We start from the raw sequence: 142464 nt of genomic DNA, 5'->3' as shown, positions 1-142464 counted from the left end.
TGTCTTTAATTCAAATGTTTGGTGATTTTGTCAGACGACGCCACGATTATAAAATCAGGACTTTAGGGGCACATACTGAGTTTCCACCTAACCTTATTCAGTGTTGCCTTTTTATACTATTATGATGGGTTTATAAAGCTCAGAGACCAGCACTGATCATGTATAACTTTAAATGTAATGGAATTTAAAAGAAAATCCTTTCAACAAAAGAGTTGAGGAAGTTTACATGATTGTAATGTACTTCATTCAGAATCTATTTTTATGAATGAGGCTGTAGTAGTAGTTTTAAACTCTGGCTTTATACTGGCCACTGCAGTGATTAATAAAGTATGCAGCTTTTGATTATGTGATAATTGTTCAACCTAGAAAAGACAAGTTCCTGTGTTGGCAAGAGTCCAAAGAATCACATGCACAATGTAAACAGAAGGAAAAAATCGAAACTGTGGAATAATAAAATTAAACCTGACACCATTAAGCCTGAAGCAATTAGGAGAGAGCAGGATCTGTCCCCAGCCTGTCTCGCCCAATCAGATTTTGTTCAGGCATAGAAATAGACAACTACTCCCCAGAATTCAAAATGCAACTAACTGAGCAGTGGCTGAAATCCCGTTGACCATCATCCAGTTTCTCCTCAGCTGTGTAAGAAATGAAGGAACATGGTGACTCGCTGGTTACAGTGTTTGCAGCTTTTCTGTATTAACTAATGAGTGTTTCTGGGTTTTTTATTCTTTATGTTTAACTCAGTGGTTTAACAGACAGATTTATGTAAAACTCTTCTAGTTTAGAGCTGGCGAACTAAGCCAAAAATCTTGCTTATATGTACACATCTCAGCTAAATGTCCCAAAGCAGTGACATTTATGGGAATGACACGATTCATAATATTTACCCTTAATTAAGTCTCTATCTTTAATCGAGCAGAATAATGTAGATTGGAACATTTATTCCAGTTTGTTGGCATTTAGTAATCTCTTTCTACTAAATGAATGTGTTCATCCTCTGTGATTTCGCATTGTGTTTTTATTCTTTGTGTTGTTCAGCTATCTATTTGTCAGCGCTTTCTCCAAATCCATGTGTGTCCCTTGTGGTTTGCCGTATCCTGATTGCCACAAATGCATCTGTCACACCAAACATTGTTTCCATAACAACCATTATTGAGACAGGCGACGGCAGGCTGTGCAGAGTGTCAATTAACTGGAAAGGGAAAGATGCACAAGCCTATGGATGCACACACTGTCCATGCAAATACTGTAAACACATACACACACACACACACACACACACACACACACGTTAATATGTCAGCGACAGCATGGGTCACATTTGCTTAACTGAAGACGTTTTTATTTCACCAATTCAAACAGAAAACAATGATTATTTGCTCATTACCATGCCTTTTCCATTATTCCCCTTTCATCACCTCTCTCGGGCTTTCTCTCTGTCACTCACACTCTCTCTCTCTCTCTCTCTCTCTCTCTCTCTCACACACACACACACATACACACACATACACACACACACACACACACTGATAGCAGCACATCACTTTCTGGACTGAGTGTCAAGCTGCCTTATTCAAGTTAATTAGCACGGTGTAATTCTGTCCGTCTGCAGCCCTAAATACTGAAGGGTCTTTGTCTCTCTACGTGGACGTGCCTCAGAGACACCATCTGCTTAGACAACAGCAAAATTCATCATATTTCAAACTCAGTTTAAAAAAATAACTCTAACACTGAACCAGGGATTAACAGCTCATTAAAAGACATTCGAGCATTTCTTCACAGAACAGTGGTTCAGATAAAGGTGTTATTAAAAAGTGTGAAAATGAATGTGAATGGACATGAGAAAGAACCGAGTAACTCCTGTTCACCCAAGTGTGTGAGCTTCATCCTCACTTCAACAAGTTCTGGTCATTTAAGAGCCTGTGAATGTGAGAAGGTGCTTCAGATAAGATCCTGTGTGCTTCATGAGAACCTTTAACAGAGGGGTATTTTTCTTTCTTAATGGCAAAGTGTTGTAATTAAATTAGACACAGACATTCATGTGAATGTAATAACTTTGGTGCATTTTGTTCACGGACTTTAGATTTAAGAGGGAATGTCATAAGACATCATCCTGCTACACTCCCAGGGTCCAACCACACAGGTGTTGTCACTTATTTTGCCTGTGGGGGCGTGAACACAGTGCCAAACCGTGCTTGATTGACGTCTCCTCTCAGCTCTCCTGGTAAGGTATCTAAGCATGTGTTAGTGCCTGATGTACTTTAACTCTATTCAATGTCAACTTGAGAGGATAAATTTAGATTAAACAGGAAATTGATTTTTAACATGTCTGTAGAACAAAACTTACATTTACACAAGGTGAAGCAGTGTGTTTATTACTGTAATTAAAAGGCTGTTTCTGTTGATGATGTTGTCACTGTAACAATTATTATTACAATGATGTTAGTGGCATATTCTGCTCTTGTGTTGCCCCCGACACTCAGGCAACTTCCCAGGCCACAAACCAGCTCTGGATAGATTTAGCTACAGATCGAAGAATATGAATCTGGATGGCAAGACAGGAATTCAATTCTTCTTCAGTGAAACACAGTGAAAACCCCCCACTACACAGTACCCAGTACTTCTCCTTAAGTAGAAGTATATAAGCATTATCAACAAAATGTACTGTACAGTTGTCATGAAGGAGAAAATGACCTAAAAAGACAGAAAGGTGTTTTGAACCAGGCTGTGAACACGTTTATTTCTGCAGTAAATTTAACAGTGAAGTCTGTGGGGGGGGGGGTGGACTCACTGTTAGAGCCAGACTCAGGTGGACATTAGAGGAACTGCAACTGGTTTTTCAGACCCGGGTGTTGTCACTTGACTTTACATTTGAAAATGTGTCTCAACTACTTTATTTACTATTGTGTAGTTTATTAATCTGCAGTATTTCATCATCTATCCAACAGGTTCTTAAATAGTTTAAGTAGGAGAATTTTGTCCACACATAAAGGAACAGTTAAACCTTCAGGGCACCAAAATGGCAAGAGCAGGTCCTGCAGGGTCAAAAGGTTAATGGTCCACTCATCCTTACACACACAAACTTCTATAAACCTGCACGTTTGTATTGTTGCCAAACATTTCTGTTGTGTTTCTGTGAAAAGCCTCAGAGGTTTTCATAGAACAAGGAAAAAGAAGAACAGAGGATATTAATCATCAGATCCATAAAGAGAATACAGACTGATGGAGGATGAGTCAGTGTGAAGTGTGGTTTATTTATTGTTGTGTGTGTGTGTGTGTGTGTGTGTGTGTGTGCGTCAATCCGTACTCACAGGAAATAGAAGCGTTGTGCTTTGATGCTTCAGCACAAAAGAGGAAGTAGAAGTGTGGAGTTTGCTTGTTTTTTGAAGCCAGTGTTGTTGTCCTTGTCGTGTGTTTGTTTCTGTGTTCAGATGCCCCAGTTAAAACTCAGCGCTTTGTTCCTCAAACTAATATGAGCTCGTGCAAGTCTCAAAACAACCAGCACAAATTTTACATATGCAAATGTGGCTGCACGCACAGCGTTATTCAGGGATTTCAGAGTTACTTCAATCAACTCTGAGATGGTGCAGAAATTTTCAACTGACGACGGAGCACAGAGGAAAGTTATTCTTTGGACAACAAGTTGTTTGAACGTAATACAGCTGAGAGAACCAGAGCCCCGGCACTCTACATAAATATCTTTTTATTATTTTCCAAAATAAGTCACCTTTTAGAAAATGTGATAGAAAGATTGATTTTAATTGACTTTGTTATTTCACATTGAATAAACACAGCACATATTGATCCCAGTCAGGGATTTAATGGTATAACACAAGGTCAGTACTTGATTTAAAAAAATAACTCATAAACTTATAATGATCTTACTTCATTCATTATTACTGTTGCATTATTTTCCACCAGACTTATCCATGATTCTCACATAGACGAGATACAACACTCCACTGTGCAACCGGACCTGTCTTCGTTTCCCACTGTGTCGCTGCAGGCTGAAAATCAGTCCATGCTGTTTAACAGTGTTTTGGCACTAAACCATCACCATCACCAGTTTCCCTCTGTGTGGTGTAAATTCATGACACTGAGCTGCAAACCCCTGCCAACATGAAGGCAAAGGATTTTTCTTGATAGATATTAACAGATTTAATTCTATGCATCATATTGTAATTTCTATTGAAAGTTAGTTACATTAACCCTTCAGTAAATAGTAATAGTATGAGATGTTTTACAGTGTGCTCTGACCCCTCCAACACATTATTTTTCTATAATTTATAATTTCTACCACTTATCGATGATTCTTCCATAGACAAGACGCAGTCGGACCCGTCTTCATTTCTTACTCTGCACAGACTCAACTCATGCATCACATCATATTCTACTGAAATCTTTTGTTTCCTGTCAACTCTTTTGAAAAAATGCCACAAAATAGAGAAAACATTAAAAATTCATTTGGAAATGAATTGAAAGAAATGTAATTTATACTGTAATTCACTGAAAATGAAACGGAAATGATTTATGGTGCTGAGTAGCTGAGGAAAGTGATATAAGGTAACTCGCTGTGAGAAGTAATGATGATAGCACCTGCAACACCTGTGATTATCTTCAGGTGTCAAAACCAGCAAACACAGCAAATGTAATAAATATTTGCATGGGTCGGAAAACGTGCAGTGTTGATGTGAGCTGACTCTTCACCACATCACTGATTTCTCCTTCATGTGTTATGAAGCGTCTTTTATCAATAGGCTGAGCCAGCTGTCACTAGCAGTAAATGAAAGATAAACAAATGGACAAAACATCAAAAATAAACAAGTTTTCCGCTGGATGCAGATACTATCATTTACATGAACTGTGGCTGTGACGGGGCATCTGTAAAAACGAACACTGAAATTGTCAAAAGTGAGTAATCTTTTTAATCTAGTCAGTGTGTGTGTAATGGTGAGGAACTCGCTGAATAGGGCAGAGTCAGTGGCATGAATAAAAATGATTGTCTTATTAGAAAAAAAAAGCCAATGTAAGTGCAATTACTACATTTCGAGTACTCCTTACTGCTATATAGTGATTAATATTTCAGTGACAATCAAGCCATTACTGCTGCAGACAAACACATACATACACATGCATATGGAATTACATTTTTCTGTGTGTAAACAAATAACCATGCCAGCTATGCCCAGGCCTGTAAAACACAACGAATAAAATATAAAAGCATCTGATTGACTGTGCAGAGGAATAATGTATCAGTTATACAATGAATGTTTTTTACTGATAATATCACATTTTCTTTAAACAAATTTTTATTTTGAACATAAATCAAACACAACTTTTCAAATGAATCATAATTTATGCTGCTTTTTGTTCGACTGCAGCTTGAAGCACTGTGATAATAACAACAAATCCCACTGACTTTTCCTTGAGTTCCATCAGTTACAGTGAAATGCCTCAGAAACTATCGGATAGGTTACTATTAGTGTTTAACATTTATGGTCCCCAGTGGATGAATCCTTTAGTGACCCCTTGACTTTGTGAAATCAGGAAAAAATTCCACTTTGTCCAAATCTTTGGTTTATGACCAAATACCTGCAAAACTAATGGGACTAGTTCTGTTTTTAAGCCTCAGCTGTACTTTGTGTTGAGTGCTAATTAGCTGCTTTTAGCATGCAAACAAACCATTAGGCTACACATACTAACACTGTCCTTAGGAGCTTGTTGTCACACTAGTGTTAACATTTAGCTTTTGGTGATTAAAGGTCAAAGGTCAAGGTCACCTTACAAAATGCAGTTTTGATCGTGTGAAGGCAACATCTTGAGGGAATTTCTTCAAATTTGCCACAAACGTTTACTTGGATTCAAGGACAAATATTTTTGGTGGTCAAAGGTCAAAGGTCAGTGGGACCTCACAAAACACTTTTTAGCCATTACTCAAGACCTCACAAAAAAATTTACACAAATGGTTGATATTTAATATGAGTCTGGATAAACAGGAATGAAAACTGAAACTAGAGAACAAACAACTGCGAGGTGGTTATTCTAGCTTTTATATGTTTGTGACTGCAGGTCCATTTTTGTGAAATGTGGGCGTGTAAAACATGTTTTTTGAGACTGACATCATATTTGCAACGGTTCACTAAATCCTCCTCTTAACTCCTCTTGTGCATCCATACCCGCACACACATGTCATCCACCTATTCATGTGGTCAGGGTTGTGATCTCGGGCGAGTCAAGCAGCTTTGTGAATAATATTGATTCTCCATGGGAAAACTAATGAGTGGTGGACGTGCCCACCGGTCACAGGGGACACAATCCATTCCTTCACACTGGGCGTCTGTCGGGGTCTGTGTTGTGTCTGCCTGTCTGAGAGTGTGGAGCTGTTCGCTCAGTGCTCTGCCATATGGCCACTGTGTAAGACCCCTCCAGGGTTTTTTTTTTTTGGAGAGTCACCCTGTGGTCCTGACTTTCTGTGCCCAGACGAGACCCACTCATGCTGGGCCAAGAAGGAGAGACAGTGTGCCCCCAGATGGGAGAGGGGGAGGGTGGAGATGGAAACTCTAAAGGAAAAAAAAGAAAATTGAACATTTAGAAAGAAAAGAAATGAAGAATATGGGTTAGAGAAATAAAGATTTAGAGATGCAGTAAAAAGAAAAAGTCAAAAGGAAGGAGAGGGAGGAGACGGGCACATGAAAGGCACCAATAGTAGAGATGGAGACGCTGTCAGATGGAGAGAAGAAACAGATTGAGGAAGACACACAGAAGAGAAAGAACTATTGAGTTGCAAAACGGGGAGCGAGAGGAAGAGGAGAAAGAAATGATGTGAAAAAGGAGTGCAAGCGGGAAATGGAGTGAGAGAAAGTGAAGAGGCCAGGTGCAGTGGCAGAGCAGATGGAGAGAAGGAAAAGAGGGAGGGAGAGAAAGCGTGATGGTGGAGGGGGGGGCAACAGTGAGAGGAGAGAAGTTAATGTCTCGACTGTTGTGTGATGGGGCGTGTCTGCTCCAATGCCAGGCCGCTTTTCTACTCTCATTTAAAGACCCTGTTTTTTTTCACTCTTCTTTCTTTTCAAGCTTCCTCCTTCCCCACACTGACGTCACTGCCCATCAATAAACCATAAGACCTTTATATTCATGGTTATGTGTAAAACTTTCAGGTACAGTCAGCACCCAGTTAGCCTAGATTAGCCTAATGTAATAAAAATAAATGAATTAACGAATTAAAAAAAGAGAGATGTAAGTTTTTACAGGGGTTTATATCAGCGACTCTTTCCTGGTTTGGCGCAGTAACGTCTTGGGTACTCATCTAACTCTGAGCAAGTAAATGTATTTCTTTGCTTTATGTGAGTGTGTTTGTGTGTATTTGATGTTTTAATAGTTCCATTATCTCTTGTCTACAACACACAAGCACACACACACACACTGAAGTCCTGGAGACGTTTGCTGTCACAGAGAAAAGGGTGGAAATAGCATCAACAGTCTTCTTTTCTGTCACAGGGTCACTGGAGCAGCACGGACATAAACATAATAATCCCTTTGAGCACCACTGGGGGACAGGATGCCCATATATGGAAGCGAGGAGAAAGGGAGGCGTGGCGGGCCCTCCAGGGCCGCGATGGAGAACTTGACATGGCGGAACGGCTGAATTATATTGGAAAGCCTGAGAACAGTCAAGCATCCAGACTGTTGGAGTGGAGTCACTGTCTGTCTGGGGTTGGTGCGCACACACACACACACACACACACACACACACACACACACACACATATACACACACACACACACACACACACACACACACACTCTGTCTGTATGTCTCTTTTCCTCCTTCCCTGTCCCCCTCTCCACGCCTCTGTCCATCAGGTCTTTTCTCCCTAAAAACACGTATTTTTTTGCACCCATCTGTCATCCACGGCAACTTTTGCTTCCTTTATTCTTTCTTTATTAGTGACTTTTCTTTTCTCCCCCAGTCCAGCCCACTGTTTCCACCTCTGTGTCTCACACCTGTTTGCTTTCTATGCAACGTCCAACTTTTTCCCGCAGCATTGGCCAAACACAGAACGATCAAGTTTCTCCATGTCACCTCTCTCACTGTGCATAAAAACAGATTGAAGTGTCTTATGTCAGGCAGGGAAACCAAAATGCAACAATTTCAAATAAATGTTTACTTCTACAAATGTCTTTACTCAACTGGGCAGCTCACCCAAGTCATATAATATGTCAACTTTTCTACTGAGCAGTCGTCCTAAAGAAAACTGCACAAAGTGAAGTCTTTGAAACAAGAATCTAAAGGTCCACCTCCAGTGTTGTGTTTGCAGCAAAGTCTCAGAGCCAGAGTTTCAAAACCATCAGCACAGCTCTGCTACTCAGAGAAAGTGGGGGATGCTGCAAACCTCCAAGCTCTGGACAGAGACAGAGGCTTTATCTTGCACAAAGTTACAGACAGGAAGTACTGGCAGCACCTGGACGTCGCTTCACTTCTTTGCGGATCCATTTTCTTCATACTGTACCTATATCCTCTATCATTATCCTTCTGATTTTCCATGTTGGAATTGTTGTTATTTTGCTCTGGTTTTTACACATAACACTTACTGCAGATTATTACTGAAGGTCTAAGGATATAGTTGGTGTCGAATATGTGAAATGAACAATAAATCCACTTATTTTGTTCACGTGATATTTCTGCCATGGGATGATTTACACATTACACATTAACATGTGATTGTGTAAAACTATCCAGCAACTGTACGTATTCTCAGAGATGGTGAACTATTCCTTTAACAGAAATCCATATTAGTACAAGTCATTGTTGTAGGACAGTGGTTCTCAACAACAACTTGAAAATCTCAGAAATGTTGGCGACCCTGTAACAATACAGAGGCCAAATAACGCCGACTCAGAGCATCTTGTTTTCAGCAGGGGAAGCTCAATTTTTTACTTTTGGTTCGACAGAGGGGAGATCACTTGTTGATTCATCAACTGTCTCTTGACAATTTGCTTTAAATTCTTCCTGTTGCTAAGTTTATTTCATTTTAAAACATTCAAAAACATTATTTATGTAGTTTTTCTTTTCACCAAAATTGTACTGTTTTGCATTTGTCAGCCCAGTTGCAATGCAAATGGACCACAGGTACGATTTAATGAATCAGGTTTCCATCCTAAAATTTACTTTAGTACTTTAGTTTAATTTGTGTTTTGGCATTTGATTCTGTTATTTGACCTGTAGCACTGAGATCTCCTCATTTTAACAATAGTCAATTGTCTCTCTTTAACTTCAATCAATCTTCCAACCTGAAGGCTCAGACACAGAAACACAAATCATACAAATCAGCTCTCGGCGAGTTTACTTCCCTGCACTCCAAGTATCTTAAACTGGCTTTGATCAGAGCTTCTCTTCCCTGCACTGTGGTGAGTCATCAGCAAAACACAGCACTTTAAAGGCAGAGTCAGGCTGTATCGTCACATGAGTGTTAACAGAGTTTGAAATGGAAGGTCAGGCAGCGGCGGCGGTGTTGACGTGGATTTTTTTGTGTTTGTGTGAGATTAAATTTGATCATTAAGACTCCCTCCATCTTTCTTTCCCCATCTTTTCTCCATCACTCTCCTCCTCTCCCCCCTGCTCCTCTGCCCTGAAAGATTTTAAATGTTTAATCAGCGACTGCGGTCAATCATCAATCACACTGACACAGATGATTACTGAAGGCGCACACACACACACACACACACACACACACACAGTGTCAGTCATTACGAAACACCTAATGGACATGCAGTCAGGCAGTGCCCTTTAAGCACTATGTCTATCATGTACACACACACGTGCACACACACATTATACTCTCAATCACTCAAGCTCATTAGCCCTCTCTGTCACTTCATCTATCTTTCTCTGCTTATTTCTCGTCCTTTTTGCCTCCATCTCTTCTTTACAACAACAGCTTTTCCTCCTCTCCACCATCTCTCTGTTGTCCAGTCTCCGTCTTTCTCTCTCCTCCACGTTTCAGTCTTCATTTCTGTCCAACTGTATCTCCATCTCCCTCTATCTCTCCCCCAACCCCACACACAGGGCGTCGTCCTCTGTAGTAAATCTTGTTTCCCGTCCGCTGAGGCTGATGCTGCCTGCAGCTCTATGCAGAGTGATAGATGATACAATATTGAGCCACTGCAAAGTTGCGACTGAGATCTAGGGTTCTCATAAGAAAAGGGCCTTTGTAGCCTGTAGGGAGGGAAAGACGGATCAGAGAGAGAGAGAGCAAGAGAGAGAGAGAGAGAGAGGACAGAAGTGTGTGAGAGCAAAAGAGAAAGAACAGCAGAAATGAGGCAGAGACAAAAAAGACAGAAAGAATTTATACAGAGCTGGAAAAGGAGGGAAAGGGTGACAGAAAGAAGGCTCATGGGTAAGTGTGTGATCATGAATAATTTGGGCGTCTTGGCAAATGGAAAAATGCCAGATAATTTATCTCCACTACAATGTAAAAACAATAGTGCTGATACACACACAGCGACGCCAGTGGCAGAAATGCTTCTTCTTCAACAGGAGAGTAGAAAAGCAATATGAAAACATGAGCCTGGAAAAATCTCAGCCATGAGGAGTCAAAAAAGGGTTAAAGAAGAATCTATTCTTCAGTTTTAAAACAGGAAGGCGTGTGTATTCATCCGTGAGTTAACCTAACATTTCACCTGCCTATTTATTTCTGAGCAGTTTTGAATTAGGACACTGCAGCCAAACACTGGTAAAGATGTTCAGTCAGCAGTGATACAAAGATAAAAAGACTGGTAAATGTTAAAATAGAAAATGGTTTGTACATTAGTGCAATATTGGTGAAATAAGAAGCTAGAGTTACTGCGATTACCGTTACTAAGATATTGCATTCACAAGGCCAAAGCATGTTTTATCACAAGGTCAAGGTCACAAGTCACTGTGACCTTGACCTGTGAACTATGACCTCCAAAATTTAATCAGTTCAACCTTGAGTCCAAGTGAACATTTGTTCCAAATTTGAAGAAATTCCCTCAAAGTGTTACTGAGATATCACATAAAACATCATGTCTCCAGCTCTGGCTGTCGCTGGTGTGGAGGCATAAAAAATTCATAATGTGATCCTGGAAAACTTGTTGTTTAATGCAACATATTACATACTAACTTATAATATGTTGTACATGAATGAGCCAGTCATGACACTACACATCTTTATACACATGGTAACACAGTGAAAGTAGACAGTGTGTTTTAGACAGTCTGGACTCCCTGTAATAGTGAACTGATGAGGAAAATGTTGTGATACCTGGTAGAAATAAAAGCTAAAACTATGTGGAAAAGAACAAGGCCATCAACAACAAGTGTCTCCATGAAGACTCTGTTCTACAAGAGTCTCAAAAAGAGAGAATGAGGCAGGCAAAAGGAATCCAAGGCTGTAAAATACAACCATAAATGTCTGATCTGAGGCAGAATACATCACTTAAGTGGAATTAGAGAGAACAATGTCTGTTCTGTTTGATCTACGAGGACAAGAAGAGGTTTGGAGGAGGATACACTGCAGACAGGAGGAGGGGGGGGGGGGGGGGGGGGGGGGGGGTTAGAAGAGTGAGAGAAACAAAACCATAAAAAGTGTCTGTGTTCGTCTCTGAAACATCAGCAACTTAGTTTGGACGATGTACTGTATACAAGTGCTGCTCCTGCTCCCCACACTCAGAGCGCTGCCAGTCTGTGTCACTCTGTTAGCTGCAGTGTTTAGACTGGTTAATAGAGCCACCTGTGGTTCTCTATTAGGGATAATGGCACACACACACAAATACACACTAAGATACACACACTCATTCACAGTTATCTGGAAGTGTTTGGACAAGTACAAATGTACAAATGCAATATGGGTTGTTTTTGAAGGCACTCATAGACAGCCTGCTTTGTGTGGACCTGTTAACAAAAACCTACCCCAACATCACCACACACACACACACACACACACACACAAATGGTGAGAGTGTCACCTGTTTGATGGCAGTAAGAACAGAAACTGTTCCACATTGTAGAAGCTGTGGCACTTTTAAAAGATGGCTGATGGATGTCTTCAAAAAAAAAACAAACATATTCTCTCTGTCTATGAGCACGTTTGTGTGTGTGTGTGTGTGTGTGTGTGTGTGTGTGTGTGTGTGTGTGTGTGTGTGCAGCCTCAGGTGGTGTATCTGTTGGATGCATTCAGTCTAATTGTAGTCAGGTGCAGCATAATGAGCCAACAACTCTCCAGGTACACCGCTGCAGGTCTGGACTAGTCTCGCTGTTGTAATTATACTGTATACATGTTTGTGTTTTTAGAAACTATCAATGCCATCACTTTGAAAGAGTTTCCTCTTTATTGTTTCCAAGTGGGAACTGTTGAGTTTCTCTCTATAATACTGTGACGTCTCGACCTTACCCTGTAAAGAGCCTTAAGATAAAGTATGTTGTGATTTGACGCTATACAAATAAAATTGATTTGAGAAGGTACGATGATTCCACTGAATGCAGCTGGCGACAGGGAAATGCAGGTTGATCTCGGTGAGGAGACTCACCTTCATCTCCAAAACTGCAACAATTAACCTGCAGCCAGATCTGGTCGTGTTGACGCGTCTTAATTAGTGAGCTGACTGTCCCTCGGAAAGATGCTGTGGATGATGCATATGAAGAAAAAAAAGGCTGTGATACGTCAACCTGGGAGCTGAAGCAAGGGAGCGAGGCTGAAATGAGTGCGTCCAGTCGAGGTGGGCTGCAGGGGCTTTGTCGCCAGCTCCTCCACAAGGCCTCTGAGGGAAGTGGGAGTCAGGGGACGGGCCCACAGGAGCACAATCAACACACTTACCAGCGCCGCCGAAAGGAGCAGTCACTGTCTGTGGCAGCATCTAGAGGCTAACCAAGCCCTGGTCTGATCAGCAGAGCCAAATCACCCAATGACATCAAGGTACACGACAAGAATATGTGTCGAAACGGCAGCAACATCTTCTAGTGATTATCTCCAACATCAACATCCATAAAATCAACTGCAGCGCACAAACTTCTGGGTGGCGCCCAATCCTGCTAATCAATCTATGTAGAAGGTAGTGAAATGTTTTAAGTGAAATGTCTCTACAAGTAAGTGACGTTGAGGAACACAACTGAAGATGTGTCGTCATAGGAGCAACCAGTAAGTTTCAGTGCAGAAACGTCTGGGACAGTAACACCCAGTCCTACTCATCCACCTACAGATCATTTTCAAGCTGAATTAATCAGCAGACAGTTGGCTATTTGTTATTTACATTTATTTGGAGTCGTGTTTTTGTCCATGTGATGAATCAAAGTCCAGTATTCAGCTCTAAATTAGTCTCCACCAGCTCCTGAGGCAAATTTCTTGCTTTTTGGCTGCTAAATGCTTCACTGTGTTCACCAGCGACTCGGTGACTTTGTCTGTCTGTTGGTTGGTGCTGGGCAGGTAGTGTTCAGTGGGTTCATCAAAGCTTTCTTGCTGGAAACATCTGCCCACGGCGCAGGCACGGCATAAGGTATGGGGGCCAAATTGGTTGGGAGCCACTGTTTAAATCAGAATGAGCTTTTATTTACAGCTGCACAGTGGGTTTCCTCGGGTCTGAACAGTTGTTGCTCAAAATCACCAGCTGTCACTCACTACTGCATGCTGAGAGGAGACCAAGGAAGGACAGAAAAACACACACATAAAATCACACTTGGAGGCTCACAGAATGAAATACGTGTCTTATACACGCGCGCACACACACACGATCACTCACACCATGCTGTGCAGACGGTGCTCGGGGTCTGGTAACCTTCTCTTAACTCAGCAGGAAATGGATGAACCTCCCCTACTCTGTCTTTCTCGCTCCCTCTCAGCAGATTGATAGGTTCAGACCAGTCTTGTGCAGAGAACAAGCTGCACAGGGACCCGTATTATAAATGTGGTAGGAACCCAGATAGGTCTAGAATTGCATGTCTTTCCTTTGGCGGTGTATAATGTGGAAACACATTTTGTAGCATCTTTGTGTTTTCCCATCCCTGAGTATTGCCTCCAACCAACCACGACAAGTGGAAACAATTATTCATATCTTTTATAGTAAATAGTACAAAACGCTCATTAATGTAGACTTAATAAAATATAAAATAAATTAAATACATTGTCATTGAACATTTAGTTGATAGTTTACATTCATTATCAACATGTTGCACTTTGTCAGATACATGCATTAATAACATTTGTGAAAATGTATTTGAGGTAATTGGAATTTGTAGGAGACAGAGTTGTTTTAATGTTGTACCTGGTGAGGTGGAGCTTAATGGTGTGCATGTGAAATCTTTCAAATAACTACTCCATAAACAAAGTTAAGTAATAGGATCAATATTTGCCTCTGAAATGTACTGTAGTGAAGTATGAAGCAAAGTGCCACAAATTTGCACATGAGAGGACTGACTGAGAAAATACTCAGTTGCCAGTGATGGTCAACACATTTTCTTCTTCTTTTTTTCATTAGCTTTTTTCCCCCACTCTGTCTCTATTGATAGACACATAGTTCTATTCTTTTGTGCCTCTATTTTACCTTTATCACACACATAAAGCACAGAGGTACAAAGAGATGCGTAAGAATGTGCACAACAAAGGAAAAAAATCCATCCCCACCACCTTTTCTTTACCTCCAGTTAAAAATGAAAACATCGATACACATGCATGCACTCATACAGCCAGTCATCCGTCACTCTCCATCAGCTGATGAATAATACACAAGTCTGTCACCAGCCCAATAAGCACACACAGCCCCGAGCCGCTGGTAAAATGCACAACATGGTGAAACATAAAAACACACTCCCAGACACACACACACACAGAGCTGAGCCACACAAATAACCAACACTCCTGCACATACACACTCTCTGTAAGCTGTGATTTATGTGCTGGAGCTCTGCTCACATGTGAAACCATGGGGACATTATTAGAAAATTAATGATACTGGACTTTCATCCCTTAGAGTGGTAAAGAGGGCAACACACACACACACACACACACACACACACACAGGAGAGGCGAGGCATTATTAGAAACCTCATGATGACAGAACTGACTCTCATCATTACTTATTTTTCCTTTGGTTTCATTATGTGACATTTTTCATTAGAAAATCTCACAGAACACCAGAAGCCTCTTCGTCGCTCCACAGAGAACTGTACTAACGCTACAAAGAGAACAAAGGCAACTATTACGGCAAATCGTCGCCGTCAGGTGGTTACAGTAATTTCAGCTAAATCAGGCCTGTATGCAGATGGACCACAATGCATTTTTGAGTTCATCAGGAATAAAGTGAATAAAAGGATTTAAGTGCTTCCTGTGACAAGTCAGTAATCATACAGGCTGGAAAAACTGTGTCTGGCCTGAGTCAGTCCTCTCAATTCTTCTGTCAGAACAGTCAGGGCTCCTCCATCATCATTATCATACCATACAAACATAAATCACTTAACGCCAAGAGGTGTTTTTGGCCACAGTGGCTAATATAGCTTCAAAACCACCTGTGAATGTATATGTAATGAGGATGCAAGGTGTGGGGTGAATATGAATGGGTGAGTGTGTGTGTGTGTGTGTGTGTGTGGACAAGATGGATTTTTTTCAGCATTAAAATGTCTCTATTAGACAGTGAGTTGTTTTCTCACAATATCCCAAATGTTTCAGCAATTCTCAACATTAGTGAAATCCATAATTTTAATAAAATTTCATTTTTGTTGTCTCGCGTCATTTCCTCTTTGCGTCAGTGTTGTGGTTGTCTGCCAGAAGTGTTCATAACTGACCATTTATCCAGGTTTAATACACATTTTTATGACACACTTTTTTGATCTTGGTCATTTTAAACCTGACTGTTTAAATTTTATAGCAGAAATAAACATGTTTACAGCCTGGTACAAAAAATGGTTTTAGTCTCTGCCCTCTTCATGACAACTGTACAGGGGGTGAATTTTTATACAACTCACCCATTTAAATTTTATTAAGGCTTAAAGTTATGCATAATTGAGGGCGTGCAACTTTGAGTGACAGGTGGGTGAGGGTATGCTTGACAACTGCACATTCCCCAAAGTCTCAGCTCCAGACATCCCTCACCTCTTTGCCCATTTTTGGATTAGCTGGGAATTAGGCGCTGCCAAGATGGCAACAGCAGAACAGCCCACTCTGAGCTTCACAATCGCTACGTTCATCTTGAGTTATAGTCTATGGTTTTAACAAGCATTGTTTGAAAGACATGTCATACACGCTGCTTTGTTTGAAGCACACTAAAGCCTTAACACATCCACTGGGGCCACTTTCACCCAAAATACACTGTTGACAAGTTAAAAAAAAAAATTAAAGTATGATACTATTTTAACAATGAACAGCAACAGAAACAAAAGAAAGAGGGAGAGGCTGCTCAGTAGGCAGATGAAGTTTGATCCAACACATATTGACAGGTGTGGGTACAAACCTTTGCAGTACAGTAAAGTTGGCTGTGTGGGTGAGGACAAGGAGGACAAAACACAGGCTGCTGGTGCCAGCAACAACCTCTGCAACACACACACTCACACACACACACACACACACACACACACACTTGTGCCACCTACACAGATGAAAGCGTTGGCTCTGTGGAAGACCACTCTGTGGCTCCCTTAGGGGCCCCATTGAGGGCTATTGTTGCTATTTATGGAATAAAGAGTCAGCAGGAGGAACGCTAGTGTGTACTGTACAGTGTGATGTGTGTGTTTTGTGCTTGTGTGGTCCTCTGTTTCTGCAACAAACACACATTGCAGGTGTTTCCATATCTGAAGAGTATGTATATGAATGTGGTGCATACTACACACACACACACACACACACACACATGCACACTCATAATCCACTGAGAGGGAAAACTGTATCCTTGGATGGTTAAAGAGTCTTAATGTCAACAACCACCTCTAAAAGCACAAGTGTTTGTGGCTGAGCAGCCATTTAAGATAAGCCGGAGGCTACTGAACGGAAAGACTGATATCATCATAACAGAATGTGCTGGCTGTAATGGCAGCTGATGAAATGTTTTACAAATGAATCAAGAGGGATGAAAAATAAAAAAAGAAAGAAGCAGCCAAAGAAGACACGGATGACAAAATGTTTCATAAAAAGAAGCGAGCAACGAAGGAAAGAGGGAGGGAAGATGAGACGTTTGAGATGATTGAAAAGAGAAGCGGCGTGTAGTTGAAATATTGAATAAAGCAAGAAAAGAAAAGAACAATAAATGATAAGATAAACTCATGATGGATGAAAAGGGAAGGGAAAAAAAACTTAAATTAAAAAGTTAATTACACAAAACAAATCAGTTTTTTCAGGTGGGCCTCTAAGCTTTTGAATAAGTTTTTAATTTGAGAAAAATTCAGGGACACTTTCTAGCACCTGGCAAACAGCCAAACACATGAAAACCCAGAAATCAGAAAGCAATAAACCTTATGCTGTGATTAGATTTACAACAATTGTATTTGTACTGGTGGAGGAGGGAAAAAAAAGCTTTTGTCTGATGAAATGTAATTTGATTTTGCAGCATGCAGCCAGCGAGTTCGGGACATTAGAAGAGCAGGGGGCTGGAAGCTGCCAAGACCATGAACGAGCTCTCTCACCCAGACGCCCATCAGGGTGGGGGAGGATACAGAAAATAAACATAATGGATTTCATACAGTCAGTAAAGGACGAGACATTTTGCACTTAGCTTACTTTATGTTTTCTACAAATTGAAAAATAAGATTCAGTAAAAAGGTTGCAGAGCAAATTCAATTTGTTGCTCATTATTTTAAAAAAATGCTTTTTAGTCCCGTCTTCACTGATATTCAAGTAATTAAACTACATAAATTTGAGGAAATTAGAAAATAACTGACCAAATTGTGCGCAACAAATAATAATTTCAAGCGGAAAACATTGCAAACAAGAAAGAAGGAAAAGAAGACGGAAGAGGGGAAGAAGCGATAGTGATATATGCATCGGTTTGGTTCCCGTTACTGGTCTCTGACCTAAATACCAACACAAAATGAAGCCAGTGCTGGAAAGGTTCAAAGAATCTAGAAGTTATAATGTAACTTTTCCACATTAAAATGTCTAAAAATTACTAAATCTATGTTATGTATTTTGAGTTGTGTATTTACATTATCCCAAATGTTTCCGTCAATTCTCAAATCAAGAGAAAAAGCCTACGTGATCATGTAATGGTCCGTCTCGTTTGGTTGCTTGTAAAGTACATCATATCCCCAATGATCATGCGTAGACGTCATGGTTGCCTGCTTGAACCTCAAAATTCACCTTTCATCCAGTTTTCAGCCACATTTTATTAAAGATATAACTTTTAAACTTTGGTTGTTTTCAGCTATATATGACAGATTTTAGTCTTCAGACGTTTGGAGCTTAAGTTATCAGAGAAAAAAGTCGAGCAAATGTTAGGAAGTTCCCAGCCCCCCCAAGACATCCTCCGTCTGCCGAATCTTGTTGGTGAATCATTGATTTTTAATGTATAACTGTTTTATTTGTTGTTTTTACTGGTTCACATCCCCTGGTCCATTTGTTATGGAAAGGTGGAGACTTCTGTGGATAATTCAGCTGCTGGTAAAAATGTCCTGAATGTTTGGTTCACAAGTTATGAGAGAAACACTCGAAACAAAGCTTAGCAGCAGTCTCAGCTTCCATTCCCTCCCTGACATCCTGTGTCCATCGTACAGCGCCTGACTTTCAACAGCCCGTCCTGGACTCAAACCACCACAGCAACTATCAAACATCTGAAATAACTTCATCCAGCCAACACGAACAAGTCATTAAAAACACTGTTCAAGTCCAGATTCCTGCTGTTCTCTGTTGACACTGTAGCCAATCCCGCTAATGTTAGCCTCCAGCTGTACGTTAACAATGCTAACATTCGATGAACTTGAAGCTCACTGGGTAAAAACGTATCTAATGTCGTCAGTTCAGCCGTAAACTCCTCCTGTTCCCTTCTATCCTTCCTCTTCTGAGCACCGCTTGTTTGTCTGAGCTTGTTAAACATTTAGCTGCTAACTGAATTGTCCATTAGCTGAAGAACTAAATGACAGCAAGCAAGCTCATTGGTCAGATTAAGATTTCCCAGCAGCCCCTACGTCGTAACTTTTAAGAAGAAATTAAATAACTGGTAGGTGAAAAATAACATTCATTATTCATAAAAAAATGCAGTTTTGGAAGATGTCAGTAAGGATAATAAAAACATAAAAAACTATGACTCAAAACTCAAAAGGGTGATGGGCCCTGATCAGTAGTTACACCATTTGTGGCCCGTATATCATCAAATACACTTGAGAAATATTTAAAAGATAATTCACCTTCAAGGCAATCAGAATATATGGGAAACATACTGGGACAGAAAGTATGAACACAGTAGTTGAGAAATTTAAAAATGAAATAGGAAATAAAGAGTCACGTGGGGGCAAATGTTGACACTGTCGGAGCTTAAGGCAGAATATTTTATCTGTGTTGTCACCAAGGTAGAAATAATACAGATAACTGATGCTGTCTCACGCAAGTCTTAGAGGTCGCTTAACAATAAAATGTAACTCTGGGTCGTAATAAGCTCTTTACACAAATGACTCGTAGGCTTGTTTTTTATGGGAGGACAGTTTCCCTCAGGATGTTGTGTGGAACATCAATGAGGCCAAATGTTTAAGTATTTAATGCATATTAACTTTTTACATATTAGATCTTTTTTTTGCGGTTGTTGCTGGTGTGGTGACACCCATTATGCAAATTAAATATTTGTAGTTGACAGTATATTAGGAGTAATGGTTCCTAATAGAGTAGCTCAGTGGCCTGTGCTTTTTACAGGTCCTGGGTTTTCAGCCAACTGTTAAACTTGCCACTGTCTATTTTGTACTGGGATAGGCTAAATCTCCCCTTGTGTTGGGGCAGGTAAAGAAATAGATGTATGGATTCTTAATGAGCGCGCACGCGCACACACACACACATATGCAAAAACAACCCCAGCCTCTAGAGTTGGCACAGCTTTGTGCAACAGAGAATTTGTCCAACTGCTGCTGAGTATTACTGCCGTCCAATAAATACCAGACTTACCATATTTATAAGGGGCTGCCTGTTGGTTTATGTGGGAGCTGTGTGTGTGTGTGTGTAATATAAAAGACAGAGAGGCAGGAATGGAAAAAGCATAAGTGGAGGAGCTGAGAGAGGAGGGGTGGGTAATGTTTGCAGGCCATCCACTGACATAACCTCATCAAAACTAAAGAAGATAAAAAACCCCCAAAATATTCTTCTCACTTAGTGAAAATGAATTACTTTGATTTGCTGTATCATATTTATTTGGCCTATATTTTAAAAAGGTAACAATTATCTTTTCTTTTATCTTTTTGCTTTCTTTAATTTTCAGGGTTTTTTTTTTTTTGTAAATCATCAATATTTTATATTTGAACATTGCTTAGAAATCTCCAAATTAATATCTAATACTTTTCATTGTGAATCTTTCCTTGTGCGTGTGTGTGTGTGTGTGTGTGCATGTTATAAGTGATTTATGCTACTAAGCAGAGTTAAAATCTGTGTTAGTAGGTTACACTCTCAGCAAAGACCAACCACAAGAGACCTGCCTGAAGTGTGTGTGTGTGTGTGTGTGTCTGTGTGTGTGTGTGTGTGTGTGTGTTACACTGCATTCACTTTGTGTGTGAGCAGAAATTTTGATGCTTGTGTTCTTGTATGCGCACACATCTATGTGTATAATTGTGTGATGTTGTGTCAAAGGAAGCGTGAGAACCGGGTCAGTCTCCTGAGGAGAGGAGTAAGAGTGAGAAGAAGAAGCAAAGAATAAACGAGGGCAGGAGTGATGAGAAAAGGAAGAAGAAAGAGGTGAAGAAATGCTGATGCAGAGAAATCACTGACTCTGAGCTAATTAGGGGACTAAATCCAAAGTTAAGCATTATAGTGTACAGCTACAGCCAATCAAGAAACACTGTAAAGTGGAGCAGATGGTCAGAGATGTGTATGGCAGGCCTAGGACAGAAAAAAACCCTCTAAATTCACTGAACTTGAATTGTTCTTACTGTGCTTTCACGTAGATCACTGTTATATCCTTAACTTCTTCATGTGTTGGTTCATAATGCGCGCACACACACACACACACACACACACAGAGAATCACACAACGTGTGTCATCTCTAGCAGTCAGCTAGTTATCTCAAAATGACATAATTTGTGTTCCATCATTACTCTCACACGTTTAAGATGAATTAAACGAGTGGGCGACAAACTTCCAGTTAATCTCCGCCGGGCCTGGATGCTGTGGCGTGTGTGTGTTTTCACGGGTGCGAGTTAATTAGGAACAAGCTTTCACGGCTCGATTAAGTGGGGGGATGTTTGATCCTCCATGCTCTGGCCTCTCATGGGCACAGACACCAGAACAGCTCTGAGACACAAGGTGAGGGTGAAGGGAAAGGAATGCAACAAAAATAGGAAAGATGGAAGGAAGGAGGGAACAGCTAGAAGGGAAGTTTACGGTCAGGCACATAACATTTGATTTTTAGTTTAAAAAACTTAAAGATATAAAGAAAAAATCAGATGTTAAACCACTTATCAACAGTTTAAAAGATTCTGGTCCATGAACAACTCTTTCCTTTTATAAATGAAATGAACACAGACGAGCAAATCACTTGTTATTTAGCCTTTATTAAATAATAATAATAACATTAAAAAAGAAATTCTTCTGTACAAAGTCTACAAACAACAGTTTGAGTTATCTGGCCAGTGCCGTAGTTATGTCTTAATGTAGGGTGTGTTTGTGTGTATGTGTGCGTCTCAGTCGTGCATGTGTGTGTGTGTGTGTGTGTGTATCCATCGAGACAGAAGAGGTAATACTATCTGGACTTCCAGAAGGAAAGAGTTAAAGTCAAGCAGGAGACAGGGAGAGAGACAGACAGAGAGACAGCAGTTGGTGAGTGTGGTGTTTCTATTTGTGCATAACGGTGTGAAAATGTGTGTTTGTAAGGGAGGAAGAAGAGTCAGAGTGAGATAACAGTACAGGGAGAGAGGAAGAGTGAGCGAGAGAGATAGAGAGACACTAAGAGAGCTCCAAGGCACTTGGAAAACAGTCCAATGACTCAAAGATGGACAGAAAAGCCTCCATCTCTCTCTCCATTGTTCCCCTCCCTCCGTCTCTCCTCATCTTTCAGCTCCTGTTTATAATCCCCATATTTTCTTTGTTTACTCATCTCAGTGGGTCTCCTGGCTGCATGCATGCTCGGTCTTGTGAGAGGAGAGATGAGAGAGAAAGACAAAAAGAAAGAACGGGGGCTGCAGGCAAAGATACAACAAGTGTCACACGTTTGACTCTTTTTGCCCCCTTTCTTTCAATTTACCCCCCCAGAGGACAACAACTTGACCCGGACTTTCTAGGATCGAGCTTCATCTGCTGCGGCCAAGCAAAACAAAAAGGAATAACTCAAAGAAGACATCTGGTCCTCCAGTTTTTAGGATTTCTGGAGATTCCCTGTCTGTCTTTTATTAGTTGTCTCTTTGCTTGTGGTCCCCTCCGTGTTGTGACTGTCTCTCTCGTCCTCTACCTGTCTGCCTGACAGTCTCCTTTAATGTTTCACTTTGTCTTACTGCCAGTCTGTGTCTCCCATCTGTCAGCTCAGTGTCTCAGTGGATATGTTTACATGCAGGGTCACGTGCCTGGTCGCCATATTTCAACTGTTTAGATTAACCTTTTCCATCTGACCCTGTCACAGTCTCTGTCGAGGAACCAGGAGTAACATCTTTAACTGTGGACATTTCACTTCAAACACAAGGACAATAAATATAGTAATTACTGCATGTTGCCATGTTTTATGTTGCCATAAAATTGGATGCATAATGCAAAACTCATATACAGCTAATTAGCAACTGTCATTTACCAGCAACATCTACTTCTAATGGAAGAAGCAGCGCGGCGTGAATACTAAATACTGTGCAGGCAGAAGCAGGCGTGTGGTTCAGGATGGATGGTGCACACAGTATTTGGCTTTTCATTTTTTAACTATGACCACAATCCTTTCCAGACCTTTATAATTAGTGTTTAGTTGTCTCATCATAACCATAAAATCATTCTTTAGTTGACATGTTTGTTTCTTGCAGGGAAACATGAAAAAACATGAGAATTTTGCCTGGTCTGTTGATTTAAAAATAGAATAAGGTGCTAAAGTTATCCTGCTGAGTTTTCTTGTACATTAGCACTCATTAAACATTTGTTAAGCATTTTTCCTGATAACTTCCTAACATCCATGTTAGCAAGTTTGTGCTAACTTTCTATTAATGTAATATATATAAATATATATATATTTATCAATATAATATAATCTTTAATATATTTTCTAAAACTTATATTTATATTTGATATTTTATCCCCCTATATACCTTTAATCTTGCTGTCATTATACAAGGACAATAAAGGTGTTCTACACTTTTTAATTCTAACATTCTTACTTTCCACTGCTGAAAATTAGCTTTAATTTTTGGCACATTAACACCACCAGCTGTCACTCAGAGGAACAGGAGGAGATATAAACAAAACAGGGACCCACTCTTAAAACCATCGCTCCACAGTGCTCAAACACTCTGCAGGGTACCTTTAAGTTTCTACCAAAATGTTTGTAGCTGAAACCAAATCTTCTTGGGGGAAACAATTCTGGAAAAAATGTTCACATGGAACCTGAATATTTCTGCTGGTCCAGTTTTGTTAAATTATGTAACTGTATAAACTTCACTGGTTCAGACATCAGCAGGTTACTTCAGCTGATAATGAGACGTTTCCTGGATGTAAACATATCCACACCCCCTCCCCTCTTTCTTTTCTGTCTTTCAATCGTTCTGTGTGTGTGTGTGTGTGTGTGTGTCTCCTCCTGGTCATCAGTCTCTCCAGCAGCACTGGCCCTCCTCGATGGCTGTCCTCCGATACAGCGTATACTGTAGTTAGCTTAAGGCTCGATTGTGTGTCCAAGAAAGTCGACAGTACGATTTCCATTCTCCTCTTTGAGTCATCCTTTCTCCTTCCGTTTGAGAGCGTCCTTCGTTCAGGGGGCGACATTAAGAGCGGTGGATAAAAGGCAGGATGATTAATCACGCTTAGTCCGTTCTCCACCCAGCATCTTTTTAACACTTGTTCAGGCCCCCTCCGTGCACAAACACAGCTCTTTGGCAATCCATAGGTTGCAATAAAACAATCACTGACATTTTGTTCACACAGTGTCTGTCCTTCATTTGGGCATCATACAGTCTGAAAAGCAAAAAAATATAGATATATACCAAAGACAAACTCTAGAATACTGAATCTAAAGCACGACTCCATAACAGCATGTTAGATTTAGATAGACCTCTGATTTTCTGTCTTCCATCTTACTTTACCTTTCTTCTACTCTTAAAGACTGATAATCTGTAATGGAAAATGTGCCAAAATAGAAAAGGACTGAAATAACAGTTAAGACCATAGAGTCCAACACAATGCTAAAGAAAGTCTAAAAAAGGCATAAGAGCTCTACAGGGCGGCTACGAACTAAAGCTGGCTTTTCTTCACCTTTTTTTTTTCCAAACAGACACAAGTCTAAAACAGAACAAAAACAGTCACCATTACTCTTCTATGCCACTGGTTTCACAAAGCGCAGACCGAGGGCAGACAAAGGAGTGAGCGGGCGCCGTACGGCGGGCTAATGGACGTTTTGAAACTCACAGAACTCATATCTTAAACTTTCAGAAACAAACAAAAAAAAGAAAATGTCCTTTTTCATCCTCTTTTCCTTCTTCGCCTTTAGAAATCTAGATTCATTTGAGTTGTGTGGTTTGATATCTTTTTATACTTCTTTGGGGGGGGGGGGGGGGGGTCGGTCGGCATTCACTTGATATGTGTCGATTTCAGTCTAAAGTACCCACATTAAATGGTCCACTGGTGCTGACATCTTCACAAACAGTCAGAAGCTGGAACTTTTTGATTTCATGCCGTCGCTATCGGCCACATTCAAATTCAAGCTCGTGAGGACAAATTTGACGTTGCCCTTCTGCAAAGTACCAGCCTCGGGGAAATGTTAGCGAAACTCCCGTCGTCACTAAGAATCCCATCACCAATATTCTCACCCTAGACTGTTGCTGTCATTTGAAGTCCAAATGTCCAGATCGTCAGGGGTTCTTCAGTCCGTCTCTGTTTCAGCTTCGTTCCAGCGGCTGGTGGGTTATATTCTATGGTAGATCTGTCATTCATATTCATTTATTCATTCCTTCATTCATTCACAGGCTTTTAGAATCGAGCAGGCTCTCTCCTGCAGGCGGAGGAGATATGGTACTGTAGGTAGGGGAGACTGGGGTCGGATGTTCCCCCAGTTTAGGCCTCATAGCATGTAGGGGGGATCAAGATCACAAGTTCCCTCCAGCAGACGAGTACGTGGGGAAACTCTGGGTTGAACCTTTCCCCTTTAGACATCAGAGCAAGGAAGTAGCAGGATATTGGTTACGGGACAATGGGGATTGAAATAACAGATAGTGCTTCTTTTTCGTGTTTTCTTTGTCCAAACTGAGAACAAAATTACTTTTGCAGGGGATCAAGGGACAGGTCTTTCCCCATCGCTCTCCAGCATCCTCCTCCTCCTCGTCCTCCTCCTCTTCATGCCTCTGAGCAGCACCTCTGCTGGTTTATCTTTACTTTATGCTTGATCCCGTCGTACAGCTCAAAGTTGTAGTTCTCCAGCGTTGTGGAGGAGCGTGAGGAGAGCCCGCTGTAGGAGCATGTGCAGTAGAGGAGCAGTCCTGCGCACACTGCGCCCAGCAGGACGCCAAGAGAGCTCATCACGATGATGGTGAGGAGGATGGGATCCAGCGTGTACAGCCAGGCGTTGTCCTTGTCTTTCTCTGACACCAGGGTGACGGAGGGAGGGTCCACATCAGAGGAGGAGGGGGTGGAGAAGGACGGCCACCCTGGAAATTCATATTCTGGAGAGAAAAGAGTAAACTTTAGAAAACACTTCTACAAATGATTAAAATTGTTTAAAACTTTGTACAAAGTTCTTCACATCCCAGCAAATCACGCTGATATAATTTAGATTTGTGGCTCTAATTTTGCTGCTATTCCACACAACCATTCGGTTCCACTGACGTCTGTGTAATTTGAGAATTCAAGAAACTTGCTTGAGTTTTCAAATCCATCGGCCACCCACCAGGAGCCCGGTTCTGTTGGAGGTTTCCTCCTGTTAAAAGGGAGTTTTTTTCTCCCCCCTGTTGCCAAGTGCTGCTCTTTCTGGGAACTGCTGGGTTTTTCTCTGTAACAAAGTAAGGTCTCGACCTGACCCTGTAAAGAGCCTTGAGATAATGTAGATTATGATTTGGCGCTATACAAATAAAATTTAATTGATTACAACAATAATTGGACAGCTGTGATGTAATTGCTGTGATGGATTACGAAACACAACAAGTTTCAAGAGTCTTCTAATTGAGATATGAATGTAGACCAATAGAAGAATATAACATCAGAGAATCTAAAACTGTGCATTGAAAAAAAATTTAACGTTTTAGTATTTATAAATTAAAGCTAATGACCTAAAAGCATTGGTACATTCAAAGTCAGTGATATATTCCTTTAAAGTGAGACTGTGTAACATTTACTTAGCAAGTGCCAGATACAATTTAATGGTAAATGCTGAAATGTAGTGCAATGGTCATATAAATAGAGAAGAGTCATAAAGTGAGTGAACTCACTCTGCAGTGTCCTTTATACAACATTATTTATCTTTAGTTAGCTAACATTAGCTGCCACAAGCTACAGGTCATACCAGGAGAAAGCAGCAAAACACTAAGCTGTACTCAAATGTGTTTTATTGCTTATATACTTAACATTTCTTATGTCAGACGATTCAACTGTATTTGAGGCAAAAGTCCAACATGGCTCATATTCAAGAACAGCTTATTCTGTTACCCACAGCCCCAGTTGTTACTGACTTCAAAAATTTGGAAGCATAATGAAATTAATTTCTCTAAAGGTGCTCTCTGGTGCGTCTGCTGGGTGCTGGAGTGTGCACGTCTACTTAGTGGACGCAGTCATGCTAATCCACTTAATGAATGTATACACATGAACAAGCCAATCCACAATTAAGTACTGCATTTAGAGTGCTTTATGGAACAACACACACACACACACACAAACAAAGAAGGGAAGCAGTAAACAGACAGTAAACAGTCTTGTTTAGTGAGGTAAAGGCTGAGTACTCTCCTTGTATCTGTCAAGAGGCTGGGAGAAACAAGGGATAGTAGCGCGCACACACACACACACACACACACACACACACACACACACACACACACACACACACACACACACACACACACACACACACAGGAAGTAAACTGTGATTGTTACAGACAGATGTTTCTCTAGGTGCCCAGGAGGAAGCTGCCTGTCTCAATTTGTCTGCCACGAAACATGAAAGAGGAGGAGAGGAAACGCACACCAACATGAACACATGCACACACAGACACACACTTTTGAATGCTCTCTCACACTCTTCCCCTCTCTATGCACGCACACACACACACACACACACACACACGCACGCACACACACACACACACACACGCACACACACACACACACACACACACACACAGCAGAGATTGTCACTGTTGCCACAGGCTTTTTTCCTGTGGAATCACCAGTAAAATGAGGAGCCATAGGCATGCCTCAGTTTAAAGAGCAAGTTCTCTACTCTCTGGGTGAGACTTGTAAAACAGGCAGAATCACCTTAGGCTGAGACAAGAGGAGAGGAGAGGAGGAGGGGAGGAGAGGAGGAGGGGAGGAGAGGAGGGGAGGAGAGGAGGAGGGGAGGAGGGGAGGAGGGGAGGAGACGAGGGGAGGAGAGGAGGGGAGGAGAGGCTCACCTCCATTGATTGGGAGCTTGCTGTTGAAAACATGATCCAAATCCATCGGCCTGGGGTCTGTTAGAGAGACAGAGAATATCAGTATTAATCTCAACCATCCAGTCAAGCAGGAGCTACTCTAGAGTCCACGTCATGTTGTGATAGCATCACTCCATCTCTTCTGTTGTCAGCTCACAAGCTACATTTGTAGATGGAAATCTAACTGCACAAACGGCTCAAAGAGTGACTGATCTTGTTTAAACTTTCTAAAGAGATCAGGCAGGAGATTTCTAACCCGTTTTGTTTTGTGCTCAGTCTGTCAAGGAAAAATAGCTAAACATTTCAGCCAGACTACCTGCACAAAGCCAGAAAGTTCCATTATGTGATAAGCATCAATGCTCTTTTTTTTATTTGCTTAGAAATGAAAACAGAGTCAAGAGATTGAGAGAATGAGTTGAAAGACAGGAAGGAGAGAGAGAGAGAGGGAAACTGAACTGTGAAAAAAAAGAAAAAACACACACACACAGAACGGTTTTATAGAAAAATATTACTTTTATTACCTTCACATTCCCCACAATATATTTTCTTTTTATTCCAAGACCATGAAATTCAACAAGCTAAAATATCACTTAATATTTCTGAGGCAGGCCGCAGTGCAAGGCTTTGAAGGGTTTGGAGGCTCAATCCTGCTTCAATTCAGTTTTATTCAAGGAAATTGCTATTACAATCCCCAGAAAAAAAACAGAGCAATATCTGGGCAGCTGATAACCATTTATTGCAGGGGCAAAGGAACCAAAAATGCATTATGAAGTGAAACCATAATAGATATTCAAAAGATAAGAGGTGGAAAACTAATTTAGTAGATATGAAAAAAAGATACAGAGCCTCATTTCCTCAGTTAGGTAAGGTCATTTTTCTATGAGACAATTTTAACGTGTGGCATCTCCATATTGTACCATCTATAAACATCCTTTAGAAACTTCCAGTCCTCTCCAATCTGTAAATAATATACATTAATACTTTTAAATGACGCCTGCTGTCGGTGACAGAAATATATTTGCACATGGATTAAATATGAAGTCATTGCCTTGAAATTAAAGAAGTGATTGAATCAATCTTTAATTGTTTAAAACTGACACATTGACCTCCAAAACCAATAAGAGAGTAAGCAAAAGACAGTGACTCGATTTAAATTCAATTCAAATCTTACAGCAACCAACAAACCCAATGCTAATTGGAGTGTATTTCATCCCAAGTGTTTGGGTGTTGAAATTTTCTTTGAATTGAAATCTAATTATTTGATTGCGAGTCTGACGCCTCTATTGGTTTTGCATGATTCTCTGTAGCTCAGTGTTTAATTTGCTTGAATTGCAAGGTTGTGAAATCCAGCGCGAGTCAAAAAGACAATCATTGAGTCGAGGTCTTTGCTTTACACAGGCACAGAAAGTGCAAAGGGTTAATTAAAACAGTGATGTGGGTGAAGCCAGGGATGAATGGTTGAGCAGTTTACCACTTCAAGGCTGGTTTTATTCAGATTGCATGGGTCAAACTAAACTAGTCACAGTTTGAATTAAAGATGACTCAAGTTCATCCCTTGCTGACTCCACATTTCACAATGATCAGTCTTTAACAGATTTACATCCAGAAAAATCTTTCTGATTAATAAAAAAAAAAAAAAACTCCAATCATTAGAACAAGAAATCAAAGAACAACGGCAACATCATCGATTCATTAGATAAAAGTGACATCATCAAGATTTTTCAAAAACTCAATATGAAGTTGCACTTTACTCCTAAGACCATCACCGAAACAAAGGAGTGAAATACAGGCTTCAGGCATGCAAGCTTGGAGAACCGTGTTTTTAAATCAGGCTGGCATCAGTCTGTGTTGTTCAATGTGAAGTTGTTCTGAAGTTACTGTGCAGAATAAGTCAGTTCCCCCTGAAACTAAAACACTACCTGCAAAGTTAAATATGGTTGATCCCAGTAGTAACACTGTAAATTATAACACTGTATGGAGGTCTGAACTGTGATCTCCTACACTTATAGCCTGCACATGAAGGCATCTCATCAGTCTTCTGATGGTGTAAATGTACAGTCTCACAACAGACCCTCCAGACTCTAAATGCTCAGTCAAACTGAAATCTCTGCAGGTCTCAACAAAACATGAAATCATGAACAGAGACACAGGAAAAAGAAGCGGGATAAAAAAAAAAAAAAAAAAAAAAAAAGGAGGGATGCTTGGACACTGTCTGGACGACTTTCTAATGATCCTGGCTTAAAGCCCTCAGGCTAGGATCCTGAGAAGAATCATCACAAGAATCTGAAAGCAGATTAAAACTCCCTGTGGCCCCATTTTTATCTCCACTCTCCAATTAGCAAAGAGAAGAATAAAAAAGGGGCTTTTTTTTTATTCAGGCAAAGACATGGATGGCTCTTTGGCACCGTATGCGGCTCCAGTGGGGGCCCAAGGACCTGTTAGAGTGCGTTCACTTGTAATATTTCTCAGAGGAACCAGAGGAGGAGGAGGAAAGAAAAAAAACTAGATATGGTCTGAGGGCCAGAAATGCTTACTGCAGGGTTTTATGAATGCAATCAGCTCCATTAACTAATTAGAAATATTAAAGGGCTTCAAGTAGTCTGTGATGGAGAAGGGAGAGGGAAGTGAGGGGAAGTTGATTTAAAAGTGCTGCATAAAAAGACGCCAGCACATTTTCCAAATCTTGCAAAAAGTTTGATAGAGGGAGAGAGAATGAAAGAGAGAAAAGTGCACGGGTAGCACAACATAAATACAGCCATACATCATTTCCCTATTTGAATCTCAGACCCACATTGATTGGGTTACAGCACAGGGCTGCTAGAATGAGTCATATAATGTGTAAATCACAAGCAAGTCGATTGAAATGGAAGAGATGGGGGCTAGGGAGGAAGAAAATGGATATGCAAGCACAAAAAAAACTGAAGTGCTTGTTGACCAAAGCACAAAACAGTTTTATGAGACACAGTATAATGAAATAAGTAATATGGAGAATATGGAAAATGAGTGAAACAGTGATTTAAGTGAGTGAACCTGATAACACGGTGGATTCTTTGCTAATACGGGTTCGTGTTTGTTAGATGGAGCACAGGAGCGTGTGTGCAGAGCATATAATGCGTATCACATCTCACTGTCTATTCTGCCAAAGACTCCTTTCATCTGCTTTTGTGTTTAAAACAACCTGCCCTCCTCCCTCAGTTTTCTCCCTCCTCCAGTCCAAACCCCAACCTGCCTCCCTGCTAGCCTTCCTTTTGGAGTAAAGAAAAAAAATCTATCTTTAGAAAGTATAGAGAGCAGTTTTTTTTTTTTTGTTTTTTTTTTTACTTCTTTCATCTCACTCCATCTCTTGGCGCATTCTTTGGAGAGGAAGGGGGCTCACTTAATGGGCCCTTCTCCTCTGAGAGATTTTGCTCTATTCCATTTCTGCCTCTCATTTTCTCTCCTGTGTTTTTTACTGGGAGGATTTGCGATGAAGGGAAGGAGCAGAATAGGAACAAGCGGGTTTTGATAAAAAAAAAAAAAAAAAAAGGCTCAGGGATTTGGGCATGAACAAAATGATGGGGGGTGGGGTGGGGGGTTAACACAAAACGAGGTACGCCCTCTCAGGCCTGGATCTGAACAGAAGCTGATACTGGGCTTCTCAAAACAAACCAAAGCACATTAATATTCTTTGTTTTACTTCATCATCATCTTTACATGTAACACATTGATTCACTTCAGTTTCGTGCCCCTCTCTGATTTAAAGCTGATGTTTTAAATGAGAGACAGAACTGGAGGATCGGACACCAAATGAACATCAAGAAACTTGTTAAGATCATCTCAGTGAACACAATCAACGTAACTGTTGCCTTATAACATTCAGTCAGTGAGTAGAAAAATAAACATTGTATAACTATTATACATCACAAGTACATATAGGTCTGCTGTAATGTGATTACAAAGAAAAAAAAGGGTATTTAATTCACCACCAGTACATGACCCTATTTATTTATTTATTTAAATTCACAGTAAATGTAAGAAATCATCAACCAACCAACCTGCAATAAATGAATATTAAGAAGAAAAGTGCTAATGTTACTCTTAACATTGCAAAATAATGTGTAACACAACTTAATCAAAAGTGTACGGAAGCAGAGAAAGGACATGCTTGCAAATATTTTTTTATTCCGTTATATTGAGATTACAAAGCTCATTATCCTGAAATAATGAGATAATGTGATAATTATTCCATTATTCAACATAACTAAACTCTATTAATAATAATAATATCTTAAGAAAACAAAAATCGTTTTCTCCTGTTATCTTGGGATAAAGACAATAGAAATAACATGAGAAAACAATTATTGTTTTCTCCTGATAATATCTCGTTATCTTGAGATAGTGAGATTTGTTATCTCAAGATGATGGGATAAAAAAATATTTGCGAAAATGTCCTATCTTGGCTTCCATAGAAGTGCATTGTGTTACACTCGAGTAAATTTTCACGCAAACTTACAACTAACCCTGTATCAACAAAGAGGAATATACAGTGACAGAGCCCAACATGTATAAATGTGAACAGGTGATTTAAAACCAAAAAAAAAAGTTGTGAGTAGTCTGACAGCAGCGCTGCACTGGAATCAGTCTTTACTTAAAACAAATCATATTGAATGAAATGCTCAGAAGAACTGAGCAGTGAGCTCAGATCAGCTGTTTTATAAAAAGCTTCAGAAGTAAGATGCTCGTTGTCACAGCATGTTTGGTCTCACCTGTTGAACACAAGCAAAACTGGCAACTTTGGCAGCCAAATGCATGATTTTTTTACCGGTTACCAAGCCAAATTGCCAAAAACCAAAAAAACTCTGGACATGTAATCCAGGATAACACACAAAATGCAATGAAGTGTGTCCATAAAATAAATATTTTACGATTGTTTTCTACTTGCACAGTAAAGAAGGAAAGCATACCTGCACCTTCAATACCACTAATGAATGCAGGACATACTAAGATGTTTAGTTTGAGCATTAACAGACACAGGCATCCAGGCAGCAAACTGTGTAGAGTCAATTCATCGTCTTATCTGACACTGAGGCACGACCTCGTTCTGGAGGTGAAGAGGTAATTGTTTTAAAGCACATTTGAAAAAAAAGGCATATCAGGATGTGATGAAAAATGCACTCAAGGTAACACGTGGGACTTCAAAAGTCTTGAGGTGTCCGTGCATGTATGTGTGTGTGTGTGTGTGTGTGTTTGAGACTTTTAAGCCTCTGCCTGTTTTGATGCAGTGTGTGTGTTTGTTTCTAGGTGTGCAGGATGCGATTAAAGTCGCCTCATCCTATCTTCCCCTTGTGTAAACCAGGCAGCAGAGAGCAGCACAGCCCTGATCCCTCGTTCAGAGACCAGAGGAGCAACACACACTGGATGTAGCTGTCTATCAGTCATGGCTGGACGGGCAGCACTAATTCCTCCTTTACCTCTCCCCTTTTCTGCTCTTAATCTGTCTCTGTCACTCCCCGTCTCTCAAAGGCTAGTGAACAAATAACCTGCAGCTTCATTCAGTCCCAAAGAAATAGCCTCCTCTTTTCATGCAGCACACACTGTGTCCTCTCTCCCCCCCTGTACCTGTGTGTAAATCCCTTCACTGTAAGACAGGGTATTTGGGGTGTCCAAACTGCAGACCAGAGCAGGGCAGACAGACACATCCTGCTCTGACATTGTAGAAGAGGAAAATAAGATTTTACAATCCTGACATTGTGTATGTGTCTATTTGTCAGTCTGCCTGTGATGCTGTTGTTACTTCCTCTCATTCTCAGGTTGTGGTGCAGCTGTAGAAGCCAGTACGCTCTAAAGAACAGCCAAATAAAGTTGCACTATGCTGTTGTTCTTATTAGCCATTAGAATCAGAGTCCTTTCATCTGCTCTCCCCAGTGAGGGATATTTATCAAGTTCAGTGTCAGGAGTCGTACTTCTCACATCATTCTACCATCATCCTCCTCAGTGTAGACTCTCATCAGTGAAGAGTGGCCATTATGCTGAAAACCTCTGTTGATCATTCATTTCAGGGAGTTTTCACACCCTTTGATCACTTTATCTGAGCAAAGCATTGTAATAAAACTGTATCATTCACATTGTCCAGTTGTTTCAACACTGGGAATCATGGTTGTCATCTTTCTCCAGTCTGATGGTGAGCATGGGTTCGAGACTTGGCCCGGGACCTGGGTACAGGTGGTTTTGGTTGGGGCTGTGGATCAGATTGTAAGTGAGGTTTTGGTTCTGGAGGCAGTTTTGGTGAACTTGCTGATTGGGGTGTTGGCTGTTGTGGTACATCACTGAATGATGATGGCTACCGCTGGTCTTCTTGGTTGCCCAGTGGTACCGATGGCAGCACAGTATCACCACCACAGTTACAGTGACCAGCAGCAAGACGGCGCCGGCTCCCGCCAACACATAGTACCAGTAGGTGGGGACGGGCTGCGCCACCACTGTGTCTACTGTGGGCTCCATCCCAGACATGGCACCCCCTGGAGGGCAGGAGGACACATTACTGTTGGCTCGGTGGACGAGCGAGGCAGACATGCAGACCGCATTTGGAGCTGTTGATTACCTAATTGACTGCTCGCTAAACCCCTCCCCCGGCAATCTGACAGCTACTATCAAACCATAACCACAGCTGGACACAGCAGGTCTGTCAAGCTTTGGATTTCTCCACATGCTAAAGTGTAATAAGCATTTTAAGAGTGTTGAGGGTGTTGACTAATGTTTAACCTTTGCAAAACCAAGATCACAAAAACATGTAAAAAATGCATAATTCAGTGTTTTTATCTGTCTGAAGGTAAACTGCAACTGTTAGCATTTCTGGCTAATGAGCTACAGCAGTAAGCAGCGTTCTTGAGCTTCCTATTTACACAGTATGCTTGAAAAAACACAAACAGGGTTGTGTTACAATGACACAACTGTCTCATCTTATATCGTCGTTGTTATACTTATAATACAAAGACAAACTATCCCTGCACTGCAACACCAGAACAATGCTGTTTTTGATTAAAGATCATCAACTGGTCGTCTGGATGCTAACTTACTGCCTGGGACATTCAGCTTTAGCATTTAAGTACAACATAATGTAATATATTTGATATTATTATATCAAATATATTACATTACATTTAAAAGCCCTTTTACAGGATTCTCATTTTGAAGCGAGTCAGCTGGAAACATCAAGGAGACAGTGGCTAACTTTAACTTAATTAAGAATTCTGCTCTCGTTGGCAGCGAACTGAACTGAGGGTCATCAGGAACAAAATGAGAAGCCTGTTTTTTTTTTTTTTGCATCTGTCTAAAAAATCAGGGGCTCACTTTTTAAAAAATTACTCAGAAGTTTGAGTCTTAAATCTGACACTATTATCATTATAAACCTCATAAATACTGTGCGAGAATGGAAAGCTTGACAGGCCTAGCAACAGGGCGGTCAATAACTGGAGCAGTGAATTGAAGTTATTATCTTGTTGGTCGGCCTGTTCAACTAAACACAGGCTGACAGATGTCTCAGTGTTTAAACAAACAATACAGAAGCTAAGTCACTTCTACTTTTCTACTCATAGTATTTTCGGTTGATGCAAACGTCACAAGCATTAGCTGCACATTGACACGCAGAGGCTCATGCCATGCATTCACATTCGATCAGAGAATGCAAAGCCTTGATTATGCAGTGACTGATTGCGACAAAGGGCTGGGGAGTGTTAAGTGGTTGTATTTCATAGAACACAGTTGTGGTTATCGAGACTGGATCACACCGAAGCGAGTCGAGTGGCGAGGAGAAGAGGTGGAGAGAGAGAGGGAGAGAAATTACAGGGGCAGAGAAAGGATAAGAGAGAAGGCATTAGTGGAAGAAAGAATGGAGTGAAATAGAGAGGGGTGGTAGAAAGTGAGGGGAGAGAGGGTGGGAGGGTGGAGAAGTGAGGGGAGAGAGCTAATCCTGCCATGATATCTTTAATCCCGCATTAAAGGGTTTGTCTGAAACTTCAATACTCCGTCAACTCACTGTGAAAGAAACCCGCTGAGAGAGAGAGAGGTAGTGAAAGAGGGAGAGACAGAGAAAAATAAAGGGAGAGAATGAAAGAAAGAATGTGAGCAAGAAAGAAAGGAAGAAAGAAAGAGGAAGTGGAGCCAGGGCAGGCATGAACCAGATGGAGATGAGAAAGCAGAGAGGAATAATGAAGAGACAGTGGGAAGGAGAGGTGCAGAGAGAGATACAGAACCTCAAGGAAACCAGAGAGCTTCAGACTCACTCTTTTAGGGTTTAAAATTAGCTTTGATTGTAAAGCTGCACTTTAAGCACAGAGAGACTTCCAGTGGATTAAAACTTTCCAGGACTGCAATATTACTCATTACTTTTCTTTTTTTGGGGGAGGAAAGGAAGAATGTTTCTCAAAAACACATTCCTAAAGTGAGCTAAAAAAAAAAGTGCAGCTTTCACGTAAGCCTTAATGACTAGAGCTCAGAGGTGGGAGAGAGTCATTGTTTTACAGTTCACAAGTAAGTCTCAAGACTTTCTCAAGTCAAGACAGAGACGTCCTAAACTTTGAGTCCTAAATAAGTTATAAAGCTCTCTTTACAAAAACTATAACACCAGAGTCAAAATCTTAAATTCACACAAATCATGAAAGCTTTTGAAAATTGTGTTTGTATTACAGCGAGTTTGTTCACAATCAAGTGCAACTGCACTTAATCATAAATAAAATAGTGCTGACATTGCACTTTCACAGTATATCGAACTATTAACCAGTAGAGCTGCGATTTTCTATCATTATTTGTTTAATTTTAATTTTCATTTATTTTTCTTGAAACATGATTCAAAAATAGTTTTACAGTTTATTTCATCCTGGTGATGCTTTAAGATTAGGCTCCCAGTCCACTACAAGCTTTTGCCTCTTTCCTGATGTGTGCATGTTTGCATGTGTGTGTTTGTGGGTGTGTGTTTGTGAGTGTGCATGTTAAAAGGAATACATCTTTGGTTGCCAAAAACCCAACAGTGTGACACATGGGTTCACATCACGTCACAGTGAAGCCGCCTTTATGCTGTTAATAATCATCACGTTATCAGTCTGTAATTAAGGAGAAACATTGGAAATAAAGTTTAAACTGTGAGATCTGTGGGTCACTTCATTTTAATCATTTAACATAGTGATCGGTGCTTTCTCCACCGATCACTTGTCATTTTATGACAGAAGGTCATAAGAAGGATACAACTAAATAAAAAAATTCAGCTGAGACATCAGTTTAAATTGCTGCTCTCTAATTAGTTACTAAAGGCATCTTCACTCAGTCTTCCTCCTCACACTTCCTCTTTTTTTTAAATTTTAAATCTCTTTCATTTCTCTTTTCATTAATTTAGAGTTTATGCCTTAATCGCTCAAAGCTCAGCTCCAGCCTCATTTTTACCCACAGGACATTTGCAGACATCACAGCTGATGTTAGATTATGGTGAATTTTAAAATTTCCAGATGAAAGCCTGCTGTTCACAAAGTTACCTCTTCACCCTCAGTCTTTAATGATCCAAATCAAGACACACAGGAGAACAACTGAGGCGCTTCGACTGTGGGGAATAAGTCTTGAATAGAAACATTGGTTCTTAGCTCACTCTTCAACATCCCAGAGGAGTAATTTACTCCTCATGAAATCACACTATGTTAGACTGACACCGCTGCCATGATACCTGAGATCCCGCTGTCCAAGAAACCAAGCAGTGCGTCAAATACTTGAGATAAATCAAGAGTATGAGTCAGGAGACTTCTATGTTTTGAGTTCAGCTCTCGGCTTTTACTATTTTTGGGAATGATATTTATGTTTTTATTGAACCGAACTGCAGTGAACAAAACCAAGTTCTGCTCGAGTATCTAACAATATTCCAGGAATGTTTTTGATCTGTTCACACAGTACCAACACACACACACACACACACACACACACACACACACACACACACACACACACACACACACACACACACACACACACACACACACACACACACACACACATACACACATCTGCACACACACAAATTAAAAACCACACCTTAATACGCTGTCTCACAACCTACCACCACACTTGCTTGGTTTGGTTGCTATGGACACAAACTGAATGAAAACGCAGTAACCATCACCATGTCGCAGTTATTCTTGTGCTTTAGAGCCTCAGGTGGAGAAACTTGATTCCCTACGCCTGTGCTTCAGTCACAACCTCCATGAAATGCATTATTCATTTTATTAGTATATTAAACATTAAATCCATGAAATGTGATTGACGTCGATATGGGCACAAATCACTAGATAAAAAAACAAACAAAACAAAAAACAAACTGCAAACCGTAAAAATGACGATATACTGCTCCTTTATACCACTCAGAATTGTTAAATGGAGTTTATACTGGATATATATATATATTTAAATATACTATAAATAAACTTTAGAGAAATTCACCGTCCCACTGAAGCCAAGTTTCCTTCAAAATACCGTTATTTGTATTTTTTCTCTCTAAACAGAAGCAGCCTTGTGGCCAGACTTTTAGGTCTCAACCCATACTTTGAAAACAGCAGATCCAGTGGCATAATCTGCCTAAGCCCCTTTTTATCTGCTTTCAGACCGGCCTGTTTGAGGAAGAAGGAGAGAAAAAAAACAAGGATAAAAAGAAAAGAGAGAAGGGAAGTTGGATGGAGATCAGCTCTGCATTTCATTCAGGTGGGATCAGCAACTTAAGAGGAGAGGAGAGGAGAGGAGAGGAAAGGAGAGAGGAGAGAAAAAAAGGAAGAATAACTGAAAACAAGTGGAAAAGACAAGTTGAGATGGAAGTAGAGAAGCCGAGAAGAGTGAGGAGCAAAGTATAGAAAAGGGCAGAAGAAGGGAAGAAGAAAAAGAGACAGAGGACGAGAGGCTCCTTATATGGTGCTGAGTACAGAGAGTGAGAGCTTGTTGACAACAAATCAGGATGGAGTAATGGATGAGGAGCGACTCTGCTGCTCTCTAAAATTAGAAAGCAGTGAGGGCTGGACCCTGCTAACTTCTTTTATTTCACTGAGGCCCAGAGAAAAAGAGCAGACGGAGACTGTTTCACTTTGAGCAACTCAACCCTGACCTGTTGGATTTAACCTTCATTCCTGTGTCACCTTAGAAGTTGTTGACCATACGAACAATTGGAAATGAGCACTGTTTCAGTAATTTGCGGGGGTCTCTGCGTTCTGAGGGCACACCCATTCACTGAATTAACAACTGGATACCCGTGAAAGATCACACAGGGTGGTGCACACTGAACCGTGTCTGCCTATGGAATGTGCAAATACCCTGGACGCCCTGATGTTAATCTGGTGCAACTGCAGCCTTCCAGTGCTGCTGTTGTTGTAGTAAATAATCTCATGTTTATGTAGCGAAAACCCGCATAAATCAAACTACATAACTCGGAGTATGAGCCCAGCATGCAGGGAGTCATGCTGGAACAATGCAAAGGATCCATTCCATCAAGTCGCAACGTCGCCACTGTAATTTTCTCCCACGTATCAAAGTCAACATATCAAAACCTGTCAGTAATGTATACATCCTCACAAAGTCCTGCACACTGCTTTCAAATTCATGAATCCATAGTTATGTATGTATGAATGCATGAAAGAATGGAGGCTTTACTTCGAACATGTGAAACTAATCCAAGTGCAAAAGAAAAGAAAACACACAAGAAAGAAAGAAAAAAGAAAAAAAAAGAAAATTATAAGTTCAAATATTAAAAGGAGTAGGAAGAATCATAAGCTTATTTAATCCTACCCCTTCTCCACTACTCAGAAATTAATAATCATCAGTTGACTTCCAATTTATATCTTTTCCTGTCTTAACACATTATAAACAGTTTGCTACATATATATATATATATATATATATATATATATATATATAAAAGAAACCATATTTAGATTTGTTTGGAAATGCTGTAAGAGCAGAATTTCTCTGCCAGGATAAATGTGGTTCCTATCTGTGGTATTCAGGATTGTATGGTCACATGTTAGACACTAACAAGGTCACTCAGGGCCGGTGCGGCGCTGCGAGCTGAGCTTAGCAACAAGCAGGAAGCACAGACATTTGTCACAGGAAGTACAAATGGAAAAGGAAGTAGAACTTACTGGTTATGCCGGGAGTTAAGGCAGGCAAAGGCTCTGCAAAAGAGAGAGGAAGAGAAATGTTACTGATGATGGTTAGTAACTGATTTGTATGATAGATCAGTAGGAACTGCAAGGGTTGTGGAGGCTTGAGGAGTGGATTTGAAGGGATAGAACCACTGTAATGTAAATCTCACTTGGTGATGAAAGTTTAGATGAGAATGAGCTTCAATCAGCCACAGACTGACCTGTATTAACCATAAGGATCAGATGTGAGCCTGAGTTATGTGTGTTTCACTGGGCCTTAATTTTATCACTAAATCTATTTATTTAATTCCAGAGTAGCCATTTGAAATACAAAATACTGTGTCAAATATATTATCTTTGGTATTTGCTCATTGTACGGTGGTATAATTTGATTACTAAACTGACGTGATACAACTGTATTTTACAGAAGTGCATTTTTTGGAGAGGCAGCTGCTACATCTTTAGGAGAAACGAGGACTAACAAGTGTCTTTAGCATAGGAGTCTGAAGGCACATACATCTTCCCTCCATTACATTTATATTTATAAAATGAAGAGAGAATCGCGAGGGGAAAACAAAAGAGTAGGCTGAGAGGTTCTCTCTCTCTCTCTCTCTCTCTCTCTCTCTCTCTCTTTCTCTCTCTCTCTCTCCCAGATAGCAAAATAAATCTGGATCATACTTGGGCCACATGCTTTCTTCCAGTTCCAAGGCCTGAATCTGGCCCATATACAGCATGACTGTAAGATGCAACTTCCGCATCTGGACCAGTTGTGGTGCACACACATAAAATCTCCTGGCTGTCAGTCAATAATGGAGGATAACAGCTGGACTCTGCCCAGATGTGGAAGTATATGGGCCAGAAGTTTAATTCTGCTATCTGGGCTGTTATTTCTCGCCTTTTCTTACTTTCTTCTTTTTGCTTGGTCATTGTGTCTTACTCTCTCTCTCCCATGTCGTTGCTCTCTATCTGATTTCCTCTCTGTCCTCATACTTTTTCTCTCTCCACCTAAGGTGTTAATAGCAGCAGACATGCAGGATAGAAAGGGTACAAAGGGTAGAAAGGCCAGAGGAAGAAGTTTGGAGGAGGATGGATGGAAGATGGGATGAAAAAAGTGAGGGACAGGGTGAAGAGAAGGAAAATAGAGGAGTCGAAAGGAAGGGTGGAGGTAAGTTAAAGGGTCATGGGAACAGGAACTGAAATTTACTGCTGTTTATTATGTGCCAGAGGATGTGACATCTATTATGAAACTGAGAGAGAGAAAATCGCAGCAGAGTATTAAGAGAAGAGGGTGGAGAAATAAAGAAATAAAGATAAAAATCGAGGGTGTGATGGAATAAAACAATATTACATATTGAATAAACACAGCTTTATGCAACAGTGAGAAGCAGAAAGTGTCTGAGATGTTGTGTTTGACCCTCAGAAAAATTTTCAACATTAAAAAGGCCACTGTACACAAAATTAGTGGTGTATCAAACATAAGATATTGATAATATATAATATTCTATAAAACATTTTGATAAGTTGTAGCTATTGACACAGTCGGAACGATGGAAGAAGCAAGTGAGAGAGAAGAAATGTGAAGAATCAAGTAACGGCCGGGCGGCTGGTGCAGGAAAAGACTGTAGGAGATAGAGAGCCGGCGATATAATGAAAGATAGATTAGAATCCATGCCCAAAGGCCGTTTGTGGCCTACTTTCTTTTTCTTTTTTTCCTTTTTTTAATATATTTCTTTCTTTTTTCTTTTATTTTGTGTGTGTGTGTGTAAACGAGAAACAGTTTTCCCCTTCTCTCCCTCTGGTCTCTGGTGAAAACACAGCATAAATATTCCTGTGTGAAGGAGTCAGACGGAGAGACTTTAATAAACAGTCCGACAGTGCACAGGCGGTGGGACTTACGTGTACACTGCTCCAACTCGATGCTGTTGCTCATGTGGATGTTGTCGATTCGGATGTGGCCTCTGGTCGGGTGATCAAAAAATCCTTCAAACACCACCTGGACGAGAGAAGAAGAAACACACAGACATTTCACTTCAGCTTCTGTCTTTAAAACACACAGCGGCTGATGAACAACCTTCAGAAACAGCACTTACCTGATACTCTTTGGGGCTCTGGGGCAGGATGGTGCGGCCCTCCTTCCAGTGGGGCCCCTGGTCTCCTTTAAGCGCCCACAGCAGTGTCTCCTCCTGATCGCTGTCCCTCAGCAGGACCCTCAGGCTCCCCTGCGCCTCCCCCTGGAGCTGGTAGTAGAAGAGGAGGCAGAGCGGGCCCTGCTCTGGCCCCACCTCAGGGCTCAGCAGCCGGGCTCTCTTGCGCTGGGTGTGGCCCCCTGCATCCAGGTGGAGGTAGTTTCCTGAGAAATCTGGCAGAAAGGAGGAGAAGGAGAAGTGGTGCTTCATCAGTACATTGTTGTTGGAAGATCGGTTTGTGGCCCTTAAACTGCTACATCACCAGCCTTGTCAGCAGAGGAAGGTAGATATGACGCAGCACGTACGGCTTTCTGTGTGCTGCTTGCATTTGATTCGTCTAATGGATTCAATTTTAATGAACTTAATCATCTGTGACTGTGCGGCTGCAGAAAGCAGACTCACTGCTCGCCGGTGAGACAGGCGCAGCGTACAGCGTGATGTAGTGATGCAGTGGGACGAGGTTGTTTAGAGTCTAAAGCATTACCACCATCATTCTGTGGCATGAGGCTTAACCGCAAATGAGACTGCCATTTCATCATGGCCGCTAATGGCTATGGATACAGACCAACACACACACACACGCACACATGTATATACACACAAAAACACACTTGCATACACAACTCTGCCAAACGGCCCCAATCACTCTGAATGCTGACAGCTCGTTTTCTTGCTCTCATACCAATACAGTCACAATGCTTGTGTGTGTGTGTGTGTGTGTGTGTGTGTGTGTGTGTGTGTGTGTGTGTGTGTGTGTGTGTATGCTTCCTCTACACTCACTCACTCTATCAGTTTTTTTTTCTTGGCCCAAAGAAAGGATAGAAAGATGGGCGGAAGGAAAGGGGCGAGTGAGTGAAAGAATGAACAAACATGACATATATGAGAGAGAGAGAGAGAGAGAGAGAGAGAGAGAGAAGGGGAGCTCTGTAGTGTTTTCCCCACCCTGAACAGGACCATAATCATTAGCTTGCTGCTGTGTTTGGCTGTTTGTCTAGTTTGTCTATTATGGCCAAAGAGTTAAAGCTTCGCTGGAGCTGCAAATGGTGTTTTTATCGACAGACGGACACTGTGAGAGACCCCTCGTAAGGAGGAAGAGGAGAAGAGGAGAGGAGGAGGAGAGGAGGAGACAAAAGAAAAAAAAAAGCAAAATATGGAGTGTAGGTTGAGAATCAAGGATATTATCTATCTATCTATCTATCTATCTATCTATCTATATCTATCTATCTATCTATCTATCTATCTATCTATCTATCTATCTATCTATCTATCTATCTATCTATCCTCACCTTTCTCCCTCCCTTAGCTTAGACAGGGAAACAACCTTCAAGAGAATTTGCCACACATCAGGCTTAATGAATAATGGATTTGGGTTGAGGTAACTCTGTCTCTTCTCTTGGAGGCGATGAAAACGGGACCTAAATTACCGTTGCTCATTAAGTACAGTTAGAGAAAGTTGCAGTGTTTTTCTGTCTCTCTGCGTTTGATCTTGGCGAACGTACAAAGGGAGGGAATTAATTAACAACTCTCCATGGGAGGGAGAGGCAGGGATGGAGAATTGGCTCTGAGGGAGGGAGATGTGTATATGTCTGTGTCTGTGTGTGTGTGTGTGTGTGTCTGTTTGCATGAGTGTTAATGCATCTATAGGCATCTTTGTTTATATCTATATATGTGTGTGTGTGTGTGTGTGTGAGTTCATCTGTCAGTCACCCTGTGTGTGTGTACTTCTACTTCTACTTTTGTGTGTGTGTGTGTGTGTGTGTGTGTGTGTGTGTGTGTGTGCATCCTTCCCAAGTGTGGCAGTAAACTGCATGCCTGTATGTCTGTCTATGCATCATTTTTGAATCATCACACTGATTCCTTTATTATATTCTTAATTCTTAACCACTACTAAAAGCAAACAGTGTCTTATGAAATATATGTTAAATATATAGAAACACAGTTGCTGCCAGGATGAGGTTTGCATCCTGAGTCCTGTGAGTGGCTACGTTTAGGCTCCGAAAACACTTCAGTTATTTGGATTAAATACAGGAGGAGGATTTTCCCTCTTTCTTTAACTGTGCACTTTGAGTTGCCTGAGCATAAACATACACACATAAATCATGCTTAGGTTCTGATGAGTAAATATTGTACGCAAAATAAACTTTGGTAAAACAACATTTTGCAGATACTGTATAATATTTTCCTGAGGGTGTCAGGGTGTTTTTTCTTTCCACAAAATATATTAAATATAATCAGATGTAAAAAAAATTTTTAAAAAGTTTCCTTTGCTGTATTCCTGCATCCCAAATGATCACTAGCCCTCCAGGCAGTGAAGTAGTGAAAACACATGCACTCACACACCTACATGTTGGCACATTACCGAACGACCGCCAGTGATATGTAGGTTGCTACAGTGACAGTTCCTGCGATCAGCACTGAATATGATGGAGTAGTTTAGATTTAGATTTCATGCTAAAAATCAAACACCTGATACCACAGTATCGCTTTGTGTTCACTCCACAAAGTTGGCTTTGAAGTGTGCAGAGAAAAACCTTTTCAAGAAGTCCCAACGTAACAAATTATATTGCGATAACATTAATAAAAATGTCATTGTTATATTCCTCTATAACGTATACTGCTATGCTGCAAATCCCTTTAAGAATGGTAAATGTGTTTACTTTAATTATTTATTTAATTATCCTTTTTTTTTATCCTCAACCACACCTTATGGATCACATGAGGACAGTTGAGAGCAATATCATCAAATGTTAAAAACTGATTTCAGTTTGTTTTTTCCTTCTTTCAATCCCTCCTTATTCCTCACTTCCCTTCCTTATCAATAACTGAACCACTGCCAGCAAGTGAAAAGAGTTTCCTTCGATGAAAACCTCCACAGGGTAAAGGATTTCAGTCTTGCCCTATCTGAGATCAAAAGAATAACTGATGAGATGTGTTTGGGTCGGATTTTCTCTTTTGAAACCCTAAAAGGGCCCTTTCAGTAACGAGGGCTGGGGATTTGATTTGCATTTGGAGACAGCTTCCAGACAGGGTGCTGCACTAATGTTGCTGTAAAACAAGACTTAATGTCATGTTGCTGTCTAACTCTGAGACAGGGACGCTGCTAAGTCAATTACACACATTCAAACACAGCGCAGACCCACACTCACACACAAACACGCTTTCAGACACACACACACACACACACATCACACACTTGTGCAGCAGTGTGATGTAGAGCCGCACCTCATGTCACAGCCTTGTCTGTTTATGAAGGAGCTGCTCAGTCAACCATAAACTGGAAGGCTTCAATAGATACAGAGAAAACCTTGGTGGATGGCAAGGTCAGGTGTGTGTGTGTGTGTGTGTGTGTGTGTGTGTGTGGGAGACAAACCCACACACCAAGAGTTTAATACGCGGACAGTCCCACCTTGACTGATGTGTGTAGGATGTGTGTGTGTGTGTGTGTGGAGCCTCGGGGAGAGCTAGAGAGCTAAGGCAGCACTTCTGTCAAAACCATCATCCGACATATCTGACCGCTCTGGGCTATGTGTGTGTGTGTGTGTGTGTGTGTGTGTGTGTGTGTGTGTGTGTGTGTGTGTGTGTGTGTGTGTGTGTGTGTGTGTGTGTAAGTACAGTATGTGGAGATGTGGGTGAGTCAGTGAGTGTGTGTGTGTGTGTGTGTGTGTGTGTGTGTAATGGATAAAACAGTCTCGGTTATCGTCCTGCTGTCTTATTAAAGACGGACCGATGTGGAAAAAGGCACCGGAGGAAACGGGGGAGAGGTTGGTGAGGAGGGAACGAGGTGATCGCAGTGATGGAGCGAGAGAGTGGAGGTAGAAATACAGGAAGCATATTCTGTGGTGTGAGTTAGATTTGAAAAAGAGAGGGATAACTATGACTCTCAACAAGAAGTGAGATGATGAAGACAGTAGTAGCGACATTAGAGGCGAAGAAAAGAGAGAAACAGCAAACAAAAATAAACCGTGGAGAAGTAAAACTCCAAGAAGACTCCACAAAGTTGTAGATTCAAAAAAAAAGGAGGCTGAAGAAGAGAAAAAGAAGAAAAAACTCAGAGAGATGAGACAATAAAGTAACAAACTAGGTTAGGGAAACTGTTAAACCTCACATTAAAAAAAAAAAAAACTCCAATTAAGTCGTCGTACACAGTTTTAGAAGATCAGAGTGAAATCCTTGCATCATAGTTGCTGTCAGTGGTTCCTCCCAGCGCTGGGATCTGTAATATTCCACCACAGGACAACTGCTTTGCTCTTAATTAGCTCGAGAAGACTTTGTGCTGAGGGAGGTCAAACATCTCCACATGACGACGCTTCCTTTTCTGTGTTTAAAAAATGAGAAATGCGCTGAAATGGAAAACGCTCCGAACCATGAGAGCTGACTTTGGTGCTAATGGGGACACACGCGGTATTCAGAAAGTATGAATGTTTAATTAGAGGAGAAGGACCTGCACAGAGAACCTGGCTGTGGATTCTCACAGTGTGGAGATGATAAACATGTTCATATCTTTATGTTAATGTTATTTAGAGTCATTGAAAAAGAACATATTTTCAAACATATGCTCAAACTCTCTCATTCTGCATTTTGTTGAAACATAGTTTGGGGAGTGAGGCACTGCTTGATGGTGGCTGTGCATTAATAAAAGAGCAGACTACTGCCTGACCTGCGACTCCGGTCACAAAAGATGAACAAGATATTTTGTTGTGTGACTGTAAATCATGCTGCAAACCAGTACTCACTGTCGGATCCCAGAGCCAGATCCTGCCTCGTCTCGTGCGCGCCGTGTCCGGTGGAGCTGCTGCTGGCGGTGTGCAGGGACCAGCTCACACCTGACTGGGGATCAGCCGACCAGCCGCACAAGCTCTGCTCAAAGTCACACACAGCCGACAGGGATGGGGTGGTGGCTGTGGGACAGACGGCGAAGAAAGACATCAGATATGTGTTTTCACTTCTAGAGAACACAACAGATGAAGTCGCCTGCTTTGTTTTTCAGGCCTTTCAGAGAGCTTTCAGCACCGCTACTTTTTTCACCGCTTCTTATCATCCTTTCATGAGACTTGATGCCATAATGGCTGGCTCCTCTTTATTTTGATGGTGCTTTAAGAGAGATTCCCATTGTGTTTAGATGTTTTGGCAATAGTGCTCATGTAATATGACATCTCAATAATGAATACAAATATCAGAGTGAAGAGTGATCATGTGGAGAGAAAACAGGCTGAACAGAAGAATGAGTGGAGAGGATAAAAGAAAGCAAACATCGACAAAAAGTGGACAGAAAGAAAGCAGAGCAGTAAATGAAAAAAAATATACCTGACAATAACATATAATAGAAAGTAAAGTATTATTATCAAACGCACTGAGTTTTCCTGATGTGTTATTCATTTGAAGTCACTGGGTTCAGTTACAGAGCAACAACATGGATCAACAAGGAGCCTCTTCCACTGTCCTTCAATATACCTCAGCAGTGAGGCTACCTGCTGGACAGTCACTGACCTAGAGCTGTGAAATGACATTCCCAATATGTGTGTGTGCATGAGTGTGTGTGTGTGTCTGTGAGTGAGTGTGTGTGTGTGAGTGTGTGTGTGAGAGAGTGTGTGTGTAAGAGTGAGTGTGTGTGTGTGAGAGAGTGTGTGTGTGTGTGTGTGAGAGTGTGTGAAGCAAGATCCTCTGGCTGTGAGAGCTTATTTTCACTCAAACAGAGCTTCCTGTGGGACCCTTGAATCTAACAGACTTCAAAGCCCAGAGGCCCCGTGGTGCATGATGACATCATGAGTTTGACCTTAAGAGTGTGAGTGAGCGTGTGTGTCAAGTGTGGAGTGGACGAGATTCAGGGAGGAAATTAATGCAAGAAATCTGCATGAGAGAGTGAGTGTGGAGATACTGTGTGGGAGAGTGCTTCAACTGTGTGTGTGTGTGTGTGTGTGTGTGTGTGTGTGTTTACCAGGTCTCATAGCAGCAGTTGTCTGCTCCACTCTGGGCACAGTGGGAGTCACTGTGTCAGGTACAGTCGTGGTTTCTGTCAACAGGAAGAAAAACACTAAAGGTTAGAACAGAATACAGTAGACACAATAGAGTAGAATTAACTAGAATACAGTAGAATAGAATAGAGTAAAATAAAAGAGAATAGAATACAGCAGAATAGAGCAGAAGAGAACAGAATAGAATAGAGTGGAATAGAATGGAATAGAATAGAACAATAGAGTAGAGTAGAATAAAGTAGAACAGAATAGAATAGAATAGAATGACACGGCAGAACAGAGTAACATATGTATTACACCACACTCTATATTTAGCCTCAGTGAGTAGATCTGATTTAATCTGTTTAATTTCCAGCTCAGTCAAACTGTCTAATGAGTGCAGACAGTTCTGGACTCTCACTGATCTGAGCTCTGCTTTTTACATTTTCAAAGTTTGTTGTGCAGCTGATTCAGTGCACACTGGAGAGAGAGAGAGAGAGAGAGAGAGAGAGCAGTGTTTTAACAGTGCAGCGTTCTCCACTAACTGATGGTGTTTGTACACACGTCACCGTTGTTCTCCAGCACTGCGCATTAAGGCTGAAGTTTGTCAGGATCCAGGCAGAGACAGAGTGAGCTCAGGCAGAGAGCTGGCATTCAGCTCCACACTGGGCCTCACCACTCACTCCATCCACTGCAGGTTGGCACACACACACACACACACACACACACACACACACACACACACACACACACCACTATGATGATAGATGCTGCACTCAAACTGACCTTGGTGCACAGCAGCATGCAACCAGTGTATGATAGATCAAACAGAGGCACACACACACACACGCAACACACACAAACACACACACTCAGACACACACACACACATCAGCAGTGGGGTATGTCAGTATAACCCCAAGACCTTCTGGTCTTAATAAGCAGTTTTCTACTGTTGGTTAAGATTCCTTAAACGTCCCTGAATGCTTTAGCAGCTCTCTCTCTCTCACCCTCTCTCTCTCTCTCTCTCATACACACACACACTGGTGTAACTAAGTGGTACGTGGGGCAAGTGTGTGTCTACATATTGACGTAAGGGAACAGAAGATTGGTTTGCGTGGCACAAGGCTCACACCACAAACCTCTCACCAAATTGCTCTCAGAAGCTGCTTCTCTCTCTCCCTTATTTTCTCCTTTCCTCTCCCGCCCTCATCCATCCCTCCGCTCTGCAAATCCCCTCCATCTTTCTATCTTCCTTCTGTGTTTGTCACAATAAATCCGACCGGTTTCAATTCTGCTTCGCAAAAACCGCAATCATCACCACAAAGAGCTCTTTCTACACACACACACACACACACACGCACGCACAAAAAAAAATCAAACTCTCCTTTTCTCTACTTCTCCCTCATAGAAGTGAAACTCTATCTAGTGTTGTTTCTGTTTTACCACAACCGCAATTTTCTTCTCCATAACTCTTCCTCTCGTTCTCTTTCTGTCATCTCTCCCTGAGGCATATTTAGATTTCCACTCCTGCTTTGCTCTTGTCTGCCCGCAGCTCGCTCGCTCTCTCTCTCTCTCTCTCTCTCTCTCTCTTCGTTAAGACCCCATCTCTTCCCTGTGCTCTCCTCCTTCAATCCTCTCAACTTTTCAGGCTTCTCTCTCTGCCTGGTCTTATTTTATGTCCGTTCCAGCCACCAGCTCAGTAAATCCGAGCCCACCTTTGATTTACTGCTTGTTTGGTTGTTCTAGATGTTTCCATAACTCTCTTGGTGGTCTCTCTCTCTCTCTCTCTCTCTGTATTTGTGTCATGTTTAGTGTGAACTCTTAACCTTTGCTAGCCTTTGCTAACAGCGCTGAGTTCATTTGGGCATCTGAGTCCATCCATTCCACAAATGTGTATAATTGTGTGTGTGCATAACTGTATTGAGTTGTTTACACAGTCTGCTCACAGTGAAAGTATGCAGGATTATTATGTAAGCCCAGACAGAGTGGCCCCCCAACACACACACACACACACACACACACACACACACACACACACACACACAAACACACACACACACACACACACACACACACACACACACACACACACACACACACACACACACACACACACACAAAATTAGATATTAACATTGGATAAGTAGCTCCCAGCTGCTGACATTAAGCTGTTTTAATTTGGTGCCCTTTACCACTGTAATTAGCCCCCCATATGGAGGGGAGAGAGGGAGGACTGGAGATGAGAGAGAGAGAAAGAGGTAGAGATGAAACAGGGAGCGTAACCCTTTCCACCTCTCACCACCATTTTCCTAATTAGTGACCACACACCGCTCCTGTCGGCCTCCTGTGTCTCTCTCCATCTCCTCTCCACTCGTCTCATCCAGTTTTGCTTTCTGTCTGTCTGTCCTCCGCTCTCCTGCTCTTTCTCACTTCATCATCCTCCTCCTCCTCTTTCCCTCCATGAGGGTCCTCTCTGTCGTAACTGTAAAGGTCAGTAAAACAATTTACATACATTACTTTATAATGATTGTTTATTTTACATTAGTTGTTGCAGTTATTATGTAAAGCTTGTGTCATTTGCTGGAAATGTGTCCTTTACTTCCTGAGCTGCGTCAGACTGAGGGTCGAGATACCACAGTCGTGTTCGAAACACGAGGATTCAAACAGGAGTGTAAAAGACGTAACAGCCTTTACATCTGTACAGATGTGTCTTCCTGAACACCACTGGGTTACAGCAACTTAGCAGGACTCTCCAGCTCTCTCTCTTCCTCACACACACACACACACCTCAAACTGAGAAACAGAAGGTGGCCCGAGTGCTCGGTGTAAACCTGCTGACTGAGCAGGGCGAGGCGGAAACACAGAGACGAAAACTGTTCAATTATGGAAAGAGCTCTGGGTATAAATCCACCTCTGTCAGCCTAAATAATGACTACTGACACAGTTTGTGAGCCTGTGTGTATGTGTGCGTCTGGGAAAGAGAGGGAATGTCGTCACTACTCAAATTATTGGTGACATGGTGTGTGTGTGTGTGTGTGTGTGTGTGTATGTGTGTGTGGTGTGTGTGTGTATGTGTGTGTGGGGGGGGGGGGGGGGTCTCTTTTACTTAATGACTATGTGATTGACTGACAGACTAAATGGCAGCATGTGTGTTCAGCAGGATAAATGTCCTCTTTACTGTAACAGAGACCTCCTCTGATATTTAATGATACAGGCCACCTGGTCAACTGCAGGTAAAGTAAATCTTACTGTTAAAAAGACATTTTTCCAACGTATCTTATTCACTTAAAAGCTCCTTATTTGTACTTAAAAACATATTCAGCAGCTATTTACAGTACAACACTGTGAACAGCTACGTACACTTGCTATAAAGTGTTTCCAAATCTGGGAAAAAAACAAATGGCCCATGTTTGCATATTGCTGAAACTGCATGACTGCAAAGACTAGCTGAGGTCTCTGCGAAAGGAAACTTGGAAACTAGTGAGTAAAACTGATTTTAGTCATTGAACTTCCAATAATGGGGCAGTTAAATGTCGACGTCTGACATCAAATGAGAAGTAATGGTGGAAAACATGAGTGTTTTTGGATGAAATTCATGCCAGTGATCTGAATGGCAAATCAGACAACTGTGCTTAAAAACCAGAAGTGCAGGTCTGATTTCTATCTAGCTTAAAATGCTAAAGTAATTATGACTCCCTCTTCTGAAGATGAGTGGGTGGGAAAATGAGTTCTTTGCAGCAGGAAACTCTTTCCAGACTACATGCTTAATTAGCCCATTGTACAGCGAGCTACCAATAATAGCTGGTTTTATGGTAAGTGCTGCAGTGGACCACAAGTTTTAATGTCTAGTCAATGGGGAAGGAGAGTCTCTGTAACCCAGTAAAGTGTACTGGTGGAATAAGACTAAGCACATGATTGTGGTGAAGAAGCCAGCCATAATAGAGCGTGGCTAAAAGGCACAGCCATGAGCTAAACAGCTGAGACACGATCAGCGAAAACGCTCTTTATGTCAGGAAACTAGTGACAGTGAATTGCTCATTAGGCCGTTGTGCAACAAAGCACCACAAGGTATGTGATTGTAATTATAGCCTGAAGTGTCGAGCTAAGTGCAACAACAACTGAGATGATAAAAAGAAGCTGCTGGCAATGAATGGCTAACTACATCAGTGAACCATAGTCAGCTACAAAGGAAATGAGTTTAAGTGTGGCAAAAAAAACATTAAGCAAGTATGCCATTAAATTCAGTGGAGGGGAGAGACTCAGCTTCCTAGACCACTGAGCAATAATCTGTTAACAAGCATATGGTTCCCGAGGTCCAATCAGTGCTTTTCTTTTTTGGCAACATTAAAGTGACGGACTGTGCATAAATTAAAAATATTCATATTTTGTCTTTTTGTGAACATCACTGAAAATATAGGCTCATCTTTCAAATAAATAATATAATTAATAATTAATATATAATAAAATAATTCATGAGCATAATAAAATATCAGTAACATAAATACTTACTGTCTATTGTTGATCTGTCTTACAGTCAAAGACTTAATGTAACAATTATGGCAGGTTCTTAATCTGTTTTGAACTTTAACTGTAAATCACAGATCACTTTTTAACACTTGAAGGACTTAAAACAGATGGATGATGGATGGATGGATGATGGATGATGGATGGATGATGGATGGATAATGGATGATGGATGGATGGATGGATGGATGGATGGATGGAGGGAGGGAGAAAGAGAAAAAAACAGCAGCAGGGATACTGAAAACTCTGCAAAAACACAGTGAGCCAAACCTAAATATTTATATTGGAAGAACACAAGCCTTTTTCTTTTTTGCAGACAGACGCATATAAACAGACAGTCACCCACAATGAACCCGTGCCCAGTGCTAAGTGTTTCAGTGTGTGATATCTCAAAGAGGAGGAGGAGGAGGCGAAGATAAACTTGATTGTCCTCCTGAAGTGAAACGAACATGATTATACTATATATGGTTTAGAATAAGTGACGAGCTTCTTTGGGCGTGGGCTTGATTTTCAGTCCTGCCATGTTTGTACAGCGGAGCCAGGAGCAGTGCAACCGGGGACTGAACCCCTCTGCAGCGAGCGATTTACCCAGCGCTCCGGCTCATCAGCCACATGGGAACATGCTGCTGGTGTCCTGTAAAAACTCTAAACACTTATCTCTTCAGGAACCAAGACTTTAAAGGCAGCTTAAGGATGGGGGGGGGGGGGGGGGGGGGGGGGGGGGGGGGGGGGGTTGTTACAGAAGCCCTGGCAGGACACACAGGAGTGATCACATTCTTCTAATGGGACAGGAGTCAAAAAAAGGTGCAGAGATGGAGGAGGCTCTGCTGCAGCCAATAGGGTCAGTCTGTAACTTTATGAAATGAAATAAAGGAATCAGCTGCAGGCAGCTTTTATTTTTTAATCAGAGCAAGCTGCTCTGTTGCTACTTATGATGGTTTCTTTCCGTTAGTTTTAAATAACTGCTGAGGCATTTATCAAAAGTGAACTTAAACAATAATTAATAATAATGACTTAATAATACTGTGTGTCTGCCCACTGCTTAGTGTTTGAATATTATTAAAACGACTAAGAATACATTTGTCCAGGTGCTTGGATACATTATAAAATGCTTCCGATGTACAGCATAGAAGTTCATTCATTACTATTTAGAAATATTTGGCAGAAATATTGTTTCTGGTTGTTGTCATTGTTGGTAAATGTGGTGTTTATATAATCACACTGATCTCTGGGGAGGAGGGAGAGAAGACAGGAGGAGGAGGAGGAGGAGCAGAGGAGAGACATGAGTGGGTGTAACTACGGACACATCCCACCAATCACATGAAAGGGCCTGGACTGGAGCCACGGCTCACATGTGAAAGTGATCAGCAATGTTGGACGCACACAGACACACACACACACACACACATACTTGGCTAAACCTGAAGCACTGGCTGGAAACCTGGAAAAGCAGAACACCTCTAGAACGTTCTACAACAAGAACTCTAAACAGTGTTCCCTCCAGGGCGCTGCTGTAACTATGGATGTGTTTGAGTGTGTTTGTGTGTTTTCCACGTCTAACATCGTTGACGTGTGAATTCCAGACGCAGTCAATTCATTCGCTGCTGCCTCTTACAATAAGTCCCAAACTCACTCTTATTCCTAACCTTTATTTACAAAATTCAGCTTCACATTCATAAAAATGATCCTTCCTTGGACTTGGCCACTGTCTCCTTTTACCCTATGGTTCCTTGGGAGTAGCTGTTGGGGTGTTTCAGAGATTCAGTCCGACAGACTGGCTGTCATGGGGCCAACCTGTTTGCTATAACTGGCCCAACTTCACGTGTCAAATATTTTAGTGAAAGGCAACAGAAAACAGGCCATCAGCTGTGGGTGATGCAGTGGGCCAGCTGTAGTGCCCTTACTGGGTTAATCATTGTGGTTTTGCAGGAGCGCAGCGGTGAGGAGTCTCATTTCTGTCAGAATCTGGTTGGCAGCGTCTGAGATTTCATGACAAGCGAAGATCCGTGATTCAAAGAGCAGCGGATGTGAATGAAAAGACTCCAGACACAAAGCTGCTTTCTCTCTCTCTCTCTCTCCCTCCCTGTATCTCTATGCTCCTCGAACACCCCCACCCATGACACTATAGGTTTCAATGGAGATGAGAAACTAAGCGTGTATTTACAAAACTAATAACAAACCCTTGTCGTTATGCCAAACAGGTGGTGTGTGTGTGTCTGTGTATGTCTGTGTGTGTGTGTGTGTCTGTGTGTGTGTGCGTGTGTGTGTGTGTGTGTGCATATGTGCCTGCCCGCCTGCCAACGACGAGGTGTGGAGTGAAAGAGATGAGAGCATAGCAGATGTTCTGATAGCTCAGTCATTTAAAACACGAACAAATCTGGCAGCTTGGCAGCTCTCTGCTCACATCCAATAGGTTACAACACCTAAATTACATGTTGCCTCCATAGCTGGCGTGAATGATTAGAATGAGGCCTGCAATAATATTCTGGCTTTTGTTTCTGTTTTCGCACCGAGGGTTTGGCGCAATAATGAGATGCTAAACTACTTTATTGTGTGCCCCCCCTAAGAACCCTGGATCCGTAATTTTTGGATTTCTTCATTGTAATTGGGTGCTGAGATTGTCTCTCCCATGTGAGGAAATTGTTTCGCAGCCCCGGGGCCAGGTCAGTATGCTTCATTGTAAAGTATGAAAACAATACAGGGCCAGTAATGGAAAAGCAAAGTCTGTATGAGTTTGTTAAAGCGGGTGTTTGGAGGATGCGAGGTTTCTGACTGACATCACATTGTATTGTATTTGTCTCTACTTTTAAATGATGGATAAATTATAATCTGAAGAAACACAACCTGCAGATTACTCATACATACAGTGACACTGTAGAGAGGACAAGGATTCTTATCCCCAGTAAATAAGTTCTGATTGTTGAAGACTAAATATTGATTTTAATGATATTGAATTTCAAATGGTCCAGGTTTGTTATTTATGACATCAGCTGGCAGGAAGTAAACTTGGATACAAACTGGTTTTTCTTCATAATGTAATTCAGTACAGGTCCACAGAAAAAGAATAGAGAAGAGAGAAAGAATAAAGGTCTGAAACCAACCACTGAATAATACAAGGGCCACTCTGATTGCTGCATCCACTGCAGACCGGCCTCTGTGTGTGTGTATGTACGTGAGTGTGTCAGTGAACATGTGATTGCCTCACATCGCTGAAGTCTCTCTTTATTAATTCATCAGTTCATCAATTCACTCCTTCAGTTCCTGAGCAGCGCTGAGACGAGGCGGGGCTGCGGCCCGACTCGCGCTGGGAAAAAGGAAACTCCCACAGTTCAGATTTTAGAGGAGATGCAGACTGCCCCCTTCTAATGTGATATCCTGCTTGGTGAAGGAAAAAAAATCAGGGCTTGAACTGTTTTTAAGCAACTGTTTAGAGCAACGGAGAGTATTAGATAGAGGAAGGAAAACAACCTCAAAGGATTTCATCTGAATGGAGCTGTTCTTTTCCTGTATGACTTTGTATCTCTCTTCCTGTCTGTGTGCGTCTATGTGTTTGTGTGTCTGAACTTATAGGAGAGGTCCACTAAGTTACATGTGTGTGCGATTGTGTGTGAGATTGTGTAAACAGCTGTGTTCAGTGGACTGAGGCTGATGCACCTTGTTAAATATTTTATCTTCCATTACAACTTCAACACTTGCTAGTGTGAACACACACACACATGCACACAAAGAAGACAAGCAAAGTGTATTCTGTCTCGTCTTTGGTTAGTTGTTCTTTCTTGTTTTCACTTATCAAACTGATTGTGCCTGCATCGCTGGTGAGATCATGTGTTTTTCAGCGTTATTATCCTAACGTCACCTAATGTGGAGACAATTAAAAACCACAGATTCAACTAAATCAACTTGCTCAAAGCCACCAAGACGCAGAATTATCTTTGTGCCTGGTGTTTAGGTTTTCAGGATGGTAGCACCAGCGGTTGCTGGAGCGATCATGTGAAGTGGGAACGAACTGTTATCATGTCTAATGCACGGATTACATCCAGAGGGCAAACATCTGGCACGCAGACACACACAGCCAGACGAGCAGACAATCAAAGCAACTCCAGTAGCCAAGAGGTTGATGCGTACTGCGATCGTGGAGATGATGGCTGCAGATAGGGTGTGCATGATGTTATTAGGTGCAATAACAAGCAATGTGTTTGGACAGAAAAAAAAAACAATGCCAGTGCAGTCACACAGGTTGCAGCCAGCATGATGGGACACATCATGAAAAATGTAACTCCATTAGAGGGAAATCATTTGTACGCAACAATCAAGGTCAATGTTTCACTCTTACTTTATTGTGCCTGAGGGTTTCACATCAGTGCACTGATATTGAGATTCTGCTTATTACCAGTCACCTGAAAGTCCACCTTTCATGTCCTCTCATTAAGGATCTCGTTAACTGGGAGAGATTCAATTAGAGCTAAGTTTGAAACCACAAAGTGTAATGGGAAAAAGAACTGTAAAATAGATGTAGATAGAAGTAAATGGGCTGTAATTGCATATAATGCAGTAATTCTGTTTTAATCACATGAAGCCATAAATCTACACTGAATAATAACGAATGAAAGGTAAAAAAAATCACCAGCAGTCTCAGTTTTCCACTGACTAGTCCACCTTTCTGTGAAATGTATCATAATAAATAATACTCCATCTTATCTCATGGTTTTTCACTTGTTCTTCAGAGTAAAATCTTTCCCTGAGCTAAACTGTAAATCTGTATTATACCTGAATTTTATGTCTAACGTATCCATGGTAACCTGTTAAAACCTGTGTTAACAGTAGAGGAGCTCCCTCCTCTCTCCATCATCACCCGTCTCCTGGCCAGTCCTGACACATCTAGGATGTATTGTTCCCCTCAGGCTCAGGCTCTCTCTCTCTCTCACACACACACACACACACACAATTACAGAATTCTAGTGGCAGCCCATCAGTCGCAGCAAAAAGCTCACTTCATGTCTGCTGGGAAAAGGTACGTGTCACTTCCTGTTCTTGTCTTCACCTGTAACACGTCACAACCTGAATAAAGCTGTAAGATGTGATGGCACATGAAGAGGAGGGGGGTGGGGGGGTGGTGGAGGTTGGCCATGAGACCAGCATTTTAACAGGCCATTTGCAACTAATTCACGAAGTTATGGTTAAAAAAACCAATCTGAATATAATGTTTTCAGATGAAAATATAACAACTGGTATTAAGACTGTCTTTGGGCTCTGATTATTTCATAACAGACTGTAGGATATGAATTATTAATATGACAGCCTCAGTGACAGGTCTATACTTTATTTGCTGGTGAATATATGTTGCACATTATTATTGCTAAGGTTATGTAATAAGTAAAGAGCTCTGGACGCAGGCCTGCTACATTACTGAAATGATTGTGCAGCTGAGAATAATTTGCTTGCCACGAAAAACAAACTGCATACCTCAGTGAGAAACTGCACTAAATGGTACTTACACAGCTAAATACAGACACATATACAGTAAACTCACAGTTTGCATTCATCACCACTAAAGTAGAAAAAAAGAAATGGAAGAGTTGAGAAAGAAAAGTTTCCATCTTTAACAGAATTGATCATGAAGTGGTCGTGGAAACTAAACTCAAGCAGACCACATACTGCACATGATCTTTCACTACACACAGGCTCCATGTCATTAACACAACAGGCTGTGGATACAATATAGAACAACTACACAGCTGGCAACTATTAGTAAAAGTCCCATGACCTAGACATGTTAATCCCCGTCCAGACATGATGCCAAATCTCCTATAGAGCAAGATGATTAATGTCACACACACACACACACACACAGACACAATGCACAAGAGTATATGGTATATATACTGTACATACTGTATATATGAGAGCAATTATACACTCTAAATACAGAGACAGACACAAAGCTATAAACAATTAAAATACAAAAGAAAGCACACACACACACACACACACACACACACACACACACACACACACACACACACACACACACACACACACGCGTGTCTTTTAAATACTGATAAACAAGCTGATTTCATAGTGTGATTTACACAGACATGTTTTGTTGGTAGCTTTGTTTATGGATCATGTACGCGTATGATTTGGACTAAATTGTTCTGGATCACAGTTGGTGGATAATTTGTTTTCCTTATCCTTACACTGTGTGCGGTGTTTTATGTGTGGCTCACACACAAAGGAGGGAACTGCCACTGTGAATAAATAAGTTTGTCTGTGTCTATTTCTAAATATGTCTGCACTCCTGCAGGCTCAGAGTCCTAAGTTCATCTGTGTGTGTGTGTGTGTGTGTGTGTGTGTGTGTGTGCATGAATTGTATATTTCTGCCTGGAAGTGTGTGCAGCCTTGTGTGTTCTTACCAGGCAGGTCACAGCCGAGGACCTCCATCCTCATGCCAATCCCAGCGGGGGACCACCTCTCCGGAAACACTCTGATGTACTGGGCCACTATCTCGTCGAACCTCCGCACCTCCGGAGTATCGTAGTGGCTGTTCCCTTCGAAAATCTGACAGGAGGGAAGCAAAGGCTTAATGATAGGGACGTCATTAGTGTCTAGAGAGTTATTAGAGAGTGTTTTCCTATTTTCATTTCACAACAAAGAACAAAGTGAAGATAAAACATTCCCCCTCTGGTAAAAGGATGTTTTCCTGCCAATTTTGACATTCCTGAGTTCAGTTCATGCACTCAACAGGAAAATCTACCTAATGCCATATTTCTGTTGCTGGCTGCACTGGAAGACAGCTGCTTTTTGAAGGTTGGGGTTTTAAAGGGTACAAAACATGCAGTAAAAATCTTTGACTTGTGTCAAATGACAGAATTTGTGCACGGATATTGAAGTACTGTGGGTGAGCTTTCTGAAGCAATGTGTAAACGGCGGCAATCAAATTTTGTGTTTTCATTGCTCCACCATTTAAATCTCATTGTAAAACAATAGGAAAATGGTAAGCTTGTTTACCAAAGTCATATAACACTCCTAATCAGCATTGTTTCCCAGCACAGTGTGACGTGACATAAAAATAACAACAGAGAGTGTGTTTCCTTTGATTTTCATATAATTTTTTGAGGCGGCTCGCAGCAGCCTGCGGCACAAAGATTTAATACAAGCCGCAAACTGACTTGACTACACTAATGCTTTAAAAAAAAAAGTGGGCTGTGAAAGTTGTAATATTGGTTTCATTAATTGAATTGTGTCTTCTGTCTTCTCCGTTCTTGGAATTTTAAAAACGTATGATGAATTTCCCAGGATGCTCATTTAAAAAGACAGACAGATGAGAGAGAACAGGGTTTTAGCATCAGGAGAAAAGCCAGGCACTCAGTAGTACTATTAAAGGGCTTTAAGACTGATTCTCAGAAAAGAGAACAGAGTTTAAAGTGCCCTGTCTCACAGTGCGTTAGACTGCCAGCAGTGTTGGGTGGTGATGCAGGAAAGACATTTTTAATTAACACCCATGAGAGACAAATAGAGGATGAGTGAACAAGAGGATAGAGAGACAGAGGGAAGCGGAGAGGGAGAGTACAAAGGACTTAGAGAGAAGCAAAGACAGAGGCAGGGAGAATGAGGAGTGAGGTGATTAAATTGAATTATTATCAGAGCTGAGGCTGTAATAAAATGGCTTTTTTTTTTCTGAAAATGGCGAGGCCGAGAGAGAAAGAGGAAAGAGACAGACGCAAAGAGGGATTTAGTTAAAAGACAGCTATAAATAAATAAACTACAAATCAGGAAGAACTGACAGTGACAGTCAGAGAGAAGACAGCACATATGTGTCAGACTGTGTGTGTGTGTGTGTGTGTGTGTGTGTGAGTGTGTGTGTGTGTGTGTGTGTGTGTGTGTGTGTGTTTGTGTGATCCCCTCCATTACCTTAGCAAACCCGGTCTTGCTGTCAGTGATGTAGGTCCACTCCTTGCCGGTTAAGCTGTGCGCCAGTTTGTACTTCCTGACAAACGCCCTGTTCTCAGCGCTGGTGCTGCCCTCCAGCCCTCTTGCACCCTGGGTAATAATGCCACGCACCATCTTGGGCACACCAAGGTCCACCTACCACACAGAGTTACTATTGTTAGCTCACTATCTGCACCACAGAAGCCACTTCCCACATCCCCTGCCTGCTGTGCCTTCCCTAGCATATGATCCATCAGCTGGTTTCCCATTAGAGAATCTGACTTCCTGCTTCTCTGCACTTCCTGAACCGAATGTGAGAGCGTGACTCAGATTATTGTTTTGCAGTTTGCTGGATGCATTGAGATCTTTGTATGGTCTCAATGTATTGTATGGTGTATAATATTGATTCATTTTCTTAATCTTGTCTTCTTGGCTTGTTCCTCTAATATCCTCTGGTAGATCTTTGATTTGTTGAGATATATTAAGAAACCACCAACGAACAACGTTTACTTTCTGATGCCCTAAACTGAACCTTCTGAACCTTCTGTAGTTCTGTAGAACATAATAATTAGAACAAGATCACTGAGGTACTGTGTGTCCACTGACATACCTGAAGCCACTCTTCTCCAGCTATGGGCTGTGTTGGGTTGGGAAACCAGCCTGACCGACTGGCCACCAGCCTGGCCGCCCCCATGGAGCCGTGGATGTCCCTCATGGAGGACGCAGAGATCTGGGAGTCAGGCAGCAGCCCAGACAACATCCCCTGCAGCTCTGAGCAGGGAGCATCTGAACAGGAGACAGAGAAAAGGCAATATGTTTTTTTTTTTTAACAAATCACGACATGAACGGTTTAGACTGCTTCTACAGGTGATTTCTGTTCATTTTGCTGGAGGTATTAAAATCAATGGGAAAGAATGTTGATGCATTTTCTTAAGTAATATGTGCAATAACTTCATGTATCATACTATTATCATACCGCTTAACTACACTGTAAAATATTCATATTTATATACTGTTTATCAAACTCATCTATTATCAGTCACTACCCAACTGCCAATGACTGCACTTTGTGCCCTCGCTACCTCGACTTGTGTTTACTTGTATTATTTTTTTAATGTGTGTATATTCTGTTTTTATGAGTACATTTAAAAACAAGAACAATTTGATTTGAGGATGATGCCTCTTGCAATTTCGTTGTGTTAGCACAATATCAATAAAGTTATTGAATCTTGAATCTATTATCATTGCATAGTGAGGCCGTTTCAAGCAGAGACTGTTTGGAAAACTTTACTCTCCTCTCTCTCAACGTCTCAAAGATCTCAACAGCATCAAAGATCCGATAGTCAGCTGCTAAAAATGTCCAATAATCAAAAACCCAGGACAAACAAAACAAAAGCCTGACTGCTGTGAAGAGACTAATATGAATTTAGTCATTTCTATTTCAAAAAGATTCATGTAAGATCTTTGTTGAATAAAGCAACAACAAAGACTTTTAATGGACTCTAATGATAACATAAATAATATGAAAAAGTTAACCAAATGTTAACTCTGGTGCATTTTATATCTCAAGTCTGTGAAATGAAAATGTCAAATGAAATTAGAGACTGCCAAGAAGGTAGATACTGAAGTGAAAAACTGTTTTTGAAGAAGTGGTGGAAATGTAAAGTAATTTGACAGGAACAGGCCAACACATGTCATTTATTATTATTCTTTAAAGTCTACTGGGTTTAGCTACGTCCAATCTGGCTCGATGAGATTGCTGCATTGCTAAAAGATCGTCACAAATGAATGTGACTTTCAGGTCAGGAATAATTTGGCGTACCCATTTGATTTCATCTCGGGGCGAGACTCTTGTGTGACTGCGGCACGAATTGTTAGAACAAAAACAACAACCGGTGTGTTAGGACTCCGCAGCCCTTGTGAGCTGCTTTCCATCAACCCGTTTCATTATTTTTCCTTCCTCCTGCTGCAAAGTTGATGCATAACTTAAACCGAGCTACCAAAGGGGATTCTTCAGAGGGAATCGAGCCAGACAACTCACAAACAGAGGAACTAAATGAAAGCATGTTGCGGATCAAAGGGATACGGTTTATTACACTGACAAATGTGCTTTAGTCTAACAAGCTGTAGAATACGGTATTGCCATAAATAATGACCAAAAAAAAACAAAACAAACATGACCATTTGTATTTGAAGATGGAGAGAGTGTGAGGGAGGACAACAGAAGGATGAATAAAGAGAAGAGGAAGAAGCAAGATAAAAAGTGAGGATGAGGAATTAAAGGACAAGGAGGAGATAAAGAGACAGACAAAAGGTCAAAGAGAAAGATGGACTGAAAAGAGGGCATGCGATTAGAAAGGGTGTGAAAGATAAAGAGAGATGCAAGTGAAAAGAGAGAGAGAGGGAGGGGGAGCAGATTGACAGTGAAGGGTGACGGTGATTGATGGTGACATTCTACAGGGCTTCGTGGAGATGAAAGTTTAATGTTGTGACGTTTGCAACCGCGCCTCACTGTGGTAAATAATGAATCAACAATAAACAGCAACAGCTACAGCCGCCGCTAGATGAGCTCCGTCAAGCTCTATAACAGACCTGAGCTCTGATTAGCCAGAAGAAAACTGTACTATTATGTTGTTTATTTGATGGTTTTTTTATTTAATGTCTTTTTTTTTTTTGCATGTGTCTGTTTCTGCAGTGACTGAACTCCAGCAGGCGTTTTAATACAGAGGTGCAGTGGGAGTCGGTGGGAGTATCATCTCTGGAGATCACAGGAACAGAAATAGCCTGATATCACACACCAGTAGGAGAGCCCTTAAAGCTCACACACACACACACACACACACACACACATATATATACAAAGTCACACACTCACACAAAGCAGTACATGCACCTGCACATAGTAGCTGCAGAGTCAAGGTCTCTCACACATGCTCTTGATGTTCAGCCCCCCCCCACACACACACACACACACACACACTCCCACTATGCTTTTCCTGGTAACAGGGTCACACAAAAGCTGTAAAGTACACCATTGGTGCTCTACCTGGCTGCTACACACACACATAGACACAATACGTTTTAGAAATGCACACCACACACACTACACAAGCCTGGTGAGAAGAAAAATGATAAAGGTGCTAAAATAAATGATTGATAGGTGCTGTGGGGCTGAAATAAAATGAGATTAAGGCAAGAGAGAAGGAGGGATGGATGGAGGGAGGAAGAGTGGAAAGAGGCAGGGACGGGGAAGATTTAAGAGACGGGATGTAGAGGAGAAAATGAGAGAGGGCGAGAGAAGAGTGGGAATGAAAGCTGTCAGCAAAGGCAAGGTAGGGACAGAGGAAAAAACAGAATGAGAGGAAGTGAAAAAAACGGAGCGTCACTGAAGAGGGATCGGTAGAAAGTGAGAAAAAAGTAGAGCGAGAGACATAAAAGTGTGATTTAAGTTAATGACATGTCACTGACTGACTGCTTTATGTCTGCCTTTATAGGCCTGTGTAGGGCATTATCACATTCCCCCTGGCAGTGTGTTCATGGGTGTGCTTGTCAATATGTCTATGTGCGGGGAGAGAAAAAGAAAAGATACTGCATAGCTATTAGCAGGCATGTTTGGTTGTAAGGTTTTCTCTGCAATTTATGGACATGTTTTACTGAAAGTGCAGCACAGCAGTTTGTTTTGCTCTAAAGCAACAAACTCCTCAACTAAAAGACAAATGCGTCTGAAACTTGTCACGATTTTGCATAAAAAGTCAGGCTCAAGATGGATCTCTGACATTCCAGGGTGGCAGACGTGGGCGACATCCTGGGAAACGGAAATGGCCAAAAAGATGTGTCGAATGGCTTCTCAGTGCTGAGAGTAGAGGGAAAAGTAGGGTGATGTATAACGCAATTTCAGGTGTTCAAACAGGGTAAAAAAAATTGGCACTTTGTAGAAAAGAACACAGGCAAATGTACCTGATATATGCCAGGTCCAAATCTCTCTGGCCTGTTCTCTCTCTCTCTCTCTCTCTCTCTCACACACACACACACACACACACACACACAGCATCATATTGTTTTGGTGTGACTGTGATTTGTGTGGGTGCTGAAATAGCCCTCCTAGATAAGAGCATATCTGTCCCTCTCAATGGCCACTGCGCTGGCAGCAGAGAGGCTCTAACCTAATAATGATACAGTGGAGCTGGGACACACACACACACACACACACACACACACACACACACACACACACACACACACTGAAATGGATTGAGACTCTCTCTCTCTCTTTTACCATTTCTAGAACACTCACACACAAACACATACAGACACACACACCCAGAGTCTAATTAAGTTTTATCTATTTATAGTATTGAGCTGATTATGCTGGTTGAAATCGTGTTTGTTTGCCAGGGCTGCAGATGAAAGCTGAGAGCCTGTTACTCTCTGATGTTATCACCCACACATCGCACTCTAGTATTATTCTATTAGGACCGAGAGTGTTTCTTTTTGTGTGTGTTTTAGTGTGCGATGTGTGAGTGGGAGAGGGAGGATATGTATATGAAAGAGTGAGGGCAAGAGTGTGAGTGCACATGAGAGTGGGTGTGATGTGTGCAGGGGGAGGGGGGAGAAAGGAGGGAGAGGTATGAATAGAGGCAGTGGATGGATTGATGGACGGACAAATTACTGAATTATTTATCATGAGATTATTTAAATGAAGAGGGAAAAAAAAAGTTTGCCTGTTCTCATCCAGGAAACGTTTTCTACAGGAGTTATTTTGGCTCTGACCCCTCCTCCCCCCTCTGACCTGCTGTAAAAGCCAATATATCACTGGTATAAAACTTGGCAAGATGACCAGTGTGTTTTCACAGGAGCGAGTCCCACGAGGAGGAAAACAAACCAACAAAAAGTCTAAGAAGCTCTGCAGAAAAAGAAACTCCATCTTTCTTACCTGTGATCTGACAGCCGTACAGCTCGAAGCGCAGCGCGATGCCGTTCTTCCAGGTCTGAGGTCTGATCCGTACGAAGCGGGCCAGCACCGGCTGCGGGATCCGGTTGAGAACCACCTCTGTGGCGTCAGTGTTGGCATGGAAAACCTATAGAGAGAGAGAGAGAGAGCAAGAGATAGAGAGAGAGAGAGAGGATATTTAATAATACTGAACTGTTCTTCTGTACAGGAAGGAGCAGCGACACGGGAGCTCAGGTTCAGGGTCATCTTAAGGTCACTTCATCACAAGAGAGAGACTGGACACATCCTCCAGGTCTGCGAGACTAAAGGACAAAGCCTGACGCCACCGGGTCGTATGACAGAATGCGGTTAGCCTAGCTTAGCATCAGGGCCTGACCTAGGGCTAAACAGCAACAACATGCCAAAGCTAACTTACTGTATTTTGTTTGTTTAACCTGTGAAGATACAGATGTGTAAAAACAACAGTTTGTGGTTTTAGGGAGTAACATGAACAACACATCAGTGCACAGGATACAGACTGTTAAACAGCTGGTTACCATAGCAACACATGCTTATGGTTCAGTGGTGAAACTGACTTAGGACAACACAATTTTACATGAGTTAAACTATGTTCACAAACACACACTCTGAATGTACTGTGTCTGTTCACAAAGGAAGGAATGAGTGCAAACACACACACACACACACACACACATACACATACACATACACACACACACACACACACACACACACACACACACACACAGCCTGAGGGCATGTAGTGTGTCATAAATCAAGGGTGTAAGTATGTGGGAGAGCATCCTCTTCTCAGACCATCCTCTTCTCACGTCCTCTTGACTTTACCACACACACACACACACACACACACACACAGAAAGAAAAACACATTACTTCTTCACGCACAGTCAGCAAAGAAAAACACACAGTCACCCCACAAAGGTGCAGACACACACAACACAGTATATGCACATATACGCTGCTTCCAGACGTAACTCTCTCTCTCTCTCTCTCTCTCTCTCTCTCACACACACACACACACACACACACACACACACACACACACACTGTCTTTCCACATTGCCCTCTGAGATGCTACACTCCCCAGCATGTGCGCACACAAAATCATTTCCTCTGAAAACACACAAAAATACAGATGAAAGGAAATTGAATGCCAGCGCCTATGGCCCGAAGAACTCTTTTTGTCTCTTGACACCAAGACTTTATATCTCTGTCTATCAGTCAGTGTCATCTCTGTTGGGCTCACCACAGGAAAACACAGCTGGGCTTCTGCTCTTTCCCCCGTCATTTCATTCTCTTCCCTCCTTCCTGTCTTTCTCTTCGACATCTCTTTCCCTCTCTGTCTCACTTGCCATTATGGTTCTGCTAAAATAAAAAATCCACCCTGTTGTGTCATTACAGAACCTCTAAGGCTGTTTTCCCTCTGTTTCTCTAATACTCTTTCTATTATGTTACATCAGTGCTGAAGAACACAACACGGTGTGTTTATTACAGAGAGCAGTAAACCTCATTCAACGGAACCAAAGGCCTTGCAATTACTTGCTTGGGTAGTCATTTATGGATGTTAGCTTTCTTTTAGGTGTGTGTGTGTGTGTGTGTGTGTGTGTGTGTGTGTGTGTGTGTGTGTGTGTGTGTGTGTGTGTGTGTGTGTGTGTGTGTGTGTGTAAATTCACTGCTCTCCTCTTGTTCTCAATCCATTAAACCGCAGGACGTGTCAGGGGTGACAGAATATGGATGAAGGTGGTTTCTGACTTGCAGGAGCAGGAGCAGGCCACTGGTCCAGTGGGGAATCGGACCCACGACCCACTGGGTGCACGACACAAAGTCAGACCCAGTGAACTCCTGCCCTCACAGTGGCCTTAATACCAGAGACTGTGACCAGTTAAATGATGGAAAAATGCCCAAAGGCCCCAAAAGACTTAATTGGATTGTGGCAGCAGACTGTAATTACAAGTGTGTGTGTGTGTGTGTGTGTGTGTTGGTGTCCGTGTCAGTGTGTAAAAGTGTGTAAAAGTGTAATTATGAAGTCTCACTCTCAGGATTTGGGGGCTGGCGGGTGCTTTCTGATTTCCCTTGGTACACACTGAAACATTTCTTTAGCACATGTACACGTGCGCACACACACACACACACACACACACACACACACTTTGATTTGCCTTCTTTTACGTGGAGTATGTGTACATAAGAGTGTACACACTGTATGAGTCTCTAGATTTTTTTGTGTGCATATGTGTTTTTGTGTCTAACCTTGTTGCTTGTTGTTGTCCTTTAGCAGATATTAAAGCAGTAATGGAGTGTTTCTGTTTGTGTGTCTGTGTGTGTGTGTGTGTTTCTGTTTGTGTGTCTGTGTGTGCGTGTTTGTGTGAAGGTCTTCTGAGGAATGTATACAAACTGTCCATGGACATGAATCTGGTTTTTCTCTATTACCAGCTTTGTTCAGGGTCACAGAACAGACTCACAGCTCTATTTCAGCTGCTACACTGCCACTGTTATAACGACTGTTTCCTAATCTCCACAGTAAAACTCGAGTTGTCACATACAAGGATTATCTTTATAAAGACTGTCAACAAATGAACTTTTTAATATTCTGAATCAATGCTAAGCTGACCTCACTTATGAAATTGAAATATGCTTTTTCTACATGGTGCATATTTTACCCTGAACTGCTCCTGTCTGGGCTCATCAACCCACACTGGACTGATAACCTGTGTAACTTATCATTCGTCAACCTGCGACTTTAAATACATAATAACAGATTGATAAACTAGTGATAATCAGCCAAACTAGGGATAACCAAGGGTTTGTGAATGTTCATTACCAAATATATTTTAGTTTCTTACAAGAGATGAAACCAACCCCCCCTCCCCTCCAGACTCCAGGGATGTAAGGGGAGATGTAGCTGAGGCCTTAAACTCCTACAGTATCCCTCAGTAACAATCAACTAATGGACCTCACCTGCAGCCCAGCTCAGGTTATTATGCGTGTGTTTGTGTGTGTCTGTGTGTGTCTGTGTGTGTGTATTTTGTGCAGGTTTGTTAATGGTCCGATGTTTGCACCTGTGTTAAGAGACATGGGAAGATGACACCTGGGTGAACAGATGCTTGACCTTTCTCTCTCTCTCTCTCTCTGTCTGTCTCTCTCTCTCTCTCTCTTTCTCTCTCTCTCTAACACACAGATGCAGACACACACACACACACACACACACACACACGCACACTACAGAATACCAACAGTAGTCTAAAGGCAACTGACCAGGTTTAACTACAGGATAGAAAAACATCATGACAAGGAACATGCTCAGCTTAAGGAAAAGGAAAGAACAGGTGTGTGTGTGTGTGTGTGTGTGTGTGTGTGGTCGTGTCGTGATCCTGCGGGGCCACAGTCAGTCAGCCAGCGAGGACCAGCACTGTTGCGCTGAATTATTCAAATGTCCGTGCTGTGTGTTTTGTGTATGTGTGTGTGTGTGTGTGTGTGTGTGTGTGTGTGTGTATGTGTGTGTGTAGATAGAGTTATAAAATAGTAAAACGAACCCCATCTCCTCTCATTTCATCACAGAAGGACAAATACACACACACTCAGATTCAGCTGTCAAAGTCTGTGTGTGTGTGTGTGTGTGTGTGTGTGTGTGTGTGTGTGTGTGTGTGTGTGTGTGTGTGTGTGTGTGTGTGTGTGTTCTCACAAACCAAATGACACACAACAGCCTCATAATATCCTTTGTCCCTTTCCTCTCTTTTCTTCTTCCGTTTTCTTTCTTCATTTGTCACAAACTCTTTTCCCTCCCTGACCTCTCCCTCCCTCCTGCCTTTCCCTCACCTCTCAGCCTTCCTCCCTCTCCTCTGTCGTTTTATTTTCTTTCCCCTCTCCTGACATCCTTTTCAGGCTGTGTTGCTGAGACCTCTGATCTATCCAGAGGGACTTCTGGTCAACACCCTCGCCTGCTTTTCTCATTACTCCTCCTCTCCTCCTCGACTCTGTTCATCCGTCCATCCCTCTTTCTCTTGCTGTGTCGTTCCCCTGTGAACACTCCCCCCTCCCTCCCTCTGCCTCTTTCCTTCACTCACTTGTTCCCCTATGAACGTCTCTTCTCTCCCTCTGGTTTCCTCCCTCTGCAGCACTCAGCTCCTCCTCTCTCCATCAGTTCCATGCTTGACTGGTTGACCTTTTGCTTATGTTTTTCTGTCTTTCTTTACAAATTTCTTTTTTTTTTTTTTTTAACTTTCCTACACTTTCCTCTCATCACCATCTCTCTGCCTTCCTCTCATTCCACCCACGTCTCCCTCCTCCATCCTTCTCTCTCCATCCATCCTCCCTCCCACAGATTAAGGTGGGAATAGGAGGTTTTGGTCTTGGCCGAGGTCCAGCGTTGTAATGGCCACAGACAGCTCTGCCTGCAGCAATTCAGCAGGGCTATGTAATGACAGTTGTACCACATCGAGCTTAAATGTACCTCAACTAACAGAAGGTCTCAAACTCCTCCAGACAGAGACTCAAACTGAGACAACATCATTTCTCAACCTGAGACCTCGGGTCACTGAGAATCGCTGCTTTCCTCTTGTCATGAGGGCAACCTCCCATAACCAGGCCCGCAGCCAGTTCTGCTCACTGAATCATACAGCACTTTGAGTTATACAGACACTGTCATCATTTTTTTTTCTATCCCTGTGTAATGAAAGTTTGCATGTGCTGTGAAACGATCAGACATCATCAAGACGGGATCTGAAAAACGGCTGCTGCCAAGTAAAATACAATAGAACTACCCTTATAAAGGCTTAATAAATGGCTGATAAAGCATAAATAAACAATTATAAACAAGTTATGACAGTTTTCATACGTTGATGCAAGCTCTTGATATCAAGTTAATGCTAACTACTCGTTAATCTTCCTGATGAGTTGCTACCATTTACAACAGGTAAAGAGGAGACTTACTAAAAAGTGTGAAACCATCATCATTTATTAATAAGTTATTAGTATTTATAATGAAAGGGAGTAACTAATTAATAGATGGTGATCTCTTTCACACTTTACAGTAAGACTCCCTTTTGCCTGTTATAAATGAGGTTAACAGTAAAGATGAATGTGGGCTCACTATTTGTCAAACCCTTTTTTTTTAATCTAATGTGTTTATATGTATATGTGTGTGTTTTTATAACACCTTATAAACACCTTTATAAAGTGTAATTAATAAACTAGTTATAAACCATTCATAAATCCTTATAAGGGTAGTCTTATTGTAAAGTGGAACTGAAACACATTATTATTTATGGATATAAATGCAGAGGAAGTTTGGCCGAGACTCAACAACATACTCTGCTGCATATGTCTTGAGTCAGTATCTGTCATTTGTGAGCCTGTCAGTGCAGCGCAGAACTCTCTCCATCTCCCCAAACAGTTTCTGCAAGTTAACATGGATTCCATATGTCCCATCTGGTTCACAACAGGCCTTTAATGACATTATCAAATACATTACAGATCACACAAATCATCATGATGCTGTGTGACAGTGGCGCCGCCCCTATGGGCTGGCTCCCAGATGTGGAAAACCAATGTGTATGTGTGTGTTAGTGTGTGTGTGTGTGTGTGTGTGTGCACAGTGGCTGCTTTATCGAGAGTTACTCATCTGAGATAAATGTTAACACACAACAAAAATACATTAGTGTGTGTCTTTGCTTTAATGCACGAGTGTGACTTTTCACGAGCACAGAGATACTGCGCTCATACCTTCCTTCTTCTTCTGTCCATATGGCTCCCATTAATTTTTGTCCTCCTCTAATGCATCTTGCTCATAAAACACTAATATAGCAATTCTTCCAGATTAACACACAGACACACACACACACACACACACACACAGGCCACACAAACCATCACTGTAGCCAAACACAAAAAGTAATTTGTTCAAGCACCATAAATATGCCTGTGTGTTTCATGATGACTTTCTCAGCGACATAGGGGAGGAGAGGAAGAGCAGATGATGGAGTATCGAGGGAGGGAGAAGAGGAGGGATGGAAAAGAGTGCAAGACTGGAGGGATGAGGTGAAGGAAGATGTAAAGAGAGTGAATGAGTGGAGGAGATGATGGATGAAGAGATTCTGAGAGAGGGTGAGTGAATGAAGATGCAAAGGTTGGAGGAGATGGACGGACAGATGGACAGTTCAGAGCAGTTCAACAGAATCAAAGAAAGATGGTTTTAATATACCTGACATCAGAAGGAAGCTACACTTTCTCAAAAGCAGTAAATTAGTCATTTTGATGTAAGGTTGTAATGCAGATTGAAGTTCAGACAAAGAAAAATATCACATGCTTACAACTGTTCCCCGCCTGAAGCGATCCAGGATCTGCTCTCAATTATAAAAAACTATTTCCTTGAATTATCCTGTGAATGCAGACACAGCATTTTACACACCCAAACTATAAAACACTCTGCCAAAAAGATCCTCTTGGCCAGTGCTGCTGAGTGATTTATGTGCCTCTCTAACATAAAACACACACTCTCACTTACACCCCGAAAGATGATAGAGACGGTCGGGGTGGCAAGGCTTATGCTGACTGGCCGTCTGAGGTGTGTCAGCTGAGAAGGGACATTAGGCCCCAAGATGCTGACACCATCGTTTCATCATCAGATAAATGACCATCACTCTCTTCACTTTTTTACTCTGCCTGCTCTTTAAGCTCTGCCTCTCTCAACAGAGGAAGCACCATAGCATTATATATATATATGTATATATATATAGATGTATTTGATTAATGACAATGAGATGATGATATACAGTGGAAGAACAAATGAAACGATGATATTACTACACAGTCTGACTCAAAAGACCCTTACCAGTTGGCTTCATGATGTGCATGTGTGTGTTTGCAAGACTAGGGAGGGATATTCCACCAGAAGCTGCTGCTGATTTATTCTAAACCCCTCCTCCCCCTCCTCCTCCTCAATGCCACACATTCATATGCACATGCACGCACGCACACCCCGATTTATCTCCCTGGGCCATCAGCTCTGAAGCAGCTTTCCAGGGCTATGGAGGACTCAGGGGGGATTTTGGGTGGTGACACCAACCACTAGCCCCAAAACATCATCATTTATCCGTTTTGCATGTGGGATTTTTATTGTTTCGTGGCCTGGTGTCGGCAGAATATTCCTTTTATCGATTGATTTCATCTTCTTTAAATCATAATTTCTATGTTTTCCATGCAACTTTATTTTATAGCACACCACCAATACATGACCAAAATTATTATCTTTCTATTCATTTTAATCATCTACGAAGCTTAATGGCTGTAAACCTTATTATAAAAACTTGCTTTACACTCCCTCATGTGCTCTTTCTTCAATCATACCTCAACTTATCCTGACTACCTTTCTCCATGGTTCCCACTGTTTTATCCATCAATCATTTCTCTGGGACTTAGCTGCAGCTATAAGCCTTACGGGAGCTGCAGTCCACAGAGGAACCCCAGATGGTTAGTCTGGATCTACTGTTTCCCGCTTGCAAAAGCAAAAGTAGGATTTGTATGTACAGTATGCATCTGCATGTGTTAGTGTTCATGAAGGAATCAGAGTTTATGGCGCAAAAGCCAGACGTGGCATTAGACCGCAGGACAAACACATGTGACCACTGTAGCAGGGGGAGAACGGCTGTGATAGGAAAAAAAAAAGCAGCCATGACCACTGGAATGCTGCTTTATTTTAATTGCAGTTGCAACCATTTTAAAGACCCTCAGAACTGCCTGCTTCATTTCTCCCCGGACTGCAGCACACTCACTGATCATGCCTTAACACCTCTGAGAGAAACAGCTCAGGATCCCGTCCAACCAGGTCAACATTAGGCAGAACTCTGACCAGTGAGTAACAGAAACCAGATGGGATGTTAAAAGCAGACTGCACTGTAAACGTAGTTGCATGCAATGATGTAAGGAATCACTGGGAGCTTGGAGACGTGTGCTGATTCTGGCTCAGTCATAAACCTTTAAATGAAGCCAACGGAGCAGCGGTGGAACGGCTGTAATTGCAGACACTGTTTGAATTTCGGGCGTGTGGTCAACTCTTGCTGCATATATTCCATCTCATATTTCCCTCTACTGCTTCCAAGTGGGCACATGTCGAGGCGTGTGTGTCACCTAAGAGCATCCACACTTTCCTTGATTGCCCCGACGACTTTGCTGCCCCACCAAAGCGAGTGTGTGTTTGTGGCTTTGCCTACCTTGTGATTCTTGCCGTGTCTGTAGACCATCCAGTCCTCTCCATTGGTGCTGACCTCAAGCTTGAAGGTGGTGACGTAGTAGGTCTTCTGAGTTTCCTTGGAGATGGCGCCCTGCGTGGCGATGCCTGTCAGCACCTTCAAAGTGTGGAGGTCCACCTGTTGGCCAGGAATACCGAGGAAGTTTTAATAAAAATAAAAACACCATAAACAAAACATTAACGAAGGCAAACGAGCTGTGAACCCATCAGTCAGCTGGGTTGTGAAGGAGTGTCTGGTGTAGGCTATAAACACACAGCGAGCCAGTGAAACGACAAATCGAACAATAAAAAACTCTTTTAATCACAAACAAATTTCCTACCTATTCTGATCTAAATCCTATTTCAACATGTCCTCATGAAGAAACATTAAAGATGGACATAAACTCACAAACACACACCTGAGTCTATCACCTTCACCTCTCTCCTGTCCTCCCCTCCTCGTCTCCTTCTCTGTGCTCCTCTCCTCCCTGTGTCTTTCTCCTGGCAGATCAATAGTAATGACCTGGGGCTCATTTTAATTTCCTCCCATACAATAGCCATAATCACCTCCCCATCCTGATTGTGGATGCTATGCTACGTGTCTGGCATGCAGCCAGCTGTGGCGCATTATACTACAACAGCACTGTGCGCTGGGTGGGGGCTTCACACTCATATACTGTAGATACACATTTGTTATGCTCCTGAGTAGCTGAAATGAGTGGATCGAGCAGAACGATTTCGCTTACTTTAATAGAAATTAAAAGAAAATATACAGTGTGAGGCCACGTAGAGGAGCCTAATGAAACGAGAGCTTATATTGTTTTTGGGAATATATTAATGAAGAGCACCTGCAAACAGGAACCACTGGGCTGTAACTGACCAAATATTAAAAACTGCATTAAAAATGTCAGGACTGCATTGTTGGCAGCTAAAGGGAAACCAGCCAAGATGGATGTTCATCTCCTGTAACTTTTTGCTGCTGTAAAATGAACTTTTTTACACAACTCATTGAGGTCTACATCACTGAAAACCTACTCTTGTCTTTAGTTTAACATTATTTTGTTGACGCTTACAGTAGCTAAAACAGTTCCTTCTAACACTTGTAACTGTTTAACATCTGTATTTGACATTTTTAAGATCTCCATTCAAATGAATTATGTTCTGTGGCTGGAGATCAGAGCCTGTAGTTAACAAAACAAGATTTTAAAAGGATAAAACCAGGGAATGCAGACAGAGCCAGCACTGCAGACAAGTCAAGAGCAGAAGATGAGAAAGCTTTTACTGTAGGTTATAACATTTATTCTCCTCCAGTGGAGCTGGTGAAACCTGTAGATTAATCAGAACTTGTTGTGTGTCTGTGTGTGTGTGTGTGTGTGTCTGTGTGTGTGTGTGTCCCACTGGGGTATAGTACAAAACACCGGGGGAGGTAAAATGCTGCGTTTGTTATCTGTCAGAGAGACAGGTGTTTTAGATTACTTCCAATACACACACACACACACACACACACGCACACACACACACACACACACACACACAGACACACACACACACACACACGCACACACGCACACACGCACACAGGCCTGCTTAAGGCCAGACAGAGATCCACCAAGACAACTAATCGATAGTCCGGAACCAAGGAGAGGAACAGATGAGTAGAGATGGAGCAGTAAGGAGTAAAGGAGAGAGAAAGAGAGAGAGAGAAGAGAAGGAGGTGAAGAACAAATAAAAGAGAGAGAGAGAGAGAGAGAGAGACAGAGAGACAGAGAGACAGAGAGAGAGAGGTGAAGTGAGGCTTCCCAGGAAAGATTTCTCATCAATCACAGAGCTGTTAGAATAATGGAGCCACCAGCGCTCACATCATCAATCTGCACCACACCTCACTGGACCAGCCTGGGCCAGGCGAGAGCAGAATAGAATAGAACAGAATAGAATAGAATAGAAAAGAATAGAATAACATAAGCTACATCAGAGAAAGCACCGTACAGAGAGATTTAAACCACACACGTGTCTCTTGAGCCGACACGGCAACACACACATGCCTGAGCTGCATAGACACACATTTCAACAAACACTAGCACACTCGGTTATAAGAGACCACGGGGGTGCCGGATTCAAGAAGGAGAGGCACATTGGCATTTCTGACAGCTGCTTGTCAAGACAGGAGCTGGTGCACACACAAATATACAGGCACACAAAACACACACGCACACACACACGCGGGGGCTTTGGCCTCTGCTAGGCGTTAACGCAGGGGAACAGCTGAGAGCCTCTGTGGAACGCAGCAACCCGACCACAACACCGGTGACCACGGAGGCACAGAGAGACGCACGGGAGAGACAGACGCTGTGTTTCCAGCCAACTGTCAAAGCAAACGAATGCAGAGATCTGCTGTGTCGTAAACAATAAAATCAAAATTAGGGGTCTTTCCTTGGATTGAGGAGATTATATGGGCTGTCTGAATGTCAAAAAGAAAAAAAAAAACATTCATGAAATATGTGGGAAGAGTCTTTCAACAACGTATTCTTTAATGTCAGCTCATTTTGAGAGTGGTTTACAGAGAGAGCCTTCAGCTGCAGTGGAGGTACGACAGGAAGGAAGAGGGAGACTGATGGGACCTTGGCCTTGTGCTGCTTCTTGGCCACATTTCCTTTCTGTATTTTTCTGGCCCAGAGTCTGGCTGCAGTGGAGCTCTGGCAATCAGAACCTCTGCTTTTACCCGACATCTGCCTGTGACTCTCCGTTATTGTGACACTGTTCCTCCACATTAACGGAGAAGGTGCCGTCCTTACACAAAGTAAAATAAGACAAGCTGCCTCCAACGAGAAAGTCAGGTTTCATCTCTGCAGCCAGCCACAAAATCCATTCACCTTGTTCTTGTAACTTTGAGTCCAGTGGCTCCTGTTCTGTTAACTCGTTTCTACAAATATCTTACAGGTAGTATGGGCTATATCTCAGCCTTTAAAGAGGATGTTAGACCTTAGCCCTGAAAACCGAGCCTGAATCTGGCCAGGTTTCTTTTTGGTTTTTTTTCCGGTTTGATTGTGTGGGGAAATTGTAGTCAGGAAAAAAAAGAATCAACTGAGTGTTGCAGCTGGCAGCCCGACCTACTAACAGTTTGGACCCACAGGTCCTTACCAGGGGTCTGGGACAAAAAGTGGTTACAGGAAAGGAAAGAAGATATTTCTGCCACAGAAAATGATGTTTATTTTCTTCTAAATGTGTTCAAATTATTGTCTTTAATTCACAGATTAAGGTTAGTTTCATACACTGGCATCCTGTCCAGGGTTACCCCTCCCTCGCCCAGTGTCAGCTCCAGCCCCCCCCCCCCCCCCGATAAGAAGAATAGATAATGGATGGATGTTGGATGTTAATTAGATTTCTTAGAGAGAATTTAACAAATAAAACAACTAGAACCACCACCTCACACTTGTATCTCTCCACCAACCAGTCCAGCTGAAGTCATTTAGGGTGTGAATTCTTGAGTTATGGCCAAAAACATTTTTTGTGTGGTCACCGTGTCCTTAACCTTTGACCTTTGACCACCAAAATCCAATCAGTTCATGTTTGAGTCCAAGTGAACCTTTGTGCCCAATTTGAAGACATTCCCTCAAGGCGTCACTCAGATATTACGTCCATGAGAACGGGACAGATGGACGGAAAAACCCAAAGACATAATGGCTCCGGCCACAGCTGTCGCCCGCACAGAGGCATAAAGATCTGAGAGGGGCTTTAGTTGAAATACTTAGTGTGTGCAAACTATGTCGAAGGCTAGCAGCTAGGCATTGCTTTGTTTTAAAGTCACATAAAAGGTAGCTAGCTCTCAAAGCTAAAGCTAGCTAGCTTTCAAAACTCAAATGTTTTCACTTAGTCCATAAAAAAGCTGCTGTGTTTTTCCCCTTTAAAAATCAAACAGAAATAAAAAATGAAGCCACGGTGTTTGTTGAGCTACAGGAAGGTAAAGATTGGAAGAGGCGTAACTGTGTCAACACCAGTTATTAATCAAGTCTAAAAAGACTGAGATTCAGTCCACTCATTTAATTGGAATAAAAGTGGAGGTGTTTGACTCCTCCTGCACCTCCTGCTCCGTGTCAGCTGCTGAGGACAGAAACGGACCTGTATGTACTCCCTGTTGCTGTCTTCATTGGGCGTCCATGCATTGTCGTTGTAATTGAGTCGGGCCTGTCGTGGCAGCCAGTGCTCGTCGTAGAAACTCGACGAGGCTGTGATCTGGTCGTCTGTGATCTTCCCTGACTCCAAACCGAATGCGTTACTACAGTGGAAAGCTGAAGGGAGAGAAGAGGAGATGTAGATGATTATTCTTTTTTCTTTCTTTCCTTTTTTTTTTTGTTTGTTTAAAAACGGCGAGTGTGAACTTCTACTTACTCTCACTGACTTCCTTGTGCGTCATGTTGTACCGAGCCGAGAAGCCATCTTTAGCCACAGCCATGTCAGTGTGGAAAGCCAGAGAGAGAATCCCGGTAGATGATTGGATCTCGGGGGGCACCCTGGTCCCACAGTAACGACCAATCTGAGGACCCACTGTCAATCAAACAAGAATCATTTGATTAGCCATCAGATTCTGCAGCAACTTCTGTTTGTCATCGTTTATTAGTTTGTTTATTTGACTCATGAAACAAGGATCTCACTCAACCAGAAGTCACGATGCTTTATTACTCTTTCATTCCTTTGTCACATTTGCCTGTATGCTTTACTATTTACACTGGTTTCTCATCCCTCCATCACCTCTATCTCTCCCTCTACCCACTGACATTTGCTCATCGCCCCCCCTCTAATGTCAGCACCCTCCTCCCTTCATCTATCAGCGCTGCCTCCGGACTGGACGTGGTTTTACAGTGTGTGGTGTGTGTGTGTAAATCCGAGGATGTAAGTGATTCCTCTACTGTCTTCTTCTCTAATACCACAACTTGTATATGTCAACACAAACAGATGAGTGTGATTTGGAGCCCTAGGGTGTGTGTGTGTGTGTGCGTGAAATGGTGGGAGCACAGATAGTAGATTCATCCTGCTACTCCTTGACTCCTGTTTCACACACACACACACACACACACACACACACACACACACACACACACACACACACACACAGAGGAGGTTTGTGAGGGAGGAAGAGGAGGAGGAGGCAGAAGACAAGAAAATAGCTGGCGATCGATCAGTGGTATTGATTTTTTCTTCCCTTTTGGAAGGGGTGGATATGTGAAATAGGGCTCTAAAGCAAATAACAGTAATAACTCTTTTCTGTACGGTGGTGGAGAAGAGAAGAGAAGAGAAGAGAAGAGAAGAGAAGAGAAGAGAAGAGAAGAGAAGAGAAGAGAAAAGAATTTTTTTTTACAAATAATTACTGAAGTTTGTGTGAAATTTTTGGTCAAGAAATATGAAATATTTTTTAGGATTTAATATCAAATTTTTCTAGCTAAGGCACCAAAATTAACTAATATTTCTGTCTCCGTCTGTTTGTGAATTTCATTTCAGCAGCGTGTAAAGTTGGCAGAAGGCACATTTACCCCTTGTCTGACCCCTGTGAGCACATATGTGGTTTCACACACACACACACACACAAACACACACACTCACAATTAAACCAACACCGCTGCTGCTAACTAGTCTCATAATCTAGCCTGAGTGAAGTTTTCAGAGGAGGTAAAAATAAATGAAACCCTGCCACAAAACAAACTCATACATGTGTAAATATAAAAACACAGAACAACCACAGACTCTTCACGCTCTAGTTTTCTCTCTCTGATCAAGTCAAAACTGATTCTCCTCTCAACATCTCCTCCCTTCTTTCCAGACCTTTACCCTCGTAAGAAACACACATGGTCATTCTCCTTCCTGCTCGTCTTCTCTTCCTGTTAAGGGTGAAACTTCTGTCCCTCACCTCTGAACCCCATCCTGTATATTTCCTTCCCTTTCAACCTCCCACGCCCACTTCATTTCACTTTCCTTCCTTTTCTTTCATCCTGCTATTCTTCTTAAAGTCTCCCGCCTTCACTCTGAGCCTTTTGTTTGCCTTTCTGGTCATCTCGATTTTCTACGTTCAACTTTGCTTAACCTCTTTTATCTTCTATCAAATCCTCTGCATACAAGGAGTAAAGATGCAGCAGCTTTTCTCTATTCTCCTTTTAATCACCCTCTTACCATCTCTGACACCCCCCACCCCACGCCCCTCCCCCCTCCCCGAATTCATATTCACAGTTAAGTTCTTCATACAGAGAAAAGCAGCATTATTTACTGTTCAGTCTTTTGCTGGGGAATTCCTCAGTACCTTGGAAGATTTGAGACTTAAGCAGTTTGTAAATAGATGGTATTTATTAATGATGGCGTGGAAACAATATCACACAACAATCTACAGAAAATAAAATGATGAAAATCTGAAATTAAATTGTACGATATTTACTTCCCAAGATGAATTTTCTTCCCTCTATTCCAGCACTTACTGAACTCCCTTCCTGTTCCTCCTCTCTCCCAGTCTTCTTCTTGAGGGCAGACCAGTCCTCTGACCTTCATTTTTCATCTCTGCATTGTCTTTCTTTGTTCCAGTCTTCCCAGCAGCTGAGCACTTTTCACCGCCCTTCCAATTCTTTTCTCTTTCTCTCTACCTCTTCCATTTCTTGAAACTAGATCCAAGGTCTTTGCGCCTTAGATGTGTCCTTCTAAACTCTTCCAGTCCTTCTAGCGGCTGGAACAGAAATATCCTAGCCCTCCTCTCACCTCCCCTCTTTTCTCCCTCCTCTCAGCAATTCCTATTTTATTTTCCCCTTGAAAACTTATGTTGTTTCTCCGCAGTAGGTGCCAACACACTGCCTGTAAGCTTAGCTTTCATCTACCAACGCATAGCTACTAAAATAGTTGCTACTCCACCTCAGTCAATAATGATGTAGGCAGGATACACACCACTGTGTATTGACTGGTGAAATGGCTGAACATCAAGATCATCATCATCAACCGTTTTATCACAGTTCTCACCAAAAGAGACAAACAAAAGGGATTCGATCAGCCTCTCACCTCCGGGGAGCCCGTCCCACACCTCCAGCCAGTCGTACTTGCAGTCCCCCTCTCCGCCCGGCAGGGGGTCGTTCTCCAGGTCAAAGGTGAGGAAGGTGAGCGTGACGTCCATGCTGGGAGGGACGATGATGATGAAGGAGCACTCCAGGTTGTGGGGGTATTTGTCAGGGAAGCCCGGAGACTCAATGAGACCCGAGGGACTGGTGAAGTTACGGGAACAGTCTGAACCTGGGATCAAAACAGGAAGATTTAACACATTTTAAATGACATACGGTGAATAGAAAATGTGTATTAATAGCAGTTTGAGGTTGGTATATCTCGTTATCCATCACCTTATCTAGAAGAATGACAAGGGTCACCTTAGAGGGTCATTATTCTTAAATCAATTATATTATTCTGGGCAGACACTTAGAGGTTTTGTTTTTAGAGGAGACAGAACGGCTGTGTGAGATTAACTGTGACTCCACAATATGTACTTTAAATGCACTTAACGTGATTTGCGGGAGGCAACAAGAAGGTGACTGTGAGTACTGAAACAACAGCAGTTTGACATAAATGAGAGTGATGTGCACTCAGAGTGGCCATGTAGGGAATAAAAATATGTGATACACAGCTGATCTCAGCTTCAAAATCCATAAGTCAGATCCTAACTAGGAGGCGTTTGATGTGGAAAATCAGTAACTGTTCCACACTGTGCAAAGTCAAAATACAGAGGACAGAGACAGAAAGTTTGAGTGTCCATTACAGAAAACAATGAATCTACTCCTGTGTCTAACATGCACATGAGCAAGAAGCTGTAACTGATAGACAGATGTAAAATCTGTGGACAGCATCATGGTGCTGGTGCACACACACACACACACACACACACACACACACCCCCACATAGTCTAAGCCTCTTATGATGGCCCATTCCTCTCCAGTCTGTTTGGGTGTCCGCTATTGTGTTTGTGTGTTTGCATGACTGGATGAAGAGAGTGAGTGTGTGAGTGTGTGAGTGTGTGTGGTGATAGTGTGTCCATTCTGCACATGTTGCTGCTGTATCCATCTAACAGAACAGACACACATCAGTTTGAATCAATACAGCTGTCTACACTGACACTGACAATTTACCAGCTTACACTTTAAGCTTGTAACTGACCTAAAGTCAGTTTTTGGGTTTTAAGCATTGACTTCTGATGTGAGCACTTATGTATTGATTGTGTAGTGTGTTGTGCGCGCCGTGGAAGGCTGCAGCTGCTGCCAGTGTGCTGCTTTCCCTACACAGCAGGTATAAACACAGTGAGTGCCGCTCCCAGCTTAAAGAGTTTAAAATGATTCGTTTTTAATTGGAGATCTCCATGGAAACAGGCTTGTTACTCTGAATGAGTATGGACTCAGTCAATCAGTTTGCCAACTGACAGACGCTGTAAGAGGCGAGCATATGTAAGAGCCTGCCATTTTTTTAAATTTTTTTTTTTGCTGCCAAGTCTCTGAACTCACAGTCAGATAAACTTCTGTAGGTGTAGCGGGGAATAATGTTGTAGTTGTTCCTGTCTCCGCCTGTTTGTTTCTCACACAGCAGCGGCCGTCAGGGAATACTGGTCTGAACCTGTCTGCTCATTTGACCGATTAATGTCAGCTATGTTACAACAGAGCTTAGATACATTTCATCTTCATTTGTTTGCTTGTTTGTCTCTGTAATGTGATCGGCCATCATCCGTCTATATTTAGTGTCATCGAGCGCTGGCCGTCTTCTTCTTCTTCGTGGTATCTCCCTGTTTGTCTGTTTTTCTGTCCCACTTTCTGATTTGCTTGTTATCGTGACCTTCTCCCTCATGCGACGACCTCAAACACACACTCACACACAGACACGCACTGTCTCTCACAGGGTGCCCCTCGCGTCTGGCCCCCCTGCAGAGTGTGTGGCAGGATAGCGTGGATCTGCGTGACTATGAGCATGTGTGTGTGTGTGTGTGTGGGTGTAGAGTGAATGCCTGACCAGTTCTGATGCCGGCAGCGATTTTATTCCCTTCTCATTACTTCATGTTCATGAACATCGCAAAAACACTTGTGCCCTCCTTTCTCCTCCCCTCTGCCTTCTCCTCTGTCTCCTCTCTCCCTGTGCGATGCACGTTTCAACCTTGTCCCCCGAATATTTTCCAAAAAGGCAGCGTGTTCCAAAAAAAAATATAAGTACATCTGTCTGTTTTCTGTCTATTGCTTCCTCTTTTGTACCTCTCAGCTTCTCTCCATTCATTTCTCCTTCCTATTTAAAGAGTGTTTATCCCCCACTTCTCCTCTTTTCTGCTCGCTCCTGCTCTCCTCCCTCCTGCTGTCCTGCCCATGCATCTTCCACAGCTCCATCATTCCCTTCCCTCCCACTGTCTCATTTCCTATTCTTTTCTACTCACTTCCCATCTGTTTGAAGGAAACATGTGTTTCTTTGTGGGGTAAGGTTAGAGAATGTGTGTGTGTTGCTGGGTAGATCTGGTGCTTGAGCTCACAGTTCACTGATCAGGGAGACGGGAAAAAGTGTGTGTCATCAAAATTGTGAGTATTTCCTATATGAATGTGTGTGTTTGAGTGTGTGTGTGTGTGTGTGTGTGTGTGTGTGTGTGTGTGTGTGTGTGTGTGTGTGTGTGTGTGTGGTGTAAACTGGCACTCAGACGTCTACTTTCATTCAACACATTCAGTGCCAATGGGCTATTTGTCAGATCAAACCCACAATTATTCCCCTCCCTCCCTCCACCAATCTCTACTGCACCCACACACACACTTAAGGACACACACGGGGGCAGACTTGACACGCACCCAGTGACACACACACACACACCACGGGCCTCTCACACACAGCTCAACCACACACACTTGCAAAACCACAGGTTGGTTTTTCCATATGTTGGCTGGATTCCACCTCAGTGTCAGTGAAGCTGGAGGCTCGTGGTGCTGAAGCTGCTCGGCCTCTGTCACTGAGTCACAGCAGGGACTTCCCTTCATAATAAACTCCCTATTCAACCACATTTCTGCCGACATATGAAATTACGCTATCACCGAGACAATCACCTCTTCCGCTCTTTCCAAATGTGACATGCTAAAAGCTCCAGCCCAGATTTACTTTGCTGACATTTCTCTTTTGAGTTTGACGGGCAGATGAAAACACTGTCTTCTTTATTCAAATATTTACAAATGAATTCAAGCAAATCTTTTCCACCAGAAAAAAAAAACATTTTAAATCTGCAGTCATCTGTCACATTATGCCTTTGACAAAATCTCCATCAGTAAGTGGCAGAATGAAAAGTAGCTCTTAGTCCTATAAACCACAGTGTAAGCAAAGCCGCTGTTTGAGTCGTGCATTTTGAAGGACGTCCTGCTGCTGCTGTTTCTTATACACCACCTTTACCACAGAGCACCTGTCACTCATCACGGAGGCAGATCTGGATCCACTTTCCTCAATGAAAGCCAGCGGAGGGAGGGGCGAGCGCTGTGATTGGTTAGACTGTTTAATAAACTGACTTGATGCGTAGTCGAACAGAGGCAGAGAGGAAGCGCCTCAAGGCTCCGGGTGAATGTAAACAACAGCAGTTATTAGAGGAATCATCACAATGGCTTCCATATTACACTGCCTGAGGAGTGTGTGTGTGTGTGTGTGTGTGTGTGTGTGTGTGTGTGTGTGTGTGTGTGTTTACAAAAATCTGTTCACACAGTTTCACTATGGGATTCACTTCCCATTTAGATCAAAAGCTGGTAAAAAATTACATATTTATTCGACCTCTGAGGTTTGGTTTTAGGTTTAGGTTTAGGTTTAGGTTTAGGTTTAGGCTTGTGGTTATGGTTAGGATAAGTCTCCATGAAATGAATTTAAGTCACTGCAATGTCCTCTCAAGTGACAAAAATAAGTATTGTGTGTATGTGTGTGTCCGTGTGTGCAAGTTAATGTTTCCGTGCAGACGTACAAGCTGCCCTGCATTTGTGACTAACCATTCAGCCTGCATCAGTGCATTCATATATGTGAGTGTGTGTGTGTGTGTGTGTGTGTGTGTGTGAGTGTGTGTGTGAGTGTGTGTGTGTGTGCGTGCATGTCTGCTGAGTTCTGGGTCACAATAACAGCTGGGGGCAAACTACCTAGACAGTAGAATCTGATTGGCCACTGCATTCTGGTGGCTGTGTTTGTATTGGCTGGAGTTTTACTACAGTATCCATAGTAACAGAGCTGTAAACAAAAACAAGTGTGGCATGTGTATTTTTGCGTTTAAGTGGGTTTTTGTTTTGTTTCGTTTCTTGTCCAAACTCACAGATTTTGGTGCTCTTGCTCTGCACACATGAATATCAACATCTTCTATAGCCCTTTAATGACTGAGCTGTTCAACCTGATCTGTAAACGTGAGGAAATATATGTTGTTGCACAGACACATACACACATACACACATACACACACACACACACACACACACACACACACACACACACACACACACACACACACGTGCATATTGTTGCACGCTGTTGTGTTGAAGGTTCATCTTCATGTTTCTGCATCTGCGTGTATGTGCTTGTTTCCAGACTGAATAGACGGTTAATCTTTGAGTGGTCCAGTAATTAGGACACCCAGAGAGTGGGGGACAATCGCCTCCGACACACACACACACACACACACACACACACACACGCTAACCTTGTCATTACTGGAAAACACAGACCACAGTCACAGGCGGGATTGGGTCAGAGCCCACCCCCAAAATATTCAGTCAAGGGGATGAGGGACTGGAGAGGAGAAAAGCGAAACCTCATTATCAGCACTAAAACCCCAGAAACACAACCTGGGTCCCTGTTTGTAGTTTTTAAGGATTTTAACAGAAAGAATAAACAGATGTGTCAAAAACAAAAAAAAGATCAGTGAGGTTCAAAACTGACCTTTCATATGAATATTGATTATTCTACTGATTGTTTGGACTATTTGTCCAAATAGTATTTGTTGCATTTTTTTTAATTTTCAAAATGATGATTCTGACAGATGAAAAATAAAATAATTATTCTTTTTAAAGAAAGTTAAACAAAACACACAAACAGTACAGCTGTGCTTGAAACCTCTTCACTACAAGTGACTCTGTCCTTGTTTTTTCCCTTCTCATTTTCTGCGTCTGCGAGTGAGAGAATTTTGACAGCAAGTGAGGGCAATGGAAATAAATGGAGAGAGAGGAGAGGAGGAGAGGAGGAGAGGAGGAGAGGAGAGGAGGAGAGAAGAAGAGAGGAGAGGAGAGGAGGAGAGGAGGGGAGAGGAGAGGAGGAGGAGAGGAGAGGAGAGGAGAGGAGAGGAGAGGAGAGGAGAGGAGAGGAGGAGAGAAGAAGAGAGGAGAGGAGAGGAGGAGAGAAGAAGAGAGGAGAGGAGAGGAGAGGAGAGGAGAGGAGAGGAGAGGAGAGGAGAGGAGAGGAGAGGAGAGACGTTTGTTCCTTTCCTCTTGATTTTAGGCAGCACAGTGAGATACATATGCAGACAGTTCGCATGAGGCTATATAGTATGTGTTCCCCCCCCCCCCCCCCCCCCCCCACACACACACACACACACACACACACACAATCTAGTCACCCACGCAACCAGACGTTCAGTTGCACTTTGCAGTATGACAGGATATTGTTAACAGTGTGGCAACAGCTTGAATGTTCCAAATGGCTCCATCATTACTGCCAAGGATGACTGGAGACACACACACACACACACACACACACACACACACACACACACACACACACACACACACACACATACACACACACACACACACACACACATGCACACACACACAGGCAGAGACAAAGTATAGGAAGTTTGATTTTACAGAGGCAGCTGCACGTTGATGGTTGATGAATCTTGATGAATAAATAATAATGAAATATAAAACATATTAAACGTTTTTTTTTCTCCCATATTAAGTCAAAATGAAAACGTGTTTTGTGAGTTAATGCTTCCTGGAACCACACGTGCACCTTCAACTGTCACTCAGCTCTTGGCAGCTGCTAGAACGGGAATATTTTTCACTCACTGGTCCCAGAAAGACTTCATTAGTCTGGGATTGTGGTCATAGGGAATAATCACACCTGCAAAGATGGCAACTTTCAAGTTTTGATCTCAGCTGAAGGTTTGAGTTGAGAAAATAACTCAGAAAACCTCATCAAAACAGTTACACATTCAAAAAAATTGACAGAACATGTAAAACAGCTTTTGTTTTAGCCATTTTACAAACAACAGTGATGAACTGAAAGTGTGAACTTAATGTACTTCATGTTTATGATGAAGTTGAATGATCGATTAGTTTCTGCTGTTCCTGTAACAGCAGCTGTAAACATATAAAAACAAAAGTGTGGAGATCTAAATGCTTCCCATTACATTACTGTTCTAGTGTTCCATGTTTTATATTTGATAGGATTTCAAATGTCACAAATTAAAAATCAATCCATCAATTTACAAAATTAGTCTCTCCCTTGGTACCAGGGTGTGAACACTGACACCCTTGTTGTTTTAAAGTCGACTGGGTGCACTGTCTCACACACACACACACACACACACAAAGTCCCACCAGGCTAGTACCAGCAAGTGAGAAACACAGACAACCGCACGTGTTGTGTTAGTAACCTCAGCCCTCTGTGTGTGTGTGTGTGTGTCTCAGGGGAACAGGGCTCAGGACTCAATTAAGCAGGCATGTGTGGAATGCTTTCAGGGGGAACGGGACAAGATGGCTGTGGGGCCAACACTATGTGCCCCTCCGTCTCAGTCGCCCTTGATCTCAATTGGTCTCGCTTTGGCTGACCCATGGCAGCGTGAAGGGGAGCCATGTCAGACACACACACACACACACATATATATACACACACACATGCATACACAAAGTGCCATCAAGGGGAGAGATGTCTCGCCTGGACAGTCTAAGGGGCTCTCAAGGGCCCTCTGCTGTGCCTCTTGTCGCTTTCCCTCTGTCTCCCATGACACCAGGGAGATAAATGGGGCTTGGTCGCCTAACGAAGCGTGCTGAGTCGTCTAAGAGCAGCTTGTAATACAGTTACTAATAGCCCAGTTGTAAAGGTGCAATCCCCTCTCAAGTCCTGCTCACTTTTAAATCTGTCCATTCACAGAGATAATGTCCCTCTGGAGACAGCTGGAAAACTTCATATCCACTGTCTCTCTTATTGTTTATCAGGTTAAATATTCAAACTCAAAAATGTTTTTTGCTGCACTGTTATCTCACATGTGGTCCATATTTTTGTGTTTTTTTTTTAAACAGTGTCTTGCTGTGCGACATGTGTTTTAGACCCTGCTCAGGTCACCTTATCTATTTCCCAGGGTCAAAGGTCATAGAATTTATTAAGTGCAAGTGCAAACACAAAGAGCAGCAACAGCAACATCCGTTTACCGGTTTTGAAGATTTCATAGCGCAGCGAGAAGCCCGCCCCTTGGTGGGCGTAGTCTGACACGAACTTGATGTGGAGCGAGGGGCCCGACGATATGATTGGTGCAGGGGCGATGTTGCTGCAGTGTTTCCCCAGGAGGTCGGCTGACTCTGAGTTTCCATCGTGGATCTCTACGTAGTCATACCTGCAGAGGACAAACAGATATTTATAGATACCTTCGCTGCATATGATTGATTGAAATTAAAACTGAAGCATTTTATTCATATCCTGATGTCTGAAGTTTGGCAGTGGATGCAAACATTAATCATTCACTTTAACTGACATGTAAACATGACATCCTGTACCCAGTGTGCAACTGAACATACTTAATGACCAAATATTTTATTGTTAAATCCTCACAAGCTGCTTTGATTCTGATGTTATTATTATTATTATTATTATTATTATTATTATCAGTTCTTTCATCTGACAGGCATCACAGTAGATTTGGCTGCAGAAAGGAATCAATGAGCAAATTGTTTGCATGTCAGCTACTGGGCAGACTTGTGAAAGCAGAGTTCCTCTCAGCAGAAACATGGGTGTCATTACAATTCAAATGGATGCAGCAGGAGACATTGGCAGTTTACAGATGGTGGAGGAGAAGAGGGACCACCTGCATGAGGCAAAGTGGAGAGAGAGCCTTTTTTTCCACACTGTAATTGAATGATTATACAGTCTAACTGCTGCAGGCTTCACGGTCTACAGGACACAATTTTATGGATTACACGTCTTCTAATACAAAGAAAAGGTGAGTGACAGTGTAAGACGCTGTGCTTCCTTTCAGTTTGTGTAAGGTCACAGTGGTGTCACATGTGGAGCAGTTCAAAAAGAAAGCTGACTCCAAGTCTCACACAACTAATATCCCTCATTATCTACATGTGAGTCTCAAACTAAATCAAGTAAATAAGGTTAATTATATTTTTGAAGCTATGGAACAGACTCCTTTGATAAAAAAACAAAACAAAAAACAAAACAAAAAAGATAGCAGAACAAGTAAAAAAAAAAAACGGAGATGCAAGATATTCTACGTCACATTTCTTTTGCTTTATGTTACACGAGGTCAAAGTCAGGAGTGAACGTAACGGTCGAGCTGTCTGAACTAGGGATGAACCCTTCAGCCTTTGATGCTCGAAAAGGATTAATGTGGAGCACATGACTCTGGTTTATGTCTTTGCTCAGGTCTAATTCAATAACGTTTGTAATTCAGCCTGGAGACCTTCAATCCACAGAGAAATTCATGTTTTCCACATTTCAGAATGGATTTAGGACAGTTCAGCTTTTCCCTGGTTCCTCTTTCCTTTGAAGCTTCTCACACTTGATGCCGACTGGGGACTGTGTTAATCCATAACTGATCATGTTGGTACTAAATGAAGGAACAGACCCCAACAACTCGACGACCACATGCGTCGCCGGTCCCTTCCTTCAGATACGAGCCACAGGAGCGTGTCAGCGGCAGGTTCACTGAACCTTCGCCATCATGGTGACAAAAATGAACATGTGTTTGAGGTGGAACAATCAGGCACAAAACCCACTTGGTTAGGTTCAGGAAAAGATTTGGTTTGGGTTCAAGTAAGTACTGAGGACCTCTGTCGTCATGGTTAGAGTAATAAACACGCCGTTAAGGTTGTGGAACGGTCATGGATTAAAGAAACAACACTGAGTATCACTTTCACACGGGAAATAAACAGCCGTCTCTCACCCATCCCTCGAACTACATCACCTGACTTCCTCCTCTGCCTCTGTCATATTTATTACAGACACTAAAGGTCACCTGACAACAAAACCTAACAAGTTTCCACACAGACAAACCATGGGGTCGTTATTTTGGAGAGGACAGCCTTGATTACCACAAAGACTAAACACAAATCTATTGGAACATCGACAAATGGCTTCAAAGTGACTATTTATTTTATAATCACACATATATTTACAGCTGCAGAACATTATACATCAGTATAACGGGTGCCAGGGACCGTGTTCCTCTTTAAGGAAGGTACTGACTTCAGCTCTATTTTTATTCCTGTTTCTTTCATGTTTTCTGACCTCAGATGTTTGGAGCCACAGCAGGAGTGTTGCCTCTGTGTCTGGATGCCAAAGACACACCTGCCTGGCTCTAAAATAGCTTCCTGGACAGAAATTCCTTGAGCAGCAAAGTTTGATTCCAAGTTAAATGAGTTCAATTTCAATTAGGGGCTTTCTCACAGTAAAGCTAAACTATGACCGGATTCTATTTGCTCATCCTTGTCCATTATATCGATCACTGCTGACCACAGAACTGTTGATGGCTCCAATATTGAGCTTTCTGCGTTTCTCTAAAGTAATCAGATGAACACTCAGCCTCAGAAGATCCCAGAGTATTTTTCCTTTTCCATACAGAGGTTTGCTTAAAGCGTAACACTAATTTCAATATTTTAAAAACACCATCAGCCAGTGACAGAAGCCCTCCCGGTGATCTCCCTCCCCAGCAGATGAAGGTGTCGTGTACCATGAGGTGATAAAAGTAAAGCACATGGTATTTTGTTGCTACTGTACACACACATTAAAGATACATGAACATAAAAGGGGTGTTAATCTTTTCACTATTTCTTAGCATGCAGTCGCTGTTATGCCAAAGCCACAAGCCAAAACTCACACACACACACACACACACACACACACACACACACACACACACACACACACATATACGCTAGATTTGTCACTTATGAGGAAATTGCATTGGCTTATATTAATTTCTAGGAGACTTACCCAGCCTCAGCCCTTAACCTTATAATAAACAACCAAGGTTCAACCTTTGACAGTTGGTTGTTTGACTTGTGGGGACGAGCTCTTTGTTCTCAAATAGCAGGTGAATCCCGTTAATACATCTGTGCGAAGAAAACAGTTTTTCATGGGACTTGAAAGGATTAAATTAATGCTGGATAGTTTGTGCTGATAAAATCGTGTTTTACTCTTGAGTGACAGTCGTGAGACTTGTGTGTGTTCATGTGTGTGTGTGTGTGTGTTCATCTTACACCTCTTGTCTTGTAACAATAACGCATGAGGAGAGCACAGACAGTGGGAGTGAATTCACAACCACAGAACCCAAGAGCTCTGCAAAACGCTGCCAAGTGTACAGATGAGAACTCTATTGTGCACAGCCACAATGTAGTGTGCATAAAGACACACAAAAGAGTGTGTGTTTTTGCTTCAGCTCGCCCAGTGTGCATGCAAGTCACTGTGTGTGTGTGTGTGTGTGTGTGTGTGTGTGTGTTCCGACAGGTGAGAAAGCTCCCGACATAATGAGGGTTGTACACCACCAACTCTCCCATCATGTTTTCTGTCTGCTTTGTGTGGAACTACCACCACAGTTATGACCCAAGCTGTCACAGCACTGTGAGCATGTGCAAGTGTGTGTGTGTGTGTGTGTGTGTGTGTGTGTGTGTGTGTGTGTGTGTGTGTGTTACAGTTCCTGTCATATACAGAACGCCTCATCCCAGCGACAGATTCCTCCTCCTCTTTTCTGAAATGACACTTTTATTTAACGGCTTTTCGTATCCGGACAAGATCTCTTTTTCTTTCTCTCCCTGGCTCGCTCCTCCCCTCATTATTTCCCAGTGTTTCACTTTTCAACACTTTATTTTTTTTCTATCATTCTTTGTCTTCCTCCTTTTTCTCCCTCTGTCCTCTTTCCATCTGTAGCTTTCTCTAATGTGCTGTCAGGCACATAACCAGTGGCCAAGAGCCAGTGTGTGGGAAGCACAGAGGAGGCAGAGATGGGGGGGGGGGGGGGTAGTATTAGAATTTGTGAATATTTGAATTTAAAACTCTGTTTTAATAACAGCACTGACAGGGAAAAGAGAGAGTGAGCAAGATAGATCCACAAAGAGAGAGAGAGAGGAGAGAGAGAGACGTCCACAAAAACTCAACACACTGGAAAACACTTCCTGCTCCCTGTCATCATGTTTACTGTATTGCAGTCAGGAGAGACTTCATTTGCATTAAGAACAACTTTCATTGTCATGTGCAAAACAAGAGACCGCATCGTGATGTCATCGTGTGTGAAGGAAAGGTGGAGGAGGGTTACGGCAAAACAGACTCAAGTGACAGCTGACAGCAGGGGAGGAGGGATGTTAAAGTACGACAGGGACAACGTGATTGGCTGGTTGAGATCATGGTGAGATCTGATTGGTTTTCCAAACACCTGAAGTCAACTGAGTCAGGGAGGGGGATGAGAGAATTGCGACTGGAAGCAGAGAAGAGATATTTTATAAATACTTCTGTGAGTTCAGCTGGAGGGTGGGCAGTAATTCCTGAGCTGCTGCTCTAAAACGTCAATCAAATAATTATTTTATGATCAAATAGTCATCTGACAAAATCAGTATAAAGGCTGGTTAACACCAGCATGTTGACATTAAGAATGACTGACCGTGGAGTGGGTTAGAGCCGACAGAAATTTGGCTGCTCAGCTGCACAGTTACGCAGCCCGAGACCCTGTCGGAGCAGCTTCACATAATCATTTTCCATGTCCACACCAAAAACCTGTTGTTAAGCTTTATCCTCTTTGGAGACCGTTTTGGAAAAGCTCTCTTTTCAGGTGTACACACAGCGCCAAAAAAAAAAAAAAAAGATTTCAAATTTAGCCAGCAGAGTGTGAACACAGTCAGAGAGAGAACATGACACTGCATTCGCTCTGCCAAGACCCCCCCTCAGACAGACAGAGACAGGTGTCCCTCCCTCCCTCCCTCCCTCGCTACAGCTCGGTGCCTTTAGTAGAAAGCAGGGAGACATACGCAGCTACTTAAGTCAGCACACACACACATTCACAAGACACCTGCACAAACACACACTATCTGTCTCACACATAAACACAGGGATGCACACACGGAGCCTGTGGCCAGGGACTCACACATGGGGGGGGTTGAGGTCTCCAATCTGTCTCCTTGTAGGAGGAACACAGCTTCTAACAAACTGTTTAATCCCATCATCTGTCTCTCTCTCTCTCTCCCCCCAATATATTCCACTGCAGCCAGTCAGTGATCTGATGAGGCGTGCCACAGGGAAGGATCCTGAATTTATTTCTCCCACACTTTTCCCTGAAATCTGCTTGTTAACAAGCTGTGAACAGGATTTTTTTTTTACTTGCATGAAGGAAATGATGATAAAATAAAGCCTTGTTCCAAAACATGTAACATGGGAGGTTACGAGCATTCGTGACTGATGCTCGCACAGATTCGTGCTGAGTTGAGGAAGTCGGTGTGAAACTCCACTGACTGGAAGATCTGACGTTATGTGAGATTTATGTTTGTGTGTTTTGGGGGGTAGGTGAGCTTCAAGAGCGAGAAAGCTCTCTGAAGCCTTTCTGATGTGAACCAAGGAAAAGGTTTACACACAGACCCACTTCCACCACTCCACCCCTCCCTCCCCCTGCTGCTCCTCCCCTCTGCCTTGGTCTTAATTGCCTTCACACGTTCTCTCTCTCTCTCTCTGTCTTTAGGTCAGGAGTTGTCTTCTTACACCTGCACATTTCTTTCAAACATCAGGGGTGCCCTTAGCTGTAGACTGAGCGTCTGCACAGTAGACACACACACACACACACACACACACACACACACACACACACACACACACACACACACACACACACACACACACGCGTTAGAAAGGGCTGAAAACAGGCCATGTGTGACTGTTGTGACAAAGACAGAGAGTTAAAGTCTATTAAAACATTACTCTGTCAGAAATTGTGAGAAGTCTAATCATAATTTAAACTGAACTGACTGAGAATCACTTCCCATTAACTGCAGGTCAATGAACTTACATTTAGGATTCATGTTTATACAAACTGTTGCTGACATAGAGGGAAGATCCCCTCTACTCCCTCTATTTTCTTTCTTTTTTTTGTTTTGTTCTGTTTTTCCCACTACATCATCCTCTGCTGTGAGGGAAGTGAAATCCTGGGTGGGCCCCCACAAACATTTCTAGAGGAAGTGAAACGATCAGCTATGAGTAGACTCATATACACATACACACACATACACCATCTTCTGCTCCAGTCGTGTGGATGACTCAGTGCGATTCAAGAGAAATTCCTATGAAGCGTATTTACGGTGGTTTCTAGGGAAGTAAAAACAGGACAAGAACAATTATGGAGGTGGTGGATTCAGCCGCGCCCTCTGACGATAAAGATGCTTCCAGCAGCACTGATAATTCCCACAAGGCATGACAGGCTGCAGTTCATGAGCTGCAACTGATGTTTGCTTTCTTCCTCCTACTTCTCATTCTCATGCATCTACATCCCTGGAGTCAAAAGAATTTCAAATAATACACATTCATGAGCAAAAGCATTATACAGCGTAAGAAAGATGATCCCTGAGATGATAGTCAAGCCTCTTTCATATTATTGCTAAGTTAACACAAGAGACCATTAGATTCTGATACACGCGGCAGTTTCAAGGCCCTTTTATAGGATTTGTCACCTGATGAAAAACCATAGTTGCTATATGCACCACAGCTGTTGGAGAAATTGTTTTCCTAGAAGTGTCAGGACTGATTAGAGCCCAACATTACAAAATACTGTCATTGGCACTCAGCAGCCACAGTCAGTCTGTCAGTGAAGTAGTTAATAGAGAGTGAGGAGGATGACTGACTTCACTGTTATCAAGTAATAGGCCTATTACTGCTGATAGATGGACAGTGTGTGTGTGTGTGTGTGTGTGTGTGTGTGTGTGTGTGTGGAGCAGTAGTCTCCAGGACAACCAATCGATTCCTCATTATAGCTTTAACACACATTGATCAGGGTCAGTCCTTCTCACACACACACACACACACACACACACGAACACATACTCCAGGGTCATTACAGTAACAAACACTGATGAGGCGGACCTTTAGTGCCTAAATAAGAGCACTATTATCATTTTTACCTGAGTGTGTGTGTGTGTGTGTGTATTTCCTGAAATCACCACCTTGGAACACAAACCTTCACATCTGACACCTTGTTGTGTAACACCAGGTCACCTGACCAGCTGAGAGTGACTTCATCTGACCTTCAAATGGACCTTCAGGTGTGTTGCACTGTTTATCGACTCCAGGTTCCAGACACTTCATTACCTACACACAAAAACCATGTGTACGACATGTCCTGCACGTGAATTGTTTCTTATGAACACAGAATGTGCAGTGAGGCTGTGCACACCTCACACACTCTTTTGACCATACGTACACATGGATTTTACTTGCTTTTATTTATTTTACTTGTCCTTTGTACAGCACCTGGGTCAGCTCAGGCTATGTTTAAATGTACTGTAGGAATAACGTTGACTTGACTTGACTGCACATGGTTTTTTAGAGTGAGCCAGGTTAAATACAGTGAAGTGAAAATGTAAAATAAAGAGGAGACACTGAATTTAACATTAAACAAAACAGGCAACTTCACGGAGCTTCATTCATTAATATCATTATAAGTTTTTCTGTTTCCACAGCAAAAACAATTTAACAATTCAAAAACTGAAATAATTGTGTTTGTGTGCTGAATGTTTCCTTTAGCATTGTCTAATATTATATCCTCATTATTTATTGTGGGTCATTCTGTGACCTGTTTCCAGACTATTTTAATATTTACTAATCACAGTTTGACGTCTGTCTGGAGCCCGATGAAGACGTCTCTGGCCCGACAGGTGAAGTTCAGAGTAAAACAGGAGATTACAGTCTGAGTTATTGTACTAAAGTTTACTGATGAGCTCCTGTTTGTGATCAGACCAACAATCATTGAAGTTGTGTTTCTTTTTTGTTTGTCGCTCTTTTCTGTGCCGTGCCTGATAAATTGTGTTTTTTTTTTTATGCAAACTGATGGATTAAGGGGCATCCTCAACCCAATTTCTCAATGAATGAGATTTATAAAACTGAATCATGCGTATGCACATCTGCATATTTCTGGTTTCATGCGTACACATAACCAGAACCACATGTAGTCATGAATCTACACAGAGTTTTATGCATCTGGCCCCAGGTCTTTTCTACCATTTGTAGAAAAGCAATCAATCAAGTCAAACACTTGACTGATTCACTTCTCTCTCTGAATCAATCTACAGACAGAACTTTAACTCTCAACAAAACTGAAGGTCATGAGTTTTTGATTTGTGTGTTTTCTTCAGTGTAGCTGCGATTGTGTTGATGGTTCTCTGTGTGTGATCCCAGCTGCAGGGGGTACAAGCATTACTTTGCATGACTTTGTGTTCATCTGGTGTAATCGCTGGCGAGGAAGTTTGATTTATCAAAAGTAAAACTCCGGCCTCAGTCTGTATCTTTCCAGTAGCAGTGGATGACGCTCGTCTGGACGCACGACCCTCCTGCTGCTGGAGTCACTGTGATGTTAATTCAAACATGCAGGCAGCTGCTAAATGCCCACAGCTGGTAACTGAACATCCACCGTCACCCCACAGGCTGTTCCTCTCTCTGTCATATAGTCTCTTCATCTCTACCTCCATCTTTTATTTTTCCCTCCTGCCCTCAGGCCAGTGTCACATCACATCACTTTCCCCATTGCTCTTCTCCTGGTCGTGTCCCTGGGACTTCTGCCTGCTAGTCAGGTGTGATCAAACAGACAGTGCCTGACCCTCAACCATTTCTAATATTTGTCTCAGATTACATCTTTGTGCCAGAAGAGAAGAGAAGAGAAGAGAAGAGAAGAGAAGAGAAGAGAAGAGAAGAGAAGAGAAGAGAAGAGAAGAGAAGAGAAGAGAAAACAGACCTAGAATGGAGTTAAATGATTGATTGAGGCAGAGTACAAAGACAAGGTCTAAATCATTAGTGAAACCATTATCGTTGACTGCAGCTTCTCTGTCATATAAATCACTTCTTAACTCACTGCTTTACTCCACACTTATTGTGTAAGCCACATCACCGTGAAACTGCCTACGTGCCTGTCTGCCTTACATTGGATATGAGTTTATTTTAGAGCTCGAAAATGCTTGCAACCTCTGACTCTGCATTTCTACTCATTTATGCAAGCTTATGTTTCACCTTTATACTGTGTGTGTGTGTGTGTGTGTGTGTGTGTGTGTGTGTGTGTGTGTGTGTGTTCCTCATATCACTGTATTAGATAGCATCTGATTTGGGTGTGAACCGAGGTAATGGAGGACTGGAGAGGGTGGAGAATGAAGAGAGGACGAGAAAAAGTGACAGATGTATAGAAAAGGGATTTAACTGATGGATAGACAGACTGGGAGATAAAAGAGGATGAAGACGGATACAGGCTGATGAAAAGTCTATAAATGGTAAAGAGAGAAGAATAGATGCATTTTAAAAAGGCAGAGAGGAGCAGGAGAGGGGGAGAGGGAAAAGGAGGAGAGTGTGGCATTTGGCTTCCTGCCTGTGATTTCTCATATGTAATGCTGAATAATGATTTGGCCTATAAAAGATTGGAATACTGCAGAGGGTGAGGAAGGGAGAAGGAGGAAAGGGAAGGAAGGAAGGAAGCAGAGACAGGAGATTAAATTAGAGGAGGACAGACAGAGAGGAGAGGTGGTGAAGAAGGAGGCATGGAGAGGGGAGGAGGTAACAGAGGTTAGGACAGAGGAAAGCGCAAGAGTAGATGAAAGATGATAGATGGGGTCCATTGGGCAGCGGCGAGGGGGTGGGAGGGGTGAGATGAATGAAGGGGAGAGAGGGTGAGGAGGTGGGAGAGAGCCAGGAGGAAAGAGGAGAGGAAAGAGTGAGGAGGTAGCTGTCAGGATGATTTGAGCCTGCCCTCAGCGGACCCTGACGCTGCACTTTTCCCCAAGCAACTGTGTGTGTGTTCCCACGTGTGCACGCACGCACACACACACACACACACACACACACACACACACACCCGCGTTCTTTCCAGACACTCAAATAGAGATCTTGCTTTCAGAGACGGAGCAGGGCAGTGAGCTCAGAGGAAAATGTGAAATAGACGACCAACCGCTGCCTCAAAAGGCCACATACACTGTAAACGCCTGTTTGGTAGCAAGTGTTTGATCTTAACTATGTTAGAAGTTGTCACATGGAGAATTTAATATCACTTCTATCACATGACTGCGCATAATTAAGATTCATATCAGTCATATCAGCCCTTTCACCTCTTTACTGTCAATACAAACACACTAAACGCTACTCTAAAAGTAAGAGTTTGTCATTTTTGGAGATATGTTTTCTTGTTAGAGGAGAAGAACAATACTGCTCTCATGTCTGTACGAAAATATAAAGCCAGTCTGCAGACTGTTAGCTTAGCTTAGCATAAAGACTAGAAATAGGTACAAAATGCACCATTACTGCAAAAACCAAGGAGTTGTGGTTATGCTGCAAGTTTTTCCAAGTGTTTCCTGGCTGTCGGGCGCCCTGCATCAGTATCATGCTAAACAAAGCTAACGTGTTTTCACTGTAGCTTCATAACTCTTGGCGAAAGAACAAATAATCAATTTTTTTTCCGATTCAGTTTTTTTCTGTAAAACTCCAGGTTTGGGATTTTTCAGGTGAGTATGATAAATTTTCTGAGCAGCACTACTTCTTCAGGGCAGCCTGGATGCTACAGTGACTCGGTATCGGAAAGTGGTGAGACAGTCAACAAGGCCAGGCTGGGGCTGGCTGGCTAGCGTGCTAACTTCAGTGGTGAGTAATAGAATGAAGTTAAGTGTTGGTCTTGCAACGCTTTCACAAGACTAGTTAGTAAACAGTTGCTAATGCTAATGTTGGCTAATTAGCAATAGAAAAAGCTGCATTAACAGTCGTATAAAATAACTTCCATCAACTCTAACTGCAAATGAAGGTGATGAAAAAAATGATTATGGTCATGACGCACACAAAAGCACATAGAAAACTGTTTCCTGTCTCTTTGTACCCGTCTGTCATGTTATCTATTCAGTCTTTATAAGAAATACATGTAAAAAAAAAACTGATACGACTGTTGGGTAATAACTGAAACCTGTCAACAGTGACAGACCGATGTGGCACTCTGCTGTCATGTGATAGGAAAGAGGAAGTCATGCAAGTCATGGGTGAGGATTAACCATGATAATATTCAATTTAACAGGGGCACAAGCTTTTTTGTGTTAATCAGTCTTGCTGCTCGTCTCTCTCTCTCCCTGCAGCCGTCTGCCTGCACTAAAACAGCCGCTGTATATGAATGTTAATGAAAACATCTCTCTCTCTGACCACCTCTTCATCGATTTTGCCTGCAGATCCAGAGGAGCCTTTGACAAAATGTGATGCATTATAGATTACACATTACCATCTTAAAATTGCAATCAAGACCATAATAGATTACATTGCTTCAACATAGTGACCCAATAAAACAACTCCCGTCTGACCGGGTCATGGTGATTCATAACAGGGCCTGTCTGTGTGTGTGCATCCATGTTTTTGTGAGAGTCAAATGCAACTGTTTCATGAGTTTTTATGTGGTAAAGAGACACAAAGAGGAACCATATTAACTGCTCATAATGTAGTCTTTGTCTAGAAACATAGATGACTCCTTCGTCCCAACTAGATGAGTGTGTGTGTGTCTGTGTGTGTTCTCCTCTCCGTAAACTGCAGATCAACATCAGTTTTCTGTTCCCTGAAGCCGTAATCTACAGGAACATATGGACAACACGCTAATGACCATATTACATAAATCTGATGATTTAACAATTAGAGGCTGACAGAGGGAGAGGAATGTGAGACGGAGACGCTGGTATGTGTGTGTGTGAGTGTGTGTGTGTGTGTGTGTCAGGGTTGTTGATGACAATCACTGGGTTACCACGTATGTCTGCCCCCCACAGACACACACACACCCTCAGCTTCTTCTTCTTGGCCTCTTTGCCCTCTGAACCTAACAGCTTAATTTCAGCCTAACCCTGCACACACACACACACACACACACACACACACACACACACACACACACACACACTGACACACACTCACACAGACACACACTCAGGGTGTTGGGGGCCTGTAGACCTAAATAGCTCTGAGCTGTAGGACTATTAGCCTGGAGATGTTACCACCAACACCTCACTCTTACTTCTCAAAAAATGTCTTTTCTGGAAGACAAACTGAAAACAGGAAAGTGTTTCGACACAGACCATAAGTCTTACAATACAGAACGACCACAAATACACACATGCTGTATGTGTATCATTAATAAATTAGAGCCTGTTGTTTGTAGAGGTTCAACCAGATCATCTGCCCCTGGGAAGCTACTGGGCTTTAAATGCATGTAAAAAATTCAAAGAGAAGAAGGAAAGAAGGGCAGGAGGAGAGGGAAAAACAGAGCATGGACAAGACAGGGAGAGAGAGCATCCCGAAGATGGGAACTGCAGTGTGGATGTGAAAAAATGACGAGGGCAGGGAGACAGACAAGAGAAGTATGTTTTTATCTCCACAGCACAGTGGAAAAGTAAAGCAAAACACAGCAGAGCACAGCAGGCCTTTCCAACCTTTTTAGCCTTTCAACAAACAGCCAGCCGGTGAAATATTGATGCTTCAATTCCAACAAAGAAATGTCTGAATGATTTCGGTACATCAGAGTGGGGAAATTCACCTATCTATAATTGATACGGCTGAAATGTTAATAACTGGACGGGAAAGAACTGGAACAGAGAGGGGAAAAGTGTAAGTGTGTGCGCTTGTATGTGTGTGTTTGTCTGTTTGTCTGCCTGTGACTGTGGGTTTGTATCTGTACCCTCATACACTCGCAGCGCCCATTAGACTCCAGAGAGACAGTGGTCTCTGCTCCTCTGTGCTGGATGGATTCACAGAACGTGACAGTAACAGGCAGATGACAGACAGGAGACTTTACAAGTTACTGTTAGTAAATGTATTTTAACTTTATTCATTTTGTGTCTGTGACTTAGATTAGTAGTATCTCCCTCATCTCAGCATCTTTCCACTTTTTTAAAATGCAAAATTTTCTTCTTCTGTGCTTGCAGACTAATTGTTGTGTCCACAGCCTGTATTTATCGCGGGTGTTTCTCTGTGTCTTCTTACAGTAGGCTATTTGGGCTAGAAACCCTCACACATGCTGGTCCTAAGAGATATGTGGAATCAGACTCTACAAAAAAAAATTCATTTCACTTCAGTTAGTTTTAATATTCCTTCATATTCCTCTTTAAAACATCCTGTTTTCAGTGGTGCTGTAAGATTTATGTTGTTTTAAATTGTCTGATTTCTTCTCTGTGCAACTTTGAATATCTGTTTTCAGCCACCATTTCCCAGCATGCCTGCTTCTTCCTCTGTCTGCCTTTATCTCTGCTTGTTGTATTTTTACTTCATGCTTCCTAACTGCGTCACTTTCTTTCAGTCTCAACATGCAACAAAGCCAAACAGCCAAAAACAATGCTGGACACCGAATCCTCTAATCTGTGTTAATTCTTCCGAAGTGTGAAAACCATCCCGGAACAGTGAATGTGTTGTAATTAGACTTTGATAATTAGAGACAAGGGACCGAGGGAGGTCCCAATGTGATTATTATGGGATAGTTAAAGCCAGAGAAACAGGAGGAGAGTGGGCTGAAGATCACGGAGTAAACTCTCACACAGAGACATGCTGGTGGAGAAGTAAAAGAAATATCTCCTCTGTCTTTAGTTATAGTCTCAAGTCTTTACATCTTTTAATCCACTTGTTTTCTCTAAACCTCATTTATTTACCATTTTATTTAAAATCCACATGTCCATCACGTCCTGTCCTTACCTGCAGTCCAGCTTCTCTATCTCAAAGTGCGGGTTGAAGTTGAGGACGATGCGTTGCGAAGGCTCAGGGGCTGTGATGATCCAGCGGCAGTTCTGGTGAGGTGGGTACTCAAGCGGGTAGCCAGGTGTGGTGATGTATCCGGCGTCGCTGGCGTCTAAATAGCCACCGCATGGCTCCGACGCTGGATGAGAAGAGAGGGAGAGAGAGAGAGAGAGAGACAGGGGAAGGCAGGATTAGAAAGTGGAATCATCTTGTATATACATTAAGTCAAGTGGAAGCAGATACATGTTTGTTTTCCTTCACCCTGTGTAATATATGGAAATCTTTCAGATTCTGATAAAATTGCTTTGTATTTTTCCATTTTAATGCACAGGTGCACGCGCTGAATGAGGTCATTGATTAGCGTTTCCAAATGTGATAAAAACAACCACGACAGGGGAAGATGGGAAAATCAGAGGGCAGAGGTTAAAGGAAAGGTACGGGAAAGAAATTACGGTTCAAAGAGGAAACTTTATTGCAGAATAAAATTATGAAATGGAACAAGACTGATCAGATACACCTACAGGAACAATATGGATATATAACAACTTCACTCACAAGAGCAGATACAAGTTTAGAGCTCCATCAGGGTCAATGCCGTTTGCTTATCAAGGCTGACCGGGAATATGTCCACACACTGTATGAACTTTATTTAAAACATATTTGTTCATTATGCATGATTTGACAGTGGGAAAGGGGCCAGGCAGATAAAATGCCAGGAAGAGTTATGTTTGCCGAGACAGGATATGAGAAACAAAGATGTGTGTGTGTGTGTGTCTGTGCATGTGGAGTCAAGGTCACCGGAGCATCATGACGTGTAAAGACTCCATTCTGACTGAGACACACACACACACACACACAGACAGGCCTCCAGATGCCACAGTTACTGTCACAGAGCGGATCCACTTGTCAGCAGTCATACGTCTGTGTCATGTCACAGACAACGCCGCTCATTCACTGCTGCAGATGCAGCCTGACATAGACGGCTAACTCATATCTATGACACCCAACGGCATAACAGACACAACTCTATTGTATCACATCTATGGCAGCTATTGTGCACGGTGCTGGCAGGCCTGTTTGATTGACTGTGCAGACGTACATCTTATGAGCTGAACTTCTTCATTGTTTAAGATCCATGAAACTTAACTTAAACCATTCGGGTGGATATATGATGAGAGCAATCTTTGTTAAAGCCAGAGCCACAGCTCAGTCTGAGCCCCCATCTGTCACCAGAGACTCAAGGACTGGTTTTACTTTGCTCATTTAACATCCCCAAAATAACACTCTACTGATATAATATCATTAATATCATGTATTAAGTATAATGTATTAAGTCTTTCAGTGCTTGAAGACAAGTACATATCTGAAGTGTTTGTTAAGTAGAGTAGAACTACTTCATCCAGGTAATATTTCAGCACAAAACAGTGACTGCGCTGCACATTTGAACCAAGGAGGATGAATTTTCAGGTATTCTGGGTAAAATGATGTCCAGGTTAGTCGAATAAAAAAAGTATCTCTGACTGTCTGCCGCTTGCTGGGAGGTGTTTGGCCAACGAGCAACCCCTGAAATAATTTCCTGTTTCAGGAACAAGAAAATAAAGTCATAATTACCCCGTTACAGTCTGTATTACTGTGACTCAATGTGCCTCAAAGAAAGAAAAAAAAAGCAAAGATACCCACCTGATAAAAAAAAAAAACTGTATTCATTATTTATTGCCACTGCGCTGAGTGTGATGACATTGCCAAGTCAAACTACTCAGCAGAATACAACATGTTTTAATGCTATTAATAGACTGTAAACCTACTCTGAGAGGAGTTAGACATGCAAACATTAACACACACACACACACACACACACACACACACACACACACACACACACACACACACACACACACACACAGTATAAACACTTTATCAGACGCCATCTTCAAAACAAATTCAAAGAGAAGGTCAAACAAACATGTTAAAAATCCAGCTTGGCTGCAGATATGCTGGTCGTGGATATACATGCACACACTCAAGCACCAGCGAGGGAGGATGAAAGTGGAGGTCACATCTCTGCACTCAGCACACAGCACACAACGTGATTGACACTTTGGCAGCTGCATCTAGTGTCTACCTCACACTGTCTGCAAACAATTAGTGGTCATCCCTCTCTAGCTCTCTCTATCTGTCTCTCTCTATCTCTCTGTCTCAGTCTGTCTCTCCCTCATGCTGTGAGCCGTCTATCTCCTCCTATCTGTTTCCAATCTCCTTGGTGACATACAGTAATACAGGAATAGAGTTACAAGGCCTATGTAACCCGGCCAGGCGCATTTCATCTCAGCACCACCTGGATTAGTGCTTAACCACTCTGGAATCTCACAGCAGCATCAGCCAAACACCACTTTTAGCACACCGCTTAGCTAACTGTATCCAACCAAAAATCTGGGATATGCAGAGAGGCCATGCAAGAGGGACAAATCTAAGATTGTTCGATAAATCTGTCTGATTAATAAGCTGTTGCTTGACACTCATAATGCATTCATAGTTGTTACTGGGCTGGGTTTTAAAATGCAGGAGTACAAACATGTTTTTATTAGAATCAGTCCCCACGTGAGACTCTGGCAGAGGCAGTGAGGGTTTACTCTTCTACTTCTCTCTTTACTCCTGCTCACAACTGAATCCAGCCACTGTCTCAACCAACAAACTGGTGGATATAGAGTGGACGGGTGAGACTACGAGATATTTATCTGCATCGTTCTCAAATTTTCTGTTGATAAAGTACAAGTTTCTGTAGGTGGCCTTCTGTTCTCTTCACCTCCTCCTGCTCCCCCTCCTCCTCCTCCTCCTCCTCCCCCTCCTCCTTCTCCTCCTCCCCCTCCTCCCCCTCCTCCTCCTCCTCCTCCTCCCCCTCATCCTCCTCACCTCTGGCATGCAGCCGATAAAGACAGCACCTGCAAGTGTCTGATGAATAAGGCCGGTGTGATAGAGAGGCAGATGCTGTGTGTGTGTAAAGTATTGTGTCTGCTCTGCTTTAAGGGTCTATTAATCTCATCACACACACACAAACACACAGAATCAGTCAACAATTATCACATTCAAACAGGGCGGAAGGTGACATGTTTTGGTGCATGCATCCACTCACATACAGTAGATAGATGGTGCTGAGGTGGAGCTCATCAGTCAATATAACAAAGAGTTCCTGCAGTGATAAACCGATATACAGGGGGAGGGAAACATTTTTCTTTTTTGGGGGGGGGGGGGGGGCAGCTAACTGCTCCCTGCATCTCTAAAACCAAGAAACTGTATAAACACAAACTCCAAAGGTGAATCTATAGCAATTCTAATTTGTATTCCTCGCTCCAGCACCATGACCTGCACGTTGGGAAGGAAGTGCAACGTGTGTGTCTCTGTGTGTGTGTGTGTGTGTGTGTGTGTGTGTGTGTGGGAGGGAGGGGTCTGAACAAAGAAGATGCTGAGTTGGGAAAAAGTGTGAATTCATGTCAAGAATTATCAAACAGGTGAGAGAGAGAGAGTCAAAGAGTGAGAGAAAGAAAAGGAACTGAAGAGATCTAAGGTGTTAAAATTAAAAATTGCAGGGTTGAGAAAAGAGGAGGGAGGAGAGAAAGAAAAGCACTACAGTTGCCTCAGCCTTTAAGGATAATTTGCCCAACGTGACTTCTTTTTAGCAATGCTGCACTGAAGCAGCTCTCAACAAACCTGCTGCAGGTACAAATGTCATAACAACCCGTAAAAATGATGACAAAAGCTACAACTACAGTGTAGCTTTAGCCTACAATGGGATCACACCAGTCAGCATGATGACGTTCTGACCCAGGAGTACTCAGTAGGAATTACTACAGTATTACATGAGTACTCAGTAGGAATTACTACAGTATTACATGAGTACTTAGGTAGTAACTAATGGGTCGGGCCACATCCATCTTCAAAATTCTGCCTTTATTTTCAGTGGTAGTTCCTGCTACAGTAGATGCCTCCATGACCACATTTTGCTGTGATGACACACACACACACACACACACACACACACACACACACACACACACACACACACACACACACACACACACACACACACACACACAAAGACAAACACACTGACTCACAAGGTGAAAAAACATGGAAAAATAATATGTAACCAAACAATAAGTAAAAATAAGAACCTGAGTCATTCTTTCAGTTTTGTTGTCTGATGTCTAATCCTGCTTCAACTACTGAAGTAAGAGCAGAAATACTTCTGTGTAAAAATACACTGGAGAAGTAAGTTTGGTGTTATCAGCAAAAAGTATCTAAAGTATGAAAAGTGAAGTAGTCATTACACAGCAGAATGAGAGAGGTCCCAGTGTTATATTATCAGATGTTTTTGAATACACATAAGTAAGTGAAGTGATTTAGACCTATTTCCTACCTAGATATTTGGGTAGTTTCATCTATAACAATGTGACTATATTATATAAACTGATCACATGTTGTGTGTGTAAACTCTAAATCTGAAAAGCAATTAGAGATCAAACAAATGTAGTGGGAAAATATGAATAACACAACAACGAGTACATCAAAACTGTACTGAGGTATAATTCTTCCACAGAAGATGCAAACGCTTTCCCTCCTCTTGACCTCAGACTTCATGACTTCTCTCTCCACCGCATCAGCATGTGGTGATCTTCAGGCGGAGGGTGTATTTAGACCACATATTCACAACCAGCACAAACACTAACCGCTGAACATCGCTTATCCCCCTCTGGCTTAAACATTAATGAATTGAGACCACACACACACACACACACACACACAGAAACACACAGACACACACACACACACACACACACACACACAGGGTAAGCAGCAGTAAATGGTGCTAAGCAGTCAAGCAGGGATATGAGACAGGTCACTGCATTATTTATGGCTCTCCGCCACGTTTAGTATTGCATCCTGATAACACCTATTCAGCAACTTTTCCCCACACATGTGCACACCTCAACACACACACACACAAATGCACCCATACAGAAATGCAATAAAAAAAAAACTTGTCCAGGAATGCATGCACAGCAATAAGCACACAGAGGAGGCGACACAGACAATCGCACACAAAGTGACAAACGTAGAAAAACACACTGACTTCCACATGGAGCTGGTTTGAAAACTCATCCTTGTTTGTTAGCCCCCAAATGCAAATTCTCTGACCTTGATTCCAAGTTCTCTTCACAGATTCATTTTCCCTCGGAGTCGGCCGTCTGATTTGACTCTACAGAAACACTTTCCACAGTCCCAATCGATTTGCTAGTCTGCAGGAACTTTTGCTAATGTGTTGAACCTCAGTCTGCATTCATTTCAACTGGCGGGAGCCCCTAATGAAAGCATTAGTGGTTTAGTGTTTGTGTATGAAAGCGAGAGAGTGCGTCTCACCCAGCTAACTGGGAGCTTGTTGGGAGGGGGGGCTATTATTTGGCAGATCAACTTATTATCCACCAACACTGGCCCTAATAATCACAACACAGCGAGTCTGATATTCTTATTATTTTGACCACTTTGGAAATCAAATTCCAAACCAAATTCAGCAATCAATAGACTGTGAACATCTGCATCAAAGCCCGAGGAGGAAAATGCTAATTTTACCAGGGATTTCTGAGCATTTTCAGTAGGATGGCTGGGTTCCAGCCTCACGAAGCACTTGCAAAATGCTACATTTGGAGTAAAGAGCTTTTCTATGACTATGGGAATATGAGAAAGACTCAAAATAACAGGCTGAAATGTCTACTTTGGATCAAAACCAAGGGGCTTTTAGTCATCGAAACCTGGGAAACCTCAGGAATGGACAGAGAGAGAGAGAGAGAGAGAGAGAGAGAAAGAAAGGGAGATGGAGGAGGCAGAGCAGGACGAAAGAAGACAGAGTAATGCCAGAACATCTGTCTCTCATCATCTGAAAAGAGAAAGTCAGCAGCTCAGAACAGCTCACTGGACAGAAAATACAAGTCAAGCACACACACACACACACACACACACACACACACACACACACACACACACACACACACACACACACACACACACACACACACACACACACACACACAACAGGTGGGGTTGTGCTTTCCTCCAGGTGCCCTGCATTAAGCCACAGTGGAAAATTACAGACAGAACAGTGTGTGTGTGTGTGTGTGTGTGTGTGTGTGTGTGTGTGTGTGTGTGTGTGTGTGTGTGCGTGTGTGTGTGTGTGCGTGTGTGTGTGTGTGTGTTTTGTGAGTATAAAGCAGAGAAAGGGATGGTGGAGGACTACAAAGGATCAGAGAAACAAAAACAAGGATGGGAAAATTGAGAGAAGAGAGACAAGGGCTCATAAAAGAAGAAGGATGAGTGTGTGATACAGAAAAAGAACTGACATGAGAACAAGCTTCTCCACACAAGACCAAAGACACTACCTGATCTGTGGAGATTTAGACAGGAGAGAGATAAGAGGACAGTGGAAGGGAGGATGGAGAGCAAGATTCAGGATGACTGACAGAGAGAGAGTGGTAATGAATGAACTGAGAGGCTGGAAATACTGTTCACAAACGGCTGAGGAGTTTCAGGTTGAATCAACTGGACTCAGTGTCCACAGGTTTATCAGAAACACAATTCATCACGTCCTCCACGTGAAATGACAAAAGAACCAGTTTCTCCTGCTCCAGTTTCTGATGAGACAGCCCAGCCTCCTCTCTGTGCAGACTCTGTTGCTCTGTAACATCACCTGACTTCCTCCTCTTCCTCGTCATCACTGTGAGGGCTAGCTTTCAGATGACACTGCCAGGGCTTTTTTTTTTTTACATAGTTTGTTCCTGTTATTTTTCAGTCAACAGCCCACTGCTGTGAAAGAGCAGGTATCCTCACTAGGTCTATTCCATATTAATACAAGTCATATAAACTGTCTGAGTCTGAGTCTCATCTCAAGAAATGACTCAAATACCATAAAAATGAGTTGAATGAAGATTTTCACAGTGTTAAAAAAACATATATGATTAAAAAGAAAACAATATTTCAAACTGTTTTTCACTAAATCCAAATATGATCCTCGCTGCATATTAGCTTTTCATTTAAAAATGTTTACTCTCTGTGCTACATAATAAAGTGGCTGACTTCTAATTAGCAGAAGTTTTGTCTCCTGTTATCACTCAGCCTGATACATCAAAGGGCTGATTATGTAAAGAACTTGTGCTGATCAATGGAGCCTAAATCTGGTGTATTTAAGTAAGTGCGTAAGCATACTGAGAGCTGTACATCAGCCTTTCAGATGTATGAATGGAGTCACTCTAACAAGGCATGTGAATGGATTTCCACTCTTGAGCTTTAGTCTCTTCCAGGCAGAGAAAAGGAGGACGAGGGAAACATTGATCGACAGAGTCAGAGGGAACGGGCGGAAAGCGAAGAAAACAACGAGGGAGGGAAACAGAAAAAGAGATTTCCCACCGTTGTGCAGGGGGAGTGAAAAGAGGGCGAGGGAGGCCTCTTAATCGGAGCGAGGGAAAACACTGCCACGGGGAGGTGTGGAGAAAGAGACGGAGAGCGCTATTAAAGGAGAGGTGAAGTGGCATGAAACGAGGAAAACAACAGGATGATTCAGCGTGAAGGGAGAGAGAGAAAGTAAAACAACCTGTGGCCTCGCACGGCACTGCTCTGGAGGGACTACTGAGGACACAGAAGGCTTAGCTTAGTACACAGGCTCAGACAGACACACACACACACACACACACACACACACACACACACACACACACACACACACACTTACGTTTCTATGCGTGAAGGTTTTAAAAGAAGTGAGGAAAGGCAAATAGTCTCATTTGAAGGATTTCCATGATCTCCCCTTTCCTCCGAGGACATTTGTTCTTTACACACACACACACACACACACACACACATCTCCCCCATCCTCTCTAATTACTCCAGTCATTACCAATAGCCAATGAAGACACTAGAATACTAGCAGTTTACTAATGACATGATAACTGTAATTAGAACATCCTGCTGGACCCACTAATTGTCCTTTCTCTTTTACAGACAGGAGAGAGAGAGAGAGAGAGAGAGAGAGAGAGAGACTGTACAGAGGGTTAATTGGCTAAATGTTTATTCACCCACTGCAAACTAGGTTGCTGTCAGTGGACCAGCGTCTCTGTTGTTCGGCCTCCATTACTCTAATGATCATCAGACTAATGTCCTCTCATTCCAGTCACAAAGTCTTTTTATTTAAAAAAAAAAAAAAGTTGAATGGCTCATTATAATGAATTTTCCTGGGAATCATTCTTACTTAGATGTGCCTTAAAAAGAAAAAAGATGGAAAAGAAAAACACAGCAGCCATCTGAATCACGAGATGAAAAGAATAACCCTTAATCCTGAAACCTGGTGGAAAACACCTGCTACCTGCAGGATAATTAAAACGAAATCAGCCCTGAAGAAAGTCTCCAGGAAAGTGTGTCACCTGTCACACTTTGTGTGGTCACATACATCTGTTGAAATCGAACCACCGGAGTAACGGGACTGTATGTAATGTTTTCATCTGAGCCAGCTACTGTGGTTTCCATAAAATTACCATCCATCTAATGTCAGAGCAGCCCTTCAGTTGTACGGTAACTTCATTATTCCAAATGTGAGCAATACACTTTGTCCTGGTCAGAGAGGAATAAATCTGGGTCGGTTTGCTGCAGGTGGCTCCGCTCAACTTCTGCTTCACACTCTGCTGCTTTCCTCTCATTTCACTATTGCCCTCTGGTGCTCCTCCGTTCCTGCCTTTCCCTCTTTCTTTTGCAGCCTCAAACACTCTGTCCATCTCTCTCTCTCACCCCCGCCTTCCATCCCTGCTCCCTTCTTCTCTTTTTATTGCTTTAGTCTTTCTAGCTGAATGAACATTACAAGTCAAGTTAAACGTTCAACACACCAGACAGTGATAATAAATGACTAGAATAGGAATAAAAACAATCATAGAAAATGTCTTTATGGGAAATGCACAGACAAACATGTATGGATGAGCTGATTTCAGCCACTAATTGCCCTTTCGTTTTATAGCCAAATGTTTCAGCTAATATTAAACATTCATTCACTCACTGGGTTTTGCTGTTATTTGACTTCCCATAATACACTGGTGTATTTTTAGCTTGTGAGAAATACGCTACCCAATCTCCATATGCACTGAGTAATTATCTGTGGAAACAAATTACAATGAAAGGAACAAATACAGTTGAATTCATGTTTGTAGACTATAATATCTGTAATATGGCTAATAACTCTTTTTTTCCAATGCAAAGTAATTAAACAGAATGATTGTGTTAGTGACAGTGATTCAGTTCATTATGTAGTGAGCTAAAACAGGGTACAACCCCTTTGTGTGAACAAATAACATGGATGGTTTGTTTTATTGATGCATTTTGACCCAATCTAATGAAACATAACATTCAATTACTACAAACCCACAATGTTGTGCAAGTTCACACCTCACAAGTTCAGTTTTCACAGATTCAAATGAATTAGTTCGCTTTTATAGTTCACACTTGAATTTTAATTCTTGGCACCTAAATATAAACTAGTCAATGTTCATTTGCTCCATTTTTTTTCTGTGTCACGAAGCACGATGACTCAAAACAGATCAGTTTACAAATGCAATTCAGCTCTACACACATTTTTTAATGTGCAGAGAGTGAAAAAAAACGGTTGCAGTAATGATGTACTGTAGATGTCTGTATGAACACATTATAAACAGTTCAAAAACATCAGCTAGGTTACAGGCTGCTACAGGATCCACCACCAGCTTCACTTCAGTCGCTGACAGAGGCGCTAGGATTTCAGTTCTCATGCCAGGTGCCAAACATCCTCAACTTCTTCTTCTGATGTTTTTTTGGCAGTTAGAAAACAGCTTTTTGGTGCCATTACCGCCACCTCCTGGTGAGTGAACCCAGTCACGTCCATTATAGTCGCAAATGGACGCGTTCAGTTTCACCGTTTCACCAAAAACATGAGCACACATAATGAACCTGTTCTTTCACGCTGTACGTCGACCACATGGGGCAACACAGCACCTGGTTCTGCCGGACGTGGGGTAAAAGCTCGAGGCTAGACAATAACAAATGAATCTGAAAGTAAAATCCAGTGGTAGAAGTCTTTAAATAGTGCAGACCAATTACCTAACAAGTAAAAGCAGGTGTAGGTTAGCTACGCCTGCTCAGGCTCAGACAACCACACTGACACACACACAGCTGAGATGCAATCACTTGCAGGAATAATGAACCGTTACACGAGGTGAGCTTGTTGACTTTTTCACCCCAGGATCCGGGAGAGAAATTTCCACCCCTCTGTTTCAGACTTCTCAAATCACATTGGTTTGGTCCAAGCCGTCGAAACACAGCCTCACAAACCAGTGCTTAGTGCGTACCTGTGGGCAGTTCATCCTGCTGCTTGCTTACTTCTCACAGTGTGCATCACAGCGAGCCTGTTTCATCAACCAGCATATTTCAGCAGAGACACTATAGAGGCAGACAGCTGGTCTTGAGTGGCCAATTATGTCCATTTATCTCCCTTCCAGGCACAGCTGTGATCAAACGGAATGAAGAAACAGGATCAAACAGCGAGGCTAAAAATCATTCTTCCGTTTCGTTCACTTCTTTTTGTAGCTTCCCTCTGCCTGCGTCTCTGCCTGTGACTTCCTCCCACTGTACTTCCATCCCTCTCTCCTGCCTCTCTCTCTCTATATATATACACTTCTTAGTCTCGCTGTGCTTTCCTTTGCTCATCTCTCCGGAGACGACAGAGCAGAGGCATCTGTAAAAGTTTACTGCTGAGGAAGCTTCAAACCTGCAAAGCCCACTGCTGAGTGTGTGTGTGTGTGGGTGTGTGTGTGTGTTCCAGTGGTTTTCATTGTACCAGAGGGGAGATCTCGAGGGTAGCTTGACGGAGTCCCCGGTAAAACTAGGGTTCACTTATTGTCAATACTTTTTTTTTTAACCTTTAAATCAACACGTTTTCATTCCTGAACAAATGACTGATTGATTCAGTTTTGAGAAACTGATGATGTCATGGTTAAAAGAAGAACTACTTATCTAAGGTTTAATAAAGATTGTGGTCATGTTTAAAAAAACAGTGATGAATGGAGACAAGAACAGAAACCTCAGTTTGTCCTCTACAGTTTCCGCGTGAACATTTGCCGTGTTATAAGAACCTCACTCAGGACTTTTCCTGCTTTGACTTTGACTCTAAACATGAGTCATTTCATGCTGTTGATCAAATGACCAGAACAGTCTCAGAAACACTAGTGCTTCCACATAAAATGTCCATTATTTGTGAAAATCTCCAACTGCTTGTGGCCTGAACTGACTTTCCGATTGACATGGAAACACCCACACATATCAAATCTATTCCACGGTAAACATCTTCTCACACTCAAAGTGAAATGTGATGTAAAGAATGCCTCCACTGTGTACACTCTCTGTACACTGTTCCTCCAAAACAACATTTGGCAGACAGGCAGCTTAATCTAAGTCATGAGATCTACGAAAGCCTCCTGAAAAAACCCTGAATCAAAACAACCTGGAATGAAACCAACCTCTCCACAGCTGCCCTCTCGAAGTTCCCTCTTTTGCACCTTATGCTCACACACGTACCCAAATGTAGCTCAAAGCAGAAAGCAGGTCTTGAGGAGACAAAAAGAAATGAAACAGCCAAATTCTCAGTCTCCTTTTAACAGACAGCTGAGAGAAACAGTGAGGCTGTGTATTACTGCTTGTGGTGAAATGTGTAGGGCGTCAGTCTCTTTGAAAACCCATGAAAAGGCGAAGAGTTCCACTGTAATATTTTCTAATAATCTTTATTTATTAAAGCTTTTATAAAGATTTACAAAATAGCTAGTCCGAGTTCTCAGATCGCATTGGTTGAGTCTTTTCAAGTCCCCCAGAAATACACACCTGTAACATAACCGCTCATTTCAGTACTGATGCCTTGACCCAGAGTCACCACAGTCAAGTTCGAGTCCCTGCGCGTAAAGATTGTTTGGATGCGCGTAAAACCTGCACAAAGACCCACGCTGAACGCGTTGGAGCGGGGCAGTGGGTGAACCTTTTTTTTGTCTTGGCTCTTTTAATTGAGTGTGAGACGCAGAGCTTCAGAGCCTGTGCATATATGCGCAAACGTAAACTGCTGGTAGGTGTTGATCCAGCTGAGACCCCATCGCTCTCACGGCCCCGGGGAGCGACTCCTCCGCAGCCGGACTCGCTGGAACCTGAACTGTCGGACCTCCGTGTGACCGGGGCGCCGCTGCTGGTCTCCGGCAGACGGAGGCAGTAACCCGGTCAGACTCGCTGCCACCTCCCCGCACAACGCGCAACGTTTAAAAGCGCAGCTCTACACGACAAATGCACGTAGCTGCCAGAGTTTCTGAAAATAATCTCATCAGACTGCATCATAGCGACACACTGAGAGATAAACCCGGCGCGATGAGGTCGCTGTAAACTCCTCAGAGCTGCTGCCCTCACATCCCTGACACCGACACTGCTCCCGACAGGAATATTATGGGAACATCACAGTGATGCTTCCTTATTGGATGGCTCTCCCGGGGACATCGATCAAGCTCCAGATTAAAATCCACCGCACATGGTAAAGATGTTTTTTTTTAAGATGACAAAAATCAGTACTGGTACCAAGACAACATCCCAACATCCCTCAGTGTAACGGGGCAGAGTCAGACCAGCAGCGGCGGGGACGATGGCACTTTTATCTGTGGAATCGTCTTGTTAGAAAGTTGTCTCCGCAGAGAAACACCGGGAATCAGCCCTGTCAGGAAAATCCGTTCAGGCCTCTGTTGGAGAAAAATAACGGATTCTACTCAGTCATTAAAAGTTGTCTACTGTTTGAATTCTCTCCACCTCTGCTGTGTTAAGAGGAGACCTCTCTCCGGACTGAAGGCATCAGCTTCCCTCGGCGCAGCGCTGCGTTCACCACCGTGTTATTGGGGTGAATTCCTACTGGTGCTTTCCCTTAAAATGATTTTTACGCTCATACGCAGTTTGGTTTGACAGGAAAAACGTTTTTCTACCAGGGAACTGTCTCTGACTGTATTTGTGATGTGAATGGGGGAAATTTTCTCTCTAAAAAAAGCGGGTTTCATTTCCTTTTAGCACCTACGTGTGACACGAATTGAAGCGGAGCAGGAAAAGTGTCAAACCTACCTCCTTCCTCTGCTGTGACTGCTGGAGGCGACAGAAAAGCCAGTAAACATCCACAGAGCCATATGAGTAAATCCATCTTTTTTCCTCGAAGCTGGAGAATAAACTGCTCTTCTCCTCCTCTGTGGTTTTACTGTGTATCTGCGACAAAGCTGCAGCCCAAAGTCTCCTTCTCCACTGTTTTCTATTTCTCTCAAGCGCAGCACGACCGGTGCCCAAACTCCACTACCGACACCGGGCTGTGGTCACGGGGCTCTCCAGGAATATCACGCTGGTTAAACTACAGTGTTCGTGTGGGTCGTCTCAGTGTGTGGCACTGCGTCTTCTGTCGTGGAAAATTCTGCGCAATTAGCGCAAAACTGATCTGAAATCAGCGCAATTTGTCCAATAAAAACATTTTTAAAGCCGCGAAATCCATGTCGGTGCTCGCAGTCGGCAGCGGTGTCCCTGTCAGTCAAAACACGCGTGGGAATATAACCCCACTGACAAATTTCAGAAAAAGTAGAAATCAGCGGTTGAAACCAAGAAGAATGATCAGAAACATCAGCTGAGACCAACGAGTCTGATGAAACCTCTCAAAAAAAGTGCGCGTCTTTCTCCTTCGCTCCGGTCAAAGATCCAGAAAGCTTGTGCTCACTCTGCGAGCGGCGCAGAGACTTGATAACAGCAGCTGCGGTCAAGAGTCCGACAACATTCTCCCACTGATCTTCCTCCGGCACACTGCCCCGGCAACTGTCCGTCGCTGCGCACAAGGTAACCAGGTCTCCTGGAGGAGGCAGCTCCGGCGTGTGTGCGTAAAGCTGGTCGGGGGGGGTAGGGGGGGATAAACCTGCAGCTTCTCCTCCGTCCTCCGTCCAACTGAGCGGTTCTCTGCTGGAACACGCTTTTCTGTGCCCGCTCTCTCTCTCTCTCTCTCTCTCTCTCCCAGTGCGCTCCTTCCCCTCCGCTCTCCGCCGGGTGTGTGGCAGCGCGCAGGAGCGCTCTCGGTCCCCTGTCTCGGTGCGCGTGCACGCCGCGCGCGTGCGCGTGTATCGGATTACAGTAGGCACCTCGGCCCGCCCCCACAGAGCCCCCTCACTGATTAAAGAGCAGTTTCATCTCCCTCCCTCTCACTCTGCCTCACCCTCTCTTACCTTTCTACATATCTCTCCCTCTCTTTCATTCTTGCCAAATCTCTCCCTGCCTCTCTCTCATTTCCCTCCAATTTCTTCCCCCTCTATATCTAGACACTCTCTCCCTTCCACATTTATTTCCTTCCCATCTTTCTCTTCTCTTCCCTCGTTTCTCTCATCCTCTCCCTGCTGTAAAAGAGAATAGAGGGAGGTGGGGAGAAGAAAGGCAGAAAGGAGAGGGAGAGGGGAGGCCCACAGCACAGCTTTACCAGCTCTGTAAAGTGCTGGGAGCTTTAAAAGGAACCTGGTGCTGGTTTACAGCATCACAGCTCAAACACTGGTCATGTGCGTGTTCAGAAAAAGGAAAACCAATCTGATGAGTAGTAATCAATTAACAAAAATACATAACTGGGCCTCTAATAATCCACCAGTCACCATGAAGATTAAAGGAAAAGATTTATTAGCTATGAAAAGGACAGATTTACATGTCACACACAGCAGTCATCGTGGTGATAATGGCTGAGCTTGTGGATGCAAAATTTCACACACACACTCTCTCTCTCTCTCACTCTCTCTCTTTCTTGCTTGCTCGCCCTCTCCCAGTGGTATAGAACAGGGAGGTTGTCAGAGGGAGGTGTGCTTTAGTGCCTGTACTGACACTAAAGCTCGTGGTCTGAAAAACAAACCAAATTTTGGCTCCGGCGCTGCCTTCCCAGGACACACCCTGCACGCATTCACACACAGATGCACACACACACAGGCCATAATGACACAGCTGAGGTGCCTCGTGGGAAGAAAACCCCCTTTAAAACCTCTATTTCTTTTATGACAGAGGAGAAAATCACACGATGGCTGACGTTTTTTTTTATGTGACAGAATATTTATAGCCCCTTGTACTTTTCTGTCGTGAGACTTTCTGAGAGCAGGCAGTGATATCACATATTTCACCTGATCAGGTTAGGTAGGACAAACAGGTCATTTTCTAATTTCCGGACCAGTTTCACTTGTACTGTAACAGCCTTACAGTCACGAGCAGCCAGGTGAATCACTGATCTCGGTGCAGGACAGCGACATGTGAAACATGGGCACACACCATTAAACTGTCATTCAGATGTCTCCTAACATCTCTGGATCTCTGAAGGTATTAAGTTCTTTTTCCATGACAGGTTGACATGTGTGTGTGTGTGTGTGTGTGTGTGTGTGTGTGTGTGTGACAGAGTAACTGTCACCCTACTCATTCCTTGGGTCCCTCTAGTCGTACGACCTCTGTAACCTGTTGCTCTCTCCCCTCCTGCTGCCCTCATCCTGTGTCTTTCCACTGAAACTAAACCCACCCTGACCCACTGGAATCTGTCAAGTGATGAGAGCGCAGAGCAATCACATGCTAATATCAGTCTAATATTCCTCTGAGCTGTCAGAGCCACAGTTTATGAACATTTCTTATCTTGAACAAGGTACACACACTGCTCTGTGAGATGTTGACCAGCAAATTGCTGCTCTTACTATAATTAATCATTTAATCACAAAATTGTTAACTTTTGAATATTAACCAAAACAAAAGCTCTTTTAAACTTTAATTTTTGCAATGGTGCTTAGAGATAACCATTGTGACATGTTTTTAAATCAACAATGAGGCTTTGAGTCCTTCAACTTTAGTGAAATAATGAAAGTAGTGTAAAAGTGTACTTGCAGTATTTGTTTCAGGAGCAGAGCTTGCTGAATGCACAAAAGTATCTCAAATCTTTGTTGGCACACGCTGGCTGGAAGAATTCGCTCAGGAAAAAACAGCAATAACCTCTGCGAATCATTCTGAATTCACACCAACGCACCACATGGACCCAAGCCTTCTGGACTTTCCCTTCACGCATTCTTTTGTATAACTTACAACAGTATGTTGTGAAACTAGGATATGCTAATCCATGACACCTTTTCTGCTTGCCAAGCGGTGGACTGGGTTTCCCAGAAGTCACTGCTGACATCACAGAGAGAAAGCATTTTAGGGCAATGGACAGAAATGCTGCTTGTTGCTGCACAGCACAGACATCCCCAGTGTTTCTAGGTTGCTGAGCACCACCTGCAGAGTTCTCATATCAAAGCCTGCTGGCCTGTCCGCCCGGTGCAAGGCCAGGACTTAGCATCAATACAATAAACAATAAATAACATTTTTACACCAGAATTTATAGTGAATATGCAGGTGTGTTTAAACACATGTAAACCCACTAAAAGAAGATTAGTTAAATGGATCTGTCACATCTCATCTGTCTTGGTGCCCTTGTCAGCGTCTGAGCCTCAGTGAGGGTCACAGCAGAGCCTCAGTATGACTGAGTTGCCAGTTAGCATGGCAGCTAACAGCTAGTTAGCATGGGTAGCCGTGCCGTTTTGTGTTTTGTGACTGTATAAAAATAAGGAGCGGCTGTGATGTCTCTGGTTTAACAGCGCCGTGCTGGGCAGGTGACAGCTCTGTCTCCTGTGCTGTGTGCTCTGAAACACATCACTGCCAATCAGAGCTGGAGCCGGCGAGTTACCCGTGACTGCTGAGTCATTTGACCAGGGAGAGAATACAGAGTGAACCTTTTCAAACGCCAGATGTTAGTGGGTGTTGAGTTTGTAAAGGAAGAAAGTTTGATGCTGAACTCTCAACAGTTATTCTTCACCAGTGGATAAACAGCCATTAATGCTAACGCTGGCTATCTAGCAACACAGTAACTTACAATAAACAATGTCAACTTTACAAAGTTGGTTGCTCACATCATATGCTCGTCTCTTGACTGAGTGTCCTCAGATCACTACAGAGAAATCCTTCACATACAGCAGGGTCAGTAAACTTCAGCCCAGACGTCTCACAACCACATGACTTTAGTTTAAATGACAGTTCAAGCCTCTACATGTTTTGTTTTCATCATAATTCTCTGCAGCCACTGATGTTGTGTTTCATACCAGTGATCCCTGCAGGGCCGCCAGTGCTGAGGAGTCTGTTCGCTCTGCTGTTACTCACTACTACCTGCTAGATTTTTGACATGGTGCATGACCTGGGTCCAGGAGCTGATTCCAAGGTTGATGTTGTGAACCTGACACTGCACTGGCCCAGGTCACTGAATGCAGAGAAGTAAAACACCAATGCAATTATATAAAAACATTCTCCTGTGTGTGTGTGTTGCAACAGAGCTGTGAAACCAGCAGAGGGTAAGATGATCCTTGCTCTGCGTCAGGGGAAGAACTTGTCTGCTGGCTTGTCGACAGCACTACTGGCCCCGTCCACACCTCGCCAGCGCACTGCTTCCCCTGCCGCTCCTTCTGGATCGCTTCATTTGATGGATGATTTTATGAATTCATTTGTTTCATGTCACTGCTGTCTAAATTTCAGGTTTCTGTTTTTTTAAAACTCTCTGTAACTCTCATTTTTTTAAAGGTTTTCTCTTCTTGTTTGCTAGACTTTTTTTAAATCATTATTATTATTTTTTCTACTTAATTTTACATTTTTTCCTTTCACCCATTCATCTTTCTCTCTTTCTTTGTATTTCTCACACATCCTTTCCTTTCCTCTCTGCAAACTTTTCTCTTCTCTTCTTCTTTTCTCCAGGGGCAAAGTGGGATGCACATTTTACCCAGGAGTTAGATTAACTTGGGACCCACATGTGTGAAGATGCTTTTTATTTATCTTTTTTTTTTTAAGCATTAATGAGCATTAACCTCCCTGCTGCACACTTCACATTGATGTTAACACAGTGCACGTGCACACAAAGCTTTACTGCCATGAGTCTGTTAGTAGATCCAAAGTAATCAGCCCAGAATGTGATTGAGATTTCTCTCGATCTTCCTGATTACCACTCTGCTGCCGCTCCCTCCATCCATCTCTGAGGTTAATGGCACATGCAGAATGTGGTGATCTCAGAGGGAGCAGCAGCTCTGTGTCCATCAGTCTCTCCTCACTTCTGTGCACGTGTGTGTTTGTGTAAGTGTCTGCATGTCAGAGAGTTAAAAGATGTCTGCCTGAGTGCATAGTTGGAAACTCTCTCCGGTGCGTGACTTTTGTTTTTTTTACCTGTGTGTGAGTGTGTGTAGCGTCAACCTGTTGGCACCTCAGGACTCCGGGGACACTGCAGTGGCTGTATTTTGTCCAGGTTTTCCCCTCTGTTTGTAATGAAATTTTCAAATGCAGAGGAAGAAACATTTAATCATCAGAAAAAATACATTCTACATAAAACACACACCTCCTACACACACACACACACACACACACTCACACGCACACACAATAAAAAAAACATTAATGTGTGCAGATATCACCCACAGACTGACCATATTTATCTGCAGTGCAACAAATATTTAATCTCCAGTGTGAGTGCACCAGCACTGAAAACACTCAGTGATGCAAACACACACAACACACAATGCACACAACACACAATGCACACACACACACACACACACTCCCAGAGGCCTCATCAATAAGCCATATTACTGAACAGGTCGTACAGGAAGCTGCAGTAAATTAGTGTGTCAACAGTCAACATGGGCTGAACTGACATGGAGCAGAGTGGAGACATGCTACACACACACACACACACACACACACACACACACACACACACACACACACACACACACACACACACAGATATAGAGACAGATCTGTGAAAATTGACACACATGCAGAGATGCACACTTGCACAGACACACACCCACATAGATTAATGTGTAAAGAGATGCGCACATACACACATGGAGTCCACAAATCTGAGATGAACACAAACACACAAAAAATACACTTGTGTGCTCACATTCAGGGAATATTTGTACCGTCTGCGTTTACCTGTACATTATCTGTGCACATCTCTGCAGGAAACTGCATGTGTATTGTCCTCCTGTTTTTTGTGCATATGTGTGTGCGTGTGTCTTTAGTGTCTGTGCTACTTTGTCCGTGTGTATGTGTGTGTTACTGTGTGGGTGCACAAGTAAGTGGTGATAATTACAGTGCAGCCTGTGGAGACTGCAGGGAGTCCACTCAGCTATTAGCAAGGACACAGAGGTGATAGAGACAGACAAATATATACACAACCGCACCCACACAAACAAGCACAGACGCTCGCTGATACATCGACTCACACAAGCAGCGTCCAGGGATCGCAGGGGGCTGTCAGAGCTGAGCCGGGTCTGTGTAGAAGTGTTTGCTCTCTCTCTAATAACTTTATTGTTCTCTCCATCATCGATCTGTCTTTTACACTGTGTTTCCTCTTTATCTCCCACTCTTTTACTCTCTCTGAGCCTTCCCTCTGTCTCTGCATTCCTCCTCCATCCTAAACCACTTTCTTCCCTCCCCTATGTCTGACTTTCTCATTTTCTGCTCTCTGTTACTACATTTTTTTTCCTTTGCCTTTTCTCTGTTTCCTCCCTCTCTTTCTCTCTGTGTGGCTGTAAATAAGGACGTCCTCTCTGGATGTTTGGCTCAGCTGGTTAGTAGCTTAGTGTTGCACTGCAAAGATGTCAAATGACTTAGCACCAACTCATTAGTGCTCATACTCAGCAGTGTTGTAATTGAAACGTTGCCATGCATGTTGAGCAGGTATGAGACTAACAACCACTGGACATTAGAGATGTCATGATACCAGAGGTTTGGTAGTAACAATACCATCAATACCATCAATAGCACACACACGCACGCACACACACATTTCCATTTAGTCCGTGTGTAAGCAGGAGATTAAACTGACTAACAAGGTGACAAACCAATGGTGTGAAAATATTTATTCAAAAAGTCAGTGTTACTGAACAGTAATGACTGTAGCTGCTAACGTTGTGAGCACCGAGCTAAGTTAAGAGCTATCGCTACATTAGCCTAAACAAGCTAACGTTCTGAAGTATTGGTTCTCATGACATCACTAATATCCATCCCTTTTTCTTTTTTTTTTTTTTTTATTAAACTGCATAAAGTCTGGACAAAAGAATCTTTAGCTCATGACTTTAGTGTTAACTATCTATAAGACTAGATGTTGAAATTAAACAGAGCTTTTGTTTGACACGTTTAGAAATGAAATGATGCTGTGTATGAACAGTGATTGTAAGTCTGTGAGATGATTGGTCATTATGCTGGTTTCGAAGGTTTTGTAAATGACTTTTCTTTTGCAGTTGCAGATTTGCAGTTGGAATTTACTTTGCTTGAATATCAAGTTACAAATGAATATAACTGTGCAAAGTGTGTGTGACCACTATGTAAGGTCTTAATGATGAAGTTGAAGTCTCTGTACTAAAAAAAAAAAAAAAGAGGTACCCTTTAATTTACAAGCCATTAATTATGTAGTGATTATGTAGTAAATATATAGTAATGTGAAGAAATTACCAAGAAATAAGACTCAAGTAAAATTAGTAAAAATGACAAGTTGTCGTAGTATAATTACTGGGAATTACTGTAAAATATTGGGTAATTACAGGGTGGAACTGAAGCAGAATAAAGAGGGTTGGTCTGCAATTATATGGGAATTAATTGTTTTGGTAAGTAGTATAACCCACATACAGGGTAAGACAGGAGGGTCCTTTCTCTATTGGCCACTATTATCAATAGCAATAATATCTCTTACTGCATTGTGAAGACAGGCTGTTAGCGGCTAAAACCAAATCTCATCTATTACCTATTAGCATGTCAACATTGCTTTTGCAATGAAAAGATTTTCAAAGAACTGCTGGACCACGCCCATCACCTCTGTTGGTGGCGAGCAGAGACGTTGTGCTTGAGATGGGAGGATCTGGTTCTGTACAAAACGCTGCAGAGAGATGGCTTCTCTCCACTTCACCGCCACATGTTTTTCAACTGAACGGACTCAGCTGGTTTTTACACATTGGGAGATGTAGTTTGCGTCAGTGCATCACCACCTTAACTGAACAGAGGGCGTCTGGATGGGCAAACAGCAAACAAGCACAGAGCTTTCGTGAACTGGGTGCAGCTTTAATAATTTAAGGTTTTTATGGTCATAGCATAAAAATCACTGTGCACTTACACTGGCGAGTAAGCCAGGGGCTTCAGTCTGATCATAAAGATTTATTTTCCTTGCTCCTCTTAAGCCAACATTTTGCACTTACATGGTTTTGGTGTAACAGCTGAGGTTCTGTGTTTAGCACCATCAGTCACTGTCTGACAAAACAAGACAGATACAGTGCTGAGAAAGTGGGGAGAGGAGAGAACCCCCCCCCCCCCCCCCCCCCACCCCCCCCCACCCCCCACACACACACACACACACACACACACACACAAACCCCTCCCATTTCACCCCCCTCTATTGTTTTCTTCACTCTTCTATTATTCTAACTTCAGATCACTTCATTAGTCACCCCATTCTTCTCTATTTACAGCACCACCAATAGAATTTCAGTAATTGGAACTTACTGTACTTTAGTGTCACACACATACACACACACACACAGAGTTTTCACAATCCACTACCTCCCAATAGCAGACAGTACAGTCATATGCATGGTGGTATTGTTAAAGAAAAACAAAAGACAGACCAGTCACTCAACTGTAACACTGGGAAAACAGAGAAGAATGGGTCACTGGTCTCCAGGATGCAACACACACACACACACACACACACACACACACACACACACACATTACATTCAATGACAGGACATCTTCACATCCTCTGTCTAATGACATTATCAATAACAGCGGCCTTGGGGGCGGGGTGTGTGTGAGTGTGTCTGACTGTGTTGAAGGACTGGATCCCTCGGGCTGTGGAAAGCACAATAACAGTGGTTTTCTTGACCTCGTTGTCTTAGATGACACAAACTGATAGGATTAACAGTAATGGCTTAATCATGAACACACACTGACACTCACACACAAATACAATTACAGAGACACAGCAGTTCCTGATCATGATAAGATGATGGGTCAGGAAACCTAACACTGATAAAGTGGCCTCTAACCCCTCAGAGGGCTGATTACATGGGCTGGATCAGAGTGTGTCATGTTACAACAACATTTGTGGCATCTCTCTCTCTCTCTCTCTCTCTCTCTCTCTCTCCTTCTTCCTAATTTTTTCCTTCCTCCACTAACTTCCCTTTCTTACAGGAGGCACAATTACCTCCTACACCTTAATCTTTCCTCTTTCTCCTCCATACACTGCACATTCTGCTTCTACTCCTTTCCTTTGATCCTTTCTTCCTCCTGCCCCTCCCTCCTTCCTTCCTTCCTTCCTTCCTTCCTTTTGCGTGACAGTTTGTGTTTCCCTTCCTCAGCACCCTCTGTATGCTAATGTTGACTGTAAACACCTTGAAGTGATTGAGCTGTTGCAATTAAAGGAAACAATAGTCAATTACACACAAGCAAACACACAAATGGAAGAGTTTCTCCAACATGGATAAATCCAGACTTTCTCTTTATGGGATTGTTTTATTTGACTGTGGACTATTAGTTAAAAGGTTCATGTGTGAGCTCAACAAAAACAGAAACACACACACACACACACACACACACACACACACACACACATGCCGAGGACTCCCTGCACTGCTCACACAGCTCATTTCCAAGCTTTTCTCCAGCTCATGTGCAGTGCTGGTGACATTTCCATCTCCTATAGGGGGCTGAAATGGAAAATATTTTGACCTTTATGTAACCGTACTTATAGGATTGGAGGGATGGAGTGTGGGCTGGCGGGGTGGGACGGCGGATGGAGGGGTGGCAGAACTGAGGGATGAGGAAACAGCTCGGCCTTCGTATTCCAACACAGAAATTTAAGGAGCAGTCAGTGCAGGGGTGAGGGAGATTGAGGGGGATGTTAACATAAAAAATAAGACTGCATTAAAAAAAATACACAAGGAGTCATGTTGATGGCGGCACATTGCTCCAAGCAGAAGAGGAATTACAAACCAGGAAGTTTGAGGGATGCATCCATGAATTTGAAGGTATCCGACTCCAAAACTCTGCACAGCGGTTTAGAATAGTATGAGGCAGCATTTTATGAGTCATTTTAGCCAGTTTCTCAACAATTACTCGGTGAACAGTCTGTGTCACACAGTAATCTGCCAGGAATATGTCTGTGCATGTATCTGACTGCCAGATTCAAGTTGAAACTGTGTTAGGATGCCTGCTGTGCCAGTGCTGTGGGCTCACATATATGGAAACAATATATGTTGGTCTGAATATGACCTGAAAGGAGTGAAAGAAGAAGAGAAGAGAGGGAAAGAGTCTGGGTGAATGAGGGAAGCTGGCGAGGACTGTTGGATGCAGTCCTGTGTTGCCTTCAACAATGAATATTTACATGAATGAATTATTGTTTCATTCATTGTGGTGGTTCAGCCTCTGGCATACAGGAAGTTATGAGCTGGGTCGGGATAAACATAAAAAAAAGTGGGAAGTAAGCACAAGCTGTAATTCTGAAAATAACTCCACCTACAGAAACCAAAATGTAAAAATGACAAACTCGAGGATTACCACTGTGATGCTGTGAATTAAGGAGGGAGTTACCGGGGAACAAATGTATAGTTGTAGTTACACATCTATTTATAGGAAGGAGGGAGCAAGAGGGAGCGAGGACCAGAAGCAGGGGGAGGGATATAATAATTGGAGTTACTTCCAGTGAAAATCCTATTTTCGCAGTCTGGCAGAGATAGAGGAACATGTGAATGGAGGGAGGATTGAGGGGAAAGGGAGGAATACACAGTTGCTTTCTGGAGAAAATCCTATTTTCTCTGTATGGTTCAGAGGAAGGGATAGAGAGATGGATGGATGACTGGATGACTGGATTCTGGCTGGCACAGTGGATGGATGGATGGATGGATGGATGGATGAAACTGTGATGCAAGGATGGTTGGTAAATACAGATAAAGTGAATAAATAGAAGACAGGAGAGTTGAAAGAGTGAATGGATGTGCAAAGACAGAGAATCACTGGCTGGGTATGGATGGGTGGAAGAATGAACTTATGGATGGATGGATGGATGGATGGATGGATGGATGGATGGATTGATTTGCTTCCAGTAAAATCCTATTTCCTGCAGCTGGTAGACTTAGCACCTGGAGTCCTCAGATTACCATAATAATCTACCATGAAGAAATAACCAGATTCTGGACAGACAGAACAGTGTGTGTGTGTGTGCGTGTGTTTGCTTTGTGCTTGTATGTGTGTATACCTTTGTGAGTCTGTAAAAGTGCATGAGTGTGTATGCACATCTATTTGTATGTCTTCATCCAGCATGTCTGCTGTGTGTGTGTATGTGTGTGTACAGGCTGAGCAAGGAAAGATGAGATCGGGAAATGAGGGGTTGCTGTTCTGGCCCACAAATTTGATTTGGAGCTGCCGCTTCAATGAAATGGTTGACCGCATCCACAAGCCCCCCCCCCCTCCCTAATACACACACACACACACACACACACACACACACACAGATATTAGTAGATGCTAATTGATTGAGGAGCGTTGGCTGATAGACAGCGTCTGAGATGGATGGAAGAGACGGGGTGGGGTCAACAGCTGTTTCATTTCCCAGACCTACTAAAGTGTTTTAACAGACCCCAAACACACACACACACACACACACACACACATACACACAGAGTTATGCACACACACAAAACCAAAAGTGTGTAATGTTGTCATGTGGCACTGAAGAGCTTAATGACACAGTAAAAAGACAGATACAGACAGACAGACAGACACAGACACACACAGACACACAGACACACACACACAAGGTCTTATAATGCTATCATACAAGCTTGACTGAGCAAATTAAGAAGACACATGTGCTGCCTCTGAGTGCATAGAAAAAGGAAAACACACGTGCAAATTCACACACACTCACACACACACTCACACACTCACACACACACACACCCGACCATGGGAGTGTAACATGCGCTGGTGTCAGGTCACCTCTACATGGCTAACAGGGGACATGTGTGCTCATGTCTGATCATGGATCCATCCAGATGGAATCTGGGTCAAAGACTCAAAGATCATGAAATGTTGCTGAGAGGCCAAAGGCACCGTGACAACACTACTGTTGTCTAAAAGCCCTGTTTATTCTTTAACTGTTACAACATCAGCTTTATTAGCCAAGTCTGTCTGTGCACGCAAGGTGTTTGACTCTGTTTGGTGGCTCTCAGTGTACAGAGTGCTGATCACATCCAGGTAGGTACTCATGGACATACTGCAAAGATGTGTTTGTCCATGAGAGCAGGAATGAAGAAAAAAAATTCATGGTGCACTTTTTCATTAAGATACAGAAAACATGACAAAAGTACATTGACTGTAAAGTTGTTCATTTGTCACTGAAGTTGAATGGATGACATCTTTTCGTAACAGCTGTTATAATCTAATTTAAAAGGAGTGTGTGGTTATCTCTCAGTGTGTTTGTATTATGGAAGAGAACAACAATTTATCACTGCCTTTTGCTGATTGGCCAATAAGCCATGGAGCCACATGTGATACATCTCCCTCTCTTTCTCTGTCTCACACACACAACATGCACACACACACGTGAATACAAACAGTACACACACAACTTTCTTCTCAATTTATTCTTTATGTTTCTCATCCTTTTTCATCATCTGGTACAATAGACAGGAAGAGAGTTGTTGAGTAGGAAAGTCTGCTCTTTGATGTCTTTGTGTTTAACCTGCTTCTGGATCCTGTTCTCCATGTGACCATGTGTGTGTGTGTGTGTGTGTGTGTGTACACTGCATTATGATTTCCATTATGAGTTCTGCTGCGCTCCTGTTTGGACCTGTGTGAGGACCATGATGCTTCCCATTTCAGAAATGTAGGTGTGGAAGATAACCAGATATACATGACCATCCTTAATGAGATTCTCTGTCTCCCCTCAGTTTTTTCTCTTTCTAACAACGATGCTTTTCTTCTGATGTAAAGGTAGATTTTGCAGATTTACTGACAAGAGGCAGGGGTGGAGATGAGAAGATGGAGGGAGTCAATGAGAAAAGAAAAGAGCAGTGTTACTCAGTCTTTTATGTTTTCTTCTTTTCCATCTGTCTCTTTTCTGTATAGCTCTGGTTTGGCCTCAGAACAAGGCACAGGGTGAAATACAAAGGAATTAATGAAGCATCTCTCTCTCTCTCTCTCTCTCTCTCTCTCTCTCTCTCTCTCTCTCTCTCTCTCTCTCTTACACACACACAGCTTCTCTATTTACAGCTCCATCTTTTTAGGGTTCCTCCCTCACTCCACAGTTTTATGGTGCTGTAATAAAACAGACAAAAGACAAATGGTCAGTGAAGAATTGCTTCTGCAGGGGCCGTTTAGTAGTCACCTGGTCGTTCAGCTGGTCAGTGAACCAGTCAGTAAGTCCACCATATAACCAGGGTCCAAAGCACGTGGCAAGACAGTCACTACAGTAATTCAGTCCAGTGAAGGTGGAAATAAATGAACTATAAAACATTATAAACTTCTTCAACATTAACATTAACACACAAACACATCCACAACCATCTTTCTCCTGATAAAACAATGGCTAAACCTAACTCCTAATAACTGGCCTCTTGGTGTGACCCCCCACTGCTGCTCCGCTCTGCCAAGACTAATGGGTTGTGACTCTTAAGTACACATGCACACACAAGCACGCTACTGCAGTGAGAAAACACTAAAACACTAGGCCCATCTCTCCGTCTCAACAATCTCTACGACCCCTATTACCCGGTGATTCGAGTGAGCAGTGGTCCAGTCGCAGCAGCAAACCGAGCCATTCATCCATCCCTCCATCCCTCCATCCGGCCATTTGTCTGAATTAAGTTTGTCAAGGCAATGTGGGAAGAACCTGGCGTCTTCTTCACCACCTGCTTCTGCTACACTGACCCTTGTTGGCATGTTGGGAAATGAAGTCACTCCACCGAGTCCAAGTTTTACAGCCTCGCTATTGGTTGTGCTGATAAGCCTCCAAAATAAGAGTTTGTTGAGCTCCTCTTCCTTTAGTGGACAATATAACCTTTCTATCTACAGTCCCTGTGCAGTGCTCACAAGAGCTAGCTGACAGTTCAGTTCTCACTGATTAAAATGAACTAGTTCATGTTCACAGTTCACGATTTTGAATTTTGAAGTGAAGTTCACATTCATTTGTTCATTTCTTCTGTTTTTTTAATGATCTATTCTTTCTCAGTTGAACCATCTCCTCCCGTCCGTCCCCCTCCTCCAGTCATTGCCACATTACTGTAAACTGCTCTAAAATCACAGACAGAGATTAAAGAGCAAAGAAAAACCAATGTGAGTATATGTTTATGTCAGTTTTACTGAGGTGGAGGAACTTTGTTCAGACTTACACATAACTGAAGGAGTGATGTCATCGCTCGCGCTGACAGAGCACACACACAGAGGCCGTGGAGGAAGAGTGAGCTGCTAGTCGCCATGCAAACGGGTAAAAGCCTGTTAGTGTCGGAGCCTCGGTGTGACTGGTTTAACAGCATCGTGCTGGATGGGTGACAGGCCTGTGTCTGTGCGCTCTGAAAATGAGCAGGTTCAGCCGGGTGTTGTGTTTACATCGATGTTGATTGGAGTCAGAGGCGATAAATACCCCATCTACTGCAGAGACATTTGACCCAGGAGTGAATGCTGTGTGCCGTGTGTCTGACAGCCTGATTTGTTTTTTCAGACCTCGTGGGCACAATTTGCATTAAAAAAAGAGATTCCATTGAAATCTGGACTGATTTGTTCATAGATGTCCTTGACATGTTCATACGAACTGACTTCAGCAGAACCTGTAGCTGTGTTAATCCCCTGGTGACACTATAAAACACGATTGTTCTTCTGATGATGTTTTTCTCTTTTTGAGGTTGGGAAACAGCCTTTTGGTGCATTACCACCATATTCTGGTGCACGAGCATCGTTGACTCTGTCCAGAGTTAATGATGAACAAATGAACAAAACATTACTGAAAAAATCTCAACTTTGAACCTGAACGTCAGACACATCGGCAACGACTTTGAAACTAAACCTGGAGCTGAAGAATCTGATCAGGCTTTTGAAATATCTGCCAGTGATGTTCACAAGAAATCGACCATGAGCCGACAACCACCTCACACTGGTTTTTCTTAACTCCCACCAGAGTTAAGGACACTCACGTTCATTAGCTGCAAACAGATACATTCAGCTCACCATTCACCAAAAGATGAGCATGTTCAATGAACCACACTCATTAAGACCAGACACAAGACTGGAAGCTAATTCACTTCCCCTGCATCGCTGCAGCCAAAGTAGCAGAACAGATGGATGAAGAATAGAACAGAAACAAAAACAACACAACCACAAAAAACATGTGTAGAAAAAGCATTAACGTGCAGGTATGGATTATTGTGTATTTGTTTAAGTGTTGCTTGCAGAGGCAACGAACAGTCTTGGTTTCTCACTCACACGGTCTACGAGTGGAGGCTCAGAACACAGATTTGTGGTGAAGCTCTCTCTTCTCAAACACAGTCCACTACAGCGCTCACATTATCTAACAGGTAAATTAACCCTGTCACCTTCACTTGTGATTAAAACCTACTGAAACTTGAATGCTAAACTTTTCACCATTTACATGAATAGAGAGGCTGCAACCGTCACAGACACTGTTGGTTCAGAGGAAGACAGGTCATGATGAAGTGTGTGAGTGCTACAGAGTTGTGTATTTCATTACATTACGTCTTGTATAAACCTCTGTACTTAACCATATTGTCCTATTTGTTGTTTGACAGTAAAACCTGAACAACATGGAAGATTTATCATTATTCTGTCCTGGTGGTTATCAGCTGCTCTGAGTGGGTCGTGTGAGGACCCAGGATGCAGTGAGGATGCGTTTGAGATGCAGTCACTCAGACCACATTCGGAGGTGGTCTGGGCCACACTGAAGCAGCACCTCCTTTACTGACGTCCTCTGATACAGTGTGATTAGTCCCAACACACTCTCATAATGAACCAAACATAGTTCACGATTTCTAATGGATAAACCCTCATTTCACTGTAGATCTGTACAGCGCATTGATTCACCCTCCACACTGCTCCCTCTCTTGCCTGTTCTCTCTCTCTCTCTCACACACACACACTCACACACAGACACAGACACATTGACAACAGACCCGTCCGTCTGATTGGCTAAAAACAACACAGCATACCTGTTTATTTGCATACGAATAGATGTGTGGAGACGCGTTTTAAAGCCAGGTGTGACCAGCTGTGCTGCGAGCTGACCACCTGTGATCAGATCACTGAGGACACGTTAATACCAGGTCTGAGTGTCTGTGCCGGGGATCACTGCCACAACGGAGCCCCCACCCTGAGCCTCTTGCTCATGCTGAGAAGCAGCCAAACCCGCCCTTTGCTTCCTGCCCTGACCAACCAGGTCCCTGCCCCATTTGAGAACCTCGCCCTGCAACCCACTAACTTCTAATCTTCTTCCAGCATGCAACCAGCTCGAACCCCCTCAGAAATGAGTGCACAATAATGGTATGCTTGGCTGGGCTGGGGCCTCAGTAATGTATACCAAGTGTCTCTCCTCAAAGCAGGGTGTGGACTCTCAGCTCCGCCCCTCTCCACACTTTTCCAAACAGTCACAAGTTCTCACTAGGAACAGGTGTTTCATCTCGCTCGGCTCATGAAAACTATTCATCCATTGCAACAGCTTTTGGAAAGTGGTGATGATGAGTTTATACAATGAAACACGCAATTTAAATGTTTAGAATATGTGAAAAATCTTGTAAAATTAGTGAGATAAACAATAAGCTCAGCAGTGTATTCTTCGTTTATCAAGTGTGATGTGTTGGCACTTAAAAGGATGTCACAGAGAAGAGAGGTTACATATCACTATCAATATTGATTATTGATCCTATGAGTTTAAGTTACAATCTGTTAAAAAAATCACAGGAGAAATGGATTAAATCTAAAACTGTGACTTTTCACCATGTTGTCCTGGTGTTTTGTCAGCTCTGTTTACTGCCTCAGTAAAATGTCACTTACTTAAATCAGTGCAACACACTTAACTGAGGTGATGTGAAAAGTATTTAACGTAACTGAATTGAGTTGAACAGAATTGAATTTCAATTAATTTAAATGAAACTGCTGAATTGGGAGCGGAGGGAAAACAAGCCCTTCCACAGGTGAAGAGCGAGTGTGTGTGTGTGTGTGTGTGTGTGTGTGTCATTTAATGTCCTGTTAGGCTAATTTCCCCAACAGCCTCCTGCAGAGACACATTGTTTCATTTCAATATCAAACGGCTGTGAAGGAAAGCTTTTTACATGGCACACTAATTGTTGTAATGGTCTGTTCTTCTGCACCTCTCCTGCATTGCTCACTCGCTCGCTCGCTTTCTCTCTCTCTCTCTCCACTCCCCTTTTACAACCTCTCTTTTCTCCTTTCACACTGTATTATAATGACCTGCTCCAATCTTTCTTCCTTTCTCTTGTTCCACACACACACGAACACAGATTTGTGAGTGACAGTTTAATGAGAAGTGCTTTTCCATTAAACAGACAAAAGGAGAGAATGCACCAATTAACACCCACTTACAAACAACACACACACACACACACACACACGTTTCTAGATGGGTAAGATTTTATGTGTTGGCTCAGACATACAAACAGACAGAGCAAAGACTGATGCATAGATGTGTCAATTAAATCAGTCACAAGTAACCAAAGCATTCATCCCACTCATACATTTATGTTGCTGAATGAATCTGTTGCTCTCACTCTGTCTTTGAAATGCATCCAGGAGGTATGGAAAGAAAAAGAACTGCAGTTCTTTTCATTTCTTTGCTCACAAAGCAAATACAGGAGCGTGCACACGCTGTGTATAACATATGCACTGTAAGGACTTAAGCTAAAAGTCAACATTCAGAAAGATAAATCAAGTGGTGGGTTTATTATGTTGTAAATGTTTTACATAGCAAAGCAAGGGAACAAACCGAAAATAAAGTGTGTATACTAAAAAGTCTCTCCCTAAATATTGCTGTCATTTCTTCTCAATCTTCTTTTTTTCCTCTGAGTATATGGAGAAGAATTAGAGCAAATACACACTTTTCCACATTTGCTCTGTGGTCTTTGTGTTTATTTCTGGAACGCCGCTCAGTACATTGCCAGGCAACCACAGGGCTGCAGCAACATGAGCCACCATACTGTATTTACTGTAGTTGTGTGAACTGGTGGTGTACGTGTGTACATGTGCGAGTGTCATCAACGCAACACAAATACACAAATTACAGTCGAGACAGTTTGTGTTAATGAAATAACGCACAATACAGCACACAGGGTCTGATACAGAATACTGGACGTCATCGCTCTGTGTACCTTTGATGGATTCATCATTATGAACACAGGGTTGTGACCTCGAGATATCGGTTCATTATCGAACGTGTCAGTCTGAGGAAAAGCTGACATCCCATGGCAGGAAGTGGAGATGTTACGGACTGGACGGACTGCTGGACCAACAGGATGCCATAAATGACACAACCGCTGAAGGTTTAAGGTTTTTGCACACAGGTTTGCACAGTGTGTGTGCATGTGTGTATTCATTCACAAATGAGTGGTGAGTATAAAGCAGAGGCAGAGAGGGAAAAAAGGCAGAAAAGAAAGCAGGAGTAATCAGAGCCAGTTCAAAAGAGCAGAAAGAAGAGAGAACAAAGTTTTAGCCCAGTTTCAAAGATCGTTTCACTCTCCCTCAGAGAAACTGGTCCCATACATGCACGTGCACACACACACTGATCCAGCCAGCAGCAGGGAGACGACTGTACCGCACCAACACTTAATATCTCAATAAATGAATGTAAACAAACAAATGAGAAGCAGAGATCTTTGTGCAGGGACTCACTCTCACTCACACACACACACACACACACTAGACTAGAGGAGCAAAAACCAGGGATTGTGGGACAGTTTTTCTGTTCTGTCTCAATAGGAAACTCGGATGGTGTTACTGATCACTGTAATCATTCCTCATGTTCACACTGGTCATGAAGCAGCGGTCTGAGTTAATCACATCAAGTGGGCAGCTCATCGTGCTGCTAACCCTCCACTGCGGCTCAACGAGAACACCCACCACGCTGGATGATAATGTCTGTTAATGAAATGTTCTAGCAGCCCGCTGCAGGCGTTGTCCTGGATCCTCTCTGTGGTGGTGGTCGCCTCGTCCACATACTGAAATAACAAAGAGAAAAATCAAGAAACACTACTCTCTCTTCTCTGCCTTCATTTTCAGTGTCTTCGTTCTGGTTTAGTTTTAAACCTTTCTGTGTTCAGTCCTCTCTCTCTCTCTCTCTCTCTCTCTCTCTCTCGGTGTGCATGTCTGCATCAAAAGCAACTAATTCACCTATAATCAGCTTAATGAACAAACATACACAACCACGAGAGATGGAGGCAATTTCCATGACAACACATCAAAGTGTATTGTGTATTTCTGCTGGATCTGTTCACACACATGTAAACACACACACACACACACAATATTCCCTCCCATGTGTTTACAGTCCACATCTACATCACAGGTTAGATCTACATGACACTTAATCTACACAGACTCTCATTCATCTTCAGAAAGCTGTTTGAAATAAGAACTCATTCAACAGCACCGGCAGCTACAGACACAGGCTGTTGAACCTGCTGCTCCCTCCTGCTCTCTGTGGTCACCTGTACTAATACACAATTTAGTTCTCATTTACATATCTCTGTGTTTTTGTCAGGCCAGGGCAGAAGTAGTGTGAAATTGTGATTTAATAGTGGCTCATAAATATTACATGTTAAAGGGAACCTATTATGGTAATTTCCAGCTCTATATTTTTATTCTGGGACTCCAGTGAAGTACCTTTGCATGAGTCATAGTTCAATAATAGTCCTTGTATTCTGAGTTTTCCCTCTCCTATTGTGTTATACAGTTTTTTGTGCATGTAAACGGTCAACAAAGTCGAGAAAGCTCAAAGTACTCAAAGTACATCTGGGCAAAAAACACTTTTCATTTGCACCTGGGTCCAGGCTTCACTTCAGTAAGTCTCAGTGTTGCCAACCTGCAAGGCTGGCAGACAGCAGGAAAAGTGTCTTTAGTTCAGTAGCCGTGATGAAAAGACACCGTTCTCAGTTACCTGGTGAAATCTACAGTGTTTGCTCTGCTGAGGGCGGAACCACAAATTCAGCTTCCCTTCACTCAGCCTCTAAGTTTGCATTATTATTTGAGGATTCATGATTTTTAATGGGTCGCTGGCAACCTGACGGAGATATAAATGCTGAAATGTTCGTCCTTAGCGCAAATTAATTATCCACAGTTTGACTGTTCAGTTTATTTTTCAGTAACTAGTATGATTAAACCAGCAAAATGGCAAAGCAGCGGCACCTCCTACGTTTGAAGTGGTGAAGATCTATTGTCTGTCCACTCCTCAATTATCTATATTCCTTTGGTCCGTCACTGTCCACACATAAAAATGAACAGATAAATAAATAAATAAATAAAAACATTATGATGTGGGAAACAAGCTAAATGTAAAATGTCTTTTGTCGGGGAACATCAAAGCTAATGTTGCTGTAAAATGTTATTCTGCTGTTGCCAAACGACTGTATACTGAACCTGCACCCTTGGTCATTTGTAGCTGGACTACATTGAATGCCAATAATACCGCTCAAGTAGACTGTTATGGAGAACGAGCTGAGCTTGAAGCAGGTAACTGTATGAAGAAATCTGCCATGGAAGCAGTAGAAACAGTTCGAAACCAAGCATCCAGAGTCATCTGACGCCGGAGCTTTGATCTCACAGGGATTACTTTTACATTCTGGAAAACTTTGGCCATTTCTAAAAAATATAATAAAGCTGCTGTGCTACAGTAATAAAATGACTACTTTATAATCACAGTGATGATCACAGGGAGCATTAGAGGAGACAGACAGTTCAAACACATTAAGACGTATCCGCTCCGATCCAGATACATGTTTAAATTCACGTGAACGTGCTCACGGAGAGAACACCGACACTAAAGGCAGCAGCACAGCTTCCAACCAATTAAGAAGCAGGATCAGTCTAAAAGAGTAGCAGTGTCCTCTGTACCCACAGAACCAGAACCAGATCCCACCCAGACTCGGGTGGTCTGAATACAATGTGGATCTGGCCTGACTTGGATCCCAGGTCCCAGCTCCTGAGAACCAAGTGGACCCACGACAACCTCCACCTTATACCTAATTATCTGCTGCATCTTCAGTTCTATTCAGCTTCTCAACTTGTGGCACGCTGACTTATAGGTGTGATGCTTGTGTGTCTGTGTGCACATATGTGTGTACGTGTTGGAGGAGCCAACGCTGGTGTGGGGGTTCTTCCACTGAGCCACTTCACAGAACAGCCGGTCCATGTCAGTGGATGGAGTGTGTAACTGAGAAGGAAAGAGTAAGTGTGTGTGTGTGTGTGTGTGAAAGACTCAAAGACAACATTCAGACTTTCAGACAGCTCAGTGTTCTTGTGTGTGTGTTGAGAGGAAGCGAGATAAGAGGCGCCACTAAAAGCTTCCTTACTCTCACACCCTCTGTTGCTTGTTTATTAAACAGGGTCAATTTTGTGTGTGTGTGTGTGTTTGTGTGCGTGCAGGTTTGAGTGTACGACATCCTGAAGCAGAGTGGGAGGCGAGGGCGAGGAGAGTGATGGAGAGCAGGGGTGTAGAAGTCACTGGGGTGTCACAATGACAGAAGGGAGGAAGGAGAGAGACAGAGAGAGCAGCAGATGAAAAGAGGGACAAGCAAAGGTCAAGTGTTTGAAAGAAGAAGGAAGTGTGTGTCACAAACAATCCCTGATCTCTCTCTTTATTTCCCAACTTCTCTCAGAGACAGTTTGTTTTCTTTCCTCTGTCATGTTGGCTGGTGGAACCGTCCCGGCTCGTCCAGCCCTCTGACCCAACCTTTTTTATTTGGCTTGGAAAGAAGAGACACACACACACACACACACACACACACACACACACACACACACACACACACACACCACACAAACCAGGCTTTGAGAGGAAGTATCTTAATTGCACAAACAAACAACCAAGATCGAACAATTACTTAATGTTGAGCTTCACTGTTGAGATGAAATGAAATGGAAAAGAAAGGAGACAGAAAATGTCCAGTCCAGCCAACAAATATATTTTTTAGTAGTCAACATATTTTCACAGAAAATTACAAGTAAACATCCAGGATCAGCCATTAACAGTGATCATCACTGTTTGTTCCGGCAGAAACAGACAATGGGTGAACTTTACAACTTCTGAAAAAGTGAATGTTTTATGTGTCGGCTTCTTTCATATCATGTTCCCAGAGTTTGGCAGAAAAACACACAGATAAGCAGTGGATCAGTAAAAGAACACTTTTCATTGAACTTCTATTTTACTTCCAACACACACACACACACACACACACACACACACACACACACACACACACACTCTCTCTCTCCCTCTCTCTTCTAAAAAGCTCAGTTAAATTGTTGTTTGTTTTTTACCAGCGTTGGACCAGCTGAACCTGCACTGTCCAAATGGCTTCTGCCGACTTCCATTTTATCACTGTTGAAAACATTTCCATTGTGTTGTTGGATTTGTGTCCAGAAACAGTCGAGAGGATGTTCTGAGAAGATATTTGCTGACCACAGTCATCATATTTTCTCTCAGCAGTAAACTCAGCGTCTGAGTTGAATTCGATTGTGTCTTCACCCATAAAAACCCTGTGAATTAAAAAAGAATCAAAGATGCTCTCAGGCATCTGTCATATGACACTGTGGGAAATACAGACAAATCACATGCTGGAGTGTAAGTTGAAACTGCAAGTTCAAGGAAACTGGGAACAACACGAAGGTGAATTGCCAGTGTGTTAAAAGGGAATGAAAACATTTACCCCCAAGCATCGTTGCAGCCAAATGTTGATTTCAGCATCGACCACTGTATGATTGATGGTTGTTGTCTGTATACTGTTATTTTGAATATGATATTTGAATGTTTAAACCAAAACAGACTCATGATCCTTAAAAAATTAATTTAAATCCAACCGTTCAAATGGAAATCTGTTAAAGGGGATTTAGTGCTGCACTTCCGCAGACGTCCAAGCTCCAATAACAGTAAAAACTTAAATTTCCATATTGCAACTCAGAAGCTGTTTCCCTGTCTGTGGAAAGATGGGATCTGAGGTCTGTCACTGAGCGTTTCTTCTTCAGTTCGTAGCCTCCAAGCCAAGGCTGATTTCTCAGACATGACAAAGGCTGACTGGAACTCACCTCTTACTTCCTGTTTGTGTGAAATTGGTGGAACTTCCCTTTAAGCGTCTGGTTGAAATCAACAGAAACACATTTTCTAGTAAATTCAATGCTTCTTTCGGACAAATAAACAATAATAATTACCAGACTGATTACTCACTTTGAACACAGGCAGATAGGACACAATGAATTGCCACATAACCTTCATTCATAGTTTGTTCGTCTGTTGTTTTGTATGTGCCTGTGTGTTTACGGTGCAGGCAGCTTGTTAGGGCTAAAACGTCGAGATAATTTAAAGTCTATCTATCATCGTTAGGATTTTGCCAAAAGTAAACGAATGCTTACTGTAAACTGGATCTCAGTGTGGAGTAGAAACAGCTGACAGAGATTAAGCAGAGTAGTTGGAGAAGAATGGCTCATTACTGTGTTTGTGTGTGTGTTTGTGATTATTATTCATGTGGAGTTGCTATGATACAACCAACCCAGCTGGGGAGCAAGCGCTGCGCTCAACCTTTGGTGCCCTTCCTCATTTATTAAACACACACAGAAAAGCATACAAGCAAGACCCTAAACCACACAAACACGCACAAATCAGACAAATCAGTAATCCCCCCGAGCCACGCAAACACAAACACAAACACAAACACAAACACACAACCCCTCGCACCTTCGCTCGTGTTAACATTCAGTTTACAGTAACAAGTGGCTTCATCGCTGCCTACACATGGAGGCTGAGAGCATCTAAAACACTGGAACACAACGTGAAGCAAAGCCAACCACGAAGCAACACAGGGAGGAATGCATGTGATCACTCATGTAACACAACACCCTCCTTCACTAACCCGCAGATGTTTGCACCACAGCTGGAAATGAAACCAGAGCAAGCAGCTCATACAAATACACTGATTAACAGTTAGTGTCCAAACTGTGCAGCATTAACTGATATTTCTTTTACATGGGACACACAGGTGGACTGAGTTTAATCAAGTGGTGAAGCCTTAATGATTTTGAGATGATCAGAAAAAGAAAGTTATACACAGGCCTGTGGGACTTTAATATCCCACAGAATAAGAAATGTTCTGAGAAATATAAACTTTTCAGAAACAAATGATTTTTTTTAAATTCATCCTGTGGATTTCTGAAAGACTTGATTGGACCAAGGACATTTGAGTCCTTTGAGGTTGAAGTTTGAGTTATGACTTCAACATATGAAAAACAGCAAGAAAAAAAGTCCTTATACCTGGATGGAAAAATAGATTGTTAGACATCCCTGACCTGCCTCCACACATAACTCTAACAACATGCAAGTCTGTGGATAAGTTTAGGAATTAAAAAAAACCTTTTTATTATGAGTGAGGAGATCACCTTCATAAGAGAGAGGACACTGGATGAGGGCCAGCAGTATTCTCCAGTAATATACAATGTCACACTCACCCATTCATCTCTATTTAACCAGTGAGTGAGAACAGTCATTACTCCTTCAACAAGCCACCCTGTCATTACACTGCAAACACGGAGAGTTTAAGTCATTTAAATGAGGGCTCTTTAAAAAAATAAAGTAAGTGTGAAGATAAAGAGGATCCTGCAGTGCATACCTGTGAACTTGTGTTTGCCTGCAGCCAAGTGTAGGTGTGTGTTTGTGTTTGGAAGTAACATGTATCTGTGTGTGCATGTGTGGAAAAGATAACAAGTTTATTCTGGTCAATATGTTGATCAGTGCAACATGGAGCAATCAATACTGTGCATGTGCATGTGTTCATGTGGGGTTTTTTTTATGTATTCACATGTGCTGTAATGTAAGTGTAAATACCTAGAAACCCTGGAAGTTGTAAACTGTACCAGCAGATACGTTCTGTATCTCTGGCTGGATTATGTTCAGAGGCAGCACGTTTTTTAGAAGAACGAAGTGTAATGTTTATCAATGGCAGCAGAGGTGGCACATGACTGTGATCCCAGTCTCACAAAGAAAGACTTTGACTTCGGCTTTGAACCAACTAATGTCAGAAATCAGATTCATCTACTGGACAAAGCTGCTTAGTTCATGAATTCTGGGTAAATTCACCAAAATCAACTGCATCAAATGACTCGGCTTCAGAACAGAACAGAGAAATATTCAAGAGGAAAACTTACAGAAGAACCACAGGACGAGCTGATGTTAGTGCAGCACTGGTGTCATTCCTGTGTCTTGTCGACTGATGGGCCATAATAACCTGCTGCACAGACGACCTGTCATCTTAGCTCAGAGTTAGCCTTGGGGCTAACCTTTCAGGTTTAAAATAAGTCTTAATTTTTGTGTTGAACTTGCATTACACTAACCTAGGAGCAGATTTAAGCCTAGAAGACGAGTACCGACTACAGACGAGTCTAAAACATGTTTGTGAAACCAGCTGAAGTGTTTCATCCAGAGTCCTGTTGGTTAAAGTTAGAGAATGATTGTGGTTTTTTTTGTTTGTTGTGCCAAATACATTAATTAAGAGCACATCCTCATTATGTTATAGAAACATAATCCAGTCGTAAATGTTTTGTACAAAACATATTTGCTGTTGTTGTGCAGTTGTATGGAACTGTAACTGACAGGAGACAGTTTTTAAACATGAATACACAGTGTGTTACTGTGTGTTACTGTGTGTTGCTGTATGTTGCTGTGTGTTACTGTGTTGCTGCGTGTTACTGTGTGTTGCTGTATGTTGCTGTATGTTGCTGTGTGTTACTGCGTGTTACTGTGTGTTACTGACAGTGTGTGTTCTTTTTACACGTGTGTTCAGAGAAGGATGACCAGTGGGGAGGCAGCAAGCATGAAGTAGGTCAGCGCAGTGCTACAGGACTGTGTATGTAAACACATACACTGTCTCTTTGACACAACAATTATTGGTTTACTAATCAAACTGTTGTCTTGCTGTCTGCAGATTGTAATGTGCTGCGTGTTTCTACTGAACAGACTTTCACATCATCCACTTATCACCCAGTTCTTTTTATGCTGTTGTTCCTCTCCAGTCATTTTGAAACTATGTAAACATACTCTGCTATGATTAATGTTTCGTTTCACATTGTTTTCCCATGTAAAAAGTGAAAAAAAGGGGAAGCACATCAACTTTTACTTTCTAAATGAAAACCTGGATCCAGACCTTATGCCCCGCCCCTACTTGTTATGTTGACAGGTGAGACATCAGTGGGTATGAATATGATTAGTGGAGGAAACTTTTGTTTGAGCCTCAGTCAGACACAGACTCAAGAGTTTGTTGAGAATTGTCGACTATAAGACGTATCAGAAGAGTACGGTAGTTAATCGGTTGTTGTAACTGACAGTTGCTGACACAGTGTTAGCAGCTGTGCTAATGCAAACTCTCGCTCTCTGCACTGACGAGGTTTCAGGTTTATTTTGCCCCGCCCCTCATCCCTGAAAGTCGACAGGATTGTTTTTTAGTTATGTTACATATGAATCCCTGACTGTCTGAATACGTTTTTATGAGCCTGTCATTGGTTCACTGCAGTTACAAGGTGAAAATACTCAGTCGTGGTGCTGACTGATTATTTCGCTCATGATATGTCTTGTATGTATATTTATAAAAAAACATCATATGGACATTAACAAGGTTAAAAACTTGATTTTCATCTGACAGGGTCTTTACATGTTAGAAACGTCTGCATCTATATCATGAGTTCGGTCCCTTCCCACCAGGCTTTTAAATTATCTCACAGAATATTAACAGATAACTTGAATAAGTTTAGAGGTTATAAATAGAATATTGTACAAGAAAACAAACACGTGGTCAGACATGGACACACTGAGCTGAGCGACCGCGAAACAATGAGGGAGACAGACCCTCCACGGGCGATGACGACTGTCTGGGGAGCAGCACAGGGTTCAGTGAAGAGCAACAGTCCATGACCTGTCTGGACCAACACACACACACACACACACACGCGCAACTCTGCAGCGACATGGTAGTCCAGTCAACTAGGACCTCATTATCACCTG

The 142464-nt window shown here is 42.4% G+C and overlaps 1 protein-coding gene across 4 annotated transcripts; it reads right to left on the bottom strand.

The window, feature by feature from the left end:
- Positions 1–21657: 21657 nt before the first annotated feature.
- Positions 21658–116149, bottom strand: LOC139614881 (neuropilin-2-like). Of its 4 annotated transcripts, XM_071472538.1 has the most exons (18): positions 115206–116149; positions 101973–102153; positions 88259–88440; positions 80873–81100; positions 78233–78388; positions 77963–78132; positions 73830–73985; positions 65584–65728; positions 61261–61436; positions 60633–60806; positions 59135–59279; positions 48179–48253; positions 46977–47141; positions 42148–42416; positions 41954–42050; positions 40055–40087; positions 27900–27956; positions 21658–25961 (listed from the first exon to the last, which is right to left on the bottom strand). In XM_071472538.1, the coding sequence occupies exons 1-18, from the start codon at positions 115279–115281 to the stop codon at positions 25636–25638; spliced, it is 2811 nt and encodes a 936-aa protein (XP_071328639.1). In that variant the 5' UTR covers positions 115282–116149; the 3' UTR covers positions 21658–25635. The 4 variants fall into 4 exon arrangements, with proteins under 4 accessions (XP_071328639.1, XP_071328641.1, XP_071328640.1 ...); XM_071472540.1 differs by lacking the exon at positions 40055–40087; XM_071472539.1 differs by lacking the exons at positions 21658–25961; positions 27900–27956 and adding an exon at positions 28638–34414.
- Positions 116150–142464: the final 26315 nt, after the last annotated feature.

The sequence above is a fragment of the Trachinotus anak genome, unplaced genomic scaffold (genome assembly GCF_046630095.1).
Source record: "Trachinotus anak isolate AG129_WGS33_773 ecotype Australia unplaced genomic scaffold, CSIRO_AGI_Tana_v1 ptg000039l, whole genome shotgun sequence".
NCBI classification, from domain to species: Eukaryota; Metazoa; Chordata; class Actinopteri; order Carangiformes; family Carangidae; genus Trachinotus; species Trachinotus anak.
The sequence above is the reverse complement of the archived record's forward strand: the minus strand, read 5'-3'. Positions and strand labels throughout refer to the sequence as shown.

Bases quoted from the DNA above. Each gene is read 5' to 3' on its own strand.
- LOC139614881 (XM_071472538.1), bottom strand. From the start codon at position 115,281: ATGGATTTACTCATATGGCTCTGTGGATGTTTACTGGCTTTTCTGTCG. The intron at 88,441-101,972 runs GTAAGGACAGGA...TGTCCTCTGCAG, and splicing joins ATAGAGAAGCTGGACTGCAG to GTATGACTACGTAGAGATCC. The intron at 81,101-88,258 runs GTAAACGGATGT...TTTTGATCCCAG, and splicing joins CTATGAAATCTTCAAAACCG to GTTCAGACTGTTCCCGTAAC.